The following is a 126,976-nucleotide window of genomic DNA, read 5'->3' as shown; positions in this document are numbered from 1 at the left end:
AATGTGAACTAAAAGATTAATCATCAAATAATTAAGAACATCATAGAAGTTAATTATATAAATATAATCAATGTATTGTCTGATATATTCTCAGTACTAGGAATAGTTGAGATCTTGGAAATCTACAAGAAGATATATCAAAGAGCATCAAAAGGGTAGATCCTTAAGAATGTCCACTCTCACACATGCAACACCGGCACCCTCTAAGGTGAAAAAAAGAAAAGCTTTCATGGCTTATGCCTTCCATGCAGAAAAAGGTGATTCCTTGTGTAGTATAATTAACCAATGCATATGCATGTTCATATATGCACGTATTGATGAAAGAGCACAACACATGCATGAGCCATGCATGCATTAATTCACCATCCCACGTGACCACGTAACACTCCCAAGGATACTTGGCACATATCCATTGGTCCATCTTCTATTTGTCATTGAAATATCAGCTATAGATTTAATTGGTTGATGATGATGATGATGATGATGATGATGATAAATGGGATGAGAATGATCGAGGACCATATCTCTTTCAAGCTAGAGAACTTTAAGAAAGGAAAAAAGGGTAAAGTAATAAGAAGGAAGGTCCTCAGGAATACTTTCAAGCATATGCTATAGCATATCCCTCTTCATTTTTTACATTAGTTCTATAAATGGTTTTGAAGGAAAGTCATTACTGCATCGAGTTAAGTTGAAGAGAAGGTCTCGAGGGAGAAGACGATGTCCTGAAGGTATCGGAATTACAGGTCAGTTCTCCTTTGGCAGGAGATGTGTATATACACAGCTTAATTAATTAATACAGGCTTATAAATTTGCTGCCAAAGGAGAATTGCCCTGCAATTCATCACCTTCATCGTATAAATCATGTCATATATGTGCATATGGGGTTGTTTCTTCAGTATAAGAGTGAGTTTTTTCTTTGTTTTCTTTATTTTTTATAATTTTAATCATACAATACAAATGCTTAATATAGACTTCTCCAAGCAAATTGTGTTGCTTCTTCAATATATATATATATATATATAGGAGTGAGGCTTTCTTTGTTTTTTTTATATTATTTTTAATCATACAAGACAAATGCTTGATCGATGTAGACAATTCCAAACAAATTGTATTAATTGCTTCTTCAAAATTAGGCTGAGGTTTTCTTTTGTTTTCTTTATTTTTTTGTTAATTTTAATCATACAATACAAATGCTTGATATAAACTTCTCCAAGCAAATTGTGTTGCTTCTTCAATATATATATCATGAGGTTTTCTTTGTTTTCGTTATATTATTTTAAATTATACAAGACAAATGCTTGATCGATGTAGACAATTCCAAACAAATTGTATTGCTTCTTCAAAATAAGGGTGAGGTTTTCTTTCTTTTCTTTATATTTATAATATTAAACATACAATACAAATGCTTGATATAAACTTCCAAACAAATTGTGTTGCTTCCTCAAAATAAGAGTGAAGTTTAATTTTATTTTTTTTCTTTATATTTATAATTTTAATCATACAATACAAATGCTTGATGTGTAAACTTCCAAACAAATGGCATGTGCTGCTTCTTCAATATAAGGTGAGGTTTTCGTTGTTTAAATTCTTTTATTTATAACTTCAATCATACAATACAAATGCTTGATGTGAACCGCCAAACAAATTAAGCAAACTGCAGCATGGTACAATAAGATCTTAAGAAGTGAAGATGCAGTTATTGGACTTGATTAATATATAGTGATTGAAGAATGCATGTGATACATTATATGTTTTATAGTTTGCATGATTTATGGAAGCAGTTTACTGTAATGAATTTTGTCAGTAATTATTCTAGTGTCAATAAGAATAAACTGGCAGGTTCAGCAAGGTTTGAAGTAAAATTATTTTAGGATTTTTTATAGTTATTAATAAAAAAACCCTGATGGTGTGCTTCATAGAGTTGTCAATTAAGTAGGCTTACATAGAAAAAAAACAGCTTGTTAGAAAAGAACAAGTTGTTTATGCAAAGTAGAACGAAGGCAGTTATAATTTTATGGTTTTTGATCACACACACATATTTATATAAAAGTAGTGCTATATGATAAAATGGTATTATATTGGTCATTATATAACTAAAAGTTACTTTATGAAATAAGCACACGCACACACACACATATTTATATATAAGTAAATGCTATATAATAAAATGTTATTATATTGTTCATTATATAACTAAAAGTTATTTTATGAAATAAAGGAATTAAATTAGCCAAAATTTAAGGTGTCTATTATTTTAACAAAAACTTCAATTATTATTCATTTTTAAAAAAATAAAATAAACCACATATTGATTAATTTGGAGAAATAGAATATAACAAACAAAATACAAATTAGAATTGTCAACTAAGAGTGGAGAGACTTAGAAAGTAGATACATAATGCTGAAAAAGAGAAAAGAAGATGCTCCTCAAGGGGTGGCGCTGAGAGGGAGTCACTCCAGAGGTACTAGTTATTAGGGTTCTCTTCTTCACTAATTGCATGGCCACACCTAGATTGGTTATCGATTCCTAGGGTTAGTAGTTGGGTTCTCTTCTTCACAGCTAAAAACATTAAATTAATTCAATATAACAAACAAACTACAAATTAGAATTGTCCACTAGTAGTGGAGAGGCATAGAAAGCAGATACATAATGCTGGAAAACAGAAAAGAAGATGCTCCTGATCAAAAGGGTGATGCTAAGAGGGAAGTCACTCTAGGGCTACTATTTAGGGTTCTCTTTTTCACTAATTGCCTACATCTAGATTTGTTATTGATTCTCAGTTTTAGTAGTTGAGTTCTCTTTTTCACCGCCAAAAACATCAAATTAATCCAATAATTTTCTTTTATTCTTTTCAGTGGGTAACTCAATGGCATATGTCAGAACTTTTCCTATAATTCACAAAATGTTTTTTTTAATAATGATTTTTTTTTGCAAAAAAATAAGATTTTTTTATATAATTCACAATATAATTTGCTATTGAGGATTGTATGAAATGTAATATTGATATAATGTTTAATATAAAATATATTTTACAAGATCTTAGTTAATTTGAGAAATCCACTCTCAGAGGCAATCATATATTTCTTTATATATAAAAAGGGATCAACATCTAATCATATGCATATATATATATATATATATATATATATATATATATATATATATATATATATATATATATATATATATATATATATATAATTTTGCATGCACATACAAAAATAAACCCAAATTCAATTCGTTTAAAATTTTTAAACCCAGACCCAATGCAAACCTAGTAAACCCAATTAATTTGATATTTAAATTAAAATAAATTAAAAAAATATATTTTTTAACAAATTAATACTGATTTATTTCAAATGATTATGATCATAACCTCAATGGATTTTGCCAATTTACAAATTTGTTCCATTAAAAATTATAAACTGAATATTTGTTAATATAAAAATTATATTATTTAATATATTTATATAATTATAATTATGAAGCAAAATCAACATATTATTATAAAAGTTATAAAAAATAAAAGAAATATTAAATGTTTCAAAATTAGATTATTTTTTAAAAATATTAAAAGAAATATATAAGTCATTATAACAAGTGCACATTGATATCTGCATGTCACTTAAATAAAATTCCTAATTGTGATAATGCTTGTCACTTATTATAAACAAGGCATGGTGCATCATATCTTTAGTACCGGGCTTTAATTTTTAAATTTAAATAAGTACCAAATGCTAAAAAAAACTTTTCTAGACAGGTTTTATTGGGATTTGGATCAAGGGCCGGATACTGATCAAATCCATAAAACGTACCATCTCAAAAAATAAAATAAATATCAATTTATGCTTTAAAAAGTATAAATTAATTATCAACCATAAATATATATAAGCAACAAATTTTCTCCATATATACACACAACATTGTTAGGTTTTATCAAACTTAATTACGACATCTATGTCGTATATTATATGCGGAAGCAGGATTACTTACCTCCAGCCATAGCAATTTGTTGAAGACGACGAGTGCCTTGAGTCCACGCTTGAACTAACCAGAGATTCTTCCAATCTATCCCGTCCTCTCTCACTGATGGAGCTAGGTATTTTCAAGAACGATAGATTGGGGACCCCTGGTGCTATCTATATATAATTCTTTCCATCAAAGGATTAACTCAACTCAAAGGTTTGAGTTAGATCACAATTCAAAGTGCCAATTAGAGTTAAATTAGGATTCCACCAGATAAGTTATGGACCACTTTATTTAGTCTGAATATTAATTTGAATCAATATCATCACGAAGTTGAATTCAGAATAGAACTCAAACTAACATTCTCCCACTTGGTCCAACTTTATCAAGGTGTCTTAATTTTCATTCACATTAACCTATAAATCAGTATGTTCTACATCTAAGAAATAAATTACACGAATCATGGCGGTAAGTCATCATTATAACCGAGAATTACCTTCCATGCATTACGATGCAATCTCTCTCTTTAATGCAAAACCTATATATGGCATTTTATCATAATGAATAAGCCAGATGCTTATTCGGGTCCAACACACGCAAAATAATAATGTATAAACTTAATAATTGTCATTCTCAAACTTAATGTATACGCTTAAAGAGAAGACAAGTAAATAAATAAATAAATATTTAAGAGTTCAATACTAAAGTGATACTAATTGTTCATAGAGAAGAACCAAGTCCCATATGTTCAACATGATCTCTAAACAACTTCGGCGCGATTTCTTTTGTCAAAGGATCCGCAATCATCAACTCTGTGCTAATATGTTGAATGGTTACTTCACCGGCATTCACGCGTTCCTTTAGTGCCAAATACTTGATGTCGATGTGTTTACTTCGACTACCACTCTTATTATTCTTAGAGAAAAACACAGCAGCAGAATTATCACAATACATCCTTAATGGCTTAGATATAGAATCAATGATTCTAAGCCCTGATATGAAACTCCTCAACCAAATACCCTGGGAATTCGCCTCAAAACATGAAACAAACTCGGCTTCCATAGTGGAAGTAGCAACCAAAGTCTGTTTTGCACTCCTCCATGAGATAGCACCACCGGACAACATGAAAATGTAACCGGATGTCGATCTCCGAGAGTCAAGACAGCCAGCATAATCTGAATCCGAGTATCCAATGACCTCCAAGTTATCTGATCTTCTGTATGTAAGCTTGTACTCCTTTGTACCCTGAAGATACCTCATTACTTTCTTTGCAGCTTTCCAGTGGTAAATCCCTGGATTACTTTGACATCTTCCCAACATCCCCACAGCATATGCAATGTCTGGTCTCGTACAGACCTGAGCATACATAAGACTTCCAACAGCTGAAGAATACGGGATGTTTTCCATCTGTTACTTTTCCAAGTTATTTTTAGGACACTGGTCCAAATTAAACTTGTCACCTCTCACAATAGGTGCAACATTAGGTGAACAATTTTCCATCCGGAATCTCTCAAGAATTTTATTAACATAGGCTTCCTGAGACAAACCCAAAACACCATGGGATCTGTCTCTATGTATCTTAATGCCAATGACATAAGATGCCTCGCCCATATCTTTCATATCAAAATTCTTAGAGAGAAATCGTTTCATCTCATGCAACATACCCTTATCATTGGTTGCAAGCAAAATATCATCAACATATAGGACTAAAAAGCAAAACCTACTCCTACTGTCTTTATAGTATATGCATTGATCCTTAATGTTCTCAACAAAACCGAATGATGAGACAACATCATGGAACTTCAAATACCACTGTCGGGATGCTTGTTTCAGTCCGTATATAGATTTCTTAAGCTTGCAAACCAAGCTTTCACCTTTACTAGAGAAGAATCCTTCAGGTTGTTTCATAAACACCTCTTCATCTAGATCTCCATTAAGGAAAGCAGTTTTCACATCCATCTGATGTAATTCCAAGTCAAAATGAGCAACTAATGCCATTATAATACGAAACGAGTCTTTTTTTTCAAAACTGGAGAAAAAGTCTCATTATAGTCGATGCCATGTTTCTGAGTAAATCCTTTAGCAACCAATCTAGCCTTGTAACGCTCAATGTTGCCTAGCGAGTCTTTCTTTGTCTTGTAGATCCACTTACACCCAATGGCTTTCGCCCCTTCAGGCAACTTGACTAGATCCCAAACACCATTATGTGCCATGGATTCCATCTCATCCTTTATAGCATCATACCACAACTTAGAATTACTACAACTAATAGCTTGTGAAAATGTTTCAGGGTCATCAGCGGCTCTAAAATCATATTCAGATTCTTGTAAATACACAACATAATCACTAGATATTGCTGATTTCTTAATTCTAGTCGACCTTCTTAATGCCACATCATTATCTTCTTGATGAAGTTGTTGCTCAATAACTTCAAATTGATGTTGTGGGACTTGATCAACTGGATCAGCAGGATGTGGTTCTTCCATGATTGTCATTTCAATGTCTCCCAAATCTTGATGGTTGTCATGTGAAACAATCAATCTTTAATTAGTGTCCAGAGTTTCTTCATGATCTTCTTGAAGACCAAAGTCTAGAAGTTGATCACTCCCACTAATCAAGTCATTCTCAAGAAACTTGGCATTTCTTGATTCCACAATTCGAGTGCTATATGATGGACAATAAAACCTATAACCCTTGGACTTTTCGGCATAACCAATGAAATAACCACTAACAGTCCTTGGGTCCAACTTTAAGTACCAAATGCTAAAAAAAAACTTTTCTAGACAGGTTTTATTGGGATTTGGATCAAGGGCCGGATACTGATCAAATCCATAAAACGTACCATCTCAAAAAATAAAATAAATATCAATTTATACTTTAAAAATGTATAAATTAATTATCAACCATAAATATATAGAAGCAACCAATTTTCTCCATATATACACACAACATAGGTTTGCATCCAAGTGCATCTCGATCTCCAAGGCAATAATTACAATTAAGAATCACTTGCTGTTTTTGTTAGTGTTTAATATTCTAATACTAGTTTAAAACTTGTTTACTTCATAACAAGTTATTATGGTAGCCAAAAACTTACTTTTATATATAATTAACAGGAGTAGGATTTTTTTTTATTGATATTAAATATTAAAATTTTAAATAGTAAATAATTGTAAATATACCGTTATAAACCTATATGGTTTTTTGTAATTTTGCTTTTATTTGCTTATGTATTTTTATAATTGAACTCTTACCGAATTTTGTTTAAAAAAACTATATTTGTATCTAAAATATATCATTCACTTAATTTGGTTGTAAATAATCTATTTTTGAGAACCACTCGTAACTCAGTCATTTTCAATAGTGAATGGACAGCTCAGAAATTGAAATCCCTTAGTTTCTATAATGTGCAGTACTATAAAAAATATTATATGTGTTAGTTCCGCCGGTGTGGTTTGTGGGTTTTAGAGAACACTCAAGCACTCATAGAAATCTCACACAAACCAACAAAGAAAGAGACACACGACATTGGTAACCCAGTTCGGCGTCCACTCGCCTACGTCTGGGGGGCCAAGCCTGGAAATAAACAATCCACTAAAAGAGATAAAAATAGATGAGCACAAACACTTGTCACTCACTCACTCAACAATAAAAAACACTACCCTCTCTAGATTGTCTAGTGCTCACCCACTCTCCTCCAAGAGTCACACTTACAATCTACAAGCAAGGTGGCATATATAGACGCCTCAACGTCCCAAATATAGCACATACCTCTTTTAGAATCTCCGCGGCTACTAATTTAAAAACCTTCTGAAATTAGCTGTTGCAACTCCTATTGTAACATAAGTTACAACATGACCCTGACTGCTGACTTGACTGAGTTCTGGTTACGTTGCGGACGACCTCAAGACATATCAACCTCCCGGTCATGCTTAGTCCGAGTTGATGTAGCCAAATCTTCCGATCTCGACTGCCGGCAACTAGCCTTCCTCCTCAATTCCTCATCACGCAGTCCCCTCGCAAGGGGCGCACGTCCTTGTGCGTCTTCATGGAACTTGCCAGACTTAATCTTCAACCTTCCAAGTTTGGTCTTAAAAGATTCTCCAAACTTGATCTTCAATTCACCCAAGTTTAGTCCTCAAATCTTGCCCTTAATAGACTTTAATCAATCTTCATCAAGGATTCTTCAAATCATATCTTCAATTAGCCTTCATTCATACCATGAATAGATATTTCTTCAATTAAGCTCCACCATATTTAGTCTTCAATCAAATCACCTAAATATGGTCTTGATATGATCTTGTCTTCATGTTTCCAAGAATAATTCCACCAAGATCTTCAAGATAATATCCTTCATGTTATAGACTTGCTAAAAATAGTTCCATCAAGATCTCCAAGATGTTTAGCATTGCAAGATAAGTCTCCATGCCATGTCACCATACTTTCCATGTCATCAATTATACCTTGTTACCATGGTTGCCACGTCATCTTGCTTTGGTGTAAAATCATGCCAATTTAAATAGTGCGGTTGCACTAACAATATGTATATACCATTCATTCATTGTTTACTAGATCCCTTGTGAGAGGAACAATATTTTCTACAACTCCAAAGTTGCATGACAAAGAGATTTACCATTGTGAGTTATGGTTCATAATATATCATTTTGAACGTATATGGTGAGTCAATTATTATTCTTTGTTTTAACCTTATAGGGTAGTTACTGTTGAGGTAATGATGTTTGTTTAAATTTGACTATGATATCTTAGATTTAAATATTTAAATTAGTTATTTGTTGATTGAAATTCAAATTAGTCATTATAGTTATCTCATCTTCTATAGAGATTATCATTTCAGATTTTTGCCTTTATAGAGGCTTCAGTGGTTATGAATAAAGTGTGTAGTTTTCTCATCTTTTATTTTAAGTTACTAGTGGTATCAAGAGCCAGTTCAGTGGTTATGAATAAAGTGTGCAGTTTTCTCATCTTTTATTTTAAGTTACCAGTGGTATCAAGAGCCAGGTCTTCAACAAAAGGGAAAATTTTTTGTAGTGAAGAAATTCACAATGTCTACAGAAAACTTTGTGCAACTATCTATTCCACGTTTTGATGGTCACTACAATCATTGGAGCACGTTGATGAAAATTTTCTTAAATTCCAAGGAGTATTGGAATATTGTTGAATTCGGAGTTGCAAATCTGGATGTTGGAGTGGTACTTACAGAAGCACAATGGACGGAACTTGAGGCATCAAAGTTAAAAGACTTGAAGGTGAAGAACTACTTATTTTAGGCCATTAATCGATCTATCTTAGAGACGATTCTTTGCAAAGAAACCTCCAAGGATATATGGGATTCAATGAAGAGAAAATATCAAGGCTCATCAAGAGTGAAGCGTGCACAACTTCAAGCTTTGAGAGGGGATTTTGAAAATCTACAGATGAAGGATGGAGAATCTGTTAATAACTATTTTGCAAGAACCATGGAGTTAGCCAATAATATGCGTTTTTATGGGGAGAAGATGGACGATGTTGCTATTTGTTGAGAAGATATTGCGATCTTTGACAGCAAAATTTGACTATATAGTCTGCTCAATTGAAAAATCAAAGGACATAGATGCACTCTCCATTGATGAACTTCAAAGGTCTTTATTAGTTAAGAACTGAAGATGAACCGTAATTTTTACTGCTGAGGAGCAAGCTTTGAAGGCCTTTACAACCAACAACTTCTCAATATTACAAGGTCGAGGTGGAAGTAGAGGAAGAGGAAGAGCAAATAGAGGCTACAGAAATACTGATGATGGTTATCTACAAAGTAAAGGAAGAGGACGAGGTCAACAATTTGATAAATCTAAGATTGAGTGCTTTAGATGTCATCGATTTGGTCATTACAATTCTAAATGTTACACCAAGCTACCTAATGACAAAGACAAAGGAGAAAAGTCAAATTTTGCAGAAAATAAAGAAGTGGACTTTGCTAATGGCAATTCAAGATAGTCAGGAATCTCACAAGTCAGATATTTGGTTTGTAGACACTGGTTGTAGCAACCATATATGTGGAAGTAAGTCCTTCTTTTCTTACTTAAATTAAGATTTTCACTCTACTGTTAACTTTGGAGATTGCTCTACGGTGAATGTGATGGGAAAGGGTGAAATTAATATAAAAACCAAGAATGGTTTAATAGAAAAATTTTTAACGTTTTTTTTATGTTCCTGACTTGAAAAGTAACTTGTTGAGTGCTGGTCAGTTGTAAGAGAAGGGATATACAATTACTATTCAAAAGGGTACTTGTGAAATATATGATCATTGTAAAGGTGCAATTGCAATTGTGCCCATGAGTACAAATAGGTTGTTTCCTATGAAGATTGAATGTGCTCAACCTTGTTTGATGGCTAAAACAAAAAACTCCTCATGGCTATGGCATTATCGGTATGGTCACTTGAGCTTTGGCGGATTGAAGTCATTCCAATAAAAAGATATAATGATAGGGCTTCCTAAAATTACTATTCCCTCCCAAGTTTGTGAAGAGTGTGTTGTTGGCAAACAACATTGTACTCCTTTCTCTCAAGGAAAGTCTTAGAGAGTAAAAGATGTTCTAGAACTTGTTCACTCTGATATTTGTGGAGCAATAAATTCTACTTCTAATGGAGATAAAAGATATTTTATTACTTTCACTGATGATTATTCTCAAAAACTTGGGTTTATTTTTTACAAAAGAAATCAGAAGCTTTTAGTACATTTAAAAGCTTCAAGGCATATGTTGTAAGTGAAACTGGGAAACCTATTAAAAAAATTCGCACTGATCGCGGAGGAGAGTACTGCTCAAAAGACTTTGAAAGTTTTGTAATGATCATGGCATTCGAAGAGAGCTCACAGCTTCCTATTCCCCACAATAGAATGGTGTACTATCAGAAAAAAAAAATCGAACCATCCTTAATATGGTGCAAACCTTGTTAACAAAGGGCAGAATTCCAAAGAATTTTGGCCAGAAGCAGTGAATTGGAGCATTCATATCTTGAATAGAAGTCCTACTTTTACTGTTCAAAATAAAACACCAGAAGAAGCATGGAGTGGAATGACCAATAGTAGATCACTTCAGAATTTTTGGTTGCATTGCATATGCACATATTCCAGATGAGAAAAGAAAGAAACTTAATGATAAGGGGCAAAAGTGTGTTTTTCTAGGGATTAGTGAAATATCCAAAGCTTTTAAATTGTATGATCCATTGACAAAGAAAATTGTGGTGAGTAGGGATGTTATTTTTTATGAGGAAAGCACTTGGAATTGGAGTGAGCAGTAGCCTACTACAATTATAATTAGTGATTAAGCCGAAGAAGAAGGAGAACAAGTCCAACATGAAGAAATTTCAACTAATGAAGCCTCAACTACTACTGAAATTTCACAAACAACAGCAGAGAAATCAACTACATCGCCGATTACTCGTATTCGAAAAAGGCCAGCTTAGATGGCAGATTATGAAGTAACAGATTTCAATCAAGCTGAAGATCCTACTTATTTTGCTTTATTTTCATATTGTAATCCGATTCGTACTCCTATTAAGATGAGTTTGAAATTTGTTAAAAATTTAGAAGGAAACAAGGTTGACAACACTTTTTACGAGCAAATTGTTGGAAGTTTGATGTATTTAACTGCAACAAGGCCCGACATTATGTTTATTGTAAGTCTCATGAAAAATCTAAAAAAGGTGCATCTCATGGCCGAAAAACAAATTTTGCGATACTTATAAGGAACAATAGATTATGGAATATTGTACAAGAAAGGAGAGATGTCAGATTTGATTGGATTTACAGATAGTGATTATGCAGGAGATTTACATGATTGGAAAAGCACATCTGGTTATGTATTTATGATAGGTTTTGGAGTTATCTCATGGTCATTAGAGAAGCAACATATTGTTACTCTTTCAACAACTGAGGCTGAATTTGTAGCAACAACAACATGTGCCTTCCAAGCAATGTGGTTAAGAAATATTCTTGAAGAACTTCAATTAAAGCAGGAAGGTTTGACTTCAATGTATTGTGACAATAGTTCAATTATCAAACTATCTAAGAATTCAGTATTTCATGGAAGAAGCAAACATATTGACGTAAGATATCATTTCTTGCGTGATCTTAAAAAGAAGAAAATTATTGATCTCATCTACCGCAGAAAGCAAAGATCAAATTGCTGATTTATTTACAAAACCTCTCAAAATAGCTATTTTTCACAGGCTCAAGGCATTAATTGGTGTTTCTAGATTCATGCAAGGGAGATAATTTAAAATATTTAAACTTATGAGATAAACATAAGTTTAAGGGAGGGTGTTGAGATAATAATGTTTGTTTTAATTTGACTATGATATCTTAGATTTAAATATTTAAATTAGTTATTTGTTGATTTTTAAGGCTTTAGTGGTTATAGTTATCACAATGGATTTCAAACAAATTCCTACTCCAAAACCTGAGTTGAGCTTTGATTATAAACGTCAACAGTACCATTCTCATCAAAGCATGCTATTGATTCCAAATAATTGTGCACTCATGTTAGAGTTTGTTACCCTGGTAGATAATAAATTAGAGTGTTTGGTTAAGTTGTATTCTTCCGAAACGGGTGAGTGGAAGAATTGTGGGAAATCTTTTATTCATGCAGGTTGGTTTTGGATGGAGACGGGTGTTTTTTTGGAATGGTTCGGCTAATTGGATTTCATATTCCTCCAAGCATAACCATCATTTAGTGATAGTGTCTTTCAACCTTAAAAGTTATAGATACCGAAAAATAAAATTGGCAAAAAAAAAAAAAACACTTTATCCCCTATTTTTCGGAGAGTCTAGAGATCATTTCCATGTTATTGTGTCGGAAGATCATTGTTGTTTGTCTTTGGATATTCTAGAGCTTGCCAGAGATTTCTCGGAATGGTCTATTTTATATCATATAGATATTAAAGAAGATTTTATTTTGTTAAAAAAAAATGTATTTTTCCGTATCGTGCATCTTTCTCTTGACCACTAAGCATAGTCCGAGGAACTGCATGAGAGAGATGATAAACTATTATATGTTGGAATGTTGGGTTATTTGGGCTTCCCTCCTATGTGGAAAAAGCCCAAGTCTTTGGACCAAGCCATTAAGTGTTTTTGGCTCATAAGGATTAAGGGGTTGTATGGAAAAACTGAGAGAGACGGAGTGAAAAGAAAAGAGGAGAAAAGGAAGGGCACAACACTGGGTTTTTCTGCAGGTTTTTCAGACAGTTTGGCTGAATTACATTTCTGCACGATTCTCACTTGTTCACCATCGGATCGTGCTGAAATTTGGTGTGGAGTCTGGCAAGACATTGTTCTAAAATCTGAACGGTCAGATTCTCGACTTGAGCTCTGCAGAAGGAGATCTGAGCCTCGAACTGCAGATCAATATTGGTGAATTCTTTCCTCTCTTTGTTCTTGAATCTCTTTCATTGTTGATGTATTTAATCTCCTGATTAGTACTCTGTTTTGTACTATATTTGGAGAGGTTTTGTACACCCAATTATCTAGTGGAGCATTTCTTGGTGGGCTTGGACGTCCTGTGGTTTTTACCCTCGATTTGATGGGGTTTTCCACGTTAAGATTGGGTGTTCATTGTTTGTGTATGGCTGTTCTGATTTCTTGCTTATTCTCACTACAAATTGCTGCAGTTATAGCTTATATCAGAGTATTCCTCACAAGTTGATATAGATCTGAATTTATTGGCCTGCTGCTGTTCCATTCTGTTTTCAATCAGGTGACATTTGGTTGATTGAAGCCCAACAGGTCACAAAAAGATTGAGGCATATAATCTTATGGACAAAACAATTAATGTTTTATTAAGAATATATATGTTATAAATGTAAAGATAGTAATAAGAATAGAGAACCAGAGTATTTACCAAAACCCAAAAACCTTGAAGAATTAACTTCTTCTTCTTTCTTCTTTTATTTCTCTCTTTTCTTTCTCTTCTCTTTTCTTTTATATCAAAGTATACAAAATGAGGGGGTATTTATAAAGTTACAAGAGTTGAATGAACGGCCAGGATCGATTCCATCCGACGGTCCAAAATACCCTGGTTGGTGGAATAGTACATGATCAGCGGCCGCTACATGAGTACCACATGGGCTGTCTACGATGTTCATGCTACACGATGATATCTAGAAGTTACTATAGTAATGCCTACCGCTACGATGAAATTGCTACAGATGAGGGCATCCATTAAAAAAATATTTGTTTATAACACTCCCCTTGGATGCTCTACGACCAAAAGGATATGCCTCGTTAAAACCTTGCTAGGAAAAAAACCCGATGGGATAAAAACCTAGCTAAGGAAAAAGAGTACACTATCCTTGGCACATTTGAGGGTTACTGCCTCATTAAAAACCTTGCCTTGGAAAAACCCATTGGGACAAAAACCTTGGCGAAGGGAAAAAGAGTACAGTCTCCCCCTCAAATAAATAACTTTTAACTCATATCAGAAGTACTTACATCCTTAAGTCTTCTCATCCCGATTTTGTATATAAGTCTTTGGTGAATGCACTTAGGAAGTGATTTTGTGAATAGATCAGCTTGATTCTCACTGGATTGAATCTTTTGAACTTCTATATCGCCTTCTTTCTGGAGATCATGAGTGTAGAAAAATTTTGGTGATATATGTTTCGTTCTGTCACCTTTAATATAACCTTCTTGTATTTGAGAAATACAAGCATTGTTGTCTTCATAAATTACTGTAGCATTTGTTGTTACTCGATGGTAATTTGCGGGATGATCAGATATGCCCAATCATAGATCGTAACCATTGGCATTCACGACTTGCTTTCATGGAGAGCTAGAATTTCAGCATGATTTGATGAAGTAGTCAGTAAGAGTTTGTTTTGTGGAACGCCATGAGATAGTCGTACCATTGTAAGAAAAACATGTATCCGATCCCGAGATCGCCCTTTATGAGGATCGACGGATACCCAAAGATCAAGAAAACTCGTGAGGTTGGATGAAGACTCATGTCGATAGAATAAAACCCGGATCCGTAGTTCCTCGTAAATAACGTAGCACATCTTTTTATTCCTTTCCGGTGTCTTCGTGTCGCGTGTAGAACTCGTATCTTGCTAGAAGATTTCATCGCAAAAAGCTATATCCGGTCTCGTATTATTTTGCAAGATACATTAATGCACCGATTGCACTTAAATATGGAGTTTCCGGACCAAGAATGATCTCTCCTTCTTCCGGTGGGCTGAAATGGATCTTTCTCGAACATCAAGAGTTCTGGACGACCATCATGCGTACTTTCAGTGGATAAGCCTTCTCCATATTGAATCTCTTCAAAGACCTTTTCTCAGTATAGGGTTGATTGATGCACAAATATTCCCCGAGGATAAGTGCTCGATTTGTATACCCTAGACGTAATTTGGTCTTTCCCAAATCTTTCATTTCAAATTCTTTTTTCAAATATGATGCTGCAGTTGCAATTTCAAAAGGAGTGCCTACAAGATTTAAATCATCCACATATACTGCTATCACAACAAAACCGTTAGTATAACTTTTTAATAAACACACATGGACATATACTATCATTTTGGTATCCTTCTTTTTATAAGATATTCACCGAGACGGTTATACCACATCCGTCCCGGATTGTTTTAACCCATAAAGAGATCTCTCGTAATTTAATAGAGTATAAATGATGATTATTTGTAATGTTTGTTTTTCTATATCCTTCGTGGATTTTTCATATATATGTCATTTTCAAGTAATCCATACGGATATGCTCGTGACAACATCCATCAACTCGCATATCTAATTTATTATTTGCTGCCATGGCAATTAAAAATCAAAAAGTAATTCCATTCATTACAGGAGAGTATGTCTCTTCATAATCAATACCAGGCATTTGAGAAAAACCTTGAGCAACCCGAGTCTTGCTTTGTATCTCATAATTTGATTATTTTTCATTTCTTTTTCTCACAAACACCCATTTATAACCGATCGGTTTTTATCCCTTCCGGTGTTGGCACTATCGGCCCAAACACCTCACGCTTTTGATAGGGAATTTAGCTCGACTGGATAGCTTCTTTCCATTTTGGCCAATCATTTTTTTGTCGACATTCTTCAATAGATCGTGGCTCTGGATCATTATTAGTATTTATTTCTATATCTGTAGCCACATTGTAGATAAATATATCATTTATTTTCGGTCTCATGCCGATTCAATCTTTGACCATCATCTACATAGCAAATTGAATTTTTCAACATTTTTTCGTAAATATCATCCCCCATTGATTCTTCATTAACTTGTTCTCGAGGGTTTTTATAATTTCCTCTCCCTTTTTCACATGGGAGATCCTTATCTTTATCTTTTCTGCTTCCTTTTTCTAGGAGTCGAATCTTTGGCACCAATTGGTCTTCCACGCTTTTTTTGTCGTGGTTTTATTTTTCTATTTGATTTTCTTTTCAATGGATTCTTAGGAATCTCAATTCTTGCAGGAGCATTAGCACCTGGTATATATGATTTGGTTACCATTTTAGTATCGATGAATGCATCGGTATTTCATTTACAATATTTTTGCAATTTAATGATCCTTTGAACTTCAAGTTCACATTCATTGGTACGAGGATCATATGTATGTAATCGTGATGCATTCCAATCAATTTCTTTTGGCTCATTTTTGAGTAATCATTTCTCCCCTAATGCAGGGGAAGATGCATTCATCAAAATGACAATCGCAAATCTTGCAAAGAAATACATCCCCCGTTAATGGTTCTAAATATCGTATAATCGAAGGGGAATCATAACCAACATATATACCAAGTCTGCGTTATGGACCCATTTTTTTGTACGATTTGGTGGTGGTATTGGCACATATACTCGCACAACCAAATATTCTTATATATGAAATATCGAGCTCTTTACCCATAACAAGTTGGTGTGGTGAATATGAATTACATGCAGTGGGTCGGATCCGTATTAAAGCTGCAGCATGCAAAATAGCATGACCCCACGCACTTGTAGGCGCTTTCGTCCTTAATAACATTGGACTGAGCAATAATCTGAGTCTTTTAATTAATGACTCCGCTAACCCATTTTGGGTATGCATATGAGCTACTGGATGCTCAACATGTATTCCAACCGCCATACAATAATCATAAAATGATTTTTGATGAAAATTCAGCAAAGATTATCAAGACGAATTGTCTTTATGGGATAATCTGGAAATTGTGCTTTTAAGCCCCGATAATTTGTGCCAATAACCTTGCAAATGCTACATTCCTTGTAGACAGAAGTGAAACATGGGACCATCTAGTCGATGCATCGATTAAAACTATAAAATACCTAAATGGTCCACATGATGGATATATTGGTCCACAAATGTCTCCTTATATTCTTTCTAAAAATTTAGGAGATTCATCAGTCACCTTTGTTATAGAAGGTCTGGTTATTAGCTTTCCCATTGAACATGCTGAATATGCATATTCATTATGTGTTAGGATTTTATAATCCTTTAGTGGGTGTCCATGAGAACTAGTAATAATCCGGCGCAACATAATAGCACCCGGATGTCCAAGTCTTTCATGCCATATTTTAAATATCTCTGGGTCATTAACCTTCCGGGTTAATACCGTATGTGATTCCATCACTTTAATACGTGTAAAATATAATCCTGAGGATATACAGGGAAAGCTTTCAAGTACACGTTTTTGGCATGAAATGACTTGTGTAATATAAAGATATTCTTTTCCTTCCTTATCAACCGTCTCTAAATGATATCCATTATGACGTATATCTTTAAAGCTTAAAAGGTTCCTCCTAGACTTAGGGGAATAGAGAGCATTTTTCATCTGCAAGGATGTCCCATTTGGCAACATCAATGCTGCTTCTCCAGAACCTTCAACCAGGTCTGATGACCCTGCTATTGTGGCTATACATGCCTTTCTCATTGATAAGGATATAAAATATATTTTTCTTGTCAAAATAGTATGCGTTGTCCCGCAATCAATAATGCATTCATCATCAGCCATATTCTAACAAAACAGAAGAAAAACATAATTTAATAAAAACATAAAGACATATTACAAACTAGTCTATAAGGAAATCTGACATATCTAAATATGTATTTTCAGTTACATTTAAATTATTTATGGAATTATCCTCAATTGGATCAACTATGGGGTTGTCAGCAAAATTTGTCTCAATATCTTTACCTTTCTTGTTTTTAAGTGATTCTTGGTAAAGATGGACAAAATGTTTTGGGGTCCCGCAAATTTCGGACCAACGACCTTCCGAGCCACAACGATAGCATGTATCTTTCTTTGTCTCTAACCCCATCTTGTGGCTTTTGTTGCTTCGCTAATGTACATCAATTCTATTATCGCGTGGTCCGATATTATTTCGCCCCCACCACGACCGCGTAGTCCCTCGACCACGATAATTTCCTCGTCCCACCGCGGTTTTTTTAAAACTAGCACCGCGACCACGCCCATCTTCTTTGCCCAAAAATTAATTTCTCGGCAAGCAGTGCCGATCCGGATGGTCGAGATTGATGATTCTCGCATCAACAATTCATTGTTTTGCTCCGCCCACAAGGAGACAAGAAATTAATTCAGAGAATTTTTGTAAAAATTCTTTTTCTCTATATTGTTGTTGTAATATAACATTTCGATGCGTGAAATGTTGTAAATGTTTTTCTCGAGCATCATTCCTTCATCACATCGCTTTCTCCACGAGAGGCAATCTGAAACAATTTTTAAATAGCTCGGAATTATATTCTCTGACGCTTTTAAAATCTTGAAACCCCGAGGCTTGACCAATCATTGCGTGCTTTTGGGCAAGTAGACCATTCCGAGATGTTCAAATCTCTCTTTCGTGGGATAACCACAATTCCCCGTGGATCCTCAATGGTCAAGTATTCATTCTTCAGGCCATCATCAATATGATGCCTTATAAATATTAAGGCCTTCGCCTTGTTATCACTAGGCTCATTGTTATTAGCCTCAATAGTTTTACTTAGGTTTCTTGCTTTCAGATGGAGCTTGATATCGAGGCTCCAGGATATATAATTGCTCCCCGAGATTTGAAAGGGCCTCAAATTCTATTTTTGCAATATTTGCCATTTTCTCTTCAAAATAATAATACAACATGTAATTAGAATAGAGAGTACATAATAAAACATAAATCATCTATACTGTTCATGTATACGGTACTGTTCATGTATGATGCTATTCATGTATACGGTACTGTTCATGTACGGTACTATTCATGTATACGGTACTGTTCATACACTGCAATTATTGCAGCATTGGGAATTAAAATTTGTTTGAAAGTGATTATAAGTTAAAATGGAAGAAGAAGTAAAGATAAGGGAGAGAAGAAAGTAGGGGGCCGACGAAGAAAGGCCGGCCGGCGGAGAAATCCGAAAAAAAAAAACCAGCTGCGGAGGAGGGCCGACGGGGAAGAGATGACGGGCCGGCGGAGAAGAGAAAGGGTCGGAGGTTCGCCGGTGGAGTTTTTACCTGATTGCCGGGATCTGAGGCTTACCATGGCAGACTTGGGGAAGATTATACTAGAAGATTTGGATTTGATAGTAAACCTCATTGTAATAATAATATTATTATTTCTTGTTTATTTTAAAAGTAATGGTAATATTAGCCTTAGTGGCTTTAGTACTGTATGTTTTTTATGTATGCTTCTAAGAAAAACTGAAATTATGTATTAAATAAAATGTATGGTTTGCTAGTATTATATTACCTGTCGAACCTTCTTGCATTCAGTGTTAGAAATGGGTTCCACATATATAACATATATATTAGATAAGCTAAAGAAAATTAAAATCATATGAGCAAATTCGTGCTGATAACGTATTAAGAATATATATGTTATAAATGTAAAGATAGTAATAAGAATAGAGAACCAGAGTATTTACCAAAACCCAAAAACCTTGAAGAATTAACTTCTTCTTCTTTCTTCTTTTATTTCTCTCTTTTCTTTCTCTTCTCTTTTCTTTTATATCAAAGTATACAAAATGAGGGGGTATTTATAAGGTTACAAGAGTTGAATGAACGGCCAGGATCGATTCGATCCGACGGTCCAAAATACCCTGGTTGGTGGAATAGTAACAGTACCGGCGGCCGCTACAGTACCACATGGGCGGCTGCTACAATGTTGCGGCTGCTACAGTGATATCTAGAAGTTACTATAGTAATGCCGGCTGCTACAGTAAAATTGCTACAGTAGGCATCCATTAAAAATATTTGTTTATAACATGTTTGAGATTTTCTTGAATGGGGTATTGTTTTCCTGGCATATTCTCTTGTAGACCCACTTTGACTTTTCCTAGGACCTAATTATATAATAGCTATTTTCTTTGTTATCTAAGTTTATGTATATTGCTTATGTATTCTCGTTAAGAGCTTGAGAAGAAAATTGAAAGCTGTCATTTCAACAATAATAAAGAACTTTAATTATTTATCATTTGAGTTTGTTTGCATTTAATTCTATATATATTTTTTTATTTAAATATTAAAATTTTCAAAAGTAAATAATTGTAATTAAATAGACCTTTATAAAAAACTATATTGTTTCTACGTTTTTGCTTTTATAGTTTTATTTGCTTATGTATTTTGATAATTGAATTCTTACTGAATTTTTTTTTTTTAAAAACCATATATATTTATCTTTAAAATATATCATTCGTTTTGGTTGTAAATTATCTACTTTTTGTAATGTCATGTGAGGAAGTTTCTCTTGAAATTATTTAGTATTTGGGATTCATTATTTATTGACATAATTATTTAATAAATCAGTAAGATGAGATTGTTGTGAAAAATCATTAAAGAAGGTGCATTTGAAATATTATGTATCCCCATATAAATTACAAATGTGGTTTTTTTTTTTTCTAATCTCATTTTATTTTTTCCAATCTCAGTTTAAAATAATTACAAACGTGGTTTTTCTAATCTCATTTTATTTTTTCCAATCTCAGTTATTTACAATTATATATACAAGGCATGCACTGAATTGCATCCAAGTGTACGTACGTAGTAGCTCTCCATATGGCAACAATGAAAAATATGGTTGCAACCAATGCTGATCTCATGCTGGAAGTAATTTCTTGGCTTCCAATTCGATCAGTGCTAAGATTCAAAAGCGTGTGTAAACTATGGCACTCAGTCATCTCCGATCCGTATTTCATCTTCACTCACACATGCCGACGTGATCAACAACATGCCGTCTCAGAAATTATATTTACTGTCGGAGCTTATTCCAGTTATTCCTCACTCAACGTAGATGATGAACTGATTACATACCCACTCCGTGATCCCAATTTCTCCAATATGTTAGAACAAACCATGAGTATCACTCGTGCTCCCTCGGAGATATGTGCAATTAACGTTAGTTATTGGGATGGTCTGCTGCTATACCGACTCAATGTACTTTCAGACAGGAGTAGTTTCTATTATCTATATAATTTCATTACTATGGATTTCAAACAAATTCATATGCCAGAACCTGGATTGAACTTTCCTCTACCTTACCCTCAAAGCATGCTATTGATTTCTGATAACTGTGTTCTCATGCTAAATTATGTTTCCCTGGAAGATTATACAACAAGGTGTCATGTTAGCTTATATTCTTTCAAAATTGGTAAGTGGGAAAATTGTGGAAAGCCTTTCATTCATCAGGGTCGATTTTTAGATAAACCGGGAGTCTTTTGGAATGGATCTGCTAATTGGATTTCAGTGTTAACTGATAGTGATAATTTAGTTATAATGTCTTTCAACATTAAAAGTTATAAATGGCGGGAAATACAGGTGTCAGATAGAGATGGAAGAAGCCAACTTTATCCCTTATATTTTGGGGAGTCTCGAGATCATTTACATGTTATTGTGTCTGAAGATTATCCGAGTTTGGTTTGTGATATTTTAGAGCTTGCTGAAGATTTTTCAAAATGGTCTACATTATATCATCTAAATTTCTATAATTTGGGTTTTGAATATGATGGTATTATTGAAGAAAATTGGGAAACAATTCTATATGATGATTACTTCTGGTCACTAAACATGTTTCGAGGGAAGAGAAGAGAGGATGATAAACTATTTTTTAATAGTTGGGACAAGTTCTTGTCATATAATCTTATGAACGAAGCACTGCATGAGAATATTGTCTCTAACGCCCCCGGATTAACTGTCTCTAACGTCCCCAGAATAACTCATCGTTTATTTCGCTTTTATGATCTATTCATATATAAGCCCACTTTAACTTTTCCTTAGAATTGATCATGCATATACATACTATTTAGTACTTTCTTTCTTTGGGTTTTAAGTTTATGTATATCAATTATATAGTCTCATTAAGAATTTGGAAGAAATAAATTGATAGTGGCCTTTAATTTAATTATGGGTCATATTAAATTGAGTTTTGGTTTCATTGATTCTGTAATTTTTTTTAAAAGATGGATAAACTACTTCAATTATAAAAAAAATATATATATAAATATAAAATCACAAGCGGCTATGACTGCAATAAAAAAACAATGATCACTAGCAGTGGTACAACCCTAAACCGAGAAAAAAAAAACAATCACCGCTCACAGGGAGAAAAAACAATTTTTCTCAACACCCCTACAATTTTTTATCTTTGCTATCTATATTATTCTTTGGTTACTTACAATTAATTTTAAAAAATCAATAAATTAACAAATAATTTCAACTGAAGATAATTATATATATATATATATATAGTATATTATTTAAAAATTATGAATAATTTAGACATTAATTTAAACATATTTAGTACAAAATGCCACTTATTATCTCATGAGTGGCATGGGCCCAGCTTATTCGTCTCTTGTGTTTGTAAAATGCTTCAAAGCCCGGATTCTAGGGAATTCGTTAAAGTTTCTCATTTTCCGTGCGAACCCGTGATTAAGCCTTGTTTTTAACTCTGTTTGCTATTGTGTTTGTTGAGTGTTGAGCCGAGCCATTCATTGATCTCCTGTTCTTTGCCTCTTGCTTCGCTTCTCTTCCTCTGTATACCCTTACTTGTCCAAGCCTGGTGTACCTCTCTAGACCCGCGCGCTGCTGCCACCTTCCCCCACTTCTTCTATCTCGGCTCTTATGGATCCTTAAAGCGTTTCCAGCGTCGGTCCTTGATCTTATACTCTATCGCTTCTCTAATGGAAGGGTTTGGATCCGTGTTCGGATAGCATGATTAAGTTTATGATGGAATTAGCAGGGAGAATGTAGCATTTTGCCTTTCGACTATATAAATGTTGATGCTCTTTTAATTTGGTCCTACTACTTTGGATCGAGCATAAGCAGACATCTAACATCTCAGTATTTGGGTGTTTGACAGGTTCATTTCACTGGTGGCCACATATGTTTACCGGATAGCCATATAATTTTTTTTTCAGTAACACCTGTGGCTATAAAAGCCTGTTTGAAGGCTATTTCTGGTGATTTTGCTAATGTGGAGGGGTTTTTTCCAGCGATTTTGCTGACGTGGAGGCTTGAAATAGCCTCCAAACAGATTTTTATGGCCACAGACGAGAAAAGTTATGTGGCCGTCCGGTTACGAAAAAAAAATATTTGTGATCGCAGCGATATAAATTACAAATATTTATGGCCACTAGTAAAATGAACCCAATGTTTGACCTTTCATTGACTAAAGTCTCCAAAGTTTAAGTCTGTCTTAGGCTAATTAATTGGGTTTAAGTTGAGTTCATCTCCCCTAGTTCTCGAAACAAAAATATATTGGTTTCAGCCTATTATATTCTGACATGTGTCCCATGTGATGTTATTATATTTTTTCTATTGTGATTGGGGACACGTATCAGATTTTAATAGACTGGAACCAGGGTATTTTCTGGTTTCAAAACTAGAAGAGATGAGTTCGTTTAAGTTTTAAGGAGAATCTTTTTAAGTTAATTGATTGACTTGGGAAAAACAACCTTTCTCTTGGAGTTATCAAAAATCAAAGAAGGCAGCAGCTCGGTTCTTTTTGGAAGTTTGGTGACTGAAGACACTTCTCCATCGACGACTCATCGGCTAGTTTAGAGGTAGGTTTTGTGGTTGATCTTCTTGTGTAAAACCAATTTGTTGATCATTGTCCAGTTGTACCTTTAATCCAAGGATGCCTGTCATAAGTTTTATTTGCGGTTTCATGTTTAAACTCTAGATCGGTTGTATATTTGTTTGCATAGTTGATTTTATCTTGCGTTGGTGTGCTGACTACCTTGCTTTGTATATTTACCGTACATTTTGTAAGCCCGAAGTCTTCTAAACATGCTGCGTCAGTTTAGTTATCTTTTCATATACATGTTTATACATTCTTGTAAGTATTCAGCAGCCTAAGTATGCTACTTTAGTTTAGTTAATTATTTATATAAGGATCCTTGTAAGCAACCAGTCCTGGTGTAGTTCATGGTTATATATATATATATATCTACCCACACACATTTGTAAGCATGCATTCGTGAGAAAATTTATTTAGATATTTATATGTCCATGTTTGTAAAACATGAGGTTGTTAGCATGCAGCCATGGTGAAATTCATTTTATATTTATTAACACATTTGTAAGCATGAACCTGTCACTACAAGAAAAATCATAAATCGGCACGGTAAAATTGGCACGGAAATGGAGTTAATACCCGTGCCAAACTGATTATAGCACTGTATTTGACACCAAAAATTAACCGTGCCTATAGCACCCGTCACAAATACATTTTGTCACTATTTTTTTAATACCATGCCGAGCTTTGTCACTGTTTTCGACACGGTTTTTCACTATTGTGCCAATCATTGCCATTGATGTTTGGCACAGACTTTGATTCTACATTTGACACTATTTTGGCACTGTTTTATTGGTTCAGTATTTGGCACGATTTTTAGCACGATTTTATATAATATATTTTTTTCACAGTATTTGGCACAGTTTTTAATAAATTTTTTTTGTTACAGCTTTCGGCACGCTTTTGTTTAATCTGAGGAAAAAATAATTTATATGAAATTAATTTTATTTAATTTTTTTTAATTGCACTAGTTAAAAATTTTGAATTACCAAACAAAAATCATCTTATTGAATTACCAATACATATAGATGCCCTATATATACATTGGAAATCATGTAGTATAACTATACAAACACTTGTATCAAAACAACATTAAAACTCCATTCCACATGCAACATTAAAATTCAGTATTGCAGCCTTGTTGCTAGGGAACAAACAAGATCCAGGCCGATAACATTTGCATAACAAAAATTTTAATTAGATTATTTTGATCACAGAAAACAAGGTCTCTTCCCCAGAAATTCATATAATGAACATTAAGAGTGGCACTCTAGGTAGATGATTTCACAGTCGCGGATTTGATGATGTCGATGAACTCCGGCTGCGAGGAAAACAAAGAGAACAAAAATGAGACAAGTGAAAGTTAAACAAACTAATCTTGACAAGCAGAGTGTTGAAAACCAGATCCTCTCCAATGGTTTTTGATGTAAATTAGATGAAAGGAAAAGTAGTACCTTCAAAGAAGGTCCACTGACGAGGAATCCATTTACATCAGGCTTTGCTGCTAGTTCTTTGCAGTTTGCACTGCTAACAAAACCTGAAATAACCATGAACACAACATTAATGAACTAATGCCCATAAAATCATATTAAAAAATAAAAATGCAACAGAAGGTGCCAAATATAGAGGAAAATTACCTCCATACATTATCCTGATTGATTCAGCAACTTCAGCACTCACATTTGCTTGGAAGCACTTCCTTAAGTCGGCATGCACCTGATTTGGGGGAATCTGTGCATGGTGTAGAAATTGATGAGAACGAGCAATATATTATTTTCTATAAACAAATAAATACATGTTCCTTCCATAACAACATTTAAATAAGTTGAGGATTGCAATTGAAAAAGTAACTCAAGCTTAAGTTTCAGAAAAATTGAGAGTAAAGAAATCCTCTTCATACTCTAGAAAATAAACCTCATCAACTGGTACTACTAACCATAAGCACAGGCCTATTTGGCTTCAAGAAAAAGTCATTGCCGACCTGGCCAGTAAACATGCTTTGGCTTAATCTGTCCATTACATGGACTGAGGTACAACCTTTCAGGCCTTCAACTCCTACCATGTTGGAGATAGATGAAAGTAATAAGGTTATAACTCGAAAAGATCAACTCACAAATTGACAGTAAAGCTGCTGACTTTACAACCATTAATGAAAAACTTTTACCAATAAAAATTACCAAAAGAAACACAATCACGTATGTTGTTTAGATGACAGATGTTGTTCCCTAACCTACAAAACAACTATGATATTTCTGAAGATCATACATCTGAACTAGAGATTAGGCAACTTGCAAGCAAACTCAGAATCAAGTAAACCTCATGTTTCTCCGCAATTGACACAGGATGGAAAAATTCAGGAGGCTGGTCATAGAGGACAGTGGCTCTGAAACATGACAAAATGACTGCATAAGAAATTATATTTTTCTGGTGAAAATGCCTGCAAATATCTAACTCACTTGATTCCCCATTTTTGAGCAAGCTCATGTTGCATTGCCTGTGTAACACATAAGGATCCATCGGCCATCCTCCCAAAAAATTTCTCAAACCTAGAAAACAGAAAACCAGTAAATAATGACAAGAATTTATAAGACCAAAGGTGATGTCTCTATGAAACAAGCTTCAATGAGAAAAATCAAATATTACCAATGATAGATTTTCACAATTATATGACTTCTCCCATGGGACAAACCCAGCAAAGTATGCCCAAAATTGTGCCAGTCAATCAAAAAGCTTGATCGTCTTAACCAGCTGGAAAATTTAACTGTAGCAAGTGTTGGAACAGATGGCGGATTCTACAAATAAAAAAATAAAAAGAGCTTCTTGGAAAAGGTAGATCAAACGCACCACCTTCGATCCATTTGGAATGGAATCGACAAAGTCTAGTCCAGTAATGTACTTATGTAAAACAAGGAGCTTGCCTCATATAAGTTAGTTATAAGTTATAACTACAAGTAAACCAAATGTAAAGATGGCATTCAAAAAGTCAGCATATATCAGATGTGTTAGGTGAATTATTATGCTTTTGTTGTCAAATTGGTGCTCACTTAATGTTGTCGTAGCAAGCCTTCCAATTTAGTTCCTGAGGGAGGAAGCAATGGACAATTGATCACTCGAAAAATCAAGACCTCTTACCTGTGCATTGTGAGGAATATTCCAACATCATGTTATCTTTACACAAGAACTAACAAACAGACTAAAAATAGAGAGAAGTAAAATAATTTTATTAAAATGAGTATCAACATGCAGTTCATGGATTAGAAATGTACCAAAACTAAGATTTGTTGAGTACTGATTACTACGTGATCACAATTAAAAGTAGCATTCATTCCTATAAAAGTGAAGGCCATGGGCATTAATGTTTAAGAAAAAGGATTCAAGAGCAACCTATAATGTCATGGAAAGCAGAACATGTGGTTGAGATGCTGCTGTTCTAGAAGATGTTTAACCCATTAATTTTGGTTTGATGGAAGGCTATCAACTCCCAACGCTAGATCAAAAGTGAAAAGGATATCTATGTTACGGGTATAACTCATAATTTGCACTTTGTTTTATGTTTCAGACTGTTGTAATAGAGATTGATAAAACAAAATACTCTATCTCTCTGTGACTTAAAAATACTAACAGAAATGATTTAAAAAAAAATAGTAGAAGAGACCTGTCCATGGAGACCAACATAATGGGATAAGAAGAAGGTCAAGTCACCGCTCCCACAACACAAATCAAGAACACTATCCCCCTTCTTCGCACTGTTCACACAAACAAAAACTAAACAAAACACAAGCAAAGCAGTGTATGGATTTGACCAAACAATTGCAAAAACAAACAACAAGATGACAAAAAGACAGACCCGCTCCAAGTTACAGACATCCGCTTCCAAAGGCAGTGCCGGCCCAAACTCAACACATCATTCAGCTGCAATTTACAAGAACACATTAAAAAATGTTGCATATATTTTAAATATGTCTAGCATCTAGCGTATTTTCTTCCATTGGCATCCTATTTTAAATATGAATAACTAAGGCTTCAAGATTGTCAAAAACAGAAAAAACTAAGCTAGATTTTGGTTTCAATGCCCAGAAAAATTTAATTAACATAATATTGAACAAGAACTGAAGTAGGTAGCTAATGGGGCAATCTAATATTGAGACAATGAATGCTCAGCTTAAGACAAGCACAGATTCAAACCACAAAAGCTGATCCACAAGCATACCCTTTCTTTTTAAGAAGTCTGCCTTATAAGCTGAAATTTCATCAGATGAATTTTCTCCAGAGTCATTCAACTCTGCACATCTTTTTTCTTCTGCGTCAAATGCCAAAAGTGCTTCTTCTACTTTATGTTCTACCAAAAAAACATCCATTGTAATCATAAGCAAAGTTTCAAATTCATAAAAACAAGGAGTAAGCATTGGAAATTAAATATTGAAAGGCCAACATTTTTATAAGCACAAAACAACCCCAGAAATGAATTTTAAGAAGCATGCAACACTTCGTAGTTGATTTGTCAAGCTAAAATAAACATCAAGTTCTGTATTTTTTCCTTTCAATTCATTTTATTTATGGTACTGCAGACAGCTAGCTTTCATGAAAAAATTTACCAGCTCATGGAATAATTTGAGAAAAATAATCTTAGGACAGCAAATACAACTGGAACAATAACTGCAAGAAGAACCCCAATAACATGGAATAGCAATCCTGTAAAATCACCATATAAAATAATTAGCTCACATAAGAATATCCAATAGCTTATATGGATAACAGAGGACCAATCAGTTGATTCTATAGAAAGTACAACAAAGGACTACCATCTGGAACATCAATAACACTATGCAAAGATACTAAGCAGCTCAAGGTGAGAAAGGAAGAATCAAATGGCAGGTTTCCAAATGCTAGAGTGAAGCCTAACAAAAAACTCATTTCATAGGGAAGATTATGGAAAGCTATGCATAGAATTCACATAGGTAGAAACTGTGAATGTGGAACTAATAGCGGATGTTCTGTAGCATCTTTTATTGCTGGATTCTTGTCATTCAGATCATGTACAATGATATCTCCATAAGAGTGCTCCAGAAACCAAAATGGCATGGCACGATTAAAATGGTAAAAATGCAATATAAAACAATAAAAAAACATCAAATTAGAGCCTAAAAAATCACATAAAAAATGCAAGTCCATACATGCTCATTTAAGACAGAACATATATAAGCTCTGAGTAGAAGATTAAAAACATGCAGATTAGATTTGGTAGTTATTTTCTAAAGAAATTATAATATAGTAGCTAGCAACCGGAAATGGAAGTTTCCAAATGAAGCCCTAGTAGAAGATTAAGATAATGCTGATTTGCCTGCTAGTTAAATTTAACAAAGTACTTGGAAAGTTTCAATAAAATAATTGATGAAAATCCATTTTATGTTATAAATTTTATGGAATAATAGATGAAATTCTATTAGATGTTATAAAGTTTACGGAATGCTATTAAAAAAAGGAATTAGTTCACTCTTGAAACTTGGAAACTATCTGATTGCTAAGCTACTGGTCATATGGGCTTTTCCTTGGACTACATGACCCAAATATAAATATTTAATCACAAACTAACTATTTGCTTAATCCGCATTTGCTTGACCTGCCATTTTTTCAGTCTCATAATGAAAGAAAAACAACAGAGCATACACTTCAATCAATTGCTTCATACCAGGACCACCACTTCCATATGCTTCAATGTTGATAAAAGCTCCGATCGTATCCCGCCATTTGTTTGTCTTCATAAATCCATGAGATTCCTGGCAATATCAATAACAGTAACAATAATTATATTAATGTCCATATCAAATGTCTCAAAAACTACCTAACAAGTGCATGAATTTAGTTGGTTGCCATCAGCGGTCTTATCAAAGGCATGCCATTAAATCTTTTAATGGAATGGAAGAATAACTTATCTACTAGAGGGAAAGATCATCAAAGAAACTATGAATAAATGAGAGGGCGCTTAAAGGTCACTTCTTAATGGATTCAACCAATGCACAAGTACATAAAATTAAGAAACTCTGAGATGATATTGATATGAATAGTTTCAGAAACTACAATAAGGTATACACTTGTATACACAGATGGAGGTTTTCAATGGAACACATTATATGTGCATTTATTTCCTTTGCATCACCATGGCTTGACTAAGACAAATTGGTAAGATAGACGAATGTATTTGAATTCCAATTATGGATGAATATACACATCCTCCACGAAGGGGTAGGAATATATTAGAAATTAGGATCACCATCAGTTTTTCCTATCCAACAGGTAATGAACTGAAAATTATATCATGAGTTTTCAGCTAGCATGCTGATGGACCCCGATACTCAAAACTTATTTTGCCATCGGACATTACAAACAAAGCAAAAAGAGTCCACTGGACTGTGCACCACAATGGCAAGAACCATCCACTGAATATGAAGCATAAAGAGTAATTCCTATGTAGTGTTTGAAGAAAAGATTTATGCATACCTTGATTGCAATAAACTGAAACAACATCGTCTGTGATTTCTGTTGTTTTATTTTCAAACAAACCTTCTGTTCCTCCTGTTACAAGAAGTGATATCACAAAGATAAAGATAGGAATAAGGTATGCAGTTCAAAGAAAATACATGCTAGCCATATATAGCTTGGATTGTTTGAACTACAAATTCAAGATGGTTTTTAGCCACTTGACTACCTCTTAAAATTCACAAGGAGATAAGAATATTCACATGGTCATTAATATGAGGATTTACCAAAAAATTGCTGAGACAGCCTGCATGAAAACCTAAATTCAAAACATCATTACATGGAAGTCAACAAACCAGGCAAGTTCAAGGCATGCTCGACTGATCTTACTCAACCTATTGGATCCAATACCATATTCTTCATCTGTTCCAATTCAAACTTATTTCAGAAAAAACATAAGAAAATAACTGACACAAGAACAAGACGACAACAATAATTCAGAAATCAGAAAATTGAAAATCCAAAATAAAATTATATAAAAAAAAACCTTGTAAGGAAGAGAGCTTCTCCGCCACCATCATCTTCTCCTTTGAAAGCAGTATTTGATACCTAGACAATGAACCCTAACACTAGAAAAAGTTAATTAATCACCAAACCAACAAAAATTCAGAAATAAATCAATCAAAAGGTTTATAGATCACAATACCACTTCGGAAGCACTCTAAGCCAAGATTGTCAACTTGCAATCAAAATTATAGTCATTCGTTAGCAGACCTAGAACCAAAACACCACAAAAATTAGGAAAAACTCAGAAGAAAATTAGGTAAAGAAATTGCAATACTTAGATAGATCTCCAGCGAGGTAGGCGTCGTCGAAGTTGAGGGCATAAAGAGGATCATACCTGAAATCCTCGAAATGGCAACAATGGTGATGATTGTCGGACATCCGAGACATCAGGCGGAGGTGCAATAGTGGTCGCCGATCGGATTAAGTGGAGGAGGAGAGGATGAGGAAGGAGGCCTGGCGGTCGTCGGTTGCAGAGATGGAGGCGGCTTGTCGGAGAGGGAGAGGATAAGACAAGCCGGTATTAATTATAATTCCATCCGAGACATCAGGCCGATGGAATTATAATTATATAATATATTATATATATAATAATTATATAAAATAATACAAGTATTAAAAAATTATTGTATTTGTATTTTTTACACTGTATTTGATATGACATTAATCAATTTAGTACTTTTGGCATTGTATTTAGCCCGGTATTAATAATTTACTATATTTATATTTTTGGTACGGGATTTGGTACGGTGTTAATATATTATTATATTTATATTTTTAGCACCGTATTTGGCATGGTATTAATATATTATTATATTTATATTTTTTTCACTGTATTTGGCACAATGACATGGTATTAATATATTATTATATTTATACTTTGGCACTGTATTTGGCACCATATTAATATATAAATATATTTGTATTTTTGGCATGATATTTGGCACGGTATTAATATATTATTATATTTATATTTTTTTGACACTGTATTTGGCACGATGTTAATAATTTGCTATATTTATATAATTGTCACGGTATTTGGTACGGTGTTAATATATTATTATATTTATATTTTTTTAGTATCATATTTTGGCATCAGTATTAATATATTATTATATTTTATATTATTTAGCACTAGATGTTGTAGACTGCCTTAGTAAATTATTATATTTATATAGTTAGTACGCAGTATTTAGCACGGAAGTAATATAATATTATATTTATATTTTTTTGTATAGTATTTGACACCTAGATCAATATATTATTATATTTAGTATTTTTAGCACGACATTTAGCACGATATTAATATATTATTATATTTCGGTTTTAGCACCAGTATTTTAGCACCCGTAATAATATAATTATGTTTTTAAAAAAATATGTTTAGTACTCTGCATTCTAAGACTCGTCATGTAAAAATTATTAAGTTTTATATATTTTAGTAGCAGTATTTTGGCATCGAATTAAAAATTTTTTTAAAAATTCATATATTTGATACTTATTTCTTAGTTCCAGTATCAAATATTAGTAACAAATTGTCACGATTTTTGTTTCTGTACCAATTTTATCGTGCTGATTTGGAATTTTTTTCTTGTAGTGTGTAAGCATGTTTTTAACTTTATATATATAGTATTTTCGGTTTAGTAGATTTGGTTGTTAGTGTGACCCTCTTCTTGCCTTAAGTTTAGTTGAGGAATTTAGATCCGGCCTTAGTTTTGTAATTGTATAGCTCATTTTTTTTCGTAGATCCTGTAGCGAGTCTTACATTTAGGGCATGTTTGGTTTGATGTAAGTGGGTGTGATGTAAAATATTTTACATGTAAAAGTTACTTTTTGATATTTGGTTTACTGCAAAACCATCACTTATATGTAAAATAATTTACATGAAAGACCCATTTTGCAGCATTTCAACTTACAGCCAAATCCATGATGCCTTCCTATCGGCCGGACCTCCGCCGAGAATAACATCTCATTTCATTTATTTATTTATTTTTTTTTGGATTATTATGGTTATGGTTCTTTTTTGTATTTTTTTAAAGCAAATTTATGAAATTTGGCAACTGTATAAATTTTGGCAATTATTTGAATGAGAAAAGTATATGAAAAATTCTTTGAATTTTACTATTTTGATGTATTTCTGAGATTTCAGGAGAGAAAACACGGGTACTAATCCTTAATTAATAAAATTGATATAATCCATTAACTTAGATTGGGTAAATAATTTAAATAAATAAAATCCATTAACTTAAATCCATTTAAATAAATATAATCCATTAACTTAAATAAATAAAATAAATTTTAAATAAATAAAATCCATTAACTTAATCCATTTAAATAAATATAATCCATTAACTTAAATAAATAAAATATATTTTAAATAAAATTATTAAATATATTGAATTATGAAAAAAAAGGGGTAATTTTACCACTTACTTTACATGATAATTTTAACCTATAATTAACTTACATCAAACCAAACACTTAAAAAGTAAATGCAGCATTTTCATTCACAGACAACCAAACAAACATGATGTAAGTTAAAATACAGTAATTTCAGTTACATGTAATTTGACTTACACTGTAATTTAAAATGCGGGTAACCAAACAGCCCCAGTGAACCCAACTTTGTAGACTGGAATCAGATAGGCTCTTACACCAGTACAACTCTGTATTTCAGATGCATGGTTAATTATTTAATCAATAAGAAATTTATTTTATTCTTGAAATTTTGGTATTATCTCTGTTGGTATTTCTATTATTGTTCTATATTTGCGATTTATTTATTTATTTATGTAATTTAATTATGTTGTAAAATGATTTATTGGGTATTTCATAGTCTGTACACCGTATTCCATAATTCTACAACTTAACGAGAAATTTATAGCCTAAGTTGAAGACTAAGTTGTTTGAATGCAAATGGCTTCTTGAATGACATATGACTTGAATTAGTCAATATTTATAGCCTCCAAAACACTCCTTTGAAATATTACAACCTTTAGCCTAATGAAACCATTATTAACAATCAAGTGTCTATTGGTAGCCGGGCCAAGAGTTCGAATCATTATAGCTCCCATGTATGCGCAGGCTCCACCTCTGCTTACTTCGAGGCTTATGCACACTTCTGCCTTTTTTAGGGGCTTAACTACTCATCTTGCAAAAATAAATAAATAAATAAAAATAAAAATACCACTAGTCCTAAAAAGTGCTTTTGAAATATCTAGTGGTGTCAAATAGGCCGTGCCGGCCAGGGCCCAGCACGGCCCGGCATGAGTTGGGTTGTTCATGGTTACAAGACCATGCCCGGGCCAAGCACGGCCCAAACCCGCTGCCGTCTTTCGGGTTAGGGGTTTGCGACCAGCGGCTAAGACGGCCCCCAGCCCGCTTCAAGCTAACATGGCCCGGCATGCCAAATGCAATTTTTTTTTTTTTAATTTTTTTGGTATATTTTTTATTTTTTTTAGTCAATAAGGCTTTTAGTTCTATGTTTTTGAATTTTAGGATATTTTTTTTAATATATTTTTAGCAATTTTAGGGTATTTTTTTATATTTTTGAGTTTAAAATAAAAAATATAAATATAATATAACCGGGTCGGGCCACGTGTTGGGCCAACTTTGGTGGTTAGCGGATCGTGCTGGCCTGGCACGATTTCTAGACGGGTCATGCCGGCTCGAGTACACATAGTGCGTGGGCTACAGTGGGCCCGTGCCGGCCCGTTTGACACTACTAGAAATATCACATCTTGACCTAATACACAATACTTTTTAAAATATAATTAAAAATTTAATCAATCACGCTCAATAAATACTTTGAAATGTTATATATATATATATATATATATATATATATATATATATATATATATATATATATATATATATATATATATATATATCTTGCCTAAAAGTTACATTTACTTAAAATTAACAATCTATGTAATACTTTGTTTTTTGACCGAACCCAATTACCTTTCAATTATTATTATTATTTATCACAATAAGATAAGTTGCAATCGAGATAAGATGAGTTCAGCTTTCCCATTCTCAAATTCAACACTTTTTTAACTAAACCTAAGCCTGAATAAAACTTAATTTGAACTTCATTTGTGTGCCTCGGCTCAATTTGTTATGAAAATCATAACAATCAAATCTTAAACCGATTTAGGTTTTAATTTAAATCCTAAAACATGATAAAGTTTTTTAAGCAAGTTTTGGCTAAGATTTAAATAAACTGAAAAATTGCCATCCCTACTGCATCTAAATCGGTGGATCATCTGTTCATTCAGTGCTCATTGGCTAAATATGTGTGGGATTACTTTATCAGACTCCTGCATCTGCCACAGCCACCTTCTTTGCTAAAGGACCTTTGGGGCCAGTGGAGAATATGCCTGCCTCCTGTAAAAAAAGAGTTTGGGGCCTTAGTTGTGAAAGCGATAACCTGGAATATTTAGCTAGCTAGAAATAATTGTATTTTCAATGCCAATGTATTGCCTGCTCATTGTGTTGTTCTGAATATTGATCAAATGCTTGTATCTTGGTGTTCGTCTATTGCAGATGGAGCTAGGGTGAAGATGGATGAAGATATCTTTACTGTCAGAAGAAGTTTGAAGTTTCTTGGCCCACGTGCGAAAGATCTCGGTGGCTCACTGTCGACCGATGCGGAACATGACTCTGGCATTGGCTAGCAGTTGATTTTGTTATATCTTTAGGGGCTTTGGCTGATCCATGTTGTTGTTCCCTGATCCATGTTGTTGTTCCCTTTTGTTGTACTGATCTTACCACATCTAGATAGTTGTACTTGTTTTGTTCTATCTAATCTAGATGGTTTATCCACTTTTTTAAATATATATATATATATATATATATATATATATCGATCTATATTTTTATAAAATCTATATATCAATTATCAACAATAAAGATAAGGACACATTAAAAAAAACCTTAATTTTTACAACAACACATCAACAATATCCACTTTTACAGGGCCATACATATATATACACATGCACATATAGAATTGCATCCATGTGTAGTGCTCCATGGCAATAACGAAAAGCATTGTTGCAGACATGTTCTCAAGTGATCTCATGCTCGAAATAATCTCTTGGCTTCCAATTCGGTCTGTGCTAAGATTCAAAAGCGTGTGTAAACTGTGGCACTCCATCATCTCTGATCCATATTTCATCTCCACTCACACATGTCGACATGCAGTCTCCGAAATTATATTCAGTGTCGGAGCTTTTTCATTTTATTGCTCACTCAATGTTGATGATGCACCGGTTACACACTTACTCCCTTATCCCCCCATCTCCAATATGTTAAAACAAACTGTGAGTATCACTCATACTTCTTATGAGATGCTTGGAATTCAGGCTAGTTATTTGGGTGGCATGCTTCTATACCAGCTCCATGTATCTTCCAACAAGAACACACTCATGTTCTTCTATTATCTACATAATCCCATCACAATGGATTTCAAACAAATTCCTATGCCAGAACCTGGATTGAACTTTCATGAATCTTATTCTAAAAGCATGGTATTGATCCCTTATAATTGTGTTATCATGTTAGAGTATGTTCGCTTAGAAAATTATAGATTAAGATGTCTTGTTAGGTTATATTCTTTCCAAACCGGTAAGTGGGAAAATTGTGGAAAGTCTTTTGTTCATGAGGGCTGGTTTCTACATGCATCAGCAGTCTTTTGGAATGGACATGCTAATTGGATTTCATTAGGAAATGCCAGTAATAATTTATTTATAATGTCTTTCAATATTAAAAATTATAAATGGCGGGAAATACAGTTGCCAAACAAATATGATGGAACCAAACTTAATGTTGTATATTTCAGGGAATCTAAGGATCATTTACATCTAATTGTTTCCGAAGAAGGTCACCGATTGGTTTTTGATATTTTAGAGCTTGCTAAAGATTTCTCAAAATGGTCTAGCTTATATCATGTGGATTTTGAAGAAGCTTATGGATGTAATATTATTAAAGAAAATTTTTGTCCTGTTATCTATTTTATGTTTGAATCTTGGCCACTAAACACACTCCAAGGGGTAAGAAAAAAGAATGATAAACTATTTTTTCGCAGTAGAAATAAGATCTTGTTATATAATCTTATGAACAAAACAATGTGTGAGGTCGTCCCTGATATAGATGGATTAAATCCTTATTTATATAACTATTATCATGTAGTCTCATATAGACCCACTTTGGCTTTTCCTTCAAATTGATTATATATACTATTTACTTTGTTTGGGTTTGATGTTTATGTATATTAGTTATGCATTCTCATTAAGAGTTTGGAACAAGGTGAAATTGAATGTTTGTTTTCATTTAATTCCATAACTTAATTTTTTTTTTCGTTATTCTTTAGTTATTTATAAATTAATTTAAAAACAATCAACAAATTAACAAATAATTTCAACTAAGGATAATTGCATGGTATGTTATTTTAAAATTAAGAATAATTTATACTGTTTTGAGAAAATAAATCAAAATATTCAAAATTAAGAAGATATGGATAACAAATTAAGATGTTTGTCTCCTTATTTTCTTGAGTAATTGATATATTTTGCAGTCTAACCAAAATTTATAACTAAAATAATTCAAAATTTTAAAATAATTTTTTTACAAAGCTTTTAAAAGAATTTACAAATTTAAACTTATTACCCACTAAGAAAATTCATTGTAATTTATTACATATAAAAAAAAGTAATCTTATATCAATACCTATCCCTACAATAGGAGAGTGGTATTTTAATTTTTTTTCCTACTTCCGTTGATATTGGTTTCCCTTCTGTTTATCAAAGTGCTTCTCTGATTGCTCAAGACATCTCTTTTCAACCGAGGAACAATCAAATCTCATTTCGTTCCATTTTTAGTAAAACAGTGATTATTCATATTTAAAAAAACACACAAAGAACATAATAACCAAACAATAATATTTTTGAATTAATCATTGAATATTTACCTGATATTTATTATTTTTTTAATTATTTAACATCCTCTTTTTTATGTTTGTGGGTTCTCAATTTACTTTATATATATACATATATATATATATATATATATATATATATAATCATATTTGAACAATATGTTCAAAAATGAAACTTTTCAGTTTTTTATTTTATCACAACAAAATGTTGGTTTTAAAATGGCTAAGGTTGTAATCTAGCTCAATGGAGCTGAGATTTGCCATCCTCAAACTCTAGACTTGGCACATTTTGTTATGAAGATGTAGAGTTGGCGTTCTAACAAATCACAAAAAGTTTAGCAATTGAACAAATAAGGTCAATTAAGAGGCACGCTGTCCTTGGAGAGATTTATGCGTCCTATCACAAAGATTTTTTAAAAGAGTTTTATGTAATTTATCCTATAATACAATAAAAAATCACGACTTTGGAATGAAAAGTTGAAAATAAAATTGTTTGAATGCAAATACCTTCTTCAATGATAAATGGCTTGAATTAACCAATATTTTTACCCTCCAAAACACTATTTTGAAGATTTACAATCTTTACCCTTAATAAAACCATGTGAAAAGTCTTTTGTTTATGAAGATTGGTTTACACATGCACTGTGAGTCTTTTGGAAAATAGAGGGTTTGAAAAAATTTTATATTTGGTTCAATTAAGAAGTTTGAAGAGATAATTTTTTTTTTTTTTTTTGGTTAGTAGGAGTGAGGAGTGAGGAGAAATGTAATGTGTATTTCATCAATTTGCCCTTTTATATAAATTTGATCATAATAATTTTTTATACATATCTAACATTATTTTGTATAAACTTTGTTAATATCAAAATCAATATTAGTAATAATATTATTTGTATAATACTAATATCATAACAATATTTATTATTTTTATTATTATTATTATACAAATAATAATATTATTATTATAATTTTAAAAAATATATTATTATTAATCTTCAATTGACACAATTAAAAAAATAAGACAAAAAATTAATTTGAAAGATGAAATTAGATTTTTAAAAGGTATTATAGTAATTTCTCAAATTAAAAAAAAAAAGGCAATTTGGTCTTTTCAAACTCCCTCCGTTTGTTTTTATCTATCATAAAACCATGTTATTTTTTATCTGTCATTTTTAAACATCAAGCATTTATTATTTTTTTTTCAAAATTACCCTAACACTCTATTCAATTCTCTTTTTCAAATTTAATATGAGAGAAAAATATGAAAGATATAAATTAGGGGTAATTTTAGAAAGATAACTATTTTTTTTATTAAATTATGTGAAATAACCAACTTTTTTGGTGTGTGAGATTCAGTTACTCACAACAGATAAAAAAGAACAAGTAAAAGTTTAAACATTAATTTTTTTTTTAATAATGCCACCCCTACAAAAGACCCGATTTAGAGGGGTGGAATGTGAGTAGTTTGGAGGGGTGAAGCACCTCTCCAAACTCCTCCTCCTTACTCCGCTAACCAAACACAGGTCACACCTCCCAACTTCTCCTCACCCCTCCAAAAAACCCCCCAATTAAACAAGGGCTAAGAGTTTGGACAAAGAAATTGTATGTTTCTATTTCAGCTCTAATAAAAGGCCTTTAATTATGTGTCATTGTGTTTGTTCTCATTTAATTCAATAAGTTTTTTTTTCATTATTATTTTTGTTATTCATCAGTTGCTTATAAATTTATTTTAAAAAAAATCAACGAATTAACAAATAATTTCAACTATAAGGTTAATTTCATGGTATGTTATTTTAAAATTATGAATAAGTTTTACTATTTGAACAAAAGCTAGTTAGCAGCATTTGAGAAAATAAGTCTAAATATTCAAAATTGTAAAACATATGGATAACAAAGAAGTTTGTCTCTTGCTCATTTTCTTAAGTAATAGATACATTTTGCCCTCGTAGCCAAAATTTATAACTAAATAATTCAAAGTTTGAAAATATATTTTTTATAAAGCTTCTAAAATAATTTACAAATTTAAACTTACTATATACTTAAAAAAAATCATTGCAATTTATTATGTACTAATAAAAAATGTAATCTTATAGATATAAATATAATATTAAAAAAATTTAGATCAAAGGACTATCTCTACACTAGGAAATTAGCATTTCATTTCCTCTGTAAAGCCAAAGTCAGAATGGGCTTCCCTTCTAATATGATGGTTAAGAGTCTGTGACTAATCAAAATAAAACACACACACAAAAATAATGCGCCAAATAATACTTTTGAATGAGTGAATATTTACTGGATTTATGATTTTTTTAAATTATTTAACATTAAAATTGTTTGTGTGATCTTAATTTACTTTTCTTTTTTCTGTTTTTATTATAATTTTTGAACAATATGTTCGTAATATTGAAAATTTTCATTTATTTTCTTATCATAACAAAATATTTTTTTTTGAAATGTCTAAAGTTGGCTAAGGTTGAAATCGAGCTCAACAAAGCTGAGCTTTGCCATCCTCAAACTTGATTTGGTACTTTTTAACCGACCCAAATTTGAATCAAGTTTAACTCATTAAGACAATAGAGCATAAGTTCGACTCTTTAGCTTATTTTTCAATTTTTTTAAAAGAAAATAAAGTCATAACTATTTTATATTGGAGTTGTTTTTTTAACCACATATTATTGATTTTTTTTTATGTTTTTAGATATTATTTTGAGATTAAAATTTTAACGAATTTTTTTTTTATGATTTCTATATATTGTCTTTTTTTTATGATATAATTGTTGTTTTATTTACTTATAGTTCTCCTTCTCGACTTGCAATTTTTTTTTATTATAAATTCCTTTTTTATAATAATCTCATTAATGACAACTATTTTTAATATGATATTTTTTTTAAAAAAATATTATATAGCCATCTGTTTATGCCTTAAAAAATTAATTTAATCCTTAACTGACATACTAGCTATATTTACAATGACTTTATGGGGCCGTTTGGTTGGCGGTAATGTGCAAACATTACCGTCTGTTACGTGGTAATCTTTTCACATTACCATGTTTGGATTATTGATGGTGGTAATATTGATGGTAATATGTGATTACTAACCTTCGAAGATTACCAAGAAACTTGGTAATCCCATTACCACCAAAATAGGTGGCTATGTTGGATTACCAAGTGAGTGTTAATCTGAAATATTTTTTGGACAAATATGCCCTTTGTTTAAATATAATAATTTTCATACTTTATTTGTTGGATAAAAAAATTAAATTTAAATAACATTATTTTTTGAATATGTTTAGCTTCGAAAATTTAATTTTTATCCAAAATTTTATTTTATTTTAAATTTAAACTTGCATAAAATAGTAGACACAAGGGTATTTTGGGAAATTTAGAATATTACCAAGTTGATTACTATGTAACATGAGTTTTCAACCAAACATCGTTATCATGAATTACCACAACATTCCTGGGCATATAACATTCCCAATCTTATTACCACGGTAATCTCGTTACGTGGTAATATATCATTACCGTGAACCAAACGGCCCCTATGAGTTTTGTTGGGATTACAAAACAATTAATTAAATAATTAAAGTCTTGTTATATACATGGAAGAAAAGTTTTATTTCAAAGATATTAATTAAATTTATAAATTTCTAATTATCTAAATAAAATAATTATTTGATTATACTTATTTTTTAGTATTAATTACTCAATTAACAAATGAACTCATGTGCTATTTCGATTAACGGATCAATTATTCTTTTACATGATTTTTTAAAATCTTCCCCAATAATTTCCTATTTTACAACATTTTTTAAAATTAAAAAAATCACATAAAAAACTGATATTATAACTAATATGGAAACAAAAAGCTGCAATATTTTTCAAGGACTATTAGACAATTTCGTATCGTGATGGACACGACTCTTAAAGCATATCGATCATCAACAGTGAGTCTGATGGGAACTTTTATTTTCAGGGCGACACGTGGGCTTTGAGATGAGCGCTCAAACTCGGGCCACATCCCACATGGTCTCTACTTATATGGCGTTCCCGTGGAGCGTAGTACCTAAAACCTTTTCCCGGAACCGTACTACTCCTCTTCCTTCCCTTCGTTTAGGCTCCGATCGTCGGGAACTAGGGTTAGGGTTTCGCTTTCAATATCGATTTGGAGGTGTGATCACTGTTTCGTTTCGATCTTCAGTTTTGATGCTTTGCATCGTCGATGGCGGTGGGTTGATGCTTTTCATTCTCTTTTGGCGCAGGGGTTTTGAGCGGACCTTGAGCTGTTAGGCTGGGGGTCTGGATTGAGGCGTGTTTGCAGGTGCGCTAGGGTTTTGATTGCTTGAATTTTGCTGTTTGGGTCTTTAAATGGAGATTGGCCGATGATATCGATGGTGTTTAATTTTGCGAATGGTTTTGTGGGATTTGAGTTCCCATCAATGTTTTTGGGTTAACTTTTCTTATTTTCCTTTAATTTGAGAGGATCGTGAATTTCTCTATCGATGTGTATATCTTTTGTTTGGTATTTGTAGATGTTATTTATCTGCAAAATTTTATTTGAGAGTCCTGGGGCTTAGAGTGGATGTTTCGTTGATGGTTGAATTCGTCTTGCTAATCGGGCAACAGTTTCTTAGCTTTCATTGTTCTAATCGTGTTGATTTTTGATGATGATGATGATAGGAGGGTGATGCTGTTCAACATGGTAAAACCTAGACAGGGAATAATCTGATGTTCTTCATTACCTTTTACTTTCAGGCATTTTGAGGATTGTTGTTTTCTTGAGATTGGAGGGCTGGATTAGGGTTTTGCAGACTGACTTTGGAACTCAGGAGACATGGATGACGGAGAACGAGATGGGGATGCTAGAACTTTCAGGGCTAACTTCTCAGGAGAGGGTGCTGCAATGCTGCGGGAGAGGGTGAAGGAAAAACTGAAGGAGTTCATGGGGGATTACACAGATGACACCCTTGTGGTATGATTATAATTCTAAATTTTATTTTCCTTTTGTTTAGAGCCTCACCTTGATTTCTTAGTTGTGTGATGCTGCAGTGTTTGATCCATCATATATACTATTTAAGTAAGAGGAAAACCTTATTCTGGAGACGGATATAATTTTGAAATATTTTCATTTGTATTTCAAGGAAGCTGCTTTTTGCAAGTTTTCAGGATTTGTTGATGTGTTAAAGTTGGTTTCAGTTAGAAGTGGTACGTGCAACTTTAGATGTATGAATTGAATCCTGTTGTGACACATATTCTGCCATCATTTGAACTTAATACTGTTGCAAACTCTGCATTTTGAACTCTTAATCTGTTAAAGTGGCATCTAATTAACATAGCAAATGCATTTAGACCCTTTCTATCTTAATACCCTTTTCATTAAACAAGAATATTTTACATTTCTTTAAAAAAAAAAAAGAATATTTTGCATTTATTATGAACTTCCCAAAGGTAAGAAACCTTAAGGCGGGCTTGGGCTGTAAGCCATGATTGGAACAAAGATCTTTGAAAAGCTTTTGAACTTCCTCAATATCGTTGCTATTGTTCACTGGTTATGAATCTTTTGATTGTGTTGGTAATAAACTTAGGTGCTTTGTGTCATGCATTTCAAATTGAAGTTTTTGGGGGCACGCCATTCGTAAAGTTTTTAACAGATTTGAGGATGCGTTGCTGTAGCTATGGATTTTGGAACATATTGTTTGTTGACGTTTGTTTGCTGCACAGTGTAGTATTTAGTCTAGGCCTGCCAGATTCTTAGTTCTAGGTGTCATCAATCTAGCTCTACGAAGCTAGTCGCAAAGGGGGATGGAACTCTTTCTTCTGAATAGCACATATTAGAGAGAAAGGAAACAAATTTCACAATCTTTTTATATATATATGATAATTGGAATTGAGCAAGCAGTAATCTGTTAGAGATCAAAATAAGTACCAATAACAATTCTAGCCTATGCGGCATGCTTGCCTGTTTATGTTTTTGTCAAGTCATCATAGTGTATTATGCATCCAATAATATATGTCCAATCACTCTTTCTTAGGATGATCCTATTGTTGTGAAAGGTTCTTTGTAAAGTTACTATGTTCTCAAAGATAAGAGACAAAAGACGGGAGGTTTTCATGAATCTGTTTATAGTGTGGGTACTGCTTAAAGATCAGCCCTTGGCCGATGGTTATTAATCATAAAATCCAATTATTATGATTGGCAGGGTGCTATATGAAGAAATAAAATCTATTGTCAATATGGCTAGCACAAGTTTGTAGTCATGCATAATAGAGATGCAAGTGAAAACATTGTAGCATATGTGTGAATCCTATATTTTGATGCAGATTAGTATGTTGATGGAAGATTATTTGTAACTAGTCTTGTTGAATAACACAAGGAGACTCATTGAAGTTTTTAAGGTATTGTTGATTAGGATATATTTAGTAGTGTGGTGGAGATTGAAGAGAGGAGCGTATAGCTGAAATATGTTCTCTCACAAGGCTTATCATTTTGCATCCATGTTTTGGAGGGTTTAGTTTGGTTGGCATGATAAATTGACTGAGTAAACAAGGAGTCTGTTTAGCTGGGGTTAGTAAGTGGATAAAAGAAAATGCAAAATAGGATGCCAATAAGATGTCTTAATTTGCAATCCTAGAAGAAGCTTGAATTTATATGATCAGGTTAATTATTGAAATCTACCCCTTCACTAGAGTGCGGATATCATATCTATTCCATGTAACTAATGTAAACTGTGATGTTATATCCACTATTGTCTTGCTTATTCTGTTGGTACACAGAAGGTCTGGTTAATATGCTTGCTAAATGGTAGGGCGTCTGATTTGCTTGTTAGATGTATATATATTATACAGGGTATAAGGCCACAGTTATTTTCAAGGAATATTTGTCATTTCATGGATGCTATCAATTTTGTGTTTCTCTTGCTTTAAGGATAGTAAGGACAGCTATAAAATGTTATAGAAATCTGATTTAGACATGAATTATTCTCATAGATGGATATATAGCTCCTCCACGTATTTTAATTTATATTCTATAAATTTGGGAAGATCTCAAGTCCCTCCACAAATATATAGACAATATCTGTTTTTGAACTCATTTTTAGCCACCTCTTATGCTTTTTCCAGAATTTTACATTTGGTGACTTTGTGCCTTTGGTATTCCTTTGTCTGCGTATGGATTTGTATTTTCATTTTACTCGATAATGAGAACAGAACTGTAATTATATATGCTACTAGAGCTATCTGGTATATCAATTGGAGAGAAGGCTTGAATATTGCTAAATTAATAAAGGGAATTCAATGTTAAATAATCAAAAGCCCAGTGTAATTAAAAGCACTAGGTGCCCTTAAAGCGCTAAGACTTTTTATTGCTTGTGGTGAGAGGCGCCACGTAAGGTGCACACCTGAGCGAAGTAAAATGCTAGTTAATAAATAGCTTATATATTTATATATAATTTTTGGAATAATTTAGTTGAGCAAAGCAAAACATAAAGTCAAACAATGCATAACATAAAGTTAAGCAAAATATTTCCTAGAAGTCTAGAACTACTCTTAGTTTTTAGAGTGCAAATTCTATCTTTATAGGTCATCTAATTCTACAATATCATCATCCTCATCATTTAAACTAGTTTCAACTCTATCACTAGATTTAGAGTACAACTTTTGTTGCCTTTTCAATTTTCTATAATTAATTAGTTAGTTTCATAATTTATTTATTATTTTTTTAAGAAATAACAGTTGTACATTTAAATCACCCAGTTTTTCTCCCCTAAATTTATTTCATTCCTTATAAGTATGTGCGCCTTTTTAAAATCACATAGTTTTCTCCCTAAATTTATTTCTCTTTATTAGTAGGTGTGCCTTTCTAAAATTACCTAGTTTTTCACTCTTAAAATTATTTCCTTCCTTAATTAGTAGGATTGCCTTTTAAAAATCACCTAGTTTTTCTCCCCTAAATTTATTTTTTTCCTCATTATTAAGTGTGCCTTTTTAAAATCTCAATTAACACTAATTAAAAGCATTAAATAGAGGGTTGATAGGAAAAAAAAGGCACACCTTTTTTATGCCTTGTACCTAGCAAAAAGCGCTCGTCTGGGCTCGCCTCATTGAAGGCGCCTCGCCCTGAGGGTGTTGAGACGCTAGAGCCTCACCTCGCCTGAGCGCCTAGGCGAGCGCTTTAAGAACACAGCATAAGCCTTGTTTTGTTTAAATTTGCACTTAATACTTTTAAAAAACTGTCTCACACGAGGTTTTCTAGAAACACTTGAGCTACTTAGACAACCTTGTCATTAAGCGTTTATACTATGTGGTCAGGTGCTTATCTTTACATATTCTTATTGTTTGGTCTGTGTTGTGTCTTATGTTGATTATATTTCCTTTTCCTGTGTTTTCAGTTGATGATGTAATATCTGGAATCCTTGATACTTGTGGCTGTTAATTTTCAATGCCTAGTACTGTCATTATATATCTGCAATTTTAGGAGATACTTTTTGTACTGATTAACTTAATTTCTAGTTGAACAAATTTGTTGAATTGCCCTCGTAATGAACTAAAATACAGAAAATATATTGTGTTTTTTATGCTTTATTATACACTTTACCTATATCAACATGGCTGGAAACCTCATCTACAATAATGCTTTGGTTTTTTGTTGTGAAACTGATATTTAGGGGAGTATGTTTTGTTGGAAGCTTGATTGGAAGGTAGTCTCTATGATCATTATTCATTTTTGTCACTTGGCAGCAGTTATAAAACTATATTTCGTACATTTATTTTGGCTTTTAATATAGTTATATATTTATCTTAGACAGTAGCAAATGTGATGATGATGATTCACTTTTGTAGTAGTGTTACACCCGTTGGTTCTTCCTCTTATTTATTTCTTTATTTTTTTAACTACTAATATATGTGCTCTATTTTTTCTGTTATATCAAGCAAAGATACTGTTGTTCTAATTAGTGTACTTAGAGCATTCTTTTTAATTTATTTGTTTCTTTACTAGTTTAATAGCAAGCTCTGAAATTACTGAAAATGACCAATTATAAGGCCCTTGATAGGCATTTTCTTATTTATTTATATAAAATCTAATCTATTCTTCATCTTCCCCATGTGCAGGAATATGTGATCGTCTTACTTAAGAATGGTAGGCGGAAAGATGAGGCTATGAAAGAACTAAATGTGTTTTTGGGGGATGACAGTGTATCTTTCGTATCCTGGTAGTTTTTCTTTTTTGGATGCTCAAACTACCTAGCCTAGTTTGTAATATGCTTGTTGATGGTGATTGGCAAATTATGCCATTATTATTTTATTACAGGTTGTGGGATCATCTTTCTTCAAACTTGCATGTGTATGTGCAGCCTAAAGAATCTATTCCTGAGAAGGCCACTAAGGCAAAGCCTACATTGGATGTATTGTCAGGAAAACGATCACAGGAAGAAAATGCTGCGGGGAATAAGCTAGCTGATTCTGAAAATGAGAGAGAGAAGTTGAACAAAGAATCTCGAAGTCGGCGCAATAGGGAATGGAAAGGATTGGTGCAAGAGATATCGTCAGTTCCTATTCAAAAGAGTTTCACTGGGAGTACCCAACATGAGGGGAAGAACCATCAGAGAAAAACTATCGGTAGAAGATCCCGTTCTCCTAGACTGCATAGCAACAGAAAGAGGGTCAGACAAGAAGAAGAATTGTCTGTAAAGGTCTGCAATGTTATTTATCAAAATAGAGTTTGCTTTTTTCTCCATTCAAGCGTGGAATTTTTAAATTTTTTTGAGATGCATCTCTCTTTGCATTAAGATATCCATTGAGCCACATTTATAAGCTTGTCGATTATTTCTTTGCATACTGTTTATGTGGACTGGATTCTGGATGGCGATCTTTGAAATGGCTTCCTTTTGAGGTGTTTTGTGGAGGGATGCTAGTTGATAAGTCATGATGTTTGGGTTTTTTTCAATTCTAAGAACTTGTAACTGACATTCTACAAGGGGTTTCCAACACACTTAAAATAGGTATAGTGATTTGAGAAGAGACAGCATACCCGTAATTCTGGCTATTATTAGAGAGGCAGACTCAGATGTCATTACTCAGCAGTTATCTGATTCTGTTGAGTTTGTCCAACTTCAATTTTCAAATAGCAGTACTTAACTTCTGATCTCATGTGGCATCTAAGATCATCTATTTTTTGTTATGAAACTTGATTTCTTCCATAAGAAAAATCTTCCAATTTTTCCCAACACTAGTTTGTTCCCCTTTTGGTCCTTAATCTTCCTAGATTTTTGCTTCTTCTGTTTTGAAAGGTACTATAAGTCAAGATACTTGAAATATCAGAGAGTAACAACAGAAAAGATACCATGCATGAGACAGTTATCGGTATTGATTGCTAGCACTGATGCTTGATTTTTCTTTTCACTATAACAAGATTAAACGTCTCCAAGAGAAATTGCATTGTGCATGATGTGTTTGCAAACTGCATTCTTGGTTGTTTCCCTTTTGTGCAAAATTTTTTCATCTACCATGTTTTAAGAATACTAATACAAACTCCTGAATTCTAGCAGAGAGAGTCAGCTTCAGTTCCTGTAATTGATGCACCCCGTCGGCTTCTTCAATTTGCTGTTAGAGATGCTGTGAAGCCTATCCAACGACCAAGTTCAAGAGCTGAACCCGCCATAAAGCGTCTTCGCTCTGTGGTTTCTACATCAAATACGGATTCTGTGCTAGATGAGCGACCCCAGAGAAAGAGATCTGTGGGCCGAGTTGCAGGTCCTGTTGCAACAGCACTTAAGGCTGCAGCAGAAGCTGCTGAAGATGTGAGTAAGGTTAGACACTCAGGAAGTGTTTTCGACAGATTGGACCGGAGTGCTTCGACAAAAAGGATTATTAATCGGACATCAGATTTGGAGGAACATGTTCCTGAAGTTGAGTATGATGATTATGATCAGATCCCAGGGTCAAACTACTCAGATTTTCAAGGGAGGCGTGAGTACTTTGGAGAGTTCAATGGGGATACAGCAATGTTAGATCGGGATAATGAGGTAGCCACTGATTCTGCCTCTGACGATGATGGATATGATTGTTTAGGTGTTTCTAGATCTCGAGATTTTGATTTTTCACAAAGTGTTTCATCTGCAAGTAGAGACAATAAATCACTGATGGTGCAGTATAGTGTTGCTCAGGATGTTGATGAGGTTTTAAGGAAAACAAAGCCGGCAATTGAGGATCTCCCAACTAGTGCTGCATCAAAGGGAACTAGCAAGATTGTGAATATCTCAGTTAATGTGAATACATGGAAACCACCCCACTACAAAGAATGCAGGGATGCCACAAAAGGGGAGAATCAAATGGCTGTTGACAGGAGCGAGGCGAGTGCAGCTAAGCCAAGCGCTCAGGTTTTAAAAGAGAACGTCACTGCCAAGACTGAGAATGAAAATGTGAGTAAGAAATCCAATATCTATTTACTCAACATTTACAAGGAACATGAGAAACAAGTTTTCTGATCACTTAAGACCAGTCAAAATATCCACTTCTTTTATCTTTATATCAAAACTGGTTTTTATAAATTGTTTTGCCTCTTCAAGTTCCAGATGTTCACTTTTGTGATATGGATTTTCATGCTCTTTATTCCCCTTTTATAATTGGACTCTCATTCAGATTTGTTTATCTGCAGGTTGCACAAAAGCCTTTCTTTAAATTAGTGGCTTGTGTCTGTGATTTGATGGTAACTGACTAATTATAAAATACTGCATGCAGGCAAAAACTCAGAAAGATACACTAAAGGAGCCTCAGAAGGTTGCAGGATCAGTACCTGGTATGTCATATGCTGGAACAGTGGAACCAATGGATTTTAGATATTTGTTCAGTACCTACTAAAACCTGGCATTTTAATTAAAAACTACCAGTTAGCATCATACACTGTTAAAGCATAGATAAAACCAGACTCATAAAAGGCAGCAGTCTAAGGTAGTGTCTGCTGCAAACATGAGCATTTTCTGAATAAAATTCTCCGCTTTATGAAATTGGAAAAATTCCACATGATTGCTTTCTTGCTGCTGTTGGGAGATGTCATTTCCACTTAGTGAAGCCATGATAATGAAAATGTGCATATTATAATCATGTTGAAAGATCATTGAAATCATGTTTTACTGTCATGTTCAACTGAAATAAAAATTGTGATGATCAGTTCATAGCTTTCTACTTTTTATGTAGGAGTAAATGTTTTCTTCTATTTATTAATATGATCACGCGTATAATAGAGAGTTGTCTTGTGATTTGCAGGTTCATACACTTCGGGACGTACTGAGGATGTGGATTCTCGAACAGTCTTTGTTAGCAATGCAAGTACCTTATTGTTGAACTCCTTTTGTTTTAGAAAGTTGCAAGGTTTTGTGAAATGCTTATAATAGGCTGTTAATCTGCAGGTCCACTTTGCTGCCACAAAAGACACTCTTTCTCGGCACTTTAATAAATTTGGAGAAGTGCTGAAAGTAATTATTTTAACTGATGCAGCTACTAGCCAACCAACTGGGTAATCTGTTTTAATAGCTTGTGATGCTATTCTTTACAGCCAAAATAATATATATTTGACTCATTATTTTATTTGCAACAGTTCAGCATATGTGGAATTCTTAAGGAAGGAATCTGCGGAGCTTGCGCTGTCATTGAATGGCACGTCATTTATGTCACGGATCCTTAAGGTAAACTCAAGCCAGCATGAGTATCCAGTGACCTGCCATCTAACACTTTCATTTTTGCCACCTCCATACTGTTTGTGATAGATTTTTTGTATCAGTTTGTTCTTGTATATTGGGTATACCGTATAGATGCCTGTGGATACTATGTAGTGGGTATTATACTTTAATATGCTTCTCTTACAAATTTCTGTGCAGGTTGTCAGAAGAAGCTCTGCACATCCTGAAGCTGCTGCAATGATGATTGGGTGGCCCCGAAGTGCACGTGGCTCTCCTTATACTTCCCGGCTCAGCAGAGGTATACCATATTCAAGGGGTGTCCTTCCTAGTGTGTTCAGAGGCCGTCTTCCTTTAAAATCTGGAGCAAGAAGCTTGCAGTGGAGGCGTGAGGCTTCTGCTCAAAAAGGCTCTCAGACTGCTTCAGCAGCTGCTGGAAACACTGTTCTGTCTCCAACTGGCAGGAACCTCACATATGTTCGTCCAGATACAAAAACAGATGCCAGTTCTGCTGCGGTATAACTAATCTCCATATCCAAAGGGTATATATATGAGTTTGCATTGGGCAACTTATTTTTACAGTTAACAAGCAGAGAGAAGAATGGTATTCAGAAGATAGTGGAGTTCTTGGAAAGGTTATTTTCATGGTTTCATTTTTAACATTTCAGAGACTCGTATTCAAGTTGGCTGGAGATCATTTTTGGGGACAAAAAAAATAAGTTTTGTGGCTGAAAACAATTGTTTTGCTGCCTTCTCATCTGGTATCAAAGCGAAAAGGTGACTGTTATCATCTTATCATGGCTTCTTTTTACGACATTCAGAGGAGTATGCTGTGCTCAACTCAAGATGGCTGGTATCATTCTGGAAAAATCTATTTCATGGAGATAGAGCGCTTTAGTATCTTGTTCAGGAACAGGGCTGGCTGAATGTTTTATGACCCTGCACTTTGCTTGGGGATGTGTTTCAGGAAGGCCCTATGGATGGAGATGCTGAAATGGTCAAAATAAATCTTTCCTTCTTTAATCTTTTCCACAGACTGCTTATTAATTTAACTTTGTTGCTTTTCTACCTAAAAAACCTTCTTTTTTTTTTTTGTTAAAGAAAAGAAAGAAAAATGGCTGTGAAAAAATATAGTTCTAAGTTTCATGTGAGATGTTTGATGATGCAACTTTTCCTTTGGATTCTGTCTATAAGACTGCATTTTGTTGGAAATTTCATTCGTGTATTGTGTAAATGGGTTACAATTAAGCTGTGCATAGTGATGATATTTCATTATCAGCAGTTTCAATTGTTGGCATTTTCTGTATGATTCAAAACAAAGGCACAAAACTGCTGAACCAGCTGTTACCTTGCCACTATATTTTTCTTCATTTTCATATCCATCTTATTTTCTCCAGACATTGAAAGTCATTGTTTAACCAATTAATTTATATATATATATATACATATATATTTTACCAATATTAGTCTTCTCTGGGATTTGTATGTAACAGGATTTGCTCTATTTAAAGTGAAATTTATTTGCTTATTTTTTTATCTATCTTGGTATCTGTTACCAAAATCATATGAATTACGGATGATTGCTTGCTATGAAATCTTAAAGAATTAAAACTGGATGATTTGGTCTTTTTTTTTTCTTTTTCTTGTGGTGGCACCTCAGTCACAAAGCTATACTAACAAACACAGCCATCCCAAACCGAACTGCAATAGACAGCATAATTCATAATATACACCATAGAGATGTGTGGAAACGGAAATTTTTTTTTTCTCTCTAAAAAGAACCATTGTCTTCTGAATTCTGATACTCTTAGCCATGAGACTAGGAAACAAATGCTAGTAGTGGCCAAAAATTGAACACATACTTAAGAGTAAGTTCATCTCTAGTTCTAAGAGGAGCAGCATCCAGCCTTCTTCACAGCAGAAACATCATCTCTAACATTGATTCTCACTCCTTTACCTCGGATGTTGACTGACACCCCATCATCACCAGTCCCAGCTGCATTCTTGCTCACAATTTGGTAGATCTGAGTTAAGACTTCAGTAAATGCATTCTCTACATTGGTTGATTCTAATGCCGATGTCTCAATGAAATACAGTGACTCCTGCTCAGCAAAAGCTTTACCATCTTCAGTTGACACTGCAACAAGGTGGCGGAGGTCTGACTTATTCCCTACTAGCATCAAAACTACATTTGGATCTGTGTGGTCCCTCAGTTCCTTCAGCCATTGCTTGGCATTTTCGAAGGTGACATGCCGAGTAATATCATAGACAAGCAATGCGCCCACTGCTCCACGGTAATAAGCACTTGTCACCGCTCGATACCTGCAATTTGTTTTTTCTTCATTTGTTGTGTCAAAGACATACAATGCCATGTATATCTCACTGACAAATATCAGGTCCTATTCTCAAGAGTTCTAGTGTACGCTAACAAATATATTCAAGCAGGGGCACATACATACATCAATATTAAGAGTACTGACTGAGAGAAAAGCAGAGTATTTGCACTACTATATAATCAACTAATCTACAAAAGTTATTGGTAGGATGATAAACATGATTAAGTTTCCTATTTTTCCCAGAACTTCAAATGTGGATCTCCTTCTCCAAGTAAATTAGAAAAGAAGAATTATGTGAGCACATGAATTAATATTACAGCTAGCTCCTTCAAATATATAATATGATGCATTAAAAAGTTTATTTGAGACATGTTTTCTGCTGCCATAGAAAGTAGTGAAATGTGTAGACAAAAGCTTGAGCATAGAAAAAAAAAAAACCGTTATGGATACTCCAAATATCCAAACTTGAAGGAAAAAAAAAACAGATGGAAGAAGGGAAATAAAAGTCAAGGCTTTAGGTCCATTGAGAAAGACTAAGATAGCCAAATTCACAATAATGATGAGCTAACTAAACATTGTAATGATGAATTGATATTGACATTGCACCCTAGATTATACAGTGATTATAACCTGGTTAATGTTACAAAATGAGAATTTCAGATGAAAGCAAATAATTTTACAAAAATGGCTTCACCAGTTTGCGCATAAGGTATGACAAAAAATCCGAAAAAAAGAGTATTCCTGACATTTTCATTCTCTAGGTCTTCAAGAAATGTTTTAAGAAATGACAATGGCCAACATTTAGGTACCGTAACGTAACTCAAAAATAAAGTGGGAAAAATAACATATGATTCAAGTATGGACCTTCAAATTAATAACACTAAAACAATTTTAAAATAAATAAATAAATAAATAAAATAAAACCTGACTTAGTCAGTTGTGCCACAACAACTGGCACAATCAAAATTGAAAATGATATATGGGTAAAAATATTTCACCAAGAAAATTGCAAAACAATCAACTAATTTAGCTTCCACAATTTTCTATACAAATTACTATTGCAGTAAATCAGAGAAGGAACTTTCAGCAATATTTTGGGTAACAAGACAAAATATTCAACAAAACATCAGTCTAACAGTGTATTCTGAAATCAAGAGGCTAGCATCTGGTAGTGAGTCGATGAACTATTTACTATAATTTTCAAACAATCAAAACAAATGGTAAGCACTTGAAGTGAATATATAACCAGTTTTTCCAACCATACCACAACATGAAAGATACCAAAGCAATAACCAAAGGCAGATGCTAAAAGTCAATAAGAGATGAATATTGGTAGTCAATGTACTGATTAAAACAACCAAACAAGGTAAAGATGACTCACTCATCTCACAGTTAAAATTTCAAAAAAAATGAGAAAGGCCAACCATAGAAGAACATAAGGGAATGATGCTCAGAAGCATAAATGCTTTGGCAGCTCTGCACAAGAAATTTCTTGAAGCTTTCTAAAACTAACGCACTAAAACAAGAAAATAGTTAAAAATTTTAAGTCCTTTGTACAAAGGATGATCTCTTATCATTTATAGGGACCAAAAGTAATTAGAATATAAAATGAGCACAGAAGCTAAAGATGGTAGAGTATTTGCAACAAGTAAACTTAAACCAAATCTCCTCAGAAATTATATCTAGACATACCCATACTTGTGATTCAAGCAGAAAGAACCTGTATATTGATTTACAAAATCATGAGATCATTTATAAAAGAGATAATAAAACAAAAATTTTCCTTTGGCATTCAACCTTTACAAACAAAAACACATACATGAGATTAGGCAAATCAAGAGAAGAATCAAGTGCCACTAATTTTAGCTACAAGTTAACTCCAACTATCATCAAAGACACCATGTGCTAATCCGAACTGTAATATATATATATATATACAGATAAAAGAAATCTTCAATTTGTCCGCATTGTTTAGAACACAATTGTTAAATTTTGCGATGATTTCTACTATTAATTATGAACGAGTGAACTAGGTTCACATTGCTCTTATTGCTAAAAAATCTGCACCTTCGGTAGTCTCTGACTTTCGCCCAACCAGCCTGTTAAATTTCATTTGCAAAATTATCTCTAAGATTCTTGCAATTAGATTAAGTTTGGTGATTGGTGATTTGGTGGATGAATCCCAGTCTGGCTTCATAAAGAGCAGATGCATTGCTGATAATATCATTGCGGCCCAAGAAGTGATTTTTAATCTTCAAAAACGGAAACTTCTTAGTTACGTTTTTAAGGTGAATTTCGCAAGAACTTTTATTCAACTGGGATTTTTTGCTTGAAATCCTTGCAGTTAGGGGATTTGGACTCAGATGGATTTCTTAGATTCACACCTTTGTCAAAACTGCGAAGACCCAGATTATCATCAATAGGACCATTCAAGGTTATATTCGTTGTAAAAGAGGGCTTAGACAGGGTGATCCTCTTTCCTCACTTCTTTTTGCTATGACTGCTGATGTTTTGAGTGTAATATTTACTCAAGCCCTTAGATCCAAAACCCTTGTGGGTGTCCCACTGGATCAATCAGATAACATCTGTCATCTTCAGTATGCAGATGATTAGATCATATTCTCTGCTGGAGAGCAGAAAGATCTTAACATCATAAAGTTAATTCTATAACCCTTTGAAGGATCTTCTGGACTTACTATCAATTACTCGAAAAACTGCTTATACTCCATTAATTTTGGCTTCCAACCTCACAACTCTTCTGCTATGATACTAAACTGCTCTAGAAACTGTCTCCCGCTTACCTACTTGGGGGTTCCTTTATCTGGTAGACGACCAAATAGACAAGACTGGACTTGCCTCATAGAAAATGTTCGCGCTAGACTTTCACCCTAGAAAGCTATTTACCTTTCCCTAGGTGGTCGTTTAACTCTCATTAACTTGATCCTTTCGATCGTTCCAGTCTATTGGATGTTTGTGTTCAAACTTCTAGCCTGGGTGATTAAAGACATCGACAGGATCCGTAGGGATTTCTTTTGGAAAAGCCTAGATATGGGTCCTAAAGGTTTCAGACTGGTTGCTTGGAAAAAGATTTGCAGACCCCAGAACATGGGTGATTGAGGAATTCTAAACCTTCAGAAATTTAATTGTGCACTACTTGGAAAATGGTGGTGGAAAATTACTTCTAATCCTAACTGCTGTTGGGCCAAAATAATTAAAGTTAACTACTTCTCCAGAAATCCTACTAGCCCTTTCTTTCATTTATCTCCAAGGAATAAATCCTTTTTTTGGGCAAGTGTTCTCTCTTCTCTGCTTCCTTTTCATACCTACATTTCAAAAACTATTAGAAATGGGACCAACACCTATCTTTGGTTTGATAGGTGGTTCTTAGAGAAAACCTTGAAAGATCATTGGCCTTCCCTTTTCAACGACTGTATTTCCCCATGGATCACTATTTGCCAGATTTCTGAACAAATTAGCTCTCTTGAGAACCTCTTTCATTCTACTTCCTCTGAAGAGTTATCTTCTCTTTTGGAAGTAATACCAGACTGCTCTAGTGTTCAGAAAGACTTTTACACTTGGCCTCTAGATAAAAGTGGAACCTTTTCGGTAAAATCCTTTTACAAGTTTCTCATCGATGGAGGTTCTCGCTGTCCACTTTATACACATTTCCGGAAACTGAGATGTCCAAGTAAATTACTTTATTTTGTTGGCTTGCTTTGGGACGATAAACTTCTCACTCTCTCAAACCTCTCCAAAAAAGGGTGCAACTTTCAAAATGTCACTGATACATGTGTCCTCTACTACAGGGCCTCTGAGATTGTAGATCACCTCTTCATTAACTGTATTTACTCTACACGTATTTGGTCCTTCTTCACACAACTATTCAAAATACATCTCACTCCCCCTCCATTTCGAAGATCTGGACCACTTGGATCTCTTCCTTCCAACCTCAATGCCAACTCTTTTGGGATCTATGCATTAGAGCTATTTTATGGAATATTTGGCTTGAGCGTAACAACCGCATATTTCAATTTACAGCATTACCTTCTTACTCTATAATGATTAAAATTGATAATATGCTTATTTCTTGGTTTTCAGCAACTGCAGATAACCATCAGCAGTCACTTTCAGAGGCCTCTCAGAAAATCAAGCGCTCTCTCAGCTTCATCAGCGCTAGGATTTAAAACAACTCCGGCGACCCAGACCCTAATCAAGCTCTGGAATAGCCCTGCTGCTCTCAGTTTTTGTAGACCTGTGCCCCATGCTGGTGGCTTTCATCTACAAAGTTGTTTTTATCTTCTGGGTATCTTCTTACTTGTTTACTTCTCTTAATAGTTTTTGTGCCTCACCTATGGTGAGAGCTTCTGTTCGGTGCTTTCCTTGTTTGCTCGTTATATACTAATTTATACTTTTTCCTCTTCAATAAAGTTATGGTTTATCCACTTTTATCAAAAAAACAAAAAAAACAAGCAAGAAAAAACAACAAGATCTTAAACCATTTCCACAACAAAAAAAAACATCAAAATTACATCCATGAATCAAGAAACCAAGCAAGAAAAAGAAGAAAATTTTCATCACAAGATTACCTCTCCTGCCCAGCGGTATCCCAAATCTGGGCCTTGATGACCTTGCCATTGACGTTGACGCTGCGCGTGGCGAACTCAACGCCGATGGTGGATTTGGAATCAAGGTTGAAATCGTCGCGCGTGAACCTCGACAGCAGGTTGCTCTTGCCCACGCCGGAGTCACCAACAAGCACCAACTTGAACAAGTAATCGTACTCCTCATCACCACGATACCCCGCCATCTCCGCCCCCTTCTCCTTCTCCTCCGACGAAGCTCCAAAAACCAGTGCTTCAATGGCGTCGAAGAGGAAAGGCGAGATTTTTGCTTGCTTTAGTGTTTTGGGGGCCTTTTGGCGCAATGAGAGGGACGGGCTTCAAACTTCAAAGCAATGAATAGTGTGATGTGGATGAAATTACCAAAATGGGGTCGGGGTGAATTGGGTTGTGTTTATGGGGTGAAGGGTATTTTAGTCATTTTGTAGCAAGGTAATAGAATGGATGAGCATGAGGAAAAAAAGGTGAGAAAAGTTTGTTGAGTTTTTATATTTCAATTTGATTTTTTCAAACAATAAATTATTGGATTTTTTGTTTGCATATTTCTGAAAATATTTGTTTGTTTTTGGATTTGACGTTCAAAATATTGTAATTTTTGTACCCATTAAAACTATATTAAAATTGTAACATTTTTACAAAAAAATATCAAGATATAGTTAATAATAATAAGATATGAAAATTTTATTGATTTGATGTAAGGGTAGGTAGATAGATACACAATTTTAAATTTCTGTTATTTGGAAATCAATTAGATAATTAGTGGCATATTTTTAAAGATATAAATACACAAATTATACCTAAATTTTTAATTTCGAAATAAATGGATTTTTCTTTTTTAAGAACTAAATGGAATCGTTTTGGTTCATCTCCATCGGAATAACTGATTCATTCATTAGATGTGGTGGGCTTTGATTTTTTTTTTTTAATTTAATAAATCAGAAGTTTGATAAAAATTGTAAAAGCTTAAAAATTTCTCAAATATGTTATTTTTATTGAAGAGATTTCTCAAATATGTTTTCCGACATGTAATTTTTTTGTAATATAAATTTAAATTTAAACCTTAAAAATTCTTAAATTTTTAAAATTTTTACAAAAATAATAAAACCATATCTAAAATCTTAAACCAAAATACTATAAAATTATATACCTAAAAATAAAAAACTTAAACCCTAAATAATAAATACAAAACTTTAAAATCATAAACCTTAAATCCTAAATTCCAAGCCCTAAACTCTGGTTCGTGATTTACAATTTACGGTTTAGAGAAAGAGTTTTTGGTTTATCTTTTACAATTAAAAATTTAATTTTAGAATTTATATAATAAAAAAAAATTAAATTTTTTTTTTTAAAAAAAGAACGTGGATACTGACAATAGATGCTAAGTTGACATCCACATCATTCAGAAACTCTATTCGGTACTCTTTATTTTTATCCTTTTATTCCAATCCTCACTTTTTGGTAAAATAGATTTATAAATTTTATCAATTTTGTTGTTTTATAACCCTCTCAAATAAACTACTTAAAGTAATTTTAGATATTGATAAGCAGAACAGTTGTCATACTCTGTGCCAAAATAATAAAAATAATAATAAAACAAAAAATGTACTTAGTATTTAACCAAAAAATCATAATTTCTCAATGGATTAAAAAAATTAAAAGTTCACCACAAATGGAACACAATCTTAGCATAGAATTAGCTCAATTAACACTTCTGGCACCTTGGAGCAATACAACACTAGCAAGACCATATAATTTACTGATTGATTCATCATTAGTTACACATTGCTTATAAATATCAACATTCACCTTCTCATTATGACAAATAAACAAATATATATATATATTTGGAGTGCAATTTTGGTTCAAACTGGAACAGGGCTGTCTTCCAAGGCCTCTTTCCCTGTTATACCTGTTTTCAAAGTCTGGAAGTAGACATTATAATCCTTCTGAGGAGGTGGGTTGGAAGGATCAACAGTGAATGGCTCACTAAATGGGATAGTACTTTTAACCTGCATGAAATTATAGAGAACAAAACAATCAAACAATAATCATGTCACAAATTATTACTACCATTCTTGTTTTTCAGTCTCGCTAAAATGTAAGCCATGGAACAGGTAGCACAAGCATTTTTGGATATTAGTTTCATTGTCAAACATAAAGGAAATATGAACAGAGTGGAAAACAGAAGATGTGTTTTGTTGTTGTTAAATGAATTCTTTGTGTTCTGTTATTTAAATGTGCACAAAATACTTCATTTCCGACCAAATGAAAAAGAGCACAGAAGATTATCACCTCAAAGGTCTTTTGACATGGATATGGACTCTCCAAAGCTGCAATGCAAATAAGCGCAACCTCTTCCCTTGAAATTTTACCCTGTGATCACATCATTGTGTAAAGTTTCAGTTGTATAATTAAAAAAAAAAAAAAATGCATTTCAAGGATGGAAGATGCAGAAAAATAAAATGCAAAGGGATTGCTGCTAATACCGTAATGTTGTCTCCTTGATCAAATATGAGATCAGCCCCAGCAGGTTCCTCTGTTAGTGCACAAGGTCTAACAATTGTGTATGGAATACCACTTTCCCGTAGTAAATCCTCACCCTATCAAAGAACAATTACGATGTTGGAAAATGCTACTAATGCAAATTTGTGCATTATGTGACCTCTATTACTAATTGTATCGCATGATTGATAAGTTACAGCAAAAATTTTCAAGTCCCAAAAAATTTCTATGCACACTCTATGAGGCAACTCTAAATTACAATTGTGTCATTGAGTTTCTCACCCTGAACTCATTCTCACACCACACAATATAAGATATAATGGAGTGTATGTGATGCATAAGATTAAGGTCATACCTTTAGCTTGTATGTGAGAATAAAGCCTAGTTCTTTGTTCAATCGTACAGCAGGAGGTTGCTTGCTTAAATCAAGTCCTGGTCTATCAGGTCGAGTAACGCCTGCAGCACTCACATGTACAAACCTGCAATTGACAAAACAATACCATATGGAAGTGCATAGAATTTACATCTCAATGAAATTCTAAGTGTTAAACCCATGAATCCTCTTTCCAGGGGGAATTGGGCTTCTCTGAACAAGAGAGACAAATGAAGACAAAAGTGCCAGGTTACACATGAGGTAAAATGTACACATACTTCTATAAAGTCTTCACAGCTAGCTTCAGTCATGAGTAAATATAAATGTAACAAGAAAGAAGTAATACCTTGGTGTGATTGGCTCTTTTATGTAAGCTCGTATACTTGACAATGGAAGCTGGAATTCACCTTCTACAAAAGTTGGGTTGAGTTTGCCATCATATTCAAACTTGCTGTACATAAGCTGCAAGAAAAGTTCCTACTTTGTTTAAAAGACGAAAACAAGGCATTTCAAAATGTTTTAACAAAAATTAATCCAAATATTAATATTCAAAGAATAGGAGAAACATACCTGAAGTGAGAAAATTTTGCTTGGATCAAATGGTGGAGCATCAGCTACTGTACGAGCTCGAAATACTGGCCTCAATGAAGAAAATGGGATCTTTATCTGAAGGGGAGAAAAGCAATTGCACAAAATTTTTCCATACAAAGAAATAAGACAAACACTAACTATTTAGACAAAGGACTTACTGACTGCCACTGCTCCTGAGTGGTGTCAAAGCTAGCTGTGTATCCCAATGTATCCCAGTCAGCACTAAGTCTTATGATAAGCTTGTAACGACGACCATCACCTTTGACTCTCAGCTCAATGCCATCATATGCAGAAAGGTCCTCAGGTACTGCAAAGTTCTAAATATGCATGAAAATGGATTGCTTTAGCAATGACAGTTCCAGTGAAAAATCACATAAAAATGTCAAGGGTCATAAACTGAAAGGATATGCCTTTCGAAGCCCTGGGAACTGTTTAATGTACTAAAATAAAACAAAAATGATTGATAGCTTAAATCTCCTAGAGAAATAGTATACTCTTTTAATACAAGTATCATTTCTGAAGTAAGATCAGAAAATATAAAGTAGGTCATACATGATTCAGTTAACTGTTAGTATTGAAGAAAGCTAGTTCGACAAAGTATGACTAGTGAATAGGCAGGTGAAAGGGAACAATGGTCCAAGAGAAATTAGTTTGCCAGTGTCTTTGATTGCAGCCAAGGCACAATGTCATACTCATATTATTATTTATTAGCATGGTCCACAGTAAAAGATATAACCTCAGATTTTTGTCTTTGCATATCAGTGGTGTGCCTAAGATTCACAAGAAATTCAGCCTTCAAGATTTGAGAACATGGTCCAGATAAATCCTTCTTAAGTTCTGACTGAAATTTACTGCTGCTGTAAATTTCAACAATATGGTTAAGGGAAACATTAATTCCGGCAAACTCTAAATAATAAATAAAATAAACCAAGGAACTGTACTTTATTTGATGAAAAAAGCATAGACTTCATACGTTTACTTTAAGGGTTGATAACATAGTAGTCTTTCTGTAATTGTACAAAGACCTTGCAAGTGGCATGAGATTAATCTGATAATGGTTGGCATTTTCTTTAACTGTAACTTAGTTTGACAGATCGAACTATTCCAGGTACTATGTACTGAGTCAATAAAATATAATTACATACATGCATGAAGAAACACAAAGACAGCAGATGAGAGTTACCCTTGTCCTGATACTGGTAAAGCCTCCACTATTTGCAGTTGAAACAAAACCTGGATGGGTAAGAAGCGTCCTATTTAAAAATGAAATATATGTGCGGTATTTGTGATTAATATCCCTTAGTTCCCCACATGTCTGCTTTTAAATAGCCAATAAATTCTTACAGAGAAGAGAATAGTAAACCTTTGAACAACCCTGTAGGTCCACCATTCTCACTGCCAGTAGGGTCAATCTGAAATGTACTTTCACTAACACCCCCCATCACAACATCATCCAAAGAACCCCATACTAGCTTCCCCGTGAAGTTCCCTACAAACAGAAACATATGAAATGGTTTCAGTTCTGAATTGCATATAAGCCATTTTCAAATAAAATAAAGTTTAGAGTGCCCTACAAAATGTGTAAAGAATATTAACAAGAATCCAAATTCAATCCTTCCCCCGAATGTTCATGATTTTGGCTTTCACTAGAATTTCAGCAATACTCAAATATTTATTCTCCAGAGCGAACAAAAGAAAGACCTTGAAGAACCACACAACTGACATCTTAAATAGTAAGAAAGTCACATGGAGTACTAACCGCTAAAACCAAATAGCAACTTCCCATCAAGCTGACCAGTACTATTCTTCACAGCATTTATCAAATTTTTCATTCCAATGTAATCCACCTTTTCAGGTGAATCTCCTTTTATCTGGTTTCAGAAGATAATTAAAACCATAAGTGACTTAAAAATTCTTTTGTGCCAGAAAAGTAAATCATGTAACAAAAATTCAGATGCAAAACCATCCATTTGAGAATCAACTTTGCTTGCAAAACAGAACAGATGGGAGATTATTTAACCACCTCAGGTTCAAAAAATTTGATTCCCTGTGTCCAACAAAAAATTCATTATAATTCAGAAAAGGTCGAATTTCAAAGCACACCATAATCACATTTCAAGTTATGATGAAAAAATAACAAAGATAATTTGGCCAATAAATTATCTTCATCAAAATCATCAAAATACATGCACATACAATTGTGGCCTACTTGTGAATACTTGGCCCTGTCAGGAGTATCGCCTTCCCGTGGACCTACAATAACGGAGACTGCATTGATGACTTTCTTAATTCCTTTGAAGTATTCAGGATCAAGTGTATTCTCCTTGGTAACATCTCCAACAATCTGAAACACAATGATTTTGAAGATAAAAACAAATTTATGCATGCAATGTAGAAGGAGCAGCCTAACTATTTAAATTTTTTGAGGATGAAAACCAGCTTTTATGGTGCCCATTTAGCAATAAAATAAAGAATTAGGATGCATCCAATATCATGATGCTACCATAGTTTTGGTGGAGAGACACCAAAATTATCACAACCAAAAGGCTCCTTCTGGGTGTATTTCAAACCAAGGCATACAGCGAATATCATGGGAGACACTAATTTTCAAGACACAATAGATGGTATTAGAAAGAATGAATCAAATGCATAATTTTGCCATTTGAGATATCTCCATTTTGGTGTAAGCAACAACAATGTTATCCATTTCTGTATGTAGTCATGCACCCTGCTAATAAATCTTTCCAAATATAATCACATCACTGTTTTCAATCAAAATTTTGAAAAATATGTCTGTATATTAAGTTGAGGATAAATGACACGCCACTTCATTGTACCAAACAAGTTATGATCTAAGGTTCTGTTACCTATCTACCTCACTAACCAGGCAGTGTAAGCATGCTCCATTATTCAAGATGCGACCTACTAAACCATTGATTATGTATATAGATGCATGATGAGATGCTATCTTTTTTTTTCTTCCCCGTTTTATTATTCAAGTAGGTTCCAGTATGAACTTTGTAGATCATACTCAGTGATGAAATTTCTGCAACTTTATGTAAGAACTGCTTCTTAAAACCTGTAACGCTCGATTGGTATCAATTGAGATAGAAACCATCCTCAGGCACATGAGATGACAAGAGACTTCTATCAGAACCTTGTAGTATTTATTTATCTATTTATTTATTTACTAAATCTATAACTATCAAATTAAGAATTGTATCCCACATGTCTAAACTTTAGAAACTAGCATATTCGCATTGGAAATAAAATCCTAGCTAGAGATACCATCATATACTTTCACAGTACAATGTTTGAACTAAGTAAATTAAAAGGGAAGTGAGATAAAAGAAAGTCAGTTGCCAATTGGCTACTTTATTCCAATGTCTTCATAATGCACAATAAACAGTAGCATGTGAATAGCTATCATCGTTTCTGAAACCTAACATTGGAGGTTTGATTACATAAAATTTTCTGAGATAAAATGTTGCTAGCTTGCACATATTATCCTGAAAATTAAAAATTGTATTGCATACCATGTCAATGTCTGGTCCAAACATTTTCAGTGCTTTCTCTTTGTTCCTAACCTGAAATTATACAAGAAGTAAAATCAACAGCAGCAGAAAAAAGTAAATCATCCTAAGATAAAACACAAAATTAAGACAATGAACACCAATAATTAATATTAGATTTCAATACCAGTACTCGAACCCGACTGCCTTTGTTGCGCAAGATATTAACCACTCTTCGCCCAACACCACCAGTGGCCCCGGCAACCAAGACTACATCAGAAGTTGCCATTTCCTTCGAAATCTCACTTGCTGCTGGACTCGACAACTTCTCTATCAGAGATTCAATGAACTAAATATACCAAAAAAAGAATAAAATTCAATGTCCTAGTAACATAAATATGACACTAACCAATATGAATGATGAGATGATAATGAAGAGAGCAACCTTAAAAGGATTTGGAGGCCCATTAAAGAAATACAATGTCTTAACAAATCTACCAAAATCCCATCTTTGACGAGTAGATTCAGCAACAATAGTCTCTTTATATGATCCTTTTGATACAAAAGGCAATCCTCCAGAGTTAAAAGCACTGCCCACTCTATGAGGAGAAAACACCTTGTAATTCACTGTCTTTGAATAACTTCCACTCTTATACAATGAACTAGACCCCTGAAATCCACTTAAACTCAGTAAAGATTGTATATAACATCATCAAATCCAAGAAAACCTTCATAAACGAAGAAAACTCCGAGCTGATTCAAGATATTACCTGATGATTCTGAATGCTAGCAGGGCGAGAAGAGAGATTTGCCGAGCAGAAGATGCACTCCATTTCCAGCAAAAATGGGAGAAAAAGAACGAGAAAAACCGAGGATATTACAAACCCATTATTAGCCACACAAGTTCTAAAGCCATATGGAGTCAACGATAACGGGTCGGATTCTTTCATCTTTATCGGGTTGGCGGGTGTAGAGTTCAAGGGTCAGAGTTTTGACTAATAAGTTTAATTTTACGGTTTTATAAATTAATTTTTAATTTTTATTTATTTATTTTATAAGAAATAATTTTTATATAAACATATATTTTTTTTTGTTATATAAGAATTTTAATTTTAAATTTTTATGTCGATATGAAAACCGGGTATGGATCTAATAACTCCGGATCCGAAACCCGGAATACGGCTCGTCTTCTTTCCCGCGTTTGGGGTGTCTCTTTGGATGTGGTGCTCCAATTCGCGATGGCGAGAGCTAACTCAAACATCAAGAGAAAAACCCTAACCCTAGGCCATGGATCTGTTCGGAAACCCTAGCGTGAGAGTTCTCCCCTTCACCGCCAGCTCCCAAAGGTTTCAATTTCAAGCTAATCCCCTGCGGCCACGATTCCAGCTGAGCATTTGCTTTGTTGAGGGATGATCGAGATCTGTTCGATGAAATGCGTGAAAGAAAAGAAGAATCTTTTATTCTCCATCGCCGCCTTTGGAGTATCAGAGTAGGAACTGGAAATTGAATACAGGTATTCCTTTCCTTTGTTGATTTTATTTTTGAATTTATTTAATAAATAATGATGATTTGTGCTTTGATTGCTTGTTTCTTCAAAAATTCAAGACCGAGCTTTTTAAAATCAGGATTTGTACATTGGTGCAATATTGTAGAATGAAATGCACTTGATGATTTCTTTCAGTGAATACTTATCAAAAGAAGATCATCTTAATCATCTCTTAGAACGTAGAAGAACAGTTTTTTTTTTCATTCATTTACCAGGATAAATCATAATTGAGTAGTTTTCATTTCACTTAAGCTTAAAACTTATACATTCTTATTCATAATATTATCCTGCAAACAAGGCAATTACTTGTAGAACAAGAATTCCCTTTGGTATTTTTGAGTTTTTTTTTTTTTCTGAGAAATGTGGACAAGCCACGTTTCAAGGACGAGAGAGCGGGTTTTTGTTTGACCATGTGCCCTCACTTTGTGTCTCCGGGGGGAGTTCTATCACTGGTCTCCCCCCACACGCACAGGGAATCCGGTGTCAATAAGCTATAAAACCATTGCCATTTTGGAGCTATTTGTGCAGCAAGCTTGTAGAGGACTTTGTGTGTGTGTGTGTGTGTGTGAATTGATCTTTGTTTGATAATGTAAAAGTTCAATGCAAGATTCGAAATTGCAAAGTTCTAATGAAGATTAAACAATAAGGGTAGACAATCAGCATACATTTCTCAAAAATGATACATCAGAATTTTAAACTTTGCTTTTAGAATTCACAGTTTTTTCTTACTGTTTGTATTACATGTTCTGCTTGTATGATTTGCATATGAAAAAGGTGGCGCTGTGTTCGATAATACAAAAGTTCAGTTCAAGTCTTTAGAGTCATCTTGCCTAGAGGCTAGCGTGGATGCCCAGAGTTGCTTCTGTTCTTGTTGTTTCAATTTATTTGAAGAATTGGATGTTTTGGTGGATTGTTGGATATTTATATAATTTTGAAAGTTATATCATTTCATCCTTATTCTTTGTCGATCTCCTTCGCTATTCAACTTTCTAAAGATTGAGGAAAAACTGAATTGTGTGAAAGCTGTTGTTTTCGTAGTCCCTCTTTTATACTGGCTATCAATCACTCACATCTTCCTCGGGAGTCAGTGAGAACTCTGGATGTATGTTAATAAGAAATTAACATTTCTACCACCGATTTCGCTATTTCATGCCAATGTCTTTTGGCAAGTAACAATGTTTTGAATTCTTCTTGTATCGTATAATTATTTTGTTTATATCTTTTCCCAGAGGTGTCCATGGAGAAAAATAAAATATATTTGCTACTTCTGTGAATCTGTGGCGATGTTGCTTACATGACTATATTCATATGTTGGTTGTGATAGAGAGGATACTGCAACTACTGTTTTTGACCAACAGCAACAATCCTTCCTTTCAGGCAAGACATGACCCCCCTGCATTTCTAGTATTGAGACTAATAAATTGTTCATCCTTTTTACAGTGATTAATGACTAATAGTTTTTTCTTAAATGTCCAAATGGCACTGCCTAACAATCTTTTGATCTTTTTGACAGGTTCTGTTGGCAAGTTTTGTGGAAGCTGAGATTCCTCAAAATGTGTGGTAATTCACATCTGGCCCTGTTGGAAGAAACTCTTTAATTTAAGCCAGCCGGTTTTTTGAGGTTAGTTCCTAATGCCGATTTGGGAATTTACATCATGCCAAAATAAATTCAAAAGCTATGCCCTTTGCATTAGGTTTCGTTGAACTATCGTTATTATAATTATGTAAATGTTTGAAATACAATGAAACTCTACTGGCCTACTCTCTTGTAAATATCACATCTCTACTTTAATAAACCATGCATGTCTATATATACCTCATGGAATGATTTTGTTGGCGACAATGATTACTGGGGTATTATACATATATTAGGGGCTTCTAAGGTTGTTCATTTAACTATAACCCATTTCCATGGGTATGATGCAAAATAACAACAATAATGACCATTATCATCATCATCTGACCGGCTTGAAATTTGATCGAAAGATTATCTTCGCACTATTGGAATTAGTTTGGGTTGAGTTAAAAATGAACATTAAGATTCTTCTTCAATGCTTCCAACCACAATCGAATTAACCGCCTGGTTTCTTTGTTTATTATTTTAGAACTGGAATATCAATTGTGAGGCATTTCTCTACCATATGATGAAATCAGGGATCATTTTTTTTTTTTCTCTAGCGGTCATCGGCGAAAAGACCAGGCTATTGAAATGGTTTTGTGAAGCCTGGGAAAGGGACCAGTTCATCTTTTTTATTTTATTTTATTTTATTTTTTTGCCAAGTGCTACAGCTGGGAAAACAAAAACGACAAACAAATAACAACTACAACAGGATCAAAAATAATAGTTTAAAAACAGAGTGCAACTTGCTCAGCTGCATTGGTGATCCAATGAGGGAGGTCCATGCCTCTATGGAAAAGTGAGAGCCCTGGGTTTGATCTAGCATAAGAGGCTAGATTGTCTGCGAAGTCATTAAGATCTCTGTGAATATGCTCCATCTTTACTTCCGGCAGTCTATTGAGAAGGTCCAGAAGGATAATTATGCGATGAATTGTGGGACCAGTTCATCTTAATCACAAAGAATTATGACCCAGTGGACTCCTACACTCTCCTCACTTTCTTGATCCCATCATTTGTTGTAACTGGTTTTTCTGGAGCATCTGATAAGTTTTTGAGAGATGTAATGTCCGAGAATGGGATGTTGGTCCTGATATATGAGAATAACCGTGGTCCTTCCCTTGTTGAATTGGTAGAGACAAAATGGCTTCAATCCTCTAAATTCATAAGGCTGGATCCGGCCGGTGGTATGAAAATTTATATGATGGATTGTGGTCTATGATTTTATGGCAATGCAAGTCCGGCGTATGAACAATCCCAATTCATTCCAGAACTGAGTTTATCTGTGTGATAAAACAGAGAGGTAAATAAACAAAAGAATTTCATCAAATCAAAGTTTCAAACCTCATTCCAGTGCTGGGTCATTGAAGCTTGTAGTCTGAGCACTGGCGCACTGTGCTTCAGGATGCATAGGCATGATCAACCTGCAGTGCTTTGACAAAAAAATGTACTTGTAAATAGCTAAGCATGTAGCTCTTGTAAGCATTTAAGACCTGTCACAGCAACAGCTTCACAGAATAACAAAACAATGCTTTGACAATACCTTGAACTAATCACCATTTTTAACTGTCATCATCCATGAGAAAAATTTAACCTGAGATTCAATTCTTGTGGCACAAGTCTTACAAATGGCATTGGCAAGTAAAACTATACAGGTGTGCTTTTGTCTGATACACAATGCTTCTAGCATCCAGCACTCACTGTACAAATTTGTAGCTGTTTGTTTAATGGAACAGAAATGCTTCAAATCGAGTGATTTACATGATCCAAAAAGAAAATAGAAACACAGATCAACAACAAAATGGAAAACCAAAAAATATAACACATATCACCATTGCGGAAAATCTTTCATCCAAAATTGTACAAGGATAACCCGGAAATTTCCAAGTTGGCTCTGAAGCTTCAGCTTTTGGGTGGTAAAAGGCATACACAGGAGGCTGAACTAGTAATGGAATTTAAAAGAGTAAGTCTTGCCTGGGAGTATAGAGATTCACACTCATGATTCTGTAAATAAAACAGGAAGCCTTCTTTAATGTGGCCAACATCAGAGCGTGCCTTCTGACCATATCCCAGGTGAAAAGAATTGTAAAGAATCGGAAAAGCTGTAGTTCACCTGGGAGCATCATTACACGAAATGTGTGCAAGATTTAATGTCAGTAGAGGAAAAACAGCGGATAAAGAGCTACATAGGTTAATATATTGATAACAAACTAGCACAGTTATGCAACTAGTAAATTCCTCCCCGAAGCTTTTGATAGATATTATTGCGCTTAAAGAATAAGATAAAGAATTATTTACAGAAATCAAAATCATAATCCTAGTAAACTATGTTTGAACCAACAAAATAAATTGATACGTAAAGTTAATACCTCTAATTTCACATTTTAACAGTGGATTGTGAAACCCTGGTGACTGAATATGGTCAATTAAGGACAATGGCTAAGAAAAGTTTAAAAAAGAAGACATTTGATGGTGAATAAGCCATTTATAATGAGTCAGTTGATGCAGTGATTGAATTTGACCAAGGCTTAGTGATTGAATAACTTAGCCTTCTTGATTTAATAAATGTTAATACTAGTTGATACTACAACATCCACGATAATAGCTATTCAAAGCATTCCATTGAATTGTTTCACTTTTGATTTTACAACCACGTGTCAGACATCAATTCATAAATGGAACAAAGTAAACTGGCAAACCAGAAGACTTGTTTAGCATTAAGTATCAGGCTAACACAATCGACCATAATCTGAATGGCATCAACAGTATGATATTTCTGGAATAAGATTAAGAATCTAATAGCTGAGAATGCAAATCATAACAACAATAAACACAATAAACAAAGAACAAAATGAAAGGTTACTATCAAGAAAGTGAAGATCTACCAAACACCACTAGAAAATCAATCAGGTCAATTCTGAGAGAAATCTTACTGATTAACTACTGAATTTGTTGTATCTGACGATGGTCATCAAGTATCATCATCAAGAGTGTCCATATCATCAAGAATAACATATCTTGGAGCTCCGTTGGAATTGGCAGACATCATCTCTCCATTTTCACATACATTGTTTTTCAGTTTCTCATATCTGAAAAGGATGATAGATACATTGTTGGCATAAGGATCAATTAGAATAGTGCAGGTTCAAATGCTGCAGCAATTTGCTCAGAGGATTTAATTAAGATATAGCTCATCCCGATCATAAAACTAAGTATACCACTATCTAATCTTTATTCTATTCATCATGATTATGTGAAAACTAGATGTGCTGCTTCCTAATCCATGATCACAGCATATATAAAACACGCCCATAATTCAGACATAGTTTTTTATTATTAATATGTCTCAAAATGATATAAATCTAGTTTGACATCTTCAACATCGAGATATACAGAAATTTACTGAGTTTACTAGACCAATTCAAATAATTAACAAATAAAAAAATAAAAAAGAAAAAGAAAAAGAAAAGGAAAATCTCACACTTGCTTGTATCTCTAATTGATAAAAAACTTCTCAGGTCATGCTAACAATGAAAGGCCAGACTGTTATAAGGGTAAACTGAAAAATAGAAATATATCTATAGATATAAATTAGTGCTATCCAAATTACAACCTCTAAGCATATAAGAACTTTGTTCATCAAACTTTTGTTCTGCGTCAGAAAAAAGGAAATTAGACTGAACAGAAACTCCGGCTTAACTGTAGGCTAACTTAAGGTTGAAAACACAAGAAGATAAGTAGGCACACATTAAGTGTGACAACAAGAAGCTTATACATTTCCCACGCAGGGAAGACTTAAAACTATAGATCATAGGACACAACTCATCAAATATGCTACTACTTTATAGGTATATTGCACCGATGGACAAAGTTAACACACCCACAGTCATGCTTATGGATGTGAACCGCAGAAGCGTTTAGACTTATCTGACAACATGGCAATGTACTAAAAGCATGGCAAGGGTGTGCAACTGTCCATATAAGCATATGTGCATGGTATAGTTGCCTAATGCCTAAGCAACTAGAGGTATTCACTATAGCAATATATCATAAGCTCAATACCAAATATGACTGAATTCAGATCTACAAAGTCGCATGTACAAGTCAAAAAGAGAGTCATGCCCCCTGCCCGTAGGAAAAGGAAAAAAAAATGATATCCCACTTGAAGGGAAAGATGAGCACCTTATTGACCCAACAAAAAATGATTTGAACAAGGAATGACCATAGCTTTTAGAAGTTTTGGTAAGTTCAGGGTTGAAGTCTAAATGAAATCCCCTAGCAAATTCACGTTCATTAAAAGACTTTGGATCAGTCTATTACTCTGTTCCACTTTGAAAGCCAAGAACAAACTTTTACTTCTCTACTTGGAAACCAAATCCACCCAAATACTCTCGTTGCTAGCTAAAGCTCATTCTAATCATTGAAACGACATTGCCAAGCAACTCGCCAGATCATAATTTCTCTTCACATTTTCATCAGATGATTACTTTTTCACACATATTGTAATTTTTACCTGGAGGTAAAAGAAAAAAACAATTTTAACAGCTAAGATAAAAGCGAAGAGAAACATTAATATGGATAACTATTATAGTTATATAAAAAAAAGGAAAAAGTGCACTTCTTTTCACTTACTTGTACCAATTAAATAAGCTGACGCCAACCATAATTGTAAGAAGACCAAGTCCTTTTAACAAGGTAAAGTGGTCATGGAAATAGAATACTGCAACCTAAAGAAACATTGAATTGGTTACAACAAAATAAACAAATTAGATCATAATAATTACCATCACACAACAAAAATGATCAAGGTATACTGATATACAAGGAAAAATTTAATAGTAATGGATATCTAAAAAAAATCTATACTGCAGTTGATACAACAAAACTGCCCTGTTACACTAATTAGTAAGCCTTTATACGAGCCAATTGGAGCCCAAAGTGTTACAATTGTGTTAATCACCTATAAACTATATTCACTCATGGCACATAACTAGCATGTGCACTTATAATCGAATTGGCTAAAAGAAGTTTGGTCTTTTGGAAATTTCAAATGAATTGGACAATGGAATAAAAGATTATTCACTGAATCACTAATTAGTTCTTATTATAAAGCTCTATATTTATGGATTCAGGACACGACATTCATATTTTATTACAAGCCAATATCCAACAGGAGTTGAAACAGAGGCAAAACATACAACAGTACAAACTAAAATGACATCAGCAAGTCCTTTCGTTACCAGATATTAAAACAAATCAGATCATGTGACTGAGTTGGATCATACCAAAATAGTAACTGCTTCCTTGACAACACCTGCTATCGTTACAGTCACTGCACTTGTTACTGAAATGAGAATGTATTCAATTAAAACCTGCAAGAGAAGAATATGAGAGAGAAAAAGCAAACAAAGAGGATAATCAAAATATCTAGCATTGGGGTGAAAACCATGAAACATCTCAAAGTTCAAATTGGTTATTCTGCAAAAACAAGTGATATGTATGTTATCTTACCATAAAAAAGGCCAATGATCCTCCTATAAGCATTAACATACAGCTCCTGATAATATGCCATGAATTATTGAAGTATGCATTCGAATCAAATTCTCGCCAAGGATCCATTACAAAGGAGAGGATTAAAGTTGACACAGCCATCACTGGAGTTACATAACTCATCAAAGTCATTGGATCCTTTAAACCTGCATTATGTCAAATGAAATCCTATTTCAGTGTCAAGAAAAAATGAATTGCATAATTTAGTTCATCCAGGGCCACCTTAGACATAATCAAGCCAAAGAACAACCTACCAGATATGGGAAATGCTACATAAGACAAGTGGGACATGCAAATATAACCCCAACACAGTCCCACAAACATACATGTGCAAGAGTTTTTGACCAATATGCCAAAGACAAAATAGATAATGCGAATCATTTAGTTTGAAACGTGAAGGCAAGGCAACTGCTTACCATAGGCCTCTTTCTTCACATCAAATTTGGAAGCCACATACAAGGAAAAGATGCGCAGGTGTTAAAATAGGTAAAGAAAAATTATTAAAATTTGAAAAATGATGCTTTCATTAGAAGAAAATATAATAAAAATAGGCAAGCGAAACAGGAACTGATAGTACCTGCAAAAGAATTTGAGTCATGGACCAACGGAAACCTGACATAACCGCAGCAAGCATAACAAAAACAAATCCCCAAAAATCAAATTCCGTCTCTTTGGCAACTGATAGATATTCAAAGACACCACGCATCAAGAAAATGTGAGGTAAGAATATAAATCAGAGGAGATAATAATTCAAAACATTTTTAGACTGCATATATTAATAGAAGTAAATATATATAATTCCAAGAAATAAAAAGACCAATTAAAAAGCAATTTATCTAAATGTCCTAATCATCAGTAATAAACATTTATATTGTAAAATAGGAACAGGAAAATATACACATCACGTATACATGGAGTAATCTTCTAAAAGCTAAACAACATAAATTTCTTCAACCAAAAAGATTATTGTCCTATAATATGAAGACCCTTGTCTTTCAAAGTAAACCCAAAAGAAAAAGAGTGTAACATGTTAACCTATATTGCTGAATGTTCAACTCTATCTGCCTTCGTGTCATTTTTTCCCTTTGCTGAGTGCTCGTAAAAACATAATCATCATCGAAGAAAACAAGTTGATATTTTTCTCCTAAGACCACAATTACATAATGTCAATAATGAGATGTGATATTTAGTATTTACAATAGCAATGTACTATCCTCTATGTAAAGGTTAATCATGTTTCTGAGTATTCTAACCATGCACTAGTGAGTTTTCATCATATCACAAACCATTAATTAAAAAAAAAAAAGAAAAAAGAAATAAAACCAGTAGCGATACAAACAACAAGTAGTGTTGAACCTTTAAACTTATCTCATTCATCACTCTTCAAACTTAAAGTTAAGATAATTTATGAACTTGCAAATGTTTTAAAATGCACAAACTACCAACCTTGGTATTATACTAAAATTCACCGAGATTGTTTATCACAAATGTAAAAATTTGCAAAAATATACCTGTCAATAGAACTCCAACAGAAATGATGACTATGATGCCGAGAAGTTTAATACTAGGACTCTCCAACCTTCCCAAGAGTTAGAAAAATTTTTAGAGTGATGTAAGGATTTTTCAAAAGGACTCTGACATGAGCAAACATACATGTGCATGCCCATAGAGATATATATAAAGCAGATGCCAAAGATTAATACGAGAAAGATGCAAATTTTTACTTACAAACACAATGAGAAAAAGACACAAGCATGATTTGAACTATTAACATGATTAAAGATAAAATGGTTCTTAAACAAGCTTCTATATCCATGATTAATCTTGAAAAGATATTTCATAAGACCAGGAAGTTAACTTTACCCAGCACTTGATCAAAGTCCTGTTGTAATTAGCTACAACAAATGAAAGATTGAATTGACACAAATAAAGAAAATGAGAGGAATTGTTAACAGGAAGATAACTTTAGAAAACAGTTTTTAAGATATCCTGTGGATAAAGATTTATGGTTTGCTTCAGGCATGCAACAGGGAAAAAGATGGAAAATAACCATTTAATTCACATAATCACGACTTGTTCAGAAAAGTTACGGGTTACATATTCTCATACCTTCACAAAATACTAACAGGTAAACACAGAGTTAGAGATGCATAAGATCATAATAATGTTATATTCAAACTTCATGGCATTGTTTCAGAAACAAGTGTTTTAAACGTAAAGCAAAAAAAGAAAGGGATGATCATCATTGTGAAGCTAGCATTAAGGATCAAAACACCAATTACTATGCACAAGTCAGAGCCTACAACATGAGAATATTTTCATTATCTTTCCCGCTTTCCCCTTAAATTCTAAATGACGGCTGAAGGCGTTTGGAGAAAAGTACATTAGTAAATAAATTAGGTCTTGGCTGTGTCATGTGGCTCATGGTGTAATTCGGTGCACTTCAATTGAGAGTTTTATCTTTTTCTCTCTAGTTCCCTGTCTTGAGTTTGTTCCTCCTGGTATCTTGGTGTGGTGGGCGGCTGGAACCCCTTGGACCCTGGATATGGTGTCTTTGATGATGCTTGTGTGCTTGTATGCCTTGTTTACTTAATAGGCATCCTTGCTTGCTTGTTTTCTTGGACTGTTTTGACCCAGGTTCTTGGAGGCTGGCTCGGCGCCTTGGTGGTGTGACAAGTGCCGCACGGTGATCGTTGGTGCGATCGGGAGGACCGTGACAGTTGGTATCAAAGCCTTTGTGTTCCCACACCAAAGGAGATCAATGCTAGCGGTAACGGGTTGCTGCTAGGCGAGGAAGCAAGATAGGATTGTTGTTCTGATGGCTAGAACAATAGCGGAGAGGCTGGCCCTGTTGGAAGCCCGCATGAAGCTCATCGAACAAACGTTGGTGCGCTTCGAGGAGACGCTAAGTTGCTTCGACGACAGTGACGACGAGGCACCCATCCGATCCGTGTGCACTAGGTTGATGGACCTAGATATTCATCGGTCTATGATGGAGCAGTCCATGCAAGCTCTGGCCGCAAAGGTCCAGGCTCTTAGGGCCGAGTTGATGACAAGGCACCCATCCGATCCGATCCGATCCGTGTGCACGGTGATCTTGCTTAAGTTGCTAATCATACTTACCTTACCCCTTAATCCTTTTTTTGGCTGGTTGCTTTGAAAAGCTTGCAAAGGAGGAAAACATGGAGGGATTCCAGGATTTCAGTCCCATCTTTGTCTCCTGGCATTATTTCCTCATCCCTTGCATTATCACTACCCTTCCTTGCTTCCTTCCACCCTCTAACCTCACTCCCCTCTCCATTGAAGCCTTAAGAGTGAAGCACCTCACCGGATCACTGTAGCGGCGACGATCAAACCGGGGAGGAGCTCTTCATTTCGTCATCAACCTAGAGGTATTTGTTGTAAGTTGCTCATGTTGTCCGGAAGATAACTTCTCTTTCTTGAATGATGGTTGTTAGCTTGCTTCTTATGTTTGCATGGGTTGTTGTTTGAAATTTTTTGGTGCTTATCCTTGCATGAAAACTCTCTCTTTATGCATGCTAAAACTTGCTCTTATGCCTCTTGAATATCCTTAGTTCTTGGCCTCCAAGCTACATAAGTATTTACTCATGGAACTATCTTTATGTTTATGCATGGATGCTTAAAACCCAAGCCAAAATTTCAAGTTTTTGCTTGCCAAATGAATGTTCAGTTTTGTAGTTTTGGCATGTGTGTTGGGCTTTGAAATTCCTGCACCCTTGGCATGACCTTCTAAGGCATTTGTATTTTTTGGTTACCAGAAATACCAGTAAACTTGATCCCTCCCTTGAGCTTTGCATCCCTACTTGTTTGCATGAAAAACAAAAGACTAGAAGCCTCCAAGATGTGGCCTGGTTGCATGTCATGCTTTGATTATTTAAACATCAAGTATAGTATATATATTTACATACACATTGACTCTTTGGCAGCCTTCTTAATATGGTAGTATATATATATCCACACATGTAGGTCCTGCTACCTTAAATAAGGTGATAATATGTATATATGCATGCATGCATTGATTTGTTACTTGTGCTAGAAGACTTATTTCCATCCTTGTTTCTCTCACATCCTATTCTTGTTCTTGTTAAAAATCATTCTATGTGCTTGTCTCACATCATTGTTATTACCACTAGTATTAGTATTATGTTAGGTCTATTTGTAGACACTTTCAAACTATTGTTGCTTTAATTAGGTATTTAGACTTAGTTCGATGTCTTTATTATAGGACCACCGTGAGGAATTTATTTGGATCTCAATTGGGATTAGACTTTTGTCAAGTAAGTGATCCCTTAAACCCTTGTATTTAAAATTTTGTTAATTTATTATTTATTTATTTATTTATTTATTTCTTGTTATTTCATTTCTTTGAAATTTTCTGAAAATTATTGGTGTTTATTCATTGAAATTTATGTTAGGGAATGCAATTACATTTTATTGCTTTTATCTTAAATAAATAACCCCTAGACTTAGTGGGAATATAATATTTTTTATCTTACCAATCTTTATGCTTATTTGTTTTCCCTTATTAACAATCTTTTTATAATAATATTTTATTTACTATCCAATCAAACAACATGATGATTTGGAATTAAAATCTTAGTCATTCAAATAGAATTAGAGGGTTGGTGGATTTTGGGTAATTATTTATTTTATTTAATTGTTTTTATTAGTTATTGTTTAATTATTTATTTTATTTAATTGTTTTTGTTAGTTATTGTTTATTTATTTATTTACTTTATAATATTACCTGAATTTTTGGAAGATACTTGCGAAATTTTTGTATTCTTGACTTTGCAATCCGTTTGAATATTTTCGGTCTCCAAATGAACGTTATGCAACCCTGTCAGTGGGGGGTTAAACCCTGACCTTGTCGACAAGTAATTTTGAAAAATGAGACTGCAGTTTCGCACCGTGTCAGTTCGGTGAAATAATCAACGGCCACCTGGTATTCAGTCTTGGGTCACCGAGGGTAAATAAATGATTTCTGTTATTTTGGCTCGGGTCTGTCACCGAGGATAAACAAATGACCTTTGGCACTTACAGGGAATTTGGAGACGTATTCTGGATTTTGTTATCTATGTTTTATCCTTTGGTTTTGATAATTCTTTTTGGCGCTATTGTTTTTCGTACAAATTTGATATTTGAACTTTTGCTTTCAGTTTGTTTTGGATTACTTACTGGGCTAGTGAGCTCATGGATTAATTTTAAATCCTTTTCAGATCAGGAGCAGTAAACCCAAAGATCTTAGAAGGCTTCCAGTAGATGCCTTCTTTGGAATTATGTTCTGTGGCTTATGTCCTTGCATTTGTTGTATTATTGTTTAAGAACCTCCTTGTAGGTCATGCTGTATTTCATTCGCCTTGTATTTGGATTTGGTTGTAAACCTTAAGTTGTACTCTTATTTAGTATTTTGTCAGTTATTTTCTACTCCTAGTCTGTGTTTAGGTTTTGAGGCCTTGTAGGTTCACTGGGCCCCACCCTGTGGGTCTGCGGCTGTTTGTCAGCGCACCAGGTTCGGGGCGTGACAGTAACCATGAGGGCAGTCACCTCTTCGTTGTAATGTGTAATTGCTCTTTATGGCAACTTGGGTTGTTTAGTCCCTTTGCTGGAGCAAATGTATTGGGAGTAGGGGAACTTGGTTGGCAGGAGCAAGTAATCGCTAGGCCGCAGGAAAGGCAGAAGCATGGGCAGCTTGTCTGGCCGGGTAAGGGGCAGAGGCAAGGACGGTGTGCTTGGCTGAGATTGGGCGGGAACGGGCGCAGGTTGCTTGGCCGAGGGCAAGTTTCGTGACCCTACTAATCCCTTGATGGCGACGAAGGAAGCGTGGGTGCTGGTGGACTGTGGTGGTATTGACAAGAAGAACGGGTTCCTCATGTCATGGTGTCAAGATGTCGTCGGCGGGCCGATGACATTGAAGTTCTGAGATGAACCTCAAAACTCCACTTTGGTTTTGAAGATGAAACTTAAGTTGGAAGTTCAAGATGATCCGGACCAAAGAAGACGTCCTTTGGAATTTCCGTGTGGAAATCGACTAACAATACTAGTTTGGCCGTATGATGTTATTGTAAACCCTTAGCCCCGTTCGACGAGGGCGTCGAACTTTCTCTAGTGGGGGTGGTTTGTAAGGGTTTTACCTTATGCGCTCGGCGGAGGATGGTTCCATGGCGAGGGAGGATGACCGATGAAGCCAAGATAGGTCAAAATCCAAGTCCGAACAAGACGTTAGTCGTTCGGTGGCCTATATGCCGATTGCGGTCGGAGATGCCGAGCGAGGGGTGCGCAGGCATGGTGCCGCGCATTACCGAGAGCTCGCTAGGCAGCACGCATGGCGTGATGCGCGTGGCGATGGGATCGCGACCAAGGGACCTGGATGATCGAATGATCATAAATATTTGGCTAAGTATGGGCCAAAGGAGCAAGATCGGCGTTAGTATCGGCAGTACGGTCGATATGGACTTGTACGGTCGGTCAGCGGATTGGGCAGGCGGAGCGGGAGCTCTTAGTCAGCTGTGGGCCAGCGTGACGCAAGGCGCGTGGGCGCTACCAAGTGTCTTTACCGAGAGGAGCGGCCGAGAGCCAGAATGACTATCGATGGGCATCCGCACCCTTGGGCTGACAGGCTGGTGCTGCCTGCAGGCTAGGGGCGTTAGCCAGGTGATACTGAGGCTATTACCGATCAGGTGAACAGTGCCATTGATCGAGACTGTAGCACGATCCTGATAGTGGCCGGTTGAGTCGGGGGCACTGTAGCAGTGTGTTTTCTCGCATTGTAGCATTGTGCTTGTTGTGATGGGACAACTTGGCATATCCTGGCCATTGGATCAAGGGCTGGTGTCCTTATCCATAGAGGGGATTTGGCTATATATACCCCTCTCTTTCCTCTTAAGATGGCAGTTAGAGAACTTGGATAGAGTTTGGCTTTGTTTGGGAGAAGCTAGCTCTTAAGGGCTTTGTTCATCTTCATTCCTTGGGTGAGTGAAGGTCTTGGCTGTGTCATGTGGCTCATGGTGTAATTCGGTGCACTTCAATTGAGAGTTTTAGCTTTTTCTCTCTAGTTCCCTGTCTTGAGTTTGTTCCTCCTGGTATCTTGGTGTGGTGGGCAGCTGGAACCCCTTGGACCCTGGATATGGTGTCTTTGATGGTGCTTGTATGCTTGTATGCCTTGTTTACTTGATAGGCATCCTTGCTTGCTTGTTTTCTTAGGCTGTTTTGACCCAGGTTCTTGGAGGCTGGCTCGGCGCCTTGGTGGTGTGGCGAGCGCCGCACGGTGATCGTTGGTGCGATCGGGAGGACCGTGACAACAATCAACATGGTGGCTAGTTTGGCAATAAAAGCGCCTTGAGCCACAACGTGTGGCAATAAAGGCACCTTGAGCCATGATGTAAATCAAAGCCAGTCATCATTATCAGGAATAAGGGAAAACTTTTGTCACTTAACATAATTGCTCCATCAAATGGCATTCTTGTTATATGTACTGTTTAATTCTTAACAAAACCTAAATGAAGGCCTCATTTTGTTGTGGAATTAGAAAATAAAGAAAGAGGGAGAATAAGATTGTCATTCTGTAAGAAGTAGTAATAACCAAGATACTAAATATTTTCATGTTGCTATTCTTATGGTTCCACATTATAATTATCTGTCTTCTTATACAGCACAGTTCAACCCAAATCCAATTGTAATTTCCACATGCAACCATGCTCGACAAGGATTACAAATTCCCATTATTTTATGCACATAAATTGCACACTTGATTGGCATAGATCTTATTCTCTTTATTTAACTGAAATGCCTCAATATGAAATGGTAAAGCACAACAGGCATGTTAAAATGAAAATTCCTCAGCTTGTAATGGTAAAGAATGCAAGAAACGTTACAATTGTCTACCTAAGAAAACAATACTGGAATAAATTGAAACTCACCTAAAAGCAAAAGCAAACAAAAGAAGGAAAATTGGAGAGGCAGATTTGCACTGCAACAAATATGGAAAGATGTAAAAAATGTGCCCACATTAAACAGAAGCAACATCCATAGGTCTACATAAAGTAATGAAAACCTGAATAACTACTAAATTGAAAGAGAAACACACCATTGTAGCAAATGTCACAGATATGAAAACAAGTGATGCATTGCTCAAGTTTATATCCAGTGCTGTTCCAAGAGCTGTAGGCACAACTGTAAAAGGAAAAGCCCATATTCAATGTTTGTGGTTTAATACGTCTATCTAACAATGAAAAGGCTCACAGTATATGGTTCTCAAAGCCAATATATTAACTGGAGGAAGCCATTTGTTAAGCACCAAGAATCTTGTATCACAAGGTGTAAACCAATTAATGATGCACATCATATTCACAAGAAAATGCATGTGATTATGTTATATTTATGAGCCTCCTTTCTCTTCTCTATGATTCTTTCTAAGCATGATCACTTTATCATGATAATCCTTGATCCAACTACCCTGTAGTTGTGAAATATGAATCTAGTGCAAAACAACATTTATGGTATCATCTTTTATGATCATCCTAAGCATGTCCACATTTGTTCTATCTATTATTTTTATAAAAAAATTTAGCACATATTGTGCATAATACTGACAGTAGTTTATGTTCATGGCCCATTGAGATCTTCATTAATGTGAAAGATCGGAGCATTTGTTCTTTGATCTCAAACTATAAAAGTTTTCTGGTAAAGCAAATCAGACAACTAGATCTGATGTGTTACACAAAATACCCTTACTGCCTTCAACCACATAATGACTTCAATACAACTCCGGCTCAAATAGAAAATTCAACATCTTAACCTTGGCATATATCTTATATTAACCAAATTTTCAAAATTTCACTGTCAAAACATAATATTCTTTCAAATTATATTCGTAAACACATGATGTTGCTGTGTAGTTCAAATAAATACCTGTAAGTACATATGTATGTATGCCAGAACCCATAATTTCCAAAAAAACTCTCAAATTTTTCCATGGATCTAAAGAAATGTCTTGATTGAATGAAGATATAGCGGTGGAAATAAATGAGCAAGAAAACAAAACAAACTATAAAGTCCATCGCAAATCATATTTTGTTCCAACAACATGATTTTAGTTATGAATTTGAATCAAGTATGATCATCAGGTGAAAAAAAAATATATATATATAAAATCCCAGAAAAAAAGGCAATACCAAAGAAAATGCAATTACCTTTGATGAAGTAATCTTTCCATGTCATTACCACGACGGCATCAGACCCCCGAGATTGGATGCAAACTATAATCTTTGACAAAACAGCTTGCAATCCAAAATGAAAAGTATTCATCAACAACGGAGCTGGAAACTTCCCCAGCTTATCCCCCAACAGTGTTTTATTATACCTGAACACCCAATGATTAACAAATTCATCAACGATTAATAAATTCATGAAAATAGGATAACATAAACCCATAAATAAAAAAAATAAAAAAAAAAGTAGGAAAAAACACACACACACACACACACACAAGATTGAAGATCCAAGAACTCACAGCGTCAAGCAAGTGCTAAAGGTATACCAAACAACAATATAGAACAGAGTCTTGAGAACAACAACCGCGGAGACAGAGCTCTGCGCCGACTGCGCGAACATGTCCAACTTCAGTCTCGAGTCACTAGGATGAATCCCATTCTCGACATCCAATGTCCCGATCCTCTTCCCATTCCCAAACCCCTCACCAGAATGCATGCTCCGTTGCCGGAAGTTCTTACCCCGCTGCTTCTCATCTGGGAGCGATCCATCAATCGGCAGCCGGATCGCCGCCTCATCCTCCTTCCCATCAATGCACCGCTGGGAAAACGAAAGGTCCTCGTGGATCACAGCATCGGAGGCTTCATTACGGATCTCCAAAGCCTTGATCACTGGTGCAGCCAACAACGGTAGTTCCGGTGGTGGAGGTGCCTGCTCCGGCTCCATTGAAGGCTGTGGTTCAACGTCTCCCATTAGAGATCTCGATCCGGAGCTGGGATCAGAGCATGGTCGCGGAGAAAATGGAGATTGAATGGAGAAAAAGGCGATGGATTGAAAGAGAGCGAGGCGTTGGAGCGTTGCTGTTCGTATTTGTTTATGGGTCGTCGTCGCGGGGAGAGAAAAAAGGAACAAGGCCAGAGTGTAATATAATCTTTGATTTGATTGGATGCTCTACCATTTTGGAGATAATTAATTAATTAATTAATTAATAAATGGGGTGTTTTTTATAAATAAATGTTATTATTAGATTAAATATTATTAAAATATCACTTTATAAAATATTTATTAAATTAGCATTTCCTTCCATCATCACTTGACTGATGTAATGATATTTTATATTGTTTCTTTTTTGTTTGTTTTTTTAATTTTTTTATAAAAAAATATAAATTATTTGATCATTTAATTCCTCTTTTGAAAATTTGTATTAAATATCAATTCAGGTGGAATTTGTATTTTATTATAATACGAAAGTTTTTTTTTTTCTTAAAAACGACAACCATTATTTACATTAAGATGTGCATATTGCATATAGATTAGAAATTAATCATTCAGTTTGATATAGGATTTAGATAGTAAACTCATACTCATAATTAAAAATTTAGTATATTTTTCCACAATGAGGTTTATGAACTTTTTTGGTGTAATAATGGTTTTCGAATTTCATATTAAATGTTTTTTTAAATATTTTCTTGAGTTTTTACAGCCTTATAGATAATTCAAGTTGATACATAACAATTATGTTGTGTTATTTGATCATTTACATTGCATTAATTTTTTCACTAACAACTATTTTAGCTCTAGGGTTTTTTATTTTTAAAAATCATTATTTAATTTTAATCTTTACAAGTTATATATGTTATGTGTAAATTGCTCAATTGCATTAAGTTATTATTTTCTTCACATAAAATATTATGGCCATCAAAACCTAAAAAAATTTTAATAAAAATTATAAAAACAAAGTTGTTGAGAATTGCTATTTAATTTTCAGTTTTAAATACTACCAAACAAACAACCTCTTATTGTAATCAAAACTTCAAAACTCTTATTGTAAATTATAAAAACCAACATGTTTTAATAATTAATTTATCTAAAATAAATCTTAAAAGCAAAGAGAAATGAGAAAATTAGAGTTACATGGAATTGTAGCTATTAAAAATTAAACTGTATTTTTTATTTATAGTTTAAAAATATATTTGTTAAAAAATGAATAATTTATTCAAACATAGACATAATTCAAAGTTCATATCATACATCTCTGAGCAACAGGAAGGAGATTATTATACCGTGATATTTTTATGTTACTTTTGATTTAAATATAAATATATCCTTTTAAATGATAGTGAAATATACTTTAAAATCACAAATGAGTTGTCATCCAGTTATTATATTGGAGAAATGGTCTCTCATAATTTTAAAATATATATTTCTCTAAAAAATTAATTAAATTAAAAAAAATTACAAGGATCATTTGGTATAACCGAGTCATACTACACTACGTGGTATTACAACAATAATCTCAAGTACATAGAATAAGTAGGATGTTTTTGGAAAAAAAAATTAAAATCGAACAATAAAATTTATGTAAAATAAGGATATAAATACTTGTTGACCTTACATTTGCACTCTACACATATACAAGTCTTTGATTTTTCTTAGATTGAGGGGCTATTGTTGTCTATTTACCAAAATAATAATAATAATAACAATAATAATAATAATGTTTATTTTCTTGGTTGAAAATATAAAACTTGTCAAGGGGTTCAAATGGATTTTAACATTTTGAGGGATCCAAATGAAAAAAAGGCACCACGGCCGTACATATTTGGAGGATCATGATTCGTGACGCCATATTGATCAAAGGGAGGGAAAACTCGAAACCTGAGCAACAATGGCGGGAAAGGGAGACCTTTGGAGCTAACCCTTGTTTCCAATCTCTGCGACGCTTCTCTCCATCAACCCTCGTTCCAGATCCTGGTCTTCCATCTTTGCTTCATGGCGGGAGGTCAAGCCCTAGATCTCCTTCCTCAGATCGAAGCCCTAGTCTCCGATAAGCTCCAAGTGGTGCGCCTTTTTGATAAACCCTAGATGTATCTGTTAATACCTTTTTGTATAGTTGTGAAGATTGGTCCTTTTTTCTCTTATGTTTGATATCTTATCCGGTTTATTGGTAGTTACTTGCGTGGCGTTTGAGAATTCGAGGCATTTATGTGATAGATTGTGTTTAAGCTGCTGTGATTTTTGTGTTTTTTTGTTTTTAAATCCAAAAGCTGAGTGAAAATGATTTTGGTGTTCATTCCTCTAGCGGATTATGCAAAATTTTCTGGTCATAAAAAAGGGTGACAAGTATTATGGCCCCAAATATCAAAAACACTACATTTCACTCGGTCTTAGATTTTTTGAAGGAGTTCCATACTATTTTTATGAGTAGTTTAAGTTATCCTTACAAGCTGATGAACATCATATGACAAATCAAGACTTTGATTCATGTAAATGACAAGACAAAGAGGAAAGATTGGCCATTTGAATCACAACTTTGTTTTAATTGCTTGCCTTTTGAGTTTAAGATTAATGCTTTGAAGAATCAAATGTACTGTGTTTCTTTCTTGATGAGAAGAAGGAGCATCTGAAATGCCAAGCAGAGTTTGTCTGGTTCTTGTGTAACACTGTACAGGGTTGACTGGAAGTACTTTAATGTCTGATGCTCCTGGTTTATATTAAAAGTTTTATTTTTGACCTTTATGATTTCAAGTTCAAAATACCAAATGTTCTAAGGTTTGGTGCAATAGTATGTAGGGAGTTTATGGGAAGCAGCACATCTAAAAGATAAGCTAAAAGAAGTCTTCATACAGTGTATGGGAAAACATAATTTGTGGAGAGTGTCACATGACTTTAAATGGTTCATAAGTAACTTTGCCTATTGTTGTTCTGAATCTTCTGATGGCAGAAGCCGCAGAACGAGTAAATTTTCTTTATGTGACTTGGTGACACAGTAGTCTCTCTTCTAAGTTTTTTATGGCTGCAGTAGAAAGAACAGTCTGTGACTTTGCCCCCTACAATCATGTAGACCATGTTACAGTCTAAGAACATGATCCAGTGTAGAGAAAAATAAGTATTGATGCTTAGAGAAAAATAAATAATTTGCGAGTTAATGATGTTTGTTGCCTATTTATCCTTGTCTTTCCACAGTGGTTAAGCTTTATTGTCTCGTATATAATATTGTTGCCTCAAGCTCTCTTATATTTCCTAATTCTCAGTAACAGATTTGGCAGGTGAATATTTAAATTATGATGATATTATGATTTTATATTTTCAGGTTTCATACAAATGGCTCAGTCGCAACTTTTCATTGACTTCAAATTATGCGAAAAGGTACAAGCTCTGAATAACATCAATTTGATGTCATTGCCATTAAATTTATACAAAAATTAAGCTTGTCTTCTTTTGTTTTTAGATTGCTTCAGGAATTTGTGGATACACATGGTAGTGAGTTGGAAGTGATATATGCCTTATCTGGGTGGTTAAAAGACAATCCTCAAACTTATCACATAAAACTTGCTTCAGGCCTTAAGCTTGCAGGTAAAATACATATTCATATATGCTGTTTTCCCTGTACCTATTGGATTAACTGGTGCCTTTCTTGTCTTGGTGCAGAAGTGAAACATGAATTTGTAGATAATTGTTCAGTTCAAGTTTATAGTGTCCAAGCTTGTATTCCCCAAGATTCTGCTTTGCTCTGGAATGCTGAATTTGTTCAAGCAGAAGAGTTTTTTAATCAGCCCTTAACTGCTGAGAATTGCTTGCGAGATAATAGGTCTCATTTCCTTTTTCTTGTGAAAACATTTTGGCTATTTTTGTATATGGAAGTGTCATATATCCATGTGATGCTTTATGCATATGCATTTTATGTTGTGGAATGCATGTCTTGATTTCACCTTTTCTTTGGCCATCCCTCTTCAGATATTGTGGTGTTTCTAACTCCTTCGTCAAGCGAACTATTGATGGTAAATCTGTTGGAGCCATTCCTCATCCCATGAATTTAATGGGAGCTGCTATGCAATCTAAACCGAATACTGTTTCCAAGACGTCGCTTGTCCAGCCCCTTAAACAAGAACATGCAGGGAAGTCAGCTAAAATTGATGTAAAGCCTTCAACTTTGGAAACATCTAATGATAAAAGTAATAATCCCGCCCCTGAAAATTTTGACCGAACCAGTAAACCTGATCTTGGTAAAGAAGCTACTTGTGCTGTTCAAGCTACCAGAAAGAAAGGCCAGTGTGAGAAAACTTCCTCAGCAAGTAGTGGGTCACTAGCTAATTTGTGGGGCCGTGCATCAACAAAATTAAAACCTTCTGCGCCTTCCATTGAAACTGACAAAGTTGTTTCTAAAGTTGCCCGTAAGTGCACTAAGTTATTTTTGTGGCCTGTGCAAACTACATTTCTGACATATATTGATGCTGATCTTGATATGGCTTTATTTTTTAATGTCATTTAGCCACTGCTGAAGCTCAAATATGTGCACAAGAAGCAGCAGATGCTTCCAGCAGTGATGATGATGACCATCAGGTTAACTGTAAGAGGGAGTCAAAGGGTGGAAGCAACAGGAAAAGAAAGGTCATTATGGATTTTTCTGACGATGAAGAAGAAGAAAATGTGGTTAATCTTGCCTCACCAGACCCTCCAAGTAGGCTGTTTGTAGATTCCAAACACCATACTGAACACTTGATTTCAGAAAATAAGAATTTAAACTTTGAAGAGATTAAAAAGGATACTTCAGTAGCATGTCAAGACAATGGTAGCGAGAGAAATTCTTCCAGTACCCGAGAAGTATCAGGTAATAAGGGGTCCAACATATTCTTGCAACCAAAAACTGAAAATCATGTGTCAGAAGAACTAGATAAAATTCAAAAGGATATGGTCAGTCCTGCTGCAACTTCGCCTCAAAGAAGGAAGGTGCTTAAGACACGGGTTGATGAGCGAGGAAGAGAAGGTATTCAATTCATTTATTGGACTTGCCTTTATAAATATAGCAAACATTTCATGCTAGATGGTTCTTGCCGTTATGTGTTCTGTTTTTTCTTTAATTGAAATACTTTCACCAAATTTTAGTGTTCTATTATGGTGAATTGGCTACTCAGATATATCAAAACAACATTTCTGTTAGGGCCATTTTGCATCAGTTTTGTGGAATGTTAATCTGGAACGTCCCTGGGCTCAACTATGCAGGCTTGCTCCTTTCTTTTATCTCTGGACTGGACTATAAGTCAACAATATCGTTGTTTAATGTTTTTTCCTTGGGGAGATTTACATTTAATAAATGGCTGTACTTATATGTCACCCTTGGCCATGTTGTTATTGTGTGATCTTTTAATTTGAACTCAATATATAAAAAGAACAAACTTACATGCAACTCTTGGATTCAATTCTCTTCTCGTTTGTATATAATCTTTGCTTAAGCTTTTTCCCTTAAGTTTGATTCCAATGTTGTGTTTCAGCAATGAAATGTTAACAAGGTTTTGGTTTAGCAAACCTCTGTTCAGGGTCTGACATTCTTATTAGACCCTTAGCTTAAAATCTTGAAGCCTGATCACTTATGAACAAATTTAATCATGGTACAACTTGCTGATGTACAAAGTTCTTCTAGACGTTTACATCTTTGTTGATTGTGTAAATTCTCATGTCATTGTGGTAGGTTCTGTTTCAGCAATTTTTTCTGTAATAAAAGTGGTGTTTTTGTTAATATTGCTTTGAAGAGAGTAAATAAAATTTGATGAAAATATGGTTGTTTATGCTGAAGGCATATGTAAGTGTTGTCATATCTTGAGAACTGTTTTGTTGCTTTAAACTGAAGAAATATCTCTCAATATTTCTTATGTGAGTCTACTTTATTAGCATGAAAACATAAACTGAAGTTTGAAATATTTTGGAAATTTAGCATGGTATTATGTACTATAATACATTTCCCATGGAAATGACGTCTCCTGCTTTGGTTTCAGTAACTGAGGTTGTTTGGGAAGGAAGTGGTGCCGACAATAAAAATTCTGAAAAGAATAATACTGCTGGTAATCATGGAAACAGGTATTTTGAAATTCAACACAATGGTCTGCAGTCATTTTTATGCTCTGGGACATGTGGTTCATCTGTTTATATCTGACTGTTATTTTATGATATTGGTTTTGGATGTGTACCATGTAGTCTATTCAGGGCTTGGCAATTTGTGATTCGTTTTGAAATTGAGCCTATAGGTATAAATTACCCTTTTTGCGACTTTAGAATTTATGCATGTAGAAGTGGCATTCTGTTAATTCAGGAAGTGCCGGATTCAGTCATATGTTGATTTTAATATATCGCAAATTATATCAATTAGCTCTTCTTGGGAATTTCTTTTAAAGTATGAACCAGATGTAGATATTCTGCTATTATGCTGTAGAAAAGAGCAATTGTAGTGAATCAATGCTTTCCCGTGCCTTGAATTAAGTAGCATGCCAGTCTATCTAAAATGAAAAACTAGTTAACCACTGTGTATGTATATAGGCTACATACTTTATAAAAGTTACTTGCAGAATTTAAAATATAACTTGTATAATAGAAACTTCTGTTTTAGGACATCAAGATACTTGAAACAGCTAAAAGGAATGTTGATAAATCACCAACTCTTTCCCATCATATGTACTCTTTTCACTTTTTTTGACCACCCTTTTCACTATGGCCTCTGCCCGTGTGAATTACCAGCCCTTTGTTCGAGTTTATTAGTTGGTATCAAGTGAGGTGTTTATTTGTCAGATACCATTCAGATTATTAGTTTACATTATCTGCTCTTTTGTAATTTATATATGTTAATACAGATGGCGCACATAAATCTTAATATTGGAATTGCTCTTATTTGCACTTTTTTTTTTCTCAGGCCTCCTACGGCTAATAAGGCACCTGCGGCTTCAAGCAATTCCTTGTCAAATGCTGCTACGAACAAAGCTGGAAACAAGAAAACAGCAAAGGGTGGTGGGAAAGACACTAAGCAAGGAAACATTTTGTCCTTCTTCAAGAAAGTTTAGCTAAATCTCAAAAGGAGCTTCTCTTGAGCATACTGTAAGTTTCCGCCAAAGTTGCCAGCAATGCTCAATGTGCTGTTATTTTTGCTTTGGTTTGTTAATGTTCTATAGCTGTGAAGAAAGCATGACATGAGACCTTTATCTGTTTCAGAATCACTCAACATTACTAAGTAGCTAATAAATGAAGATATAACTTGTGCTCATGTTTGCTAGTGGTTGGAGTTACTTGATTTCAAGACCACTCATGCAGCTAGAATTTGTCTAGAATTTACACATGCTTGATGACAAATGTCAAATTAGTAATTCTCAACTTTAAAACTCGCCATTGGATGTCATGTTCTTTTTTCAAATTTAGTTACAATGTTGCAGTGTGAATCTCTATTTTAGTTAAATTTCATCTGTTAATCCTTCCCTACATTCCCAAATACATCCTTTAACATTTTTTCTTTTTAGCGTAGAGAACATCTTGAGCTTCCGGGTTGAACCAATAGAATTATATGAACAGAGAATGATGCCTTTTGAACTATTTATTTCCTAAATTGGTATTTTGAATTCAAGTTGGGTAAATTTATTAGCTTTTTAGTCCATCAACGTCCATCAATTTACTTGGTTTTTTGAGGCCTGTGGATGTTTTTGTTAAACTTGATAAACATTAGATGTCATGATATATTATATAACTGCAATTTCTTTGTCCATTTCAAGTGAGATCTAATCATCTAATCCATGATGTGCTTGTGTGGAAATATTGTGAATAATGATGTTTCCTTTGGGGTGTTGTAGTGGAAAAGAAAGTACTTTGCATGCATGGTCAAATCTAAGCAATAAAATTTAATTAATGGATACATCATACAAGTAAAAATTTGTCTTGGCATGTGATTGAAAATGAAAATGTGACTTGTTTACTTGAACGAACACTCTTGTCATAAAAGAATCACATGAAATTTTCATAAAAGGATTGCATAAAATTTTATCAAGAAATATATATTTTTGTTTTTGGGTGGTAGCATTTACTTTTATCCCAAGTTTAATTACCTATTTCAAAATATTTGATTTTTCATTTGTTTTTCATCATTTTCAGGTCTGATGATATGGTTGGCGTCTGAAAATTGAAATATAATAATAGTTTTAATCTTTACTCATGGAATTCAGGACTAGGGGACAACCGTGTAGTAGTGGTTGGCTATGTGGTGTGCCATGTCAGCATCCAAATGCCTAAAATTTATTTTTTAATTGAAAGTTTTTTTTTTATAAAAAAAAAAAGGATTTGCGCTATGTTTGCAATACCACATAAGTGAACATGCGATTTAAAAATAAATAAATAAATAAATAAGATATCATAGGGCTCTTTTTTCTCATGTACTTGTGGCGCTGGTTGCAATGAAATCAATGTCAACATCTAAAATTCTTTTTAGGAAAAATAAATATTTAAACCACATGTGCTGTTTCATAATAAAGCATTAAAAAGAAATTATGCCACAAATGTTTTGGCATGGTACATGGCCAAAAAATTAAATATTCTTAAGAAATTTAATCCTTTAGCAGCAAAAATTAACATTACCAGTTCTCACATAATAATAATAATAATAATAATAATAATAATAATAATAATAATAAAATCTAATGGTTGTTTTAAACAAGCACATGATTATTTTGGAAATACAGCAACTAATCTTCTTGAAGAGCAATCAAACAATGCTCTAAAATGAAAACAATTACTTCGACATGATTTTACTGCTGAAAACTAAAAATAAAAAAATTCACATCTGCTGAAATAATTCCTGCAAAAAACTCTGTTCTTGCATTTTTACATGCTCCTCAATGAAAGAATAAAAGTTCACCTTTCTATCATTCCTCCATTCTCTAAACAATGTATTCCATTTCTAAAAAAAATTATTAACATGGTAAAAGGAGGAAAGAAAAAAAGAAAGAAATAATAGAAGTTAGCAACTACAATGATACAGAGAAGACAAGTACATTTTTTTGACAATTTCATCGATTGAAACAGTAATCTACCGATTGGATTTCACAGATAGACATTTCCCGCATGTAACAAGCTTCAATAAAGAATGCGGCTTCCGCTTCTTGACTCTCCATTGCCGGAGCTGCAGAGAAATGTCATCATAAAATTAATGTATGAAACTCAATTTGTAGCTCTCATTTGCAGGTGAAGAAAAAATACACACTGAGAAAAAAAAAAAACTGAATCTTAAGCTTTTTAGTTTTCCGGCACTCACTAGTTTACACTTACTATACCAAATATATATAGCTTTATTATTCATATACATATATATATATATATATATCACAAATTAGAACCAATGTGAAATCTACTCTTCATAAGAATGAAACTAAAATGGAAAATAGAGAAACATGTAATTTCCGTCTATCATAATTATCAAACTTTGTTCGCCAAAAGAAATGTACTTTGGATGTCTAGAAAGTGTATTTGGTTCATTGTGCTATTTTACAGAGACCATCCATTGATATTTGCATGAAGATTTAAAGGGTAAGGAAGGATTGTTTCTAAGAAATAAAAATGATGCATAATAACATAAATGTACCTACCTTCCGTCGAGGAATTCTAGATACTCTCCAGCACAGCATGTTTTTATATCTAGATTCCAGTCTCCTGTACATTTAAGGTCAGAGCAATTATAGTTAGATAAGAACAGAAAAGCATATTCACTCGAAAACAATAATATTGCAACAATATTTACTTGAACTTTATTCATGATGTCCACAAGTATTATGGATTGTGTTCTACTCAAGCACATACAAGTGTCTAAATAAATTAATATTCCGACAAATGGACATTTAAGCAAATGAAAAACATTGAAACAATCATACTGCTTGAACAACATCATAAATGGCAATAGAATTAAGACATGTCTAAGAGGATATTCAGGCATTTGGACAGGGTATACAACTTAGAGACCAATGTTAACATCACCATAAAGTATTTGAACTGTTGTCAAAACACAAGTTCCATCACATCCAAAACCACCATAATGAGTTGATCTTTTCCATAAACTCAAACCAAGTTTTCCGCAGCATGGAAATCATATAGAGAAAAGTATTTCAATGAACACTGGAATTAATAGTCACCCAAGAGAAAATTTGATGGTTTCACTACAAGGTCGATCATGGATGAGATCCAAGAGAAAGAGGACAGAAGCCAGCAATAGTTGAGTCTAAAGAATTGCTTTTTCAAGTGCAAAACTTGGATAATAAGAGGCAAATTTTTTGAGAATTGTGCAAAACGATCAAAGAAAGTGGCATAAATGAGGACATGTTTTCAAAGTTGTATAGCATTTGATGCCAAAAGAGGACTAGGTAGGAAAGTATGATCTCCAAAGGCAAGGTTTTTGAAGCTCTCATGCATAGTTGGCATTGTTTTTGATACATAAATTTGTGGAAAAATGCAACATAAAACTTTATTTGGCATCAACCTGAATAAGGAAAGTGTGCATTAGATAATGTCACTGGCATTGAAGAAAAGTACAAATCAAACATGAAACCTCAGCTCTATTTGACAGATTTATGAGACATATGGATAAATATGATTGAGCAATGAAATGTAGCTTGGCATCAAAAGATTTCCACAGCTTTAAAATTTTAGAGAGTCACATAGAACATTTGCATGTGTACTAAATTCAGTATAGCATTTCAGCAAACCACTAATCAAAATCACATGTAGGAATTTATACAAAAGAATACTCAAATACTTACAAGTTCTCTTGTTCAAGTTTTTCAGCAATTGAGACAGCTTTCTGGCTAGACCAACCACCTTGTGCACATCCATCTACATTTTGGATAACATCCGCGAGGGACACTCTGCTTCGCACTATGCTTTGTCTCTGCGGTTCCCCACTCTCCCTTCTTTCAGACTGAGAATGATCTAAAGAACCTTGCCGATGTGAAGATGATGCTTCTTCAAGCCATCCACTTTCTAATTCTTTTCGGTTGAGCTCTGGAATGTTATTAATCACCTTGGCATGTGAATTTTTTATAACCTCACCATGTCTCATTTCAAGGGAATCAGAGTACAATACTTTGGTCTGAGTGGTGCTTTCTTTTGAAAGTTTTCTTATGCAATTTTCAGCTCTTGAATCTACAGAACTTTGATTGGCAACAGATCCTTGTCTTACCAGCATTTGAGAGGAACCATTCTCACAAGAAGGCAAGACCAATGGAGCATGAGCATTCATGGTAAATTCTTTCCTAGTTTCATATCTTATTTCAAGTGTTACTGAAGAAGAAAGAACACACTCAAATGCTTGTAAAATCTGGCCTCTGAACTTTTCAGCTTTGGACTTGTGCAATTGTGAACTGAACATCACATGTACAGTAGGAGCTGCATAACAAAAAAATGTTATACTAGTATCACAAACTATCCACAAGAAGCATATAGACAATAGAAGTTTTGTATTTAGGCTTCTCTTGCACTAGCATCACCAAAAGCTCAGAACAGAGAGGCAGGTCAACCTGAAAGTACTAAACAAAAATAATCTGGCCTACTTCCAAACTTCAGCCTCCTGTCCCTAAAATCATGCATGCTCTGATCAAACATTTGTTACACACAGGGACAGACAAAGAAATGGAGGCAGTGATCAGAAAATCACATTCATGAGATCCAATTTTAGAAGGTAAAAGATTCTGAACTTATTCGTAACTAGATAGACATAAGAGTGCATTTCCATAAAAAAGGGTATTAGAAGAAAAGCCATTAGTGCATTGGGAGATTTGTGACATGGAAATCTAGTTTGATGCTTGTGCAAGAACCTTTTTTTTCTTTGAGATTTGAAATTCGATCCACAGACCAGTAATGCTTGCTAATAGCTTTAACATTGCAGTGCTCAAAGAACAGTCAAGAAAGATGGTCGACATATTTTTATGAAGTTAAGGATTTATGCATCAAGGGCAATAACTGGAATTTGAACAGAATCTAAGATCTTACCGGCACCTAAATTGACTGAAATCAGCTTTCCTTCTTGAGATACAAATTGCTTTAATGCATCTGGCTGAAGGTGGTCGAGCACTGCCTCCCACAGCTGTTCATTGCCCAGGTTTTTACCATGATCATTTCCCCCATTCACTTTAGCAGCTTCAGTTGACAACATCAATTTTTGTTGAGGAGTTGAACCAGTTTGTCTCTTTGCTCTAATCAAATTGTTGCTCATCTTACTATTTTCACATGCTACATTACTTGCATTTCTTGCCACTTGGTTTTCCCGCCAATTATCTCTTGACAAGCCCCTTCCACCACTAGACACCTCATCCCAGGCATTACTGCAATCTCTAGGTACATCTCTCTGATGACCATTATTAAGCACAGTGGGAGTATGGTTTAAACTCGTCTCTTGAGAGGAAACTGGAAACATATACTGATCATCTGGCGCAAGCTGAAGTAGAGCTGCTGTAAGCCATGTTAATTTGTCATTTGACATTCTCAATTGTTTTTCAGCTTCGGATAATGTTTTCAGAGCCTGACGCAACTTCTCCATATCTTCATTAGATACTGCAATCAGGAAATTATATATAAAAAAAGGTTTCCATATATTGAAGGAAAGAATGCTATAAGAACTCAATGTACTGATACAGGTAGACAATGGGCAATGGAAAATGAACAGAATAAATCTGGGCAGTCTATATGAAACATAATAAATTAAGTGCACAAACAGGTTTTGCTCTAACTCACAATTTTGTTTCCGGAAGAATCTCCTACGAAGTCTTTCTTGTGTGAATATATAACTACCAGCAAGAATATCAGTAATAACTGCAGCAAGTTGGGACATCAATGCCAAAGGTTCCACACCAGTTTCCATTATCTCCCTTAGTCTCTTCACTGTTCTAACAGTGTCTGCAGACAGTGCCGTGTCCAACAGATCCACCAGTTTTTCATCAGAAACCAAGCCAACCTGGAATAGCACAGTATTGAATTAAAAAACAGTCATGCAAAGTTAACAAAGTAAATTCCTACAACTAATGATACCATTATCATATTCAAAGGAAAAATAGTCATACAGAGTATTGTTTTAATGCTTCTTTATGCATTCTTTGTTGAACTAAATGACTGATATATATTACAATCATAATAATCTTAAGCATCAAAAGTTATATTTGGAATAATAAGTAGAAGATAAAAATCACTTACAAGCTCCTGAACTAGGGAAAGAGTAATTCTCTGCCCAAGTAAACTCAACTGATCAAGTGTCATCTCAGCGTCTCGCAAGGATCCATCAGATCGTGATGCTATGAGTTTCAGAGCATCCTTGTCGATTTCCAGACATTCACTTGTCGCAATCCACTGTAAAGTCTGAATGATGTCTGAATCTTTTAACTTTGGGAAAAAGAACTTTTGGCTCCTGGATATGATTAGATGAGGCAACTTATCAAGATTTGAACTGACAAGGACAAAAACAACATGCCCGGGTGCTCGATCTATGGCCTTTGAGATACCACTCCAGGAATCAGTTGGCAAGGTATCACAATCATCAAAAATGAAGACCCTATAATGCGAGGACAGAGGCGACGCAATCCTACTGTCAAGGATATCCATGATGCCTCCGATGTCAAAGTTCCCAACCGATCCTATTTCAATCACAGTTCTACTCTTACCCAGGTTGTGTGAGATGCAGAATTTACAAATGTCACAAGGTTTAAGATGTTCATCAGATTGGCAGTTCAAAGCTTTGGCAAATATCCGAGCACAAGAGGTTTTGCCAGTTCCATGGGGTCCATAGAACACATAAACCAATCCAACTTTTCTTCTCAGAACAGCGTTTGAAAGAGCTTGCACTGCCAAGTTTTGTCCAACAAGATCCTTGAAGGCCTTTGGCATGTACTTCTGCGTTAGGCACCGATGCCTAACAAGAGAAGAACCTCTAGACGTCTGTTGATGTCCTGACCTTGTTTCGGATCCATGGTCTAGCAGATCTTGCCCATGCCTTAAGGCATGGCTGGCATGAAGTTCACGTTCCCTCAAGTAGTCCAGTGCCAAAGCCGGGTTTTCAGAAGTATCCTCAGAGGCATGTGGCTCAGTAATTAAGGGCAGTGATTCAGAATCAGAGTATGTAGATGAACTCAAATGATTGAAGTCGATCGGAATATTAGAAGTGTCACCTTTTCTTTGCGGAGTTGCACCATTAGCTTTCCTCATTCTTGAATCAGATAGACCACAAGACAAACTCCTCCCTGCCAAATCTAAAATGCTTTTACCTCTATAGTGAATCCTTGACCAGTTCCATGGGATACCACATCCATTTCTAGGAGCCTGATTCACTTCCACTTCTGTGTTCTCCTCTGGTCTTTCTGCTGCATGACTCTTCTGATGCACCAGATGTTGAGACAGGGAGTTTGAGGCAACTGATTGATCATTATCACCTCTGTTACCTCTTGTATTATCAGTAGGAGCCCTTGTTCTCCTTGCGCTTTTGAATTTTCTTTTCTTTCTTCTCTTCAAACCATTGCACTGGCCATGACCATTTTCTTTTGGAGCCTCACATAATTTCTCTTCTCCTACATGTCTTCTGGGCTCACAAAGTTGAGAAGCTTTCCTCCTTTCATCCTCCTCCTCAATTCTAACTCCTTCCAATTTATCAGCGAGAGTTCTGAGGCGAACACTATGAGTACAAGAACCTTTGTGAGAGTGTTCTTCATCTCTTGCTTTAGATGGATAATCACTACCAATAGAAAGTCTACTCTTTTGACTCTTTCGTCTACTCACATATTGTTCCCTTTTGCTTAACTCATTATCCCTGACCTTAAACTCTGTATTGTCATTGCTACCTTCTTCAACTGCAGCAACTTTCGAAGCAGAAACACTTGCAACCCTTGGTGAATTTGCATCACCAACCAGGGATCTTCGCCCACTATGCGGCAAACCATCATCCCTTAGAGGTCGTCTACCTGACATACCAACAATGGATGGAGAGAGCCATGATAGAGGACTAGTGGATGGATCTCTGAGGGACCTTGACCTCTGGAGGACAATGAGGTCCCTCACTAATGATCTCTCCGCAAGCACCGGGCTATGCCTATGCATATGGTTCCTCAAATGGATGCAATTGGTCAAGTGGACATGGTTTCGAAGATGATCACTGATAGCTTTACACTCATCTTTGTCATGATAACCACCATATATGGCACCATTACCCTTTGAATAACCTCCCCTGGTGGCCCTGGTCATGATAAGAACCCTAAAAGAAGTTCGAAAACACACAGAATCAAAGGGAGTGACTTACTATAGCTTCTACAACTACATTTTTCAGGTTCTTGAGAAACCATAGCAAGCTTTTCCACTGAAAATCTCAAACATTGTGCTAGATTTCATTCCATTTTACTAAAATTTCAATAAAGAAACAACCTTTAACACCATCCACAATGAAATCAATTCTGGAAACATACCGCCTTTACCAATCCGCAAATAAATTCCTGAAAATTGAATCTTGTACACCTCCAAGCCTGTGCCACCTGCTCATTCATCCCAGAACTGAAAACAAAACTTAGCATTAGTAGTTCTCTTCATAAAATCCAACCCAACAATCAACTACACAAAAGATCAAGAAAAACACAGAAAGGTAGCATTTTTAACTCATAACTGAGCTAAAAACTTACATCTCTTCTCACTGAATGATGATTAAAGCTAAAAGGGGAAATAAATAAATAAAAAAAATAGCATAACTTGAAGAGATTTGAGCATCAAACCTGAAGAAAAATCAAAGAAATGAGCAATAAATCAACTTCTCACAGTTTCTCTGTGGGATTTCAATGCTTGTAAAGATTCATCTTTTCTTGGTCTCCAACTCTAGATTGATTCTGACACTTCACATGAAAGTGGGTGAAAGGCATCAGTTTGGCAAAGAACAAGAGTGTGCTTTGCACTCTCAGAAGATGGGCATTATATATCTCTGATATCACCGAGAATAGTATGTTGGTCTACACATTTCCTTCTTTTTTTTTTTGAATTATTTTTTATTTTAAATATATTATACAAGTTTTATTGTCTCTTTTTATTTAATGTTTTTTAGGTAAATGATTTTTGGTAAGCGATTAAAACAATGAAAAAAAAAAAGAAAATCCTTTATATATATATATTATGGATTTGGTATTACAATAACGTTGCCCAATTAATTTTTTTTTAAAAAAAATAGGTAAATAATATTATAAAAATTAAAAAAATAGATAAAATATAAAAGAAGACTCGAGACTAAGATGACGAAGAGGCACAGATAGTATCTTGATAGATATACTGTTAAGAGTATAATTAGTAAAAGATAAGAACAAGACTGTGAAGAATAAAAAAAAAACACTAATATAAATCCACCAGAAATGAAAACAAAATACCAACTACAAAGACTGGACAAACAAAGAAGAACTAAAAAAATAAAAAATAAATAAAAAAAGCTTCAATTATGAGGATGAAGTTCTCCCTAATGGGGTGGAGTTGGGCGGCCCTGCTTTGCAAACTTCACTATGGTATTAATTTTATTTTTTAAAATTCAATTTAAAAATTTTAGAGTTTTTTTCTAAATAAATAAATATATATATTGTACTTTTTTATTTCAAAGCATAAGCTGTCCTTCGGTCTTCAATTAATTTTATTTATTCAATTCAATTTGAAAATTTTAGATTTTTTTGTTTAAATAAATAAATATGTTGTACTTTTTATTTCAAAGAGTATGCTTAGTTTAACCCTTTTAGAGATAATTTGATATTTTAATTTTATTTTTTCTAAAGTAATTTGTTTCTATAATGAAATTTTATTTTAAGTTTTGCTTTTCATCATTGAAATGAAATGTAAACAGAGCTTCAACTATTCTCAACTCTCAAGTCATTCAAATTTCAAACTCATGGTCCTATTTTTTTTAAAAAAAATATTTTTTTTATTATACATTTTTTATTTATCTTGAAAATTGATCTTTGTCAATTAATTGGTACAAAAAATTAATTTTGAAAAATATAAATTTTATTGCTATAATAATTTGACCTTATCATACAATCACAATAAAAAAATTTCTCATTAATAAGGGAATAATGGTTGTTACAAGTTGGACTTGCCAAAAAAATATTTCCTCATTCCAAATTTTTTTATAATGATTACTATTTAAACTTTTCATGATATAAGTGATATTTATTTCTAATTTAAGTTCCCAACACTTCTCCATCTTTAATCTTTTCATTTCAACATTGTTATAATTTATGTTTTTTTTTAAAAAAAAATATAGACAAATTACAAAGAGAATTTGAACTCTGACCTTTTGAGTTTGGAGGGAAAAAGGTCCTACAAAAAATTAATTACATTATTATAATTTATTGCCTAAAAATATTTAACAGTAATTTTCTTAATTTACTGTCCTGTTATATTACCCAATAAAAAAAGAGATTATTAATATATATAGTTATAAGACATTTTTATTTCTTAGGAGATATTGATAGAATTTGTGACCATCCTTGGAATATATTAAAATTAAAAATATAAATATAATTACTATTAGAATAAACAATCATAGGCTTGATTCCAATTTATCATCCCATTAAATCAATTTAAGAAAAAGAAAATAAAGGTTACAAAATAAAATAAATAAATAAATAAATAAAATGAGTAAAAGTAAAAAAGCCATTTCACTCTCCCACACCAACACTCATTTTAACTATCAGCATGTGATTCCGTAGCTCACGTGATTAGCACGAGCGCTGGCACCGAGTCAGAAGGCACGCGGCAGCAAAGCGACAAAATTTTAAAAAAAAAACAATTTGAAGTGACTGGTGATTGAACACGAGCCGTCCGATCATACATCGTACGGTGATGATTGGTTAATGGGGAGCATAGATAAACGGTGGAGATGTAGTAGCCGTTGGTTTGCCGACGTGGGGACAGTTATCAGACCAATCATAAAGTCCAGTTGCCATCTTGTCAAACCAGTACTTTCTCTTTTTTTTAAAAAAAAAAAAAATTCTAATGCTCCAACGTTCAAAATTTTACACTAAAAAGCTGATTATTTTTTTTTTTTGAAAAAAATCACTTATTAAAAACTAAAAGAAAAGATTATTAATTAAATTTCTAATTTTTTTAATACTTAAATATATATATATATATAGGAAATTTTATGATGGGACGGACAATGAGCATGAAAGCCATGTGTGTGAGTTATGGATGAGTGTGCATAATTTATTAAGGAGATAAAACAAGAAGAGTGGGACTAAAACAAGTGTGGGTTTGTAACCCTAAAAAAGGGCAGAATATGGGCTTGTACTTTGAAAACAATAAGACGTTTTTGTTTTGATATGCCCATTGTCACATGTGGGTTCTATATGTTGTTTATTTCAAGAAGGCACCCACTTCAATGCCATCACACACTCTCCACTTTTTTACTTGCTTGCTTGCTTACTTACTTTTAATCAAATATATATATATATATATATTAGATACCTAAACTACATAGTTGGCAACGGTGATAGCGGAAGAGAGAATGAGAGAAACAAGTAGTGGGTGGGTGTTGGATTTTTTTTAATTTTGTTCAGCAGATGCCAATAGAAATCAACTTTGAGGGTTCATATTAATTTAATTATTATTTGATCGATTCAAATTATCAGATCAAATTATTGTTATTGTATTATTATTCATAAAAATAGTAACACTGTCAATTTTTTTATAAAAAATATTGTACATGAATTGAACGGTGATTTGCGAATGTTTATAGATTTTAAATCTATAAACATTTTTTATTTATAAGCACAATAATATTGTTACTATTCATAAGAACCTGTCAACATTTGTAGACGCAACCATATATATATTAAATATAATTTTATATAAATAAATCTTAAAAAGTATACATTTTCTGCTCAACACAAGAAGGAAAAGAATAACTGATCACCCCAAATAATAATAATAATAATAATAATAATAATGTTATGAATATTATAGGAATAAATAGTGGATGCCCACTCCAGTAATCATTTCCTAGGGGTGCCAGAACCTTCTTTATAATTTTTGTCACTCTATTGATCATGCCCATTTCACGCCTGGTGGATCAATGACATACTCTTATATTATTAGTTTAAGTTTCTTATGTAGCCGTTTTTTGATTTTCTTCCAATGAAGTAGTGATTTATCTAAATAATTGGAAACACATTTTATATTATCACAATCAATGATAAAATATTTGAGGTACTTAATACTAAGTCTTATATATACATTTCAAAGTTAATTAAACTAAAGAATATGATTCTGAGTATCACCAAATGTTTCTTCAAAAACTCCTGAACTGCAATAAACATAAGAAAAATGGACAAGGACTGAAAGAAGAGACACTTTGAACAACAAACACATGAAAACTCAAAGAAAATATATATCTTGAATTTGGTACACAGAATAAGTATAAATTAAATTTACTAAATTTAAAGGTGGAGGAGGGTACTACTGTACATGATTTACAGTGGGATTGCCTTCTGACTTTTGAGTTTGAGTTTAATCATCATCAATCAAATTTGTTGGTTCACTTAAAACATACTTGGGCAATTCATATTTAGCACCTGCAAAGAACATTAAGATCAGTAGAAATAGTGATCAATAAGAATAGAGAAATTAAAACAAAGAGAGAAATAATAACAAGTCCCAACCTCTTTCGTCGTAACAAGTAGTCATATCGGCACTTGTAACAACGATACCTGCACTGTCAACTATTGATTGGGCAAGGCTTAATTCGGCTTCGGCAGCAGCTCGAAGCGCATCCCAAATCTCTGTGGTAAAAATAACAAATTACGTACATTAGTTATACCTCTTGGTTTTTCAATCAGGAATTCTAGAATCATTTGATCCTTCACTGAAAAAAAAGTAAAGGTATAAAAGGATTTGATGTTATGACACATGAAACAGAAATGGACTCAGTCCTACAGTACAAAAAAAAAACTCATGAACAGAAAGTTATAAAAGGATTTGATCTTATGGCATATGAAACAGAAATGGATTCAGGAAGACATGATGAGACTTAAAAAGGTATAACAGTTGTGGCCCACTTCAGAGAGTAGCAATAAAATTGTCAAACTGGAAACTGGAAAGTAGTAGTAGTTCCTCATTAAAACAATATCTATTTAGTACATAATCCTATAAATGCCTAGAATAAAGTAGTGGCCTGGAAAGGATTGCCATTTGTCTTCTTTATCCCAGAAGGAAGTCTGGGCTGAAAACTTGTTTTAAGGTTTGTACGAACAGACGACAAGTTTGACAAGTATGACTGACAAATAAGTTACTTGGAAATTCTAAAGCAAATGTATACATGCTAGAGAACTCCTAGTGATGGCATAATGGACTTCAAGAGTAGGATGTATGACTAAAAGAGAAATCATTACAGTCTGATATAAAGCCAAATTGGAACTCCACAAAGATCTCCATTTCCAGTTTTAGTAAGCTAGGTTTCAACATGCATATCTATTCTTTTGCTGATGAGTTAAAGAAAGCCTTGCTTTAAAGTAAATGAAGTGGCTTAAAAAAGTGAATGAGCTAACTAACATATTGAATCAAATACCAACAAATCAATAACTTTTTAGTTGTGAGTGGCTCAAACCTTTGTGCCCACCATAGTGAGGTGCTGTATCCCAGAATTCATCACGCATTCTCATGAGTTCTGTTCTGGTTATTGGTTTTGTGTATGTCCATGGATTTGGTTTGCTGACTTTTGTATAGTGCCCTGTACACATTAAAACTAATGTTAAACCAAAGGATCCAAAAGAGTGAAAGATACAATCAGATTAGGTGAGCCATGATTATATTAAAATACACATCAAAATAAAAAATAACTAAAATGAGAAACATACATTCCAATCACCTCAACCAACTTTACTCCATCTTGCAGACTTCATAAAATAATTGAAACACATGCAACCAATTAAAGCTCCAATTTCAATATCAATTGTTATATGACACAGAATACAGCACAAATTTTCCTCCAAGTTCAGTCATAAGTATAAATAACAGCAATATATATAAAATCTTTCCACAACACTTGATAGCAAAAAATTCTATCAAATGCACTGTTTACCATGTTCTTATTTTGAAGGATTTCGAAAAAGATACACTGTTTCAGCTCACATGGGCAATGATGAATCAAATAATAATAGGTTTAAAAGCAACTTTAAGTACCATACATTTAAGTACCATCAAACGCACCAAGAAAACAACCCAAGCTTTAGGTGTTTGGGCTCACATTTGATAAATTGATGTCCTACCTTGAAGTTTAAATAACAGGATAAAAAATCTACCATGATATAAGATATCACCTTGAAAAGGCAGAATGACAACAGCAACCCATCACTACCTAGTTAACCAATTGTTTTAAGAAATCATTTAAAACAAAAGAATAGCCTTTTAGCAATCTAGATATCTCTGTGAATGCAAATATAACTTGCTTCCTAGTCCATTGTCAATTGGACACAGCTTGAAGAAAAGAGACATTAACTAGAAAGGCCTTCATGCAACTCAACACTACTGTTTAATCTTTCCATGAAGAAAACATCAACCAAAAAATATAATTTTCTTTTAACATCCTGCTCTTCTCCTCAGGAATACAGACACTGTGAACTTACAATAACACAACTTCAAGTGCACATTCAGGTTCTAAAGGTTTGCCAATATCACATAAACTCCTAATGAATGCAAAAGGGACTTAGCAAGACAAAACACAAATTTACTGAGTTCCAAGCTTTTTTTTTTTAATCAATAAACCATTCAAGAACTCCTCCAAAAACATTCTTCACGAGATCCTCATAATAATAAAAAATTAACAAATTACTGCAGAAATTTAACAACCAAAAGTAGAAAACAGTAAAACTTCGCACCTCACAAGAATAAAAGAAAAGATTCAACAAAAACATCGAAAAAAGAAAGAAAAAACAAGATTGAACACAAAAAAGAGCTTAGATTAGCAATGCGCTATTATCAATAAACCTTGATTTATAGAACTCCATGAAAAGCATCCCTCACAACTGTTCACTAGAAACGATTTGTACGAATTCATCAGGGTAACAAACACGAAAAAAAGAAACTTGTACTAATTGAACTACCCAATGTAGAAAAACAATAAAAATTCACAGTTTTTTGCTGCCAATAAACCAATCAAAGCAGACCTAATCACACATTCATATGCTTCAATTCAACAAACCCCATAATCTAAACATTCAAAGACAAACATCACCAAAAAAAAAAATTAAAATTAAAAAAAATTGCAAGATTGAACATGGCAAGGGATTAAGGGAAAGATTGACAATGGAATTGAAGACAAGTAAATGATTCAATACCTTCATATTCGTCAGGTTCGGGCACTGAAGTGCCGCAGCCCATGAGATAAGCTTCGGGAAAACCTTCAATTCAGATCGCAAGTGAGAATCATACAATAATCAACAGTGAAGAAGGAACTATGTATATATATATATATATATATATATATATATTATGATGATGATGATGATGATAAAATATTAAGAATTATCCAAATTATATATTTCAAATTATTAAAATTAAGAAAAGTAAATAATAAATAAAATTTAGTAGATGATATCAGAGGATGAATTCGATAATGAGATGATAAACTAAATTGTAAATTAATAAATAATAATAATTATTAATTATTCTAGTTAAAAACAAACTTATAGTTTTAAAGATAAAAATTAGATGAATTTAAGGATAGTTTGGATAGATATAAAAATAAATATCTTGAAAATTATGATGTGAAAGTTTAAAATTTAATAAAAATAAACGAGGATAAAAGAAAAATTTATAAGAGTTTAGTTTTATTTTTATTTTTTTAATATTTTAGAAAATAACTAGATTAAATCTTAGAAAAATAAAATCTTACAAGGAGTTTGAAAAATATATTTCAGTTTTTTATTTTAATAAAAGCGAATAAAGTGGAGAATGCAGTTACATACTGTCATTATAAAAAAAACAAAGAAAAAAAAAGGCATTTAATAAAATGACCCTCCTTTTTTTTTTTTTAATTAAACCAAATGGCCCTAGGACTATTTTAATTGTCAAAATGGCCCTAGGATCATCACATCACCCACATAGATGATGTGATATGCTCACTGGGCGCTGAGTCAGCGCCCAGTCAGCGCTGATTGGGCTGCTGACGTGGTATTTTTAAATAAAAAATCCTAATTTTTTTATTTTAACACCTGAATTGTTTTCTAATCAATAAGTTGTCTTATTCTTGGGTTTTTTTACCAATTCTTTTTTAAAAAAAATTATTAAAGTTTTAAAATTTATTAAACTTTTAAATAATTTTTTAAAAATTATATAAGTGTGTTTTTTTAATTTAATTCCCATATTTCTTTTATAATTATCAAATTATCTTTTCCCTTTGATTATTTAACCCAAATTTTATTTCAAAAAATATGTATTTTTTTAATTTATTAAAAAAATTAATTTTAAAGAATATATATGAATATGAAAACACAAATTTTAAAATTTTAACTTTTAAAATTATTAAACCTTTAATGAAACAACTTTTTAAGCAATATATAAGTGTGGCTTTTTATTTGTATTATAATTAACAAAAACTCTTTGATTACTTAACCCAAATTTTGCTTAAAAAAATTTTGTAATTTTTTTAATTTATTAAAAAATTAATTTAAATAATATATTTGAATATGAAAACACAAAAAAATAATGCTGCCGTGTTCATGCTTCAGTTTCATCCAGAACATCTCTATGGGTTGTAAAAAGATGTCCGAAGCCACATATCTGTACAAATGAAAGAATCCAATCAGACAATAGTCATTGTTCTGTTAAATATAATATGTGAATTAAAGAATAAATTAAAATATTAAAAAAATTACATTATTTTTTTAAGCAAAATTTGGGTTAAGTAATCAAAGAGTTTTTGTTAATTATAATACAAATAAAAAGCCACACTTATATATTGCAAGTTGTTTCATTAAAGGTTTAATAATTTTAAAAGTTAAAATTTTAAAATTTGTGTTTTCATATTCAAATATATTCTTTAAAATTAATTTTTTTAATAAATTTAAAAAATACATATTTTTTTTAAATAAAATTTGGGTTAAATAATCAAAAGGAAAAGATAATTTGTTAATTATAAAAGAAATAAGGGATTTAAATTAAAAAAACACACTTATATATTTTTAAAAAAATTATTTAAAATTTTAATAAATTTTTTTTAAAAAAATTGGTAAAAAAACCTAAGAATAAGCCAACTTATTGATTAGAAAACAATTCAAGGGTTAAAATGAAAAAAATTAGTGTTTTTTATTTAAAATTGCCACATCAGCAGCCCAGTCAGTATATCACATCACCCATGTGGGTGATGTGATGGTCCTAGGGTCATTTTGACAATTAAAATGGCCCTAGGGCCATTTGGTTTAAATAAAAAAAAGGAGGGCCATTTTATTAAATGGCCAAAGGAAAAATTAAAACATATAAAGGAAGAAAATAAAACATAAGATCAATGGAATGAGAAACAAAATTTACAAATAAATCAATGGCATTTGAGTAAATTGGTACTGGGTCTCTTGTGTAGGATATTTTTTTCGGGGAGGACCCGAGATCGAATCCCATACCTGCACAAAGTGAGGGCACGTGGTCAGCGTTGAATTCTGCTCCCCACACGTGCATGTCCCTGACTTACCTTTAAATGTGGGCGCTTGTCATCTATTTGTCAAAAAAAAAAAAAATTACAAATAATGAATAGATGATCAAGACAAATATAAAATATCAATTTGCAAAAATATAAGTGGCACTCAGAAAACTACTGTTAATGTGGATCATGATCATCCATCTTAAATAACACGTTAGAAGTAAAGGAGATTAACATCTTGGCCATTTTCTGAGACTAGTGAAAGTGGAGATAGACTATTCTTTATAATAATAATTGAATTCTCCAACTTGATTTTTTTTTAAATCTCACATGAGATAGCCAGGAGGAAACAACAATTGAGAATGCCACTTCTCTTCTTCAACCAAATATTTTAAAAAAAAAAGATAAGATCAATTAAGTCATACCACAATATTAAAAAGCTAGTGAAAGCCAAATTCGCAATGTGGTTCCATATTCCAATAGTAAATGGGCAAAAAAATAATAATAAAAATGGATGAATGTTTCTTTCATGATTTCATCTATATTATTGAAGTCACATGTTGCCTATTTGCAAGATTATCTGAGTATTAAAATTTTGTTGGTCCACAATTAGTTAATAAAATATCATTTTGGAAGATGAGCGGGACAACCCACTAGAGACCCAGAGACGTGCACAAGCCTCGGTGAAACAAGTGAGGATGGGGCCACGCTCATGTGGGCGCTGGAACCACCCATACATAACCATTATTCACAACTCCCAGAAATGTGCCCTCAACCGAGAATCGAACTTTTACCATTATGTGAGAGCTCTATCAGTGACCCGAGGACCCATGTACCAATAAACCCGAAATCGTTAGCGATATAAAATAAAATATCAATTTTAGCAGGGTAAAACTCTTACTAGTTGATCAAAGGGCACCCACAGCCCCTCAAGCTTTTGAAGACATTTAAAACTCCTGTGAATATCCAATGTATAGTGAAGTTTTCAGGCGTATCCATTTTGGCAAAGGTAATTCTTTAAATAAGCGCTCTTTTTAGCAATAGTTTATATAAAAAGTTGAACTAAAAATATTATGATATTTAAGAATGTTTATAAAATCACATTTTTGGGTTTTCTCATCATTTTTTTTAAAATACCCTGGTATTGTAAAACATGTGCAAACAAGTTTTAGAAATAATTAAAAAAACATTTGTTAGAAACAACTAATCAACATATGTTTTCACATATATATTACAGCCAAAACAATTTCTCTCTTTTATATAACCTACATCAATATTTAAGTTAAAGTTGTTAAAATAAAAAACAATTAACTTTACATACATATAATAAGTTTGTGAGGCTATATCAGTATGTAATGTCATAATATAATAATATATGCTATATATATATATATAAATACATAGATAAATTTCAGCATGCATTGGCATGTTATTCATCTTTTTTTTTGTTCTCCTATTTCCAATATGCATTTTCTTTAAAAAAAAAAAAATGCTAGCATGTTCCCATGAAAGTGGTAAAAATCATATTTACTTATATATTCTTACAATTTTTGTATTTACTCATATATTTTTATAATTGAAATTTAACTTATTAAAATGTTGACTGATTTTTTCCCCAAATGAATTAAGAAAACAGTATATAGGGTGGTTTAGTTTTTTTATAAAATTTTTTAGTTGATTGAATAAATATTCTCAACAAGAATGACCTGCAGTGATACATAAATATATAAATAATTTTTATTTTGACAAGGTATGTAAAATAATAATAATAATAATAAACCCTTTAAAAGGAGTCCTCCTTACAATTGTAGGGTAAATTTTTCCAATGAGTACCTAAGTTTGGTCATATATCAGTTTGAGCACTAACTTTCAATTTATATCAAAATGAGCATCAAGTTTTAATTTCATTTCTTCGGCAGGGTAATTGAGGATTTCCGGTGGATTTTTTGTGACGTGGACGTCGGAAAGTTTTCGTGGATGCCCTGGATCCACGTCACCAATGCTACAGTATTCTAGAGAGAGAGAGGAAAAAAAAAGGATGATGGAGAGAAGCTGACGTGTACGTTTTACGTGGACCAAAAAAAACCAAATTGGTTAAATGGCTAAGTTGGTGAGTTGGTGACGTGGACCTAGGGCATCCACATAAGCTTTCCGGCATCTATATCACCAAAAATTTACTGAAAATCCCCAATTACCCAGCTGGAGAAATGAAATTAAAATTTGGTGCTCATTTTGATACAAATTGAAAGTTAGTACTCAAACTGATATAAGGCCAAACTTAGATACTCACTGGAAAAATTTACCCCACAATTGTATGATAGGGATATGTGAAGATTGGTAAGGGGAATATCAAAAGGTTACTTGAAAACAAAAACAAAAGAATAAAAATGGCTATTGATAAATGAAAAGTCATATGAATTAAAAATAAAGATTGAATGACATTTGGGAAATAGTAAAGTTTTGTGGGTCCTTTTGTGATATTTTTGGGAATGATACTTTGGATTCTTGCTCATTTCTGTATTTTTCTACTAATTAAGAATATATATATATATTAAAGATATTGAGTGGTATATGAAAGGCTTCTTTTATTAAAGCAAAGCAATGAAGTGAAGGAGAACTTGGTTCCAGCTATGGTTTGTGTCCTTTCACTAGGATTTGATGCCTTTTCTTTAATTATTTTTCTTTATAAAATTATTCTTTTTATTGATTTTTTTCAAGCCCTTTAAATGTTTCTCATTGCTCATGGATTTTTTTTTTTTTAAATTGTAAAGCCTATTTTCAGTATGTTTGTCAAAAATATCCTCCAGTAATTTTAAACCAAAATATAAAATAATAAACAAGAAATTAAGATATTAAACATAAAAAATAAATATTAAGCAAAAACATTACATTTTAAATAAAAATTTATGTAGTTTTACATAAACACATAATGTTAAATAAAAAATATATTTAATAAACGAGAAGTATTTTCGTAAGCAAGACAAAATTAGATTTTAAATAAGATGGAAATGAAAAATAAGTAAACTAAAAAAAAGAATTGAAATGTCAGCAGGACTACATGAGATATTTGAAAAGTTACAAAAACTAATAAATAATTTTCACATTTTTATATTAATAAAAAATTACATCAATAACAATAACAATAATAATAATATAGATTGTCAACAAAGTTTTAGAATACTTTGTGTAAATCTTACTTTGCACATATATTCCTAACCAAGTGGTTGTCATTGCTTCACTATAAAATGATATGAGATTTTCAAATGTTTCATGTTTATGTCCGATTGATCACATGATAATAACGGATGCTCAACTTGGGTATGAGCTTGCAACTGAAATCGCACATCACTTAATAAAGATCCACGGGTTTGGTTGAAAAAAAAATGTTAAATATTGTAATCATGTTTTTCAATTTTTTTCATGTATTTTTTAAATGTGAAATATGGTGTCCTTCATTTTCTGATGGCACATGATTATTTTATATTTTTTACTCTATTCAAATGTTTTTTTTTCTAAGAGAATAATTTATAAAATACTGGCATATCAAAATTTGGTCAGCTTGATAGATTATATTATATCACTAATTATTTTCACCTTAATTTTAATGTTCATTGAGAAAAGTAATTAAATTAATACTATATTTTGGATCATATATCAAGTAGCATCCATATTGAATGTTTGAAGGTACAAGAACCAAAATGAATAAATATAAAATAAAATATGAAGAATATTTTGAACCATTTGAAAATATTGAAAAATAAATAAATATAAAAAACAATGTACAATGGCAAAAAAATAATAATAATAAAAAAATAACCATTTACATTATTTATCAAACATTTAATTATTAAAACATTAGGAATATTCTTTTAATTAATTTTAAAAAGCAATATCCAATCTGAGAAAAGCACTGAGTCAATATAAAAACATTAGAAGGACAAACATCCAAAATGTAAACAATAGGTTAATAAATATGTCTTTAATTAGAGCATTTGGTTGTACTTTATGTATACCATTAAACATTACTCACACAAATGTCTCACAGTCACTCCCAAGTCCTCATCAAAACAATTTTTTTTTATATTATATTATTATTTTTTAATTTTTTTTAACTTACATTTTTGCCGCATTTCTTAAACATAAAAGACATCCACTTTAAATTTATTTGAAAGAGTAATAATATAAAGATTTCTTTTTTAAAATGGCATGGTTTACCCATAATTTGGCCTTAGTGCATGTAAATTAGGTGGAAACAACATTGCTAGAATTATATATATTTTTAAGTTTTCATTAGAATTACTATTTTAATTGTTTCTTTATATTCATGTTAATTTGTCATTGTCTAAATAAATATGGAAGTATAGTATTCAATTTTAATAAATAAAAAATTTTATTTTTGGAGAAAATTACATCAAATGAAAAGTATTTTTTAAGACAATTCTAATCAAATTTTAAACTTTTATAAGGAAACAAATTAAAATAATATTCTTTAAACCATTTAAAAAACTACCTTATATAAATAAGATAGCCGAAAAAAATTAGTCACTTATGGCCAATATTATAATTAGTGGAAATTCAATAAAACTACAATTTGATAAAAAAATATTACAAGTATCACATTTACAATAAAAGAATAATATTCCGTTCTATTTATTGTAAACTAAATATGATTTGCCTTTGGGTCAATTGGTACCGGGTCATTTACATAGGGCGTTCGTTTCGGAGAGAATCCGAGATCGAATCCCATGTCCGCGCAAGGTGAGTCGGTGTTGAGCTCTGCTCTTCACACGTGCGCGTCCCTGACTTACCCTTAAATAGGGGGCGCTTGTCGTCTAATTATCCCAAAAATAATAATAATAATAATAATAATAATAATAATAATAATAATAATAATGCAAGGGCAAGAAAGCAAGAAACTTTTGAAAGCCACAAAGATGGTCCTACAAAGTAAAGTGAGTTTAGACATGGATCCTCAATCAGATACATGAATTAGTCAATTAGGGAACCTTGCCTCAAAGTTTTAGGATCCACTCCTACTGTCCTACATTGCTTTGTATTTCCAATTCCTTTTCAGTTCAAATGCGTACCCTTGTTCCAGCGGTTGTGTACGGGTGGTTCCAGCGCCCACGTGAACGTGGCCCCGTCCCCACTTATTCCACCGAGACTTGTGCACGTCCCTGGGTCTCTAGTGGGTTCGCCCCGCTCTTCTTTCCCAAAAAAAAAAATGCGTACCCTTGTTTAAATTTAGAATAATACATAAAAGCATAAATGTAACTAAATATATTAATTCATTATATTAATATAATTCATTATAATTTAGCAATCCAATACCTCCTGAGTGGTTTTTGGTTATAAAAAAGTATATATTATTTATATTAGAGGTTAAATAAATAAATATATATATATATAACCAATGGTCTTTGACTCAATTAGTATCGGCTTTTTTGTGTAGGACGTTTGTTTCAGGGAGGACCTGGGATCGAACCTCATGTCTTGCACAAGATGAGGGCACATGGATCAACGTTGAGTCTTGCTCCCCGTGCATGTTTCTGGATTCCTGGTGAATTGGAAATAATCAATTTATCACAAAAAAATCTAACTTCTTAAACAAAAAAAAAATAATTAATTAATTATCTTAATTAAAGCCATTTGGAGTAATCAATTTATCACAAAAGAATCTAACTTCTAAAACTAAAAAATTAATTAATTAATTAATTATCTTAATTAAAGCCATTTGGAGATATTAAGTTATTAGCGTAAAGAATCCTTTTCATCTCCTCTTTTTGCCTTCATATTCCTTTCTATCCTTTCTTTAAATCCCACTTTTAATTCATAAAATCTTAACTAAAAAAAAATAAAAAACAAAATTTGTAAACACATATTATTGTATAATTAAAAAAAATATTTTTTTTAAAATACAATTTAACAGGTAAAGACAATATATTAAGCTGCAATTTTCTAGATATAATTAATTATCATAAATAACCAAAAAGTTTGTACTTAAATAGAAAAATAACGATTTTTAGAAGAACAAAAAAATTTTATGCAAATTTCAGTATTGCTAATTTTGGAAAACCCAACAAACCCGAATCCGATAACAAGTACCGGGTCCCGGATCTTTACTAAAGAACCCGAAACCCAAATATATCCCCGCTTTTGGTCTCTCGCTGACGAGCGTGAGAGAAATGGACACTGCGCGGCCGGCGCCACCGAGATCACTCACCAAAACCCTAACCAACCTCCTCCGTTCACGGCGCACCATCGCCGGCGATGGAGACGCCGCCATCGCCGCCGATCGCGCACTGAAGCCCTCCAAAACCCTAGGGCGGTACCCCGCCATCATCCTCTCCGATGAGCTCCCCGGAGACACTGACAATGAACGGAATGAAAGAGATGAGAGGGAGGCTTTGCTCTCTAACCTCTTCGTCGGAATCTCCGCCATTAAAGCCGGCTACGCTCAGCTCCAGGTCGCGCAATCGCCGTACAACCCTGATGCCATTCAATCGGCGGACAAGGCCATCGTCTCCCACATCAAGCATCTCTCCCATCTCAAGCACGCATTCCTCAAGAAGCAGCTGCCGGAACCCCGGCTTGCTTTCGCCGCTGAGATCGAGGAGCAGCGGAACCTCCTCAAGACCTTTGAAATCACCGCTAAGAAGCTCGAGGCCGAGATCGAGCACAAGGACGCTGAGATCCACTCCCTCCGAGACCGTCTTCTTGATTCCGAGCAGCAGTGCCGAGCTATCGATGCCCGGCTCCATCCACACCGATCCCTCTCCTCGCTCTACGACCTCCACCTCTCCGGCCTTAACGCCGTCCACTTCCTCTCCGCGCTCCGCTTCGCTGTGAAATCAGTCAGGAGTTTCGTCAAACAGTTGGTGCGCGAGATGGAATCCGCCGGCTGGGACGTCGACGCCGCAGCCGGCGCGATCCACCCGGACGTTCTCCGCCGGGGGCCTGCGCACGGCTTCTTCGCCTACGAATCATACGTTTGCCTTACCATGTTCTCCGACTTCCATCGCCGCGATTTCGGCCTTCGCGGGGCGGAGGATCGCCGATCCTGGGACCGGCGACGCTTCTTCGACGAATTCTCCTCATCGGCGCATAGGAGCTGGAATCAGCTCCTCGATCGGAGCTCCACCGCGTCTAGGTTCGCCAGGGCGAAGTATCTCGCCATGGTGCATCCGAAGATGGAAGCCTCGTTCTTCGGGGATCTCAATCAGCGAACCATAGTGAGATCAGGGAAAGGGTTCCCGGAGACGACCTTCTTCGCCGGCTTCGCCGATATGGCTCGACGTGTTTGGCTCCTCCACTGCTTGTTCTTCTCCTTCGAGTCTTCATCATCTTCGTCGCCAGCGGTGTTCCAGGCGGCGAAAGGGACGAGGTTCTCGGAGGTTTTCATGGAGAGTGTGACAACGGACGATGACTACTCCGGCGAGGTGGAGCCCACCGTGGCCTTCACGGTGGTCCCCGGCTTTCGTGTGGACCATGCCGTCATTCAATCCAGGGTTTATCTTTCCTGCAACCCTACTACGACATATGGACGGTTCTGATCCCATCTCACACCATCAACTCGCAACCTTACTACGACATATGGACGGTTCTGATCCCATCTCACACCATCAACTCGCATCCTACGGTACCTGTACACTCTCCCCTGCTCTTGTATTATTATTACTCTAATTTATTTAATTATTATTAACATACATCTATATATATATAAGTTACTAAATTAGTGTTGTAACTTTCATTTTTCTTTGCTTTCCATATAATTATATTCACATAGACCCATAGAAAAATTCATAATTACGCGGGAGAAAAGAATGAAATATATATATATATATATATATTTATGTTGCAGAACAGTAGTTGTATTTTATGCAAGGGTTGGTAGGAACAACTAAAATATGTGTGGATGTAGATATCTATAGATATAGAATAATAGAATAATAGAATAATATAATTTTTTAAAGTTGAGACTGGTTGGTATTTGAAGAGACAAATGGGAAATGGGAATCGCAGAAGTAGGGATAGATAATAGTCCAATTCTCATCAGTCCATGTCATAGTTTATGATTTTGTTTTCTTCTCATTGTTGCTTTTCAAAGATTGGCTGCTTGTAGTGTTGCTGTCCTCCTACTCAAGTTACTTCTCTCAACTACTCTTGTTTGTTCTTTGTTAATAATAAACAAGATCAAGAGGGATTAAAGTACTAATAAGTATTGTTTGATGTGTTTTTTTGCTTGGGTGTTTTGGGATTGAAGAAATTGGATGTTTATGGACCACTTGTTATGACACTGATTTGGTTTAATCTTTTTAAATTAGAGAATTAGGGCTAGAGGTTTGGGGCTTTTGGGTTTCAGGTTCCAGGGAACAGATATTATTGTTTAGGATGGAGTGAGCTTTTGGTGTAGTGTATTTCACCTACTTGTAATTGTTTATGCTTTTGGTTTTGGTTTGCTATCTTTTTTAAGTTTTATTTAATCAAACTTACAATGTTGATTATATTTGTTGTCTGAAGATGTATGCCTCCATTGAAATTTTGATATAGTTTTTCTCTTTAATAGAAAAATTGAGATTCTTACATGGATGATTTCACTAGTGTATATATGCACACTAGAAGGGAGTATTAAAAATAATTTGATATGCATTTGAAAGTGTTTAGTTTTTGTTGTAGTAATGTTTTTTTGAAGAAAATAACAATATGAAATATATGGAAAGCAGATTCTTGTAAACTAAGAAAGATAATAAAATTTAAGTATTTATTTAACACAAAAAATATATTTTAAATACCAAGCCATAATGAAATATTTCAAAATAAATACCGGACTTTATGTCAAGATTCAAAATATAGTTTTTTTTTTCTTTTTTGTGAATGAACCATTTGGTCCCCTTCATGTTTCTTAAGAATTGGAACATGATGTGTATTATATATTTATGTGAAGTGTTCAGTGGATTTAATGTGGTAGTTGTTGTAACAACCGAATTCTTTTTTTTTTTACTTGATTAAAACCGAATTCTTTTTTTTTTACTTGATTAAAATGATTTTTTTATTTATATTAAACTAATATAAAGAAAGATCATATTGGTTAACAAAATTGATGTTTAATACTTATTAATGATTGTATCAATTAAATTAATCAAAGTTTCTTTTTCAAGAGTTTTCATTCCATAATTTTTAGGTTAATCAACAAGATCACTCATCTCCAAATTTTCAAATATTAAAGTCACTAATCCTTAATTTTTTTTAATAATAAATTTATGTTAAAAACAGAATTAAAAAAAAAAAAGTAATTTAAGATCTAAAATAAACATTAAGTGGCTATTACTTTTTTAAAGCCTTCTGGCTGGCATGCATGCCTCATGTCCAAATACAAAATATCACAAATATTTACTTTTTTTTTCTTCACTTTTGTATTTCTAACAATTTATAATTTGATTTACATTATTTCCCCTTGCAGAAAGTATCTATAAATATATTGCTAAATAAGTTAACAATAAAAAAATATCAAGTACTATATATATAATTAGTACAGTTACAGCTAGACATTTAAAACAGTAGTTGGGCCTTAAAATTAGTCAGACTCCTTCCAGTCTGATTTGAGTGATAAAGATTGAACCTCAATTATGTTGTATCATTAAATGCAATTCAATTATTTTCTAAAATTATGCTATTTACTGTTATGAATAATAATAATAATAATAATAAATTTTATTTAACAAAATGTTTCTATACCATGTTGTCCATCCAATATCTGCATGCTAATCAATATGCACAGGCCTCTACAACTTGGACAAAAACAATCCAATTGAAATACTACTTTATATATGAAGGGGAATCTGTATGAATTTTTTGTATAAATAACTTTTGTAGGTTATAATTATTAATTATTCTTTGTATTTAAACATTATTAGAATACTAAATACCTCTTTAGTTTAAAGGGTAAATTAATGGTTAATTAGAATTTTTTTTTTACTGCTTTGCATTGTTTGAATTTACATAAAAAAGTATTAAGTTATATTAATATTTGATGAAGATAAATTTATTCTTATTTTATCATATATATATATATATATATATTAAATTATTTTAAACTTATCCTTGTTCTTTAGGGTAAGTAATTGTAGCATGGACAAGACTAATTATAAGCTCATGATAGACTGAAAATTGAAATTAACAAAACACAAATTAAGATACCAAACATGAATATACATACATACATACATACATACATACATAGATGCATGTCATAAATCTCATGAAAATTATTATAAAAAGTTTAATTATCATACCAAACAAGGGTATATTTTATTTTATTAATACTAATTAAAATTTTACATTTACTCTAATATTACACTCATCTCATTATTTTTGAAACCATGCTTGTGTCATATAATACAACTCTCCTATAATATTTCCCCACAGTTTCAATTTAATATTATACACTAATTTATTTACTTGTTCACTTAAATACTATTAGAGATCAACAAATTATTGCTAATTGTCCTTTTCTTTTATAAAAACTCACTTAATATAAATATAATGCATTTCAAAACAATGCCGACACTTCAATTACTTAACAAATTATAAATTAATTAATGGCATGTTAATAAGCACACCTTTGAATTTAAATTTTCAAAGTCTCCTAGTTTACGTAATCTAAAATTAGAACTTATTATTATTATTTTTATAATAATACATCTTATTTTTATAATAATACATCTTCTTCTTCTTCTTCTTCTAATAATAATAATAATAATAATAATAATGGAAAAAGGTTCTCCCTTTTTAAAAACACGTTTCTAATGCATTGAATTAACAATTTTCCAAAAATAAATAAATAAAATTACAATTTAAGTCCAATTCTCAAGCTACCTAATCAAAATGAGAAGATTGGAATATATAACTAACAAAGAGTTGGCATACTTTTCTAAATTTCAAGTACTCAATAACAAGATCAACTTTCCCAAAAAGTACATACCAAATTAGACATGAAACTAAAACATAAGATCTAATAAATCTTATATTCAAGAAAAGCAAAAAAAAAAATGATGCTAATTAGTTGTAAGTCATGAGATTTTTTTTATTTTCTTTGTCCTTGACAAATAGAATATTTTTGAGATTTCCCGGTGTTCTCGGGATCGGAATAATTAAGACGAACTCAAAGTAGATGAAGGACAATTATATATATTCTACAACATGATTTTAAATTAATTAAAAAGTTGGTCACCCCATCAAGAATGGAGGAGAGCTTGCTATGGCCATATACTCTGTGACAACCACAAAAGCATGCTTTTAAAGTTATGGCAATTTGAATGAGATGAGATCCATCCAAGTAAACACTTTTTTTTTCTTTCTTTTTCTTTGCTTTCCATCCATGGAGGTAGGAATAGAATTTTGGCATCTTTGGATTCTTGAATTAAAGTTGAGGAATTTGGAAAAGGGTTGGTGTGTGCCAAGGAGTGAGGTTGATTGGCTGGTCATATTTGTATTTAATGTTTTTGATTCATATCTGTGAATTTAAATATTTGACTAAGTTTTAATTTGGAAAATTATGAAGAAGGTGCATTTATATATGCCATAGAAACTTCATGTTAGTTGTTTTATTCATAATGTGAATTTTGACTAAGTTTTGGAAAATAATGAAGAAGGTGCATGTCTTTGAAATTTCTTGTTAGTTTTTGTGTTTCTTTTTTCAACTTTGAATTCAAGTCCTTTAATTCATATAATAAATATTAATTCCCATAGTGCAAGATTTAATAGTTAAAATTGTGGCTCAAATTAATCTTGGTTGGCCAATTCATCATCATGCACATGGTTAATCAATTTAATTGTGTAATTTATCATCAAGTGAAAGACTGTTATATATATATATAAACTATGAGTAAGATTAATTATTATTGATATATTTCCTCTGTAGAGCAACAAGTTTAATAGATCAAGATGAGATTTTTTTTTTAAATTTTTTTTTAATAATAAATCATATCATTCAACATACACCATACAACATTCAATAAAGGCCATGAAGAATACTTTCGTTCATTTCCATTTTAAGTGATTCTCAAATCATATTATTCATGATGGTGTGCACACTTACCTTCTATTCATTAGTTTGATATAATGTCCAAAAATATATAATTATTTTATCTATTTTGTTTCTTGACATAAGTAAGCAGCGATGTGTCATATTAAGTTAATAAATTTTATTATATTAGCATCTCATAACTTGTTCTAAAAGCTTCTCCTAAAAAACTTATTTTACAATATATATAAATCATATATTTTTAAAACCCAAAGATAAATAAATAAAAAAAAATCAACATCATCCTAAAGCATAGCATTTAATGCCAATAGCTCATATTCCTTAGACCGAAATGCCAAAGAAAAAGATATATATATATATATTAGAGAGAGAGAGAGAGTGAGAGAATGAGTGTGCCTTAATTGTACAAGCGTGTGAGAGAGAAAACAAAAAAAAAGAGAGTCAAAAACAAAGAAATTCACAAAGATATATTTTCACATTGAATTGCTTGGAAGACAACAAATCAAAAGGCACCGCCCTTGACTCTCCAACACTCAAAACACTCACCCATGCATGCACGTCGGCAACGTGCTCTTTTCTTTCTATTCTTTCCTTGCAACCTCACCAAACCATCATTTCTCTCTCTCTCTCTCTCTCACACACACACAAAATTAGACTTTGAATATATATATATATATATATATCAATAAAAGTTAGACCCTCAACTTACATATTATATGTATATATATATATGACCACCTTGCTCTTAGTATAAACCCTACTACTACTGCTACTACAACCTTCTCCTCCACTACAAATAAACCATTATCTCACTATATCTTTTTCATACCATGTCTTCTTCTCATTCAAAGAGCTTAAAACTTGTTATTCTTATCATGTTCATAGTACTAAGAACATCCTCATCTGCAAGGCTAGGACCAACTAAGGAGACATTTGAAGCATCAATTGTTGATTGGCAAGACATGAAGGTCCTTCATGTTCTTGTTAGAGGTCGAATACCGCCTTCCGGTCCGAGTAACCGAGGCCATGCTGCTTCTCCTTTCTTCATTAAAAGACATCTCTTGGCTCTAGACTCTCGTGTCGATGATCGGGAATTGCTTTCGGTTCCGAGCCCAGGTGTTGGCCATTGATCATGCATATATTCATTTGATTACTTGATCTAGCCTCCTACTTTTGCTCTTTTTCCTTAGAAATTAAATCTGTTTTTATATATGCTTTAGGTTAATTTTATATATATATACTGCAAGCCAAGATGATGTATAGTTGATGTAAATCATCTTGATATCTCATAGTATTATATATATATATATATATATATATATATATATTCTCTTCCACCTTTCATAGTAATTAAAGTTCAAAGAGAAGAAATTAAGGATCGGAAGAGATCATTCAGAAAAATGTATAGATTCTCAATTGCCATTCTTTGTTTGTGGATTTAAGTTATTTATATGATGTAAAAATTAATTGTTGTATATCGTGAAGTTATTTATGTGAAGTTATCAGTTCAATTAATTAATTCAGTACATATGCAATTATATATATATAATATTATATATATATAGAGAAGTATATGTATAATATCTTATGTGATAGAGGATATATGTTTTTGAGATGAGGAAAGAGAGAGAAAATGAAATACCCTTTAAAGAACTCAACAGTCAACACTACCATAAAAGAATATGATAATTAATAATTAAGTGCTAGTATATATGTATAACAACTTGTTAATTATCATTAGATGTTTGTTCTCTGATCATTAATAGAAACACTTTTAAAATTAAGCTGGATGTATCTTTATGAAGATAACATAAATTATGTATATTCAGTTCTAGTCAACTGTGATATCATCTTGTGGGTCTTAAAACCAAACCTTCATTTATTATTAATTAATGTATTCATGAGCTTTATAATCTCTAACATATATATAATAGTCTGTTTGATGAACCAAGTTGGTTAATTTATTATTCATTCATTTTGTGGTGACAAATGAAATGTTATATTTATAAGAATGTCTACTTTGACATACATTGAATGAAACCATGCATGTGACTATGCATTCATATATGACTTCCACTCCTTAAGTCCATTTTTAATATATGATGACTTATTAAGTTGTTTAATGTCATTTTTTAATTTTCTAATCATCTCTAATCACTGATTAGAGACTAAAACTCCATTATATAGAGTTTAGTCTAGTCAATAAAGAGTCAACTCATTAATTTAGATTAATTAATTTCAACTATATAATTTATAATTTAAATGATGAAGTTAATTGCAACAAACTTTATAGTCACCTAATCAACCAATATATATAACTCTAAACTAGCTTTTAATATATAGTTAAGGTCATGCACATTGGCCTAATTCTATCTTATAAAAAACTTGAAAATAATATTATCTATCTTCGCATTTTTTTTCCATGCGCATAGTTATAGACAAACTTAATAATTTATATTATTTTAAAAATACACGAATTTAACAAAAATATGAATATCTTGTTTTGGTTTAATAATTAATTAAACACGTACATAATCCTCTATTAACACTTATCTCATTATCTGCATGAATTCATTTAGTCCATCATCACTATCATCATCCTGATCATCATCTCTCATCAAGAGACAAATTAACTTTTTAACATCAAACTCATATCACTAAAATTGATTGATGCTTGACTTAAACAAGCAAAACAAAACAAATAAACAAAGAGGAGGAACAATGTTCCCAAAAATTTTGATCATCAAATTGAAAGAAGATCTAGAGCTTGTAAGAAGTTTAGAATTTTGGTTCTAACTAGTGTGCGTAAAGCAATGCCATTCACATTTATCATAGAATTTATTATAAGAAGTTAGGAAACAACAAAAGACATGGTGACATGTTTTATAGGAGCATGGGAAGACAAGGCTCATGGGAGGGCCCTTTGGTTCTTTTAAGGGGATGCATAATGCAATGTATTAAAGATGCATTGGTCCTACCCTTGGGAATATGTTCCTTATCATTTAATGTTGTCTGTAGCCCCATGACCCATGTGTGTCCATTGGTTGTCCCAAAAGCTTGTTTTAGTTTTCAACTAATGATTATTATGTTAGTGTCCAACAAATATACTCCATATATATATATATATATATGTATGTATATAGAAAGTTAATCTCCCATTTCATTGAGTGTTTTGTCTTTTTGTCCAAAACTTTGTTCTTTGGATTTGGTTTGTAAATTAATGTTTTCTTTTGGAAAATATCAACAACTTATTATCCAGAGATATTCCTACACATCCTGTCTCTTTTTAGTTTTTATCATATTTTTTTAGATTTTTGTTTTTCATACTTTTGAGCTATTTTTAATAGTTATTATTTAAAATAAAATAAGAGAAAATTGCTTAATTAAATCCCTTCAAAGATTGGGTGATTGCCGATAAAAGCATTTTACGAATCTCATGAAATTAATGATAAATCAATTTTTGTTAGTAATTGTTTTTTTAATGAAAATATATAGACAAATCATATCGTTCTTGTTAGTGCAACCGCACTATAATTAGTATGATTTAATACATAGTCAAGATGACGTGAGCATAATTGATGACATGACAAAGAGTCTTGGATTGGAGGTAAATATCTTGAAGATCTTGATGGAGCTATTTTTGGCAATGTGTTACAATTTAAAGACAAAATCATATCAAGACCATATTTAGATGATTTAATTTGAGACTAAATATATATGGAGCTTTAATTGAAGAAATACCTATCAATGGTATGATTGAAGACTATTGATGATATGATTTGAAGAACCTGATTGAGATAATTGATTGAAGATCTTTCTTGGAAAGATTTGAAGACCAAACTTGGGTGAATTGAAGATCAAGTTTTGAAAGTTTCGTGAAAAGCACTGAGGACGTCGCCCCTTGCGAGGGCTGCGTGATGAGGACCCGAGGAGGTAGGCTGAGTTCTTGGCGTGATCGAATCGGGAGATTTGATTGCAGACTCGACTAAAGCATGACCAGGGAGGTTGATGGGCCTTGATGTCGATGCGTGATATAGCGAAAGCTCGATCAAGTCAGCGGTCGGTATGTTGCAATTCATGTTACAACAGGAGTTGCAACAACTAATTTGGAAAGGTTTTTAAATTGGTAGCCATGAAGATTCTAAAAAAGGTATGTGCTATATTTGGGACGTTGAGGAGTCTATATAAGCTACCTTGCTCTGAGATTGTGTGTCACTTGTGGAGGAGAGTGTGTGAGCACTAGACAATCTAGAGAAGGCAGTGAATTTTATTGTTGAGAGAGTGAGTGACAAGTGTTTGTACTCATCTATTTTCACCTCTTTTAGTGGATTGTTTATCTTGGACTTGGCCCCCCAGACGTAGGCGAGTGGACGCCTAACTGGGTTACCAATCTTGTGTGTCATCTTTCTTATTTGGTTTGTGTGAGTTTGCATGAGTGTTTAAATGTTTCTCTAAAACCACAAATCACATTAGTGGAACTAACAGTTCTTTGTGACCATCGGACAATGATTGTCCTAGCCAATGTGGAACTTATTTGAGGATTTTTGTAGATTTTTTAATTATACAATACGTTATACATCTTCATTTTATGTTTTCGAGAATTCAATCATTCGTCACTCATAAGGCAGGGACACTGAATGATAATAGACCAAGTGGTTACGTGTTTACAAATGAAAAGAAATTACAAATCATAATTTAATCTTTTTCATAAAAATTATTTAATTATTTATTTTTGTTAGAATTAAAGGTACATAAATCAAAGTAATAAAAATAATTTATAAAGATGCAGAAAGGAAAAAGAAAAACCCCTCTAACATTAATTGGTTCACTGATTACATTATTTAGTAGTTTAAGTTGTAAGGGAATCAAGTAGTTTTGGAGTACTAAGATTCCTCCAACTTTATAATCAACAAAGAATCAAAATTAGAGAATTAATTGTTATCACTTGGTACCAAAAATAAAAAGCTATTGAAAGAACAAGACAAATAAAGAAACTGTTTGATTAACCCTCTTGACTAATTTGGCGCCATCCCTTTGGAGTAGTACCCACATCAAACTAGCATCTATATATAACTAATACTTTATTTTACTTAAACCAATAAAAATCCATCCTATTGACAGGGAAAGCTCATTGTGCACACATGACAGTATGACACATGCATCTTCTTGGACTTGGATGCCACTTTTTTATTATAATATAATAATAATAATTATGATTAGTATTAGTATTATATTTATTATTATTGAACTAATATTCTTTGGATGGAATATCAAGGCAACAATGGACACCACAAAATGAGTCAAAAAGCTCCTTTCTAATTCTTTGTCTTAATGCTCTTACATGTTTGTGAACCTCAGTTAATTGTTTAATTAATTAGCGAATTAATTATTTAATAATTTTAACTTGATTCTTCTTCTCATTGGATTCTTGCTCTCTCTCTCTCTCTCTCTCTCTCTCTCTCTCTTTTTCCTCTCTCTCAGGACATGTTATTTAGAACAAAAAAATATCTAAAACATTCACTATTATGGGTAAAAAAATTCTTATAATCAAATATTCTTTTTGATAAGGGAAAACCAAATATAAGATTTGGTCCCTTTCATTAATTAGACAGCCAAAATAATGCATGCAAATTAAGTTGTTGGAAGCTCTTCTCTTCTTCATTTACATTTCTTGACTAACTTTACTCCTCATCATATCATCTCCCCAAAATATAAACAAAAAGCTTCTCATGTCAACATGAAACAACATGAAGAAACAATTGATCAAAGTATATATATATATATATATAAAGCCTACCAATACAAAAATCTAATACTATATATATATATATATTAATGACCAGCTCCTGGACTTGGCACTGAATTAAGGATTCTCATGACCTTCTCTGAATGATCTTCAGAAGGAACCGGTCTCCGGCCAACAACGACGGTGATCACCGGAACATTTTTGCTGCTGCTGCTGCTGCTGATGATGATGATGATCAGATTTGGAAGAGTGATCCAAACTTAATGATCTTTCAATATTGATCTCTTGATGTACACTTAGAGGAAGAAGAAGAAGCTTTCTAGCTTGCATGCAATGGAGCAATATAAACAAAGAAACCAAGAAAACAAGAAGTGTTTTTGTTGTTGGTTTCCTTGCCATGTTGGAAGAAGAGATGCTGAAGATGAGGCTCTTGTTTGGGACAAAGGAGTATATATATATATATATTATATATGCAAGAGCCTTGGAAGGACTCTTCTATATGTATATATATATATACATATTTGTCTGTGTATATATGTTAAGTTTTGTTGATTAAGTTTAATTGTGATTAGTGTTGTTAATTAAGAAGGTGGTCAATGAGAGGAGCTTTGACTTTGCCACGTGGACTAATGAGGGAGTTATACCCGCTTGCCGGCTCTTCTTTCTGTTTTTGCATGTGACTCTACTTTCTTCTTCTCTCTCATCAATTCAATTCATTCATTCTATTTTTTTTATCATATAAAATAAATTGAATATGTTTTTTTTTAATTTTTAATATACTATATGAATATTTTGATTTCTACAAAATAAATTAACTATATATATATATATATATATATTTCTTGTGATAAGTCCCACTCTTGGTTAAAAAAATAATATAAAAAAAAACATTTTTCTAAACCTAACCTGACCTTGCTACTAAAAAAGTGCCTCACCGCCCTTAACATGGCTTGCCCACTTTATCTTACAAAAAAACAAAATTAATTAATTTTTAAAAATAAATTTTATGCACTTAAAATCAAATTCATATTTCCAATAACTCTTGTAACAAAAAATAATAATAATAAATAAATAAAAATTTATTGCATATCATGTGCTTACTATTATTATTATTATTAGGTGGACAATAAATGCAAATAAATAAAAAAGACAACACATCTCAAGTACTAATACGACAAATTTATTATTTTGAAAACTTGGTACTGAAATATTCTCA

General features: G+C 33.3%; 10 protein-coding genes and 1 long non-coding RNA gene across 18 annotated transcripts; 3 read left to right on the top strand and 8 right to left on the bottom strand.

Moving 5' to 3' along the window:
* Nucleotides 1–4,687: 4,687 nt before the first annotated feature.
* On the bottom strand, nucleotides 4,688–5,374 carry LOC120260107 (secreted RxLR effector protein 161-like). The gene has a single exon (XM_039267548.1). The coding sequence runs from the start codon at nucleotides 5,372–5,374 to the stop codon at nucleotides 4,688–4,690; it is 687 nt and encodes a 228-aa protein (XP_039123482.1).
* Nucleotides 5,375–25,049: 19,675 nt separating this feature from the next.
* Nucleotides 25,050–25,752, bottom strand: LOC120261012. Its single transcript, XR_005536539.1, has 3 exons — nucleotides 25,662–25,752; nucleotides 25,479–25,561; nucleotides 25,050–25,345 (listed from the first exon to the last, which is right to left on the bottom strand). It is a non-coding gene; the product is annotated as an uncharacterized LOC120261012 (long non-coding RNA).
* Nucleotides 25,295–31,603, bottom strand: LOC120260106 (UDP-glycosyltransferase TURAN-like). The gene is made up of 17 exons (XM_039267546.1): nucleotides 31,403–31,603; nucleotides 31,208–31,275; nucleotides 31,049–31,124; nucleotides 30,858–30,924; nucleotides 30,523–30,597; nucleotides 28,620–29,801; nucleotides 28,235–28,363; nucleotides 27,872–27,936; nucleotides 27,680–27,770; nucleotides 26,668–26,816; nucleotides 26,481–26,570; nucleotides 26,341–26,407; nucleotides 26,202–26,265; nucleotides 25,961–26,079; nucleotides 25,662–25,755; nucleotides 25,479–25,561; nucleotides 25,295–25,345 (listed from the first exon to the last, which is right to left on the bottom strand). Exons 8-17 carry the CDS (start codon nucleotides 27,889–27,891, stop codon nucleotides 25,295–25,297), a joined length of 828 nt encoding a protein of 275 aa, XP_039123480.1. The 5' UTR covers nucleotides 27,892–27,936; nucleotides 28,235–28,363; nucleotides 28,620–29,801; nucleotides 30,523–30,597; nucleotides 30,858–30,924; nucleotides 31,049–31,124; nucleotides 31,208–31,275; nucleotides 31,403–31,603.
* A 10,482-nt stretch (nucleotides 31,604–42,085) lies between these two features.
* LOC120261157 lies at nucleotides 42,086–51,895 on the top strand. 5 transcript variants are annotated; one of them, XM_039268907.1, is made up of 12 exons: nucleotides 42,086–42,176; nucleotides 42,268–42,326; nucleotides 42,761–42,977; nucleotides 47,114–47,214; nucleotides 47,313–47,694; nucleotides 48,547–49,026; nucleotides 49,168–49,422; nucleotides 49,742–49,799; nucleotides 50,267–50,325; nucleotides 50,410–50,516; nucleotides 50,598–50,685; nucleotides 50,878–51,895. In XM_039268907.1, exons 3-12 carry the CDS (start codon nucleotides 42,840–42,842, stop codon nucleotides 51,196–51,198), a joined length of 1,989 nt encoding a protein of 662 aa, XP_039124841.1. In that variant the 5' UTR covers nucleotides 42,086–42,176; nucleotides 42,268–42,326; nucleotides 42,761–42,839; the 3' UTR covers nucleotides 51,199–51,895. The 5 variants fall into 5 exon arrangements, with proteins under 5 accessions (XP_039124841.1, XP_039124840.1, XP_039124838.1 ...); XM_039268906.1 differs by having other exon boundaries at nucleotides 49,153–49,422; XM_039268904.1 differs by having other exon boundaries at nucleotides 48,547–49,422; nucleotides 50,878–51,218; nucleotides 51,345–51,895.
* A 632-nt stretch (nucleotides 51,896–52,527) lies between these two features.
* LOC120260919 (ras-related protein RIC2-like) lies at nucleotides 52,528–57,921 on the bottom strand. The gene is made up of 2 exons (XM_039268507.1): nucleotides 57,599–57,921; nucleotides 52,528–52,998 (listed from the first exon to the last, which is right to left on the bottom strand). The coding sequence occupies exons 1-2, from the start codon at nucleotides 57,817–57,819 to the stop codon at nucleotides 52,563–52,565; spliced, it is 657 nt and encodes a 218-aa protein (XP_039124441.1). The 5' UTR covers nucleotides 57,820–57,921; the 3' UTR covers nucleotides 52,528–52,562.
* Nucleotides 57,922–59,324: 1,403 nt separating this feature from the next.
* LOC120260917 (protein HIGH CHLOROPHYLL FLUORESCENCE PHENOTYPE 173, chloroplastic) lies at nucleotides 59,325–65,497 on the bottom strand. Its single transcript, XM_039268504.1, has 16 exons — nucleotides 65,380–65,497; nucleotides 65,055–65,279; nucleotides 64,797–64,958; nucleotides 64,634–64,684; nucleotides 63,307–63,441; nucleotides 63,121–63,144; nucleotides 62,857–62,968; nucleotides 62,461–62,586; nucleotides 62,281–62,330; nucleotides 61,256–61,414; nucleotides 61,077–61,172; nucleotides 60,853–60,968; nucleotides 60,489–60,612; nucleotides 60,118–60,231; nucleotides 59,924–60,004; nucleotides 59,325–59,640 (listed from the first exon to the last, which is right to left on the bottom strand). Exons 1-16 carry the CDS (start codon nucleotides 65,440–65,442, stop codon nucleotides 59,494–59,496), a joined length of 1,785 nt encoding a protein of 594 aa, XP_039124438.1. The 5' UTR covers nucleotides 65,443–65,497; the 3' UTR covers nucleotides 59,325–59,493.
* A 3,852-nt stretch (nucleotides 65,498–69,349) lies between these two features.
* Nucleotides 69,350–83,455, bottom strand: LOC120260918 (probable sugar phosphate/phosphate translocator At1g06470). The gene is made up of 12 exons (XM_039268506.1): nucleotides 82,853–83,455; nucleotides 82,533–82,702; nucleotides 81,428–81,513; nucleotides 81,261–81,310; nucleotides 74,832–74,899; nucleotides 73,898–73,998; nucleotides 73,737–73,749; nucleotides 73,282–73,466; nucleotides 73,056–73,142; nucleotides 72,403–72,497; nucleotides 70,704–70,859; nucleotides 69,350–69,883 (listed from the first exon to the last, which is right to left on the bottom strand). Exons 1-11 carry the CDS (start codon nucleotides 83,302–83,304, stop codon nucleotides 70,742–70,744), a joined length of 1,425 nt encoding a protein of 474 aa, XP_039124440.1. The 5' UTR covers nucleotides 83,305–83,455; the 3' UTR covers nucleotides 69,350–69,883; nucleotides 70,704–70,741.
* A 1,731-nt stretch (nucleotides 83,456–85,186) lies between these two features.
* LOC120262515 lies at nucleotides 85,187–91,618 on the top strand. Of its 2 annotated transcripts, XM_039270651.1 has the most exons (9): nucleotides 85,187–85,392; nucleotides 86,645–86,700; nucleotides 86,783–86,907; nucleotides 86,983–87,142; nucleotides 87,289–87,725; nucleotides 87,824–88,318; nucleotides 89,325–89,406; nucleotides 90,233–90,414; nucleotides 91,456–91,618. In XM_039270651.1, exons 1-8 carry the CDS (start codon nucleotides 85,324–85,326, stop codon nucleotides 90,378–90,380), a joined length of 1,572 nt encoding a protein of 523 aa, XP_039126585.1. In that variant the 5' UTR covers nucleotides 85,187–85,323; the 3' UTR covers nucleotides 90,381–90,414; nucleotides 91,456–91,618. The 2 variants fall into 2 exon arrangements, with proteins under 2 accessions (XP_039126585.1, XP_039126584.1); XM_039270650.1 differs by lacking the exon at nucleotides 91,456–91,618 and having other exon boundaries at nucleotides 90,233–90,580.
* Nucleotides 91,619–92,198: 580 nt separating this feature from the next.
* Nucleotides 92,199–99,248, bottom strand: LOC120261455 (protein STICHEL-like 3). 2 transcript variants are annotated; one of them, XM_039269355.1, is made up of 8 exons: nucleotides 99,084–99,248; nucleotides 98,784–98,868; nucleotides 96,532–98,575; nucleotides 96,076–96,295; nucleotides 95,335–95,895; nucleotides 94,107–94,731; nucleotides 92,943–93,006; nucleotides 92,199–92,479 (listed from the first exon to the last, which is right to left on the bottom strand). In XM_039269355.1, exons 3-8 carry the CDS (start codon nucleotides 98,563–98,565, stop codon nucleotides 92,387–92,389), a joined length of 3,597 nt encoding a protein of 1,198 aa, XP_039125289.1. In that variant the 5' UTR covers nucleotides 98,566–98,575; nucleotides 98,784–98,868; nucleotides 99,084–99,248; the 3' UTR covers nucleotides 92,199–92,386. The 2 variants fall into 2 exon arrangements, with proteins under 2 accessions (XP_039125289.1, XP_039125288.1); XM_039269354.1 differs by having other exon boundaries at nucleotides 98,793–98,868.
* Nucleotides 99,249–102,712: 3,464 nt separating this feature from the next.
* LOC120262288 (ubiquitin domain-containing protein 1-like) lies at nucleotides 102,713–105,765 on the bottom strand. Its single transcript, XM_039270381.1, has 4 exons — nucleotides 105,675–105,765; nucleotides 103,946–104,068; nucleotides 103,002–103,121; nucleotides 102,713–102,914 (listed from the first exon to the last, which is right to left on the bottom strand). Exons 1-4 carry the CDS (start codon nucleotides 105,715–105,717, stop codon nucleotides 102,850–102,852), a joined length of 351 nt encoding a protein of 116 aa, XP_039126315.1. The 5' UTR covers nucleotides 105,718–105,765; the 3' UTR covers nucleotides 102,713–102,849.
* Nucleotides 105,766–114,129: 8,364 nt separating this feature from the next.
* On the top strand, nucleotides 114,130–115,655 carry LOC120260368 (protein GRAVITROPIC IN THE LIGHT 1-like). 2 transcript variants are annotated; one of them, XM_039267831.1, is made up of 2 exons: nucleotides 114,130–115,508; nucleotides 115,563–115,655. In XM_039267831.1, the coding sequence occupies exons 1-2, from the start codon at nucleotides 114,157–114,159 to the stop codon at nucleotides 115,576–115,578; spliced, it is 1,368 nt and encodes a 455-aa protein (XP_039123765.1). In that variant the 5' UTR covers nucleotides 114,130–114,156; the 3' UTR covers nucleotides 115,579–115,655. The 2 variants fall into 2 exon arrangements, with proteins under 2 accessions (XP_039123765.1, XP_039123764.1); XM_039267830.1 differs by having other exon boundaries at nucleotides 114,130–115,537; nucleotides 115,592–115,655.
* Nucleotides 115,656–126,976: the final 11,321 nt, after the last annotated feature.

This window comes from Dioscorea cayenensis, chromosome 5, assembly GCF_009730915.1.
Source record: "Dioscorea cayenensis subsp. rotundata cultivar TDr96_F1 chromosome 5, TDr96_F1_v2_PseudoChromosome.rev07_lg8_w22 25.fasta, whole genome shotgun sequence".
NCBI lineage: Eukaryota > Viridiplantae > Streptophyta > Magnoliopsida > Dioscoreales > Dioscoreaceae > Dioscorea > Dioscorea cayenensis.
The sequence above is the reverse complement of the archived record's forward strand: the minus strand, read 5'-3'. Positions and strand labels throughout refer to the sequence as shown.

Coding starts and splice junctions, on each gene's coding strand:
- LOC120260107 (XM_039267548.1), bottom strand. CDS start 5,374: ATGGAAAACATCCCGTATTCTTCAGCTGTTGGAAGTCTTATGTATGCT.
- LOC120260106 (XM_039267546.1), bottom strand. CDS start 27,891: ATGTCTGTAACTTGGAGCGG. Junction 26,817..27,679: donor ATGTTGGTCTCCATGGACAG/GTCTCTTCTACT, acceptor TTTTATTTGTAG/AATCCGCCATCTGTTCCAAC. Junction 26,408..26,480: donor GCTCAAAAATGGGGAATCAA/GTGAGTTAGATA, acceptor GTCATGTTTCAG/AGCCACTGTCCTCTATGACC.
- LOC120261157 (XM_039268904.1), top strand. CDS start 42,840: ATGGATGACGGAGAACGAGATGGGGATGCTAGAACTTTCAGGGCTAAC. Junction 47,695..48,546: donor AAGAAGAATTGTCTGTAAAG/GTCTGCAATGTT, acceptor CCTGAATTCTAG/CAGAGAGAGTCAGCTTCAGT. Junction 49,423..49,741: donor CCAAGACTGAGAATGAAAAT/GTGAGTAAGAAA, acceptor TACTGCATGCAG/GCAAAAACTCAGAAAGATAC.
- LOC120260919 (XM_039268507.1), bottom strand. CDS start 57,819: ATGGCGGGGTATCGTGGTGATGAGGAGTACGATTACTTGTTCAAGTTG. Junction 52,999..57,598: donor GATACCGCTGGGCAGGAGAG/GTAATCTTGTGA, acceptor AACAAATTGCAG/GTATCGAGCGGTGACAAGTG.
- LOC120260917 (XM_039268504.1), bottom strand. CDS start 65,442: ATGGAGTGCATCTTCTGCTCGGCAAATCTCTCTTCTCGCCCTGCTAGC. Junction 65,280..65,379: donor CTAGCATTCAGAATCATCAG/GTAATATCTTGA, acceptor AGTGGATTTCAG/GGGTCTAGTTCATTGTATAA. Junction 63,442..64,633: donor TTGGACCAGACATTGACATG/GTATGCAATACA, acceptor ATTGTGTTTCAG/ATTGTTGGAGATGTTACCAA.
- LOC120260918 (XM_039268506.1), bottom strand. CDS start 83,304: ATGGGAGACGTTGAACCACAGCCTTCAATGGAGCCGGAGCAGGCACCT. Junction 81,514..82,532: donor GAAAGATTACTTCATCAAAG/GTAATTGCATTT, acceptor TTCCTTTTACAG/TTGTGCCTACAGCTCTTGGA. Junction 73,143..73,281: donor GATCATTGGCCTTTTTTATG/GTAAGATAACAT, acceptor CTTCTCTTGCAG/GTTTTAATTGAATACATTCT.
- LOC120262515 (XM_039270651.1), top strand. CDS start 85,324: ATGGCGGGAGGTCAAGCCCTAGATCTCCTTCCTCAGATCGAAGCCCTA. Junction 86,701..86,782: donor ACTTCAAATTATGCGAAAAG/GTACAAGCTCTG, acceptor TTTTGTTTTTAG/ATTGCTTCAGGAATTTGTGG. Junction 88,319..89,324: donor TGATGAGCGAGGAAGAGAAG/GTATTCAATTCA, acceptor CTTTGGTTTCAG/TAACTGAGGTTGTTTGGGAA.
- LOC120261455 (XM_039269354.1), bottom strand. CDS start 98,857: ATGAGCAGGTGGCACAGGCTTGGAGGTGTACAAGATTCAATTTTCAGG. Junction 96,296..96,531: donor TTTCCCTAGTTCAGGAGCTT/GTAAGTGATTTT, acceptor GTGCTATTCCAG/GTTGGCTTGGTTTCTGATGA. Junction 94,732..95,334: donor TTCAGTCAATTTAGGTGCCG/GTAAGATCTTAG, acceptor TTTGTTATGCAG/CTCCTACTGTACATGTGATG.
- LOC120262288 (XM_039270381.1), bottom strand. CDS start 105,717: ATGGGCTGCGGCACTTCAGTGCCCGAACCTGACGAATATGAAG. Junction 104,069..105,674: donor CGAACCTGACGAATATGAAG/GTATTGAATCAT, acceptor TAATGTGTACAG/GGCACTATACAAAAGTCAGC. Junction 102,915..103,001: donor TACTTGTTACGACGAAAGAG/GTTGGGACTTGT, acceptor TGTTCTTTGCAG/GTGCTAAATATGAATTGCCC.
- LOC120260368 (XM_039267831.1), top strand. CDS start 114,157: ATGGACACTGCGCGGCCGGCGCCACCGAGATCACTCACCAAAACCCTA.